Source organism: Bacillus rossius, chromosome 5 (assembly GCF_032445375.1).
Source record: "Bacillus rossius redtenbacheri isolate Brsri chromosome 5, Brsri_v3, whole genome shotgun sequence".
In the NCBI taxonomy this organism is placed as follows: Eukaryota; Metazoa; Arthropoda; class Insecta; order Phasmatodea; family Bacillidae; genus Bacillus; species Bacillus rossius.
Genome location: NC_086333.1, coordinates 84,281,281 through 84,425,459, shown reverse-complemented (window position 1 = coordinate 84,425,459; position 144,179 = coordinate 84,281,281). Strand labels below are relative to the sequence as shown.

Here is a 144,179-nt window from a genome sequence, read left to right as displayed (position 1 = left end):
TTTCAATGGTTAACTCCAATCAACTGTAATATTATGTTCATATTTTGTAATAAACAAATACGCGAAATTAAAATATATTTTCAACATTAATTCTAGTTTCAAGTAAGGATCTCTTATAGTAACATAACTTTACTCAACAGGACCTCTAGTTAGCTAGTTATTCATACACGCAATTAATATATCAGAAATCACGTAATTTAATTTCAGGGGTGACCACCGCCTCGCTCGCAGTAGCACGCAGGGGTGACCACCGCCTCGCTCTCAGGAGCACGCAGGGGTGACCACCGCCTCGCTCGCAAAAGCACGCAGGGGTGACCACCGCCTCGCTCGCAGTAGCACGCAGGGGTGACCACCGCCTCGCTCTCAGGAGCACGCAGGGGTGACCACCGCTTCGCTCGCAGGAGCACGCAGGGGTGACCACCGCCTCGCTCGCAGGAACACACAGGGGTGACCACCGCCTCGCTCGCAGGAGCACGCAGGGGTGACCACCGCCTCGCTCTCAGGAGCACGCAGGGGTGACCACCGCCTCGCTCGCAGGAGCACGCAGGGGTGACCACCGCCTCGCTCGCAGGAGCACGCAGGGGTGACCACCGCCTCGCTCGCAGTAGCACACAGGGGTGACCACCGCCTCGCTCGCAGGAGCACGCAGGGGTGACCACCGCCTCGCTCGCAGGAGCGCGCAGGGGTGACCACCGCCTCGCTCGCCGGAGCACGCAGGGGTGACCACCGCCTCGCTCGCAGGAGCACGCAGGGGTGACCACCGCCTCGCTCGCAGGAGCACGCAGGGGTGACCACCGCCTCGCTCGCAGGAGCACACAGGGGTGACCACCGCCTCGCTCGCAGGAGCGCGCAGGGGTGACCACCGCCTCGCTCGCAGTAGCACACAGGGGTGACCACCGCCTCGCTCGCAGGAGCACACAGGGGTGACCACCGCCTCGCTCGCAGGAGCACGCAGGGGTGACCACCGCCTCGCTCGCAGTAGCACGCAGGGGTGACCACCGCCTCGCTTGCAGGAGCACTCAGGGGTGACCACCGCCTCGCTCGCAGTAGCACGCAGGGGTGACCACCGCCTCGCTCGCAGTAGCACACAGGGGTGACCACCGCCTCGCTCGCAGGAGCACGCAGGGGTGACCACCGCCTCGCTCGCAGGAACACACAGGGGTGACCACCGCCTCGCTCGCAGTAGCACACAGGGGTGACCACCGCCTCGCTCTCAGGAGCACGCAGGGGTGACCACCGCCTCGCTCGCAAAAGCACGCAGGGGTGACCACCGCCTCGCTCGCAGTAGCACGCAGGGGTGACCACCGCCTCGCTCTCAGGAGCACGCAGGGGTGACCACCGCTTCGCTCGCAGGAGCACGCAGGGGTGACCACCGCCTCGCTCGCAGGAACACACAGGGGTGACCACCGCCTCGCTCGCAGGAGCACGCAGGGGTGACCACCGCCTCGCTCTCAGGAGCACGCAGGGGTGACCACCGCCTCGCTCGCAGGAGCACGCAGGGGTGACCACCGCCTCGCTCGCAGGAGCACGCAGGGGTGACCACCGCCTCGCTCGCAGTAGCACACAGGGGTGACCACCGCCTCGCTCGCAGGAGCACGCAGGGGTGACCACCGCCTCGCTCGCAGGAGCGCGCAGGGGTGACCACCGCCTCGCTCGCCGGAGCACGCAGGGGTGACCACCGCCTCGCTCGCAGGAGCACGCAGGGGTGACCACCGCCTCGCTCGCAGGAGCACGCAGGGGTGACCACCGCCTCGCTCGCAGGAGCACACAGGGGTGACCACCGCCTCGCTCGCAGGAGCGCGCAGGGGTGACCACCGCCTCGCTCGCAGTAGCACACAGGGGTGACCACCGCCTCGCTCGCAGGAGCACACAGGGGTGACCACCGCCTCGCTCGCAGGAGCACGCAGGGGTGACCACCGCCTCGCTCGCAGTAGCACGCAGGGGTGACCACCGCCTCGCTTGCAGGAGCACTCAGGGGTGACCACCGCCTCGCTCGCAGTAGCACGCAGGGGTGACCACCGCCTCGCTCGCAGTAGCACACAGGGGTGACCACCGCCTCGCTCGCAGGAGCACGCAGGGGTGACCACCGCCTCGCTCGCAGGAACACACAGGGGTGACCACCGCCTCGCTCGCAGTAGCACACAGGGGTGACCACCGCCTCGCTCGCAGGAGCACTCAGGGGTGACCACCGCCTCGCTCGCAGGAGCACTCAGGGGTGACCACCGCCTCGCTCGCAGGAGCGCGCAGGGGTGACCACCGCCACGCTCGCAGGAACACACAGGGGTGACCACCGCCTCGCTCGCAGTAGCACACAGGGGTGACCACCGCCTCGCTCGCAGTAGCATTCAGGGGTGACCACCGCCTCGCTCGCAGTAGCACGCAGGGGTGACCACCGCCTCGCTCGCAGGAGCACACAGGGGTGACCACCGCCTCGCTCGCAGGAGCACTCAGGGGTGACCACCGCCTCGCTCGCAGGAGCACTCAGGGGTGACCACCGCCTCGCTCGCAGGAGCGCGCAGGGGTGACCACCGCCTCGCTCGCAGGAACACACAGGGGTGACCACCGCCTCGCTCGCAGTAGCACACAGGGGTGACCACCGCCTCGCTCGCAGTAGCACTCAGGGGTGACCACCGCCTCGCTCGCAGTAGCACGCAGGGGTGACCACCGCCTCGCTCGCAGGAGCACACAGGGGTGACCACCGCCTCGCTCGCAGTAGCACTCAGGGGTGACCACCGCCTCAATCGCAGGAGCGCGCAGGGGTGACCACCGCCTCGCTCGCAGGAGCACTCAGGGGTGACCACCGCCTCGCTCGCAGGAGCGCGCAGGGGTGACCACCGCCTCGCTCGCAGGAGCGCGCAGGGGTGACCACCGCCTCGCTCGCAGTAGCACGCAGGGGTGACCACCGCCTCGCTCGCAAGAACACACAGGGGTGACCACCGCCTCGCTCGCAGGAGCGCGCAGGGGTGACCACCGCCTCGCTCGCAGTAGCACGCAGGGTGACCACCGCCTCGCTCGCAGTAGCACGCAGGGGTGACCACCGCCTCGCTCGCAGTAGCACGCAGGGGTGACCACCGCCTCGCTCGCAAGAACACACAGGGGTGACCACCGCCTCGCTCGCAGTAGCACGCAGGGGTGACCACCGCCTCGCTCGCAGGAGCACGCAGGGGTGACCACCGCCTCGCTCGCAAGAACACACAGGGGTGACCACCGCCTCGCTCGCAGGAGCGCGCAGGGGTGACCACCGCCTCGCTCGCAGTAGCACGCAGGGTGACCACCGCCTCGCTCGCAGTAGCACGCAGGGGTGACCACCGCCTCGCTCGCAGGAGCGCGCAGGGGTGACCATCGCCTCGCTCGCAGTAGCACGCAGGGTGACCACCGCCTCGCTCGCAGTAGCACGCAGGGGTGACCACCGCCTCGCTCGCAGGAGCGCGCAGGGGTGACCACCGCCTCGCTCGCAGTAGCACGCAGGGGTGACCACCGCCTCGCTCGCAAGAACACACAGGGGTGACCACCGCCTCGCTCGCAGGAGCGCGCAGGGGTGACCACCACCTCGCTCGCAGTAGCACGCAGGGTGACCACCGCCTCGCTCGCAGTAGCACGCAGGGGTGACCACCGCCTCGCTCGCAGGAGCGCGCAGGGGTGACCACCGCCTCGCTCTCAGGAGCACGCAGGGGTGACCACCGCCTCGCTCGCAGGAGCACGCAGGGGTGACCACCGCCTCGCTCGCAGTAGCACGCAGGGGTGACCACCGCCTCGCTCGCAGGAGCGCGCAGGGGTGACCACCGCCTCGCTCGCAGTAGCACGCAGGGGTGACCACCGCCTCGCTCGCAAGAACACACAGGGGTGACCACCGCCTCGCTCGCAGGAGCGCGCAGGGGTGACCACCGCCTCGCTCGCAGTAGCACGCAGGGTGACCACCGCCTCGCTCGCAGTAGCACGCAGGGGTGACCACCGCCTCGCTCGCAGGAGCGCGCAGGGGTGACCACCGCCTCGCTCGCAAGAACACACAGGGGTGACCACCGCCTCGCTCGCAGGAGCGCGCAGGGGTGACCACCGCCTTGCTCGCAGTAGCACGCAGGGTGACCACCGCCTCGCTCGCAGTAGCACGCAGGGGTGACCACCGCCTCGCTCGCAGGAGCGCGCAGGGGTGACCACCGCCTCGCTCGCAGTAGCACGCAGGGTGACCACCGCCTCGCTCGCAGTAGCACGCAGGGGTGACCACCGCCTCGCTCGCAGTAGCACGCAGGGGTGACCACCGCCTCGCTCGCAAGAACACACAGGGGTGACCACCGCCTCGCTCGCAGTAGCACGCAGGGGTGACCACCGCCTCGCTCGCAGGAGCACGCAGGGGTGACCACCGCCTCGCTCGCAAGAACACACAGGGGTGACCACCGCCTCGCTCGCAGGAGCACGCAGGGTGACCACCGCTTCGCTCGCAGGAGCGCGCAGGGGTGACCACCGCCTCGCTCGCAGTAGCACGCAGGGGTGACCACCGCCTCGCTCGCAGGAGCGCGCAGGGGTGACCACCGCCTCGCTCGCAGTAGCACGCAGGGGTGACCACCGCCTCGCTCGCAAGAACACACAGGGGTGACCACCGCCTCGCTCGCAGGAGCGCGCAGGGGTGACCACCGCCTCGCTCGCAGTAGCATGCAGGGTGACCACCGCCTCGCTCGCAGTAGCACGCAGGGGTGACCACCGCCTCGCTCGCAGGAGCGCGCAGGGGTGACCACCGCCTCGCTCTCAGGAGCACGCAGGGGTGACCACCGCCTCGCTCGCAGGAGCACGCAGGGGTGACCACCGCCTCGCTCGCAAGAACACACAGGGGTGACCACCGCCTCGCTCGCAGGAGCGCGCAGGGGTGACCACCGCCTCGCTCGCAGTAGCACGCAGGGTGACCACCGCCTCGCTCGCAGTAGCACGCAGGGGTGACCACCGCCTCGCTCGCAGGAGCGCGCAGGGGTGACCACCGCCTCGCTCGCAGGAGCACGCAGGGTGACCACCGCCTCGCTCGCAGGAGCGCGCAGGGGTGACCACCACCTCGCTCGCAGGAGCGCGCAGGGGTGACCACCGCCTCGCTCGCAGTAGCACGCAGGGTGACCACCGCCTCGCTCGCAGTAGCACGCAGGGGTGACCACCGCCTCGCTCGCAGTAGCACGCAGGGGTGACCACCGCCTCGCTCGCAAGAACACACAGGGGTGACCACCGCCTCGCTCGCAGTAGCACGCAGGGGTGACCACCGCCTCGCTCGCAGTAGCACGCAGGGGTGACCACCGCCTCGCTCGCAAGAACACACAGGGGTGACCACCGCCTCGCTCGCAGGAGCGCGCAGGGGTGACCACCGCCTCGCTCGCAGGAGCACGCAGGGGTGACCACCGCCTCGCTCGCAGGAGCACGCAGGGGTGACCACCGCCTCGCTCGCAGGAGCACGCAGGGGTGACCACCGCCTCGCTCGCAGGAGCACGCAGGGGTGACCACCGCCTCGCTCGCAGGAGCACTCAGGGGTGACCACCGCCTCGCTCGCAGGAGCACTCAGGGGTGACCACCGCCTCGCTCGTAGGAGCACTCAGGGGTGACCACCGCCTCGCTCGCAGGAGCACTCAGGGGTGACCACCGCCTCGCTCGCAGTAGCACGCAGGGGTGACCACCGCCTCGCTCGCAGGAGCGCGCAGGGGTGACCACCGCCTCGCTCGCAAGAACACACAGGGGTGACCACCGCCTCGCTCGCAGTAGCACGCAGGGTGACCACCGCCTCGCTCGCAGGAGCGCGCAGGGGTGACCACCGCCTCGCTCGCAGTAGCACGCGGGGTGACCACCGCCTCGCTCGCAGTAGCACTCAGGGGTGACCACCGCCTCGCTCGCAGGAGCGCGCAGGGGTGACCACCGCCTCGCTCGCAGTAGCACGCAGGGTGACCACCGCCTCGCTCGCAGGAGCGCGCAGGGGTGACCACCGCCTCGCTCGCAGTAGCACACAGGGGTGACCACCGCCTCGCTCGCAGTAGCACGCAGGGGTGACCACCGCCTCGCTTGCAGGAGCACTCAGGGGTGACCACCGCCTCGCTCGCAGGAGCACGCAGGGTGACCACCGCCTCGTTCGCAGGAGCGCGCAGGGGTGACCACCGCCTCGCTCGCAGTAGCACACAGGGGTGACCACCGCCTCGCTCGCAGTAGCACGCAGGGGTGACCACCGCCTCGCTTGCAGGAGCACTCAGGGGTGACCACCGCCTCGCTCGCAGGAGCACGCAGGGGTGACCACCGCCTCGCTCGCAGGAGCACTCAGGGGTGACCACCGCCTCGCTCGCAGTAGCACTCAGGGGTGACCAGCACTTGGTCGTCACTCCCGGGGAACTGCCTCTCACCATCTGCAGCTGCCTCATCCTCGCTTATCTCCGACCACACAGACCGCACTCAGTGGTACTGCACTGGGGCCTCTGCCGACTGCAGCTAGTTACCAATTAGTTAATGCTTGATCTAATGCGCAGCTCGATATTTTGGGGGATTTTAGACTGGCGTTGTTCGATCGTGCCACATCCACAGTCGTGACTTGACATACCCAAGATAGCTTGTGAACTTCTCATTGTGTAACAAAGATAGAGTTCTAGTACAAGCCAGAATTTTATGTATTTTGGTAATTTTTTCCCTTTTTGAATTTTTTTTATTTATTTTTAAAAAATTTTTTCCCTGTAATTTTATGATATCAAAGAAAACGTGTGGTGGTTTTCTCCGAGTGCATCTGATTATCCATGTCAATATTATGATGGTTTTCTCCGTGTGCTCCTGATTATTCCTGCTTTCAATTTAATTTTTTTTTCAATTAAAATTTTTTTATTAATTTATTTTATTATTAAATATTTTTTCTGTATTTATATGATAACAAAGAAACGTGTGATGGTTTTCTCCGTGTGCTCCCTATTATTTTTTCAATATTATGATGGATTTCTCCATGAACTCCTGATTATTCCTGTGGATTCTTCAAGTGTTTCTGTCTATTATGAGAAACCGCTCTCTGCATGACGGATTTTTTACCTAATGAGTCATGACGTGATATTTAGAGTTACATTTAATTCGAGAATATCTGTTACTAAATCAGCACTTGTAATTTTTTTACCAGGTGGAAATAAAAATTAAGCAACCATTACTCAGTCAAATAATATGTCATGAGACATCCGTGGAGCACTAACATGTAAGACAAACTTCCTTCTCCTTGATGTCTAGCGAAGCCATCCTTGTTTTGCGATCGTTAGTGAGCTTCCCGCATACCACATAAAACAACTAAATAAATTATGACTCAACACAACACGTGGCGACATCACATGCTAATAATCGTGACCACATGTAACAATTTCTTTTGTATGATGTAACTTAATTCTTGCAGATGAAATATTAAAAATTATATTTAAGTAATGTATCTAATTTAATTAATTCAGTTTGCATCTGACCATAGTCTCAGTAACTAATATGAATCCTGATTCGGTGACTGATGCTGTAACGAAAGGACACAGGTGTAAGTTTTGCAGCAAAGAATTTATCTTGAGAAAGAATGGAAGACAACACGAGAAGAATGACTGTGATAAAAATCCACTACGTAATATGATAAGTTGTGTTCGATGTAGCAAGTCGTTTACGCGGAGAGAGAGCTTAAAAAGACATGACAGAACTTGTAACGTCAAGCCTGTGTACAAGCTAGAGGACAACGATGGCTCTACTAGACTAAGAAAGAGTGATCTGCATTACGACAATAATATTCCTTGTCTTGGGAGAGATTATGATCGCGGTTCTTCCGATCTCGACAAAGAACTTAAATTGAAGGACGATTATGATTTATGGAAGAATGAAGACAATGGAAGAATCTTTAACGTAAAAAGTGAGAATACATTCCAGCCGAATTCAAAAAGATCTTTCCTACTTTGTAAAAATGATGGACTCCTAAAAAGGAAGCATGAAGACGATGAAGACGCTTCGACATCATCGACATCGAATTCTTACGGTAATCTGGGTGAAGATGATGCCTTCTACGGTGATTGCTACAGTGACTCTGCGGCTGTTGACAAAGGTATAGACTGTGATGAAGCAACTAAAGCAGGCAAGATCGAAGACTGTGGTGGTGTCCTGAGACCGAAACGATGGAAACAACGTGATATATTAAATAAATCGGATCAAGCTTGTGATGATCATTGTCTCGATAATGAAAGTAACCCTGAGGATGGAGTTAAAACGGAAGACACCAGAGAAAATAATATTTATAATAATCAAACAAGTAAGATGGTGGTAGAAGAGACTGATTACACTTCATGGAACGATCCAAACATATTGGTTGACTGGCTAAGACTTCTACATGACTCGCTTTGTGCAGGAAACTATTCGTGCATCAAAGAAATATCAATCATACTCAAAGAACTGAGGAAAGCTGGCTACATATAATAATGGCTTGTTTTACTTGTATTTGTATAATGTAAAGAAATAAATAATTGCAATTATAAAAATTTAATGTTTTTTTTCCCTTGTATTCAGATTTCTAACTAAGACTAAGTTCTCGTAACTTGTGCTTCCAAATGTGCTTCCTTTTCGTTGATGGTGCTGCCTTTTCGTTGATGGTGCTTCCTTTTCGATGTCGGTGCTTCCAAATGAGCTGCATTTTCGTTGGCGGTGCTGCCTTTTCGTTGTCGGTGCTTCCAAATGTGCTTCCTTTTCGATGCCTGTGCTGCCTTTTCGTTGTCAGTGCTTCCAAATGTGCTGCCTTTTCGTTGTCGGTGCTGTCTTTTCGTTGTCAGTGCTTCCAAATGTGCTTCCTTTTCGTTGTCGGTGCTGCCTTTTCGTTGACGGTGCTTCCAAATGTGCTTCCTTTTCGTTGTCAGTGCTGTCTTTTCTTTGTCGGTGCTTCCAAATGTGCTTCCTTTTCGTTGGCGGTGCTGCCTTTTCTTTGTCGGTGCTTCCAAATGTGCTTCCTTTTCGTTGTCGGTGCTGCCTTTTCGTTGTCAGTGCTTCCAAATGTGCTTCCTTTTCGTTGTCGGTGCTGCCTTTTCGTTGTCAGTGCTTCCAAATGTGCTTCCTTTTCGTTGTCGGTGCTGCCTTTTCGTTGTCGGTGCTTCCAAATGTGCTTCCTTTTCGTTGTCGGTGCTGCCTTTTCGTTGACGGTGCTTCCAAATGTGCTTCCTTTTCGTTGTCAGTGCTGTCTTTTCTTTGTCGGTGCTTCCAAATGTGCTTCCTTTTCGTTGGCGGTGCTGCCTTTTCTTTGTCGGTGCTTCCAAATGTGCTTCCTTTTCGTTGTCGGTGCTGCCTTTTCGTTGTCAGTGCTTCCAAATGTGCTTCCTTTTCGTTGTCGGTGCCGCCTTTTCGTTGTCAGTGCTTCCAAATGTGCTTCCTTTTCGTTGTCGGTGCTGCCTTTTCGTTGACGGTGCTTCCAAATGTGCTTCCTTTTCGTTGGCGGTGCTGCCTTTTCTTTGTTGGTGCTTCCAAATGTGCTTCCTTTTCGTTGGTGGTGCTGTCTTTTCGTTGTTGGTGCTTCCTTTTTTGTTGATTGCACGTAGTACAAAATGTAGTGATTGAATATATACTAGTTTATCACCTCTTGGTGTTACTAAAATATTTTTCAAGGTCACTTGGTCCTTTAGAATGTATAAAAATGTCACGATGGATTACGAAGGTCATGTGGTCCTGAAATGACTAGCCTATACGTCTGATAATGACATGACTCGGTCTCATGGACTGAAGACAATTGATCTATATGTGTGGCTTTGTACATGAACGGTTTATATGTTATTCAGATTATTGAAAAATTAGACTTTCATAATAGGCTAATCGGCACTGATTTAATTCGTTGGTCCGGTATATTGACTTGAGTTTTTTTTGGTAGAGTGAATGATTAATTAACTCCGCGAAAGGTTATGGAAAACAGAACCTAACATTTATTTAATAATTAGTTACAACTGTCTCTGGTCAAGAATCGAACCGTGGACAGGGATCCATCGATTCAATTTGTAAATTAATAATTGATTTTTACGGAGACTATTGGAATTTTTCCCGCATTTCTAACTAAATAATTACATGATTTCAAGATGTCGGCCGAATTTCAAGATGTCGGGCACCTGAGTAATAATAAATGATTACTGCACTGTAGCATGTTATTAAAAAATTATCATGATGGTAAGACGAGTACACACAATATGGAGTCCTCCAGCAGACGAAAACATGATGGTGGCAATGACCACTAGCATGTGGTAGCTCCTGGTAACATGTACTGAACATAAAATGACGGATCCATGATGGACATCAAGGACAAAGACAAATTACAAGGACAAAGTCGAATTTCAAGGTCAAGGTCAAATTTAAAGGTCAAGGTCAAATTTCAAGGTCAAGGTCAAATTTCAAGGTCAAGGTCAAAGTTCAAGGTCAAAGTTTAAGGTCAAGGTCAATGTTCAAGGTCAATGACAAAGTACAATGTCAATATAAGAGGTCAAAGTTATGGTGAACAGAACATTATACTAACATGACTCCAGCACACTCTAGCAGACGAAAACAAGATGACGGCCTCCAGCAGACAAAGACAAGATGGCGGACATGACGTCATACCAGCTGATGGTAAATACCTAGTTATTGGTGGTGGTAGGTCAGTCTGTAGGTGGCTTCTGTGGAGGAAGGATCTGATTTTTTTTATTTTTTGCCCTCACCGGTTTCGAACCAAGGACGAACATCGATATAATCAATCAGAATTCTATTACGTTAATTTTTTTTGATGAATTTGGGAATTTTTCCCGATTTTCTAACATAAAAATTACGGATTTCCAAGATGGCGTCTAAATTACAAGATGACGTCTAAATTACAAGATGGCGACTAAATTTCAAGATGGCGACCATAACGATAATTGCAACATTAATAGGATCCAATATGGTGGTCGTAACGTAAAGTGTAAGAATGGCATGGTACTCAACCAAGATGGCGGGTGTAAAGAAATATGCAACATTTATATAATCCAAGATGGCTACCGTAACGATAACTGCAACAGTGGTTTTTAATATTTTTTTTTTAGTTCGATCAAATGATTTTTTTAATGATTTTTAAATTTTTTCCCGATTTTCTAACATAAAAATTGCGGATTTTCAAGATGGCGGGCGTAACGAAAATTGCAACGGTGACGTCATAATCCTAAAAGAGGCTTAACTGAGGCTTGAGTTAAGGATGCTTAAGCCTCTATCAGGAATTTCTAGCTGCTGGGATTTTTACGGAATAAAACGGGAAATTTTCCCTCGAAACGGGAATTTTTCCCTCGAAAACGGGAATTTTTTTCTTAAAACGGGAATTTTTGAGTCATTTTGAGTCAATTTTGAGGAATTTTGAGGAATTTTGAGTCAAAAATGGCCGCCGTGACGTCACAATCCAAGATGGCGGACTGACAATCCTCAATCCACAGCCTGAAGCCTGGCGCAGGATGCCCTATCCTATACTACTATATATATATATATATATATATATATATATATATATATATTTCGAGTTTTTAGTTACATATTAGAAGCACCCTTTAACTTGATTGGTCATGCATGTTAATTATTTAAATGGTTTTTATGATTTGAAAGCGTGTTTAGTTGCATGACTTTGTATGTGTCGGTGTGTATGCATGTAACTTTTTATATCTTATAAATTTGGAAAAAAAAATTTAGGGTACAGGCGGTTAATTCAAAACAGTATACCACACGCATAATTGCTCCCAGTTGATGCTAAACTTGAAGTATAAAGCAAACGTTAAAATTTTTAAAGCTATAAAAAAGTTTATTGAACGTTATAAAATATTTTGTGAGCATCCGATCATAGTAGTATTATGAATTAAATGAAAATAATTTGTACGATATGAAATAATAGAAGTAAAATAATTAAAGGAAGCCAGGCCGACATAGGCCTATCTCGTCCCAGACAAGAGCCTTTATCACGTGACTTTGTATATTTGATTCGTTTACACTTGATCTACGCCATCAGTGGTCCAAAGTAGCGATCCATGTCAAAGAAACTGGACAAAGCAGTTAAAGTAAATTCCACGAACGTGTCATATTGAACTCCCAGCATGCAACATTTTAAACGCAATCGATAGAAAATTGATATGTAAAAACCATTGTTGAAAACAATGTGGCTTTTGTAGGTGTCACCTCTCTTTAAAAAAATAAGTTTTAGCCGCTACTTTTTAAACAAACAACTCCATATCTGTTAACAAGAAGATAAGACAAAGGTTGCTTCTACCGGCTTGCTGCTGAGATATACGTGTGAACGTCAGACCACTCATTAATACATTTCTTTGAAGGAATGGTGTTTTTCACGTTCGGATGAGTTTGAATGGTGTTGAGTGACACAGCCGATTAAGGTGCGACTAAATGGAAATAACAAAAGGTATAACGATGGTCTTTGTTAGGTGATATTTATATTAGAGGAGTGTGACATCAGTAGATATCGTGTACTGAGTGTGGTGCTGGGCATGAAGACCAGAGCGGTCTGACGGGTAGAGTTGGGGTAGAGCTGGGGTAGAGCTGAGGTAGAGCTGGGGTAGAGCTGGGGTAGAGCTGAGGTAGAGCTGAGGTAGAGCTGAGGTAGAGCTGGGGTAGAGTTGGGGTAGAGCTGAGGTAGAGCTGGGGTAGAGCTGAGGTAGAGCTGGGGTAGAGCTGTCGTAGAGGTGAGGTAGAGCTGGGTTAGAGCTGGGGTAGAGCTGAGGTAGAACTGGGGTAGAGCTGAGGTAGAACTGGGGTAGAGCTGGGGTAGAGCTGAGGTAGATCTGGGGTAGAGCTGTCGTAGAGCTGAGGTAGAGGTGAGGTTGAGCTGGGTTAGAGCTGGGGTAGAGCTGGGGTAGAGCTGGGTAGATCTGGGGTAGAGCTGGGGTAGAGCTGGGGTAGAGCTGGGGTAGAGCTGGGGTAGAGCTGAGGTAGAACCGGGGTAGAGCTGGGGTAGAGCTGGGGTAGAGCTGGGGTAGAGCTGGGGTAGAGCTGAGGTAGAGCTGGGGTAGAGCTGAGGTAGAGCTGGGGTAGAGCTGAGGTAGAGCTGGGGTAGAGCTGAGGTAGAGCTGGGTAGATCTGGGTTAGAGCTGAGGTAGAGCTGGGGTAAAGCTGGGGTAGAGCTGGGGTAGAGCTGAGGTAGAGATGAGGTAGAGCTGAGGTAGAGATGAGGTAGAGCTGGGGTAGAGCTGAGGTAGAGCTGGGGTAGAGCTGAGGTAGAGCTGAGGTAGAGATGGGGTAGAGCTGAGGTAGAACTGGGGTAGAGCTGGGGTAGAGCTGGGGTAGAGCTGGGGTAGAGCTGAGGTAGAGATGAGGTAGAGCTGGGGTAGAGCTAAGGTAGAGCTGGGGTAGAGCTGAGGTAGAGCTTAGGTAGAGATGGGGTAGAGCTGAGGTAGAGCTGGGGTAGAGCTGGGGTAGAGCTGGGGTAGAGCTGAGGTAGAGCTGGGGTAGAGCTGAGGTAGAGGTGAGGTAGAGCTGGGTTAGAGCTGGGGTAGAGCCAAGGTAGAGCTGGGGTAGAGCTTAGCGCTGAACAGGAGTGGCTGGTCTGTGAAGGAAGACACGGAGACGAGGTAATCGTCCCTTGCTAGACTTCTTGTGGCCCGAAGGAGGTTGAAATATTTCCCCTGGAAGACTCCCTTCTTAAGAGGATCGCTTTGACGAATCTGCTCGCTTTTTAGAAGGTAACGTTGCGTTGAGACAATCGCCTGCCTTTCTGCTCTGAGGCCTATCTTCCTGCCCTCTCCATATCAGAGCTAATGGAGATGGATTAATGCGAAGCAAACAACAAACAAAAACAAGATTATAAAGTGCGAGGGAAGGAGTTAATTAGCACATCATAAAAAGTTTTCTGAAGGAATTGGATTATGGCATTAATTAATACGAGTTACCAAGAGAGGTTAATTAAGTCACTGGTAACTAACAGGTCTTGAGATTATAGGTACTTAATTTATCCGTTTTCTTTCATAAACTTATAACAGCCAATATTTTGGGAAGGGTTTTCTGCTGTTTGGTTTATTGTTCGGTCAGTATGTTGTTTATCGATATTTCTCACTTAACGTCGTTTTAAGTTAAAAAAAATTACATCGGCTTTAAAAAAATGCTTATTCCCAAACGTTTACAACATTGTTTTTGACGACTACTGAAAGGTATAAAATATTTTTAGTAATGTGTTAGAATAACTGAGTAATATGGACACCTCCACACAACTCCCATGGTACTCGCAAAATGCTTATACGGTGTGCTTAATAGCCGTCCTGCTAGATGGCTTCTACTTCTGAACAAACAAACGCGTGTATTCTTTTGGAAGCAAGATACACACACACCCGAGCCACTATTGCTCGCCAATCAAACGTTTTCATTGTCACGTGACTTTTCATCCCGTGTGTAGCTGTGCAGATCGGAGATGTATCTAACCTACAAAAAAAGATTTCTTTCTGTGAACGAAATTAATTTTTAAGTGGACACATAGTGAAATATAGCTCATTATACTCAGTCTTATGTTTCTAACTGAAAGTTAAAAGTTTATCATATATTAACATGGGCTGTTTTTATAATTGACTTGGGTATTTTTTTATAATTGACATAGGTAGTTTTTTTAATTGACATGGGTAGTTTTGATACTTTTTCTCTTTCACTGCACATATTATTCTACACTTTGTGACCATGAGTATGTTCACGAACAACTTGAAATTTATGTTTTTATAGTTCGCACACTAAAACGCAGCGGAGTGCATGATAAATTATTAACATTAACCTCACCTGAGAATTAGTATAGGAAACAGAAAACATGTGTCATCCTGACAAACATTATCAACCTAGTCACAGATATGGTACTGCTATTTGCTGCAAATCGGTGAACATTGAGAGCAACCACATAACAGGTACCTGGGCGTCTCGTCTCCAGGAAAGACTCAGTGGTACCAACCGGACAGGTCGAGAGTTTGTAAAGAAGAAGAGTACAAACGGAAGCCTCGCCTTGATAGAGACTGTGCCAGGTGTAATACAGACCAGTGGAGAATGTTCTCGGGGGTTCCGAACTCCCAGGGGATTGTAGGGTATGCACACTCTAGGTTTGACTAGAGACACGACACAGACAGAACTGAGAGAGGAGGGGTGAGGGGGTCCCGAGATGATGGAGGTTTTAAGAGCTATGCATTGTTTTTGACGTGACAACGTCTAATAAATAGATGAACGCCGGCTGCACGCACGAAAAGGTGTTCCGTAACACACATTGTCCCGTTACGCTGTGTCCCGTTACGCTCATTGTACGCTTGCGCCGCATCTATCTCTATTCCACTCGATTAGAACAACCATCGATTTGACTTTTTCGAGGCACATTAAACTTGAAACACTCCCATTAGTTTCCTACTTTTCCTATAATCGTCCTATCCTTAACTGAATAACACAGATTGGAAGAAGTTAAATAGCAAACATGTATAAAAGTTATAGTTAAAATAATCTCTTCGTTAAAGTATTAAACATATTTGAATTAATGAGTGCAAATAAAAGTAAATTTATCAATTAAATTGTACATTTCATTTCACTCTTTTTTATGGATACAAAATAGTGATAATTCAATAAAAATGATTCAATTTTATTCATAAAAGTATGCAATCATTTCATCAATGTTTTGTTTTGACGTCACGTTAAAATATCGTCTGTAAACCGACTTTATAGACAACCAATTTTTTTTCAAGGCCAGTATTTCCAGAGTCATATGTTCTACTTATGTATAATAATATATTTCTTTACTGACTCTTTCTTGTAGTATTAATATTATTATTGATCATTCCTGTTGTGTGATGCACCTGTTTAAATATGAGGGTTAGTTTGGTTTTGTACTTGAGAGCTCATTAATGTTAGTTTCGTGGTGTATCTTTTTTAAACCTTTCTACACCTTTTTCTCTAACGATTGTAAGTGTTTGATGGCCATCTGGTTTCAGGAAAATATTAAGATTAATATTATGTTTAAAATTATAAAGTTCAATAAGTTTGTTTTTTCTTGACCGCTGTATACCATTAAGTAATGTTTTTTTTTTACAGACTGAGCACAGAATTATTTCGAATTTTATTGTGCTTGCCACCACATTTTTTTAATTTTTGCTATATTGTTTAATGTTATTTAAAATACTACTTTTGTGGCGTATTAATAAAGAAACTCATGTACCTGATGTTTGGAGAAGAGATGTATACAAAAAAAATTTTTTTTGGGACGTTGATAAATTTTGCATTAAAGAAAGATAAAATTAAAAAACAAACTAATTTAACTACTTATGCTACTGTTGATGTTTTACTACCCCTCAAAGTTTTTTTGGACATAGACTATTTTCCTTTCTGATTTGAATAGTATGCGGGTTAGCAAGCAAGTTTTTCCTTGAGTAATGATTCGTCCTTTGTAAATAAAGCTTAGCTCGCAGTGCGTATCGGGTTCAGGTGAGACCACCTCAACACCTGGACGACCACAAATAGTCCCGGCTACATTAGCATACAGGCTAGACTGCAAACCATTGCACATTTAGAAGCACTTTATCTTTCAATATGGGAGCATAATAAGCCTGGAAGAAACCCGAATTTAAAAAAAAAGTAGATACATTGATTTGTTGTGTAAACTTGTCGGAGGAAGTAGAGTGACAACACAACGACCACAGTCAGATGCTGACTCCAGCAGTGCTCTCCGTGTTTTGTTTTTCCTGATGTCCCTCCGCGGCAACCTTCAGCAGTTTCAGAGGTCGGGAGTGTTCGTGAACGCATTTCATCTTCGTGCTGTTCTGCGTTTGGCCTGCAGCTGACTTGAAGGGCCGTGAGCCAATGAGTACCTTCAATTAAAGAAGAAACAAAATGTACTACCGCAGTGTCGAGATGGCTTACAAGTCAGCAGCGGATGAACACGTTGACATGTTTCATCAACAAGTTAGTTTATCCACTCTCTAACAAATGTAAGTCTTTAAGTCGGTGAAGTAATACCAAGCATGCAACCCGTAGGTTGGTCACACTGTAACCGCGATTTAGCGAAGCAGTACAGTAGTAGGATATGCACGAAATACGGCGGATTCTAATAAATAATTGTTACGGCTTTATCACCCAATTTAAACTTGTGAAATATAACTTTTACTTTCAACAGCTTGCAAATGAGAATATTAAACAGAAAAACTCTCACTCTAAATAGTAAATTATGTATATTTGATCAAAAGAAATAATTAAAAAAAAATAAAAATTGCACACATCAAAAATATTTAATTATTTGAAACAAAAAGAAAAACATGGTACGAATTTCGTAATTGAAAAATCAGACAAGAATTCATTATAGTTAAATTCCTTTGACAGGAGAGCAGATTAGTTGCTCACCCAATGCTGTGAAATACTTTACCGTTTACGTCTTAAGTTAAACTTCATATTTCACAACATAAATAGTAGCTATATGGAAATGGCAGCATGGCTCAATGTGATATTTCTATATTTCTTAAAAGTTTGTTACTGCTTTGTAACCCTGTTAGAATTATACCAGTTACCATTTTTAAGACCGCGTTTAGGTAAGTAAAGTGGCGTAGTGAGGCTGGGTGGTTTAATAATTCAGGATGGTGTAGAGAAGCAGGTAGTGCAGTGAGGCAGCGTGGAGTAATGAGACAGAGTGATGTAGTGAAAAAGGGTGGTTTACAGAAGCAAGGTGGTATAAAAAGAGTGGCGTAGAAAGGCAGGTTGGTGTAGTGTAGCAGAATGGTGTAGTAAGACAAGGGTGATGTAGAAAGGCAGGTTGGTGTAGTGAGGCAAAGAGGTGTAGTGAGGCAAAGTGGTGTAGTGAGGCAGAGTGATGTAGTGAGACAGCATGGTATGGAAAGGCAGGTTGGTGTAGTGATGCAGCATGGTGTAGTGAGGCACAGTGGTGTAGTGAGGCAGAATGGTGTAGTGAGACACAGTGGTGTAGTGAGGCAGAATGGTGTAGTGAGGCAGAATGGTGTAGTGAGGCAGAATAGTGTAGTGAGGCAGAATGGTGTAGTGAGGCAGAATGGTGCAGTGAGGCAGAATGGTGTAGTAAGGCAGAATGGTGTAGTGAGGCACAGTGGTGTAATGAGGCACAGTGGTGTAGTGAGGCAGAATGGTGTAGTGAGGCACAGTGGTGTAGTGAGGCAGAATGGTGTAGTGAGGCAGAATGGTGTAGTGAGGCAGAATGGTGTAGTGAGGCAGAATGGTGTAGTGAGGCAGAATGGCGTAGTGAGGCACAGTGGTGTAGTGAGGCAGAATGGTGTAGTGAGGCAGAATGGCGTAGTGAGGCACAGTGGTGTAGTGAGGCAGAGTGGTGTAATGAGGCACAGTGGTGTAGTGAGGCAGAATGGTGTAGTGAGGCAGAATGGTGTAGTGAGGCAGAATGGTGTAGTGAGGCAGAATGGTGTAGTGAGGCAGAATGGTGTAGTGAGGCAGAATGGCGTAGTGAGGCAGAATGGTGTAGTGAGGCAGAATGGCGTAGTGAGGCACAGTGGTGTAGTGAGGCAGAATGGTGTAATGAGGCACAGTGGTGTAGTGAGGCAGAATGGTGTAGTGAGGCAGAATGGTGTAGTGAGGCAGAATGGTGTAGTGAGGCAGAATGGCTTAGTGAGGCACAGTGGTGTAGTGAGGCAGAATGGTGTAGTGAGGCAGAATGGCGTAGTGAGGCACAGTGGTGTAGTGAGGCAGAATGGTGTAATGAGGCACAGTGGTGTAGTGAGGCAGAATGGTGTAGTGAGGCAGAATGGTGTAGTGAGGCAGAATGGTGTAGTGAGGCAGAATGGCGTAGTGAGGCACAGTGGTGTAGTGAGGCAGAGTGGTGCAGTGGCACACCACAACTCCACACACCAGCCTCTCTAGCTGGACCGAGGAATGGCGGTACATCTCGGCCGAGTCAGCCCAGCAGATCACAACAATCGATGGTCCACCCAGCAGCCACAGCAGTGCTCACGCAAAAAGCACCTCAAGAGAATGCGCCAAAACAGGAGAAATACTCTAGGTACAATAATAATTTAAATTTATTTTAATTAATTTTCATCGGCGCTGAAGCGGTGCGCTGTGTTGGAACACACCCGGCGGCGCGCTGTCCCCCCCCCCCCCCCCCCTCATGCAACACCGCGGCTGGCTCTGTGCATCGCGCTCCTGGTTCAAGGTCGCAGCGACCACTCCTCCCTCCCCCCTCTTGTTGGTTCTAAACACACGAGTGGCTGTCAGTGCTGGATGCGCGCTCATCTGGCTGCCTAGCTAATTTACATTTGTCTGATGGTCTAGGGTGGCGATAGCGTCTAATATATCATCTCGGGTGTGAAATTATTTTAAAAATATTTGAGTTGAATAGGAATGAGGCTCCTGCGCCTGGAGTAGGAATGAGGTGCTGGTGCCGATGTCCACCATATTGGATTTTAACGTCACGACGGCCATATTGGATGACCTTGGTCTTTGAAATTGTCTTGACCTGTGACCTTGACCTTAAACTTGGTGGCCATTTGGATCCGACTTTTTGAACTCCACCATTTTGGATTCCGCCATTCCTCCACCTCCCAAATCTGAATTCTAGAACATTCAGCCATCTTGGATTCTAGAAACATTGCAGAATCTAAAAAAAGTGGCTGAGACATCAGATACAAGATGGCGGTTATGTCATTACAATTAAAGATGGTGACTGTAGTGAAATTTGTAACGTTTCTAGAATCCAAGACGGCTGAATTTTCTATAATACAAAACGGCGGGGAAACAAAATGATGTAATTCAAAATTGCGAATCCAAAATGGCCACCGATGTCAAGGTAAAGGTCAACAAAGGAGGCCACCGTGACGTCACAATCCAATGATGAGGACATCGGTACCAGCACCTCACACTGACTCCAGGTACAGGAGACCATTCCTATACTACTTATTTGGTACACTTCAATTCGGCCATAAACTATGACATTTTGCCTTGCACTGATGTCCTCTTATGGCTAGTTAATTTGTTGTAACTATGCGTCACTATTTTGCGTGATACCCGCGGTCTACCACGAGTCCCGACGCCCATGTGAACACCCGCTTGTTCGCTTCATTACACTTTATTCATTCTTTAGTTTGGGACAGGGATGACATATCTTACCGCCTCACAGTTCTGTGTCCTTATCGTCACATCGCGCATTTGTTTGCACTGAATTATAGCCGGCAATACTCAGGGAAATTAGGCATGATCGTGTCCGCCAGTGAGTGCCACCTGTATAGAAATTATTTTTTATGTAGCTAATTTTAGTGCTTTAAAATCCCTCTATAGCTCAGGCCTTAATGGTACGCGTAAACTTGAGTGTAATTTTTGGACACTAACGTTATTTGTACGCAATTGAATTTCGTGTTAAAAAGTTAGCTTCTGTACCGCTACCTTAACCATTTGTCAAATTGTGATTGTCACTTACTCTTGATTAATTGTTGTCAAGACCTCCGGTTTGAGAAGCTGTCTCTTCTAGTAGTAAATATGAAAAGTCATTTGATTGTAAACATGCTTAAATACCTGAACGTTTCTTTTAATTTATAATTAAAGGATACCCAGAATACTGTTTCAGTTTCCCTGACAGAAAAGAAATTTGTTTGTACTCTCACATTGAAATTTAACTCTCCTTTGCAGAAGCGAAGATTTCCCAGAAACTGGGAAACAAATACACCATAGTGTGTAGCACTAAAGCAACACAGCACTTTCTAAGAATTAATTTCAGGAAATAAGAGAAAACATAACGCTGTATATCAGAATGTAAGAGATGGGACCTGAAACAAGTGATCCTGGATGCACAGTACCACTCGGCGAGCCGGCAGACGTGAGCACGAGTATTGCGGTATTGTGGGTGTGTTGGTAGACCTGGCGCCCTCCAGGTACCCCCTCCAACCCCCGGGGAGACAGAGACCATGTCAAGGCTGCGAATAATTGATGGGGCGGGCCTAGTGCGGCGGCGGCAGCTATAACTGCGCTAATAATTGATGCTTGCCCGAGCCGGCACTTTCCTTTCCGACAGCTGACTCCTTCTGTCTTCTCCCTCGCCACTGACACGCAACCTTTCCTTTCTTACAGCTGTCTCCTTCTGTCTTCTCCCTCGCCACTCACAGGCAACATTCCTTTCTTACAGCTGTCTCCTTCTGTCTTCTCCCTCGCCACTCAACGCAATCTTCCATTATTACAGCCGTCTCCTTCTGTCTTCTCCCTCGCCACTGACACGCAACCTTTCCTTTCTTACAGCTGTCTCCTTCTGTCTTCTCCCTCGCCACTCACACACAATCTTACATTCTTACAGCTGTCTCCTTCTGTCTTCTACCTCGCCTCTCAACGCAACCTTTCATTTCTTACAGCTGTCTCCTTCTGTCTTCTCCCTCGCCACTCACACACAACCTTACATTTTTACAGCTGTCTCCTTCTGTCTTCTACCTCATTACTCAACGCAACCTTTCCTTTCTTACAGCTGTCTCCTTCTGTCTTCTCCCTCGCCACTGACACGCAACCTTTCCTTTCTTACAGCTGTCTCCTTCTGTCTTCTCCCTCGCCACTGACACGCAACCTTTCCTTTCTTACAGCTGTCTCCTTCTGTCTTCTCCCTCGCCACTCACACACAATCTTACATTCTTACAGCTGTCTCCTTCTGTCTTCCCCTTCGCCTCTCAACGCAACCTTTCCTTTCTTACAGCTGTCTCCTTCTGTCTTCTCCCTCGCCACTCACACGCAACCTTCCATTCTTACAGCTGTCTCATTCTGTCTTCTCCCTCGCCACTGACACGCACCTTTCCTTTCTTACAGCTGTCTCCTTCTGTCTTCTCCCTCGCCACTCACAGGCAACATTCCTTTCTTGCAGCTGTCTCCTTCTGTCTTCTCCCTCGCCACTCACAGGCAACATTCCTTTCTTACAGCTGTCTCCTTCTGTCTTCTCTCTTGCCACTCACAGGCAACATTCCTTTCTTACAGCTGTCTCCTTCTGTCTTCTCCCTCGTCACTGACACGCACCTTTCCTTTCTTACAGCTGTCTCCTTCTGTCTTCTCTCTTGCCACTCACAGGCAACATTCCTTTCTTACAGCTGTCTCCTTCTGTCGTCTCCCTCGCCACTCACAGGAAACATTCCTTTCTTACAGCTGTCTCCTTCTGTCTTCTCTCTTGCCACTCACAGGCAACATTCCTTTCTTACAGCTGTCTCCTTCTGTCTTCTCTCTTACCACTCACAGGAAACATTCCTTTCTTACAGCTGCCTCCTTTTGTCTTCTCCCTCGCCACTCACAGGCAACATTCCTTTCTTACAGCTGTCTCCTTCTGTCTTCTCTCTTGCCACTCACAGGCAACATTCCTTTCTTACAGCTGTCTCCTTCTGTCTTCTCCCTCGTCACTGACACGCACCTTTCCTTTCTTACAGCTGTCTCCTTCTGTCTTCTCTCTTGCCACTCACAGGCAACATTCCTTTCTTACAGCTGTCTCCTTCTGTCGTCTCCCTCGCCACTCACAGGAAACATTCCTTTCTTACAGCTGTCTCCTTCTGTCTTCTCTCTTGCCACTCACAGGCAACATTCCTTTCTTACAGCTGTCTCCTTCTGTCTTCTCTCTTACCACTCACAGGAAACATTCCTTTCTTACAGCTGCCTCCTTTTGTCTTCTCCCTCGCCACTCACAGGCAACATTCCTTTCTTACAGCTGTCTCCTTCTGTCTTCTCTCTTGCCACTCACAGGAAACATTCCTTTCTTACAGCTGTCTCCTTCTGTCTTCTCCCTCGTCACTGACACGCACCTTTCCTTTCTTACAGCTGTCTCCTTCTGTCTTCTCTCTTGCCACTCACAGGCAACATTCCTTTCTTACAGCTGTCTCCTTCTGTCGTCTCCCTCGCCACTCACAGGAAACATTCCTTTCTTACAGCTGTCTCCTTCTGTCTTCTCCCTCGCCACTCACAGGCAACATTCCTTTCTTACAGCTGTCTCCTTCTGTCTTCTCTCTTGCCACTCACAGGCAACATTCCTTTCTTACAGCTGTCTCCTTCTGTCTTCTCCCTCGTCACTGACACGCACCTTTCCTTTCTTACAGCTGTCTCCTTCTGTCTTCTCTCTTGCCACTCACAGGCAACATTCCTTTCTTACAGCTGTCTCCTTCTGTCTTCTCTCTTACCACTCACAGGAAACATTCCTTTCTTACAATTGCCTCCTTTTGTCTTCTCCCTCGCCACTCACAGGCAACATTCCTCTGCGCTTCTGGGGGTGACACGAGTTATTGTACCTGACACGACCTTGTGTCGGCGGACAAGCTCTGGTACAGCCTCGTTTCTTGTAGTCGTCACTGTTCCTCGTGACGTCTGACCTGTGACTTGAAGGGGAACTTACTGCCGGAAACATCTACTTCTTACTCAACGCATCGATGTATCCTGTGGCCGAGTTTATCTCTTGTAATCGGCGATCGTCTGTCGGATAAGTCTTCGTCTTATTTGGCTGGGATATCAGGACGCGTTTAGAAGACTGCGGTACTGACGATGGTATAATATTTCAACACACGGCTAGACTCAAAATATTTCGCAAAAATATGCACGTTCCAAATAATTGCGGAGAATTTAAGGAAGTACACAATGATTATGTAAAATGAATACATGGCAAAAAATAAGTCTAAAATAAAAATAAAAACAATAGATTGAACAGAGTATGCAGAGAGTTGAACGAAGGGGAATATGAGTTGAGGACACTTGCGCCCGGTGTCGAACATCGTGCACCGGGTCAGCCCGCGCCTGACAGACCAGCATTGTGCAGGTCTGAGCTCCCTGGAGGCGGAGGGTCTGAGCCTTCTGGAGGCGGCAGGTCTGAGCTCCCTGGAGGCGGCGGGACTGAGCTCCCTGGAGGCGGCGGGTCTGAGCTCCCTGGAGGCGGCAGGTCTGAGCTACCTGGAGGCGGCAGGTCTGAGCTCCCTGGAGGCGGCAGGTCTGAGCTCCCTGGAGGCGGCGGGTCTGAGCTCCCTGGAGGCGGCAGGTCTGAGCTCCCTGGAGGCGGCAGGTCTGAGCTCCCTGGAGGCGGCGGGACTGAGCTCCCTGGAGGCGGCAGGTCTGAGCTACCTGGAGGCGGCAGGTCTGAGATCCCTGGAGGCGGCGGGTCTGAGCTCCCTGGAGGCGGCGGGTCTGAGCTACCTGGAGGCGGCAGGTCTGAGCTACCTGGAGGCGGCAGGTCTGAGCTCCCTGGAGGCGGCAGGTCTGAGCTCCCTGAAGGCGGCGGGACTGTGCTCCCTGGAGGCGGCAGGTCTGAGCTCCCTGGAGGCGGCAGGTCTGAGCTACCTGGAGGCGGCAGGTCTGAGCTCCCTGGAGGCGGCAGGTCTGAGCTACCTGGAGGCGGCAGGTCTGAGCTACCTGGAGGCGGCAGGTCTGAGCTCCCTGAAGGCGGCGGGACTGTGCTCCCTGGAGGCGGCAGGTCTGAGCTACCTGGAGGCGGCAGGTCTGAGCTCCCTGGAGGCGGCAGGTCTGAGCTCCCTGGAGGCGGCAGGTCTGAGCTACCTGGAGGCGGCAGGTCTGAGCTCCCTGGAGGCGGCAGGTCTGAGCTCCCTGAAGGCGGCGGGACTGTGCTCCCTGAAGGCGGCGGGTCTGAGCTCCCTGGAGGCGGCAGGTCTGAGCTCCCTGGAGGCGGCGGGTCTGAGCTCCCTGGAGGCGGCGGGTCTGAGCTCCCTGCAGGCGGCAGGTCTGAGCTCCCTGGAGGCGGTGGGACTGAGCTCCCTGGAGGCGGCAGGTCTGAGCTACCTGGAGGCGGCAGGTCTGAGCTCCCTGGAGGCGGCGGGAATGAGCTCCCTGGAGGCGGCAGGTCTGAGCTCCCTGGAGGCGGCAGGTCTGAGCTCCCTGGAGGCGGCAGGTCTGAGCTCCCTGGAGGCGGCAGGTCTGAGCTCCCTGAAGGCGGCGGGACTGTGCTCCCTGGAGGCGGCAGGTCTGAGCTCCCTGGAGGCGGCAGGTCTGAGCTACCTGGAGGCGGCAGGTCTGAGCTCCCTGGAGGCGGCAGGTCTGAGCTACCTGGAGGCGGCAGGTCTGAGCTACCTGGAGGCGGCAGGTCTGAGCTCCCTGGAGGCGGCGGGACTGAGCTCCCTGGAGGCGGCAGGTCTGAGCTCCCTGGAGGCGGCGGGACTGTGCTCCCTGAAGGCGGCGGGTCTGAGCTCCCTGGAGGCGGCAGGTCGGAGCTCCCTGGAGGCGGCGGGACTGAGCTCCCTGGAGGCGGCAGGACTGAGCTCCCTGGAGGCGGCAGGTCTGAGCTCCCTGGAGGCGGCGGGACTGTGCTCCCTGAAGGTGGCGGGTCTGAGCTCCCTGGAGGCGGCAGGTATGAGCTCCCTGGAGGCGGCGGGTCTGAGCTCCCTGGAGGCGGCGGGTCTGAGCTCCCTGCAGGCGGCAGGTCTGAGCTACCTGGAGGCGGCAGGTCTGAGCTCCCTGGAGGCGGCAGGTCTGAGCTCCCTGGAGGCGGCGGGTCTGAGCTCTCTGGAGGCGGCGGGTCTGAGCTCCCTGGAGCGGCGGGTCCACACAAGCATGGCCGAGTATAACAGTCACGCTCTGCATGTAGATGGACCAGGGCTTGAACTGGCTTGGCGCGACTCTGCCAATCGTGTTTCTGATCGTGTGACATTTACTGCAGTTGGGCCACAGGGCTTGCAGGGTTCTTTACAGGTCATCAGAACAACACAGCTAACCACCAGACTTTGATACCTCGCACTACCTGTTTGCGATGTTGGGAAAACATCCCAAAACATATCGCAGATTTAGAAAAAATGTTATAATATACTATTAATTTAGTACTCTGAAAATAATTTATAAATCACTTTTATACCATTTATTTGTATATGACATAACTTACATTAAATATACAAATAATTCATCTAATATAGTTTACAAATTATTGAAATTTTTACTTTATCTTTAATTCGCTGGTAAAAATTTCGTTAAAATAATTTCACATTCGAACCGAAATTGCTTTCCCAAAATTTCTATTGACCTGAAAAATTATTATTTTTGTGAGGCTCTAACGTGACGAAAAGAAACTCTTTTTAATGTAAATCAAAGTGTGGATATATTAGTGTAATCTTCGCTACTATTTACAAACACGCGCATTTCTCGTATCGGCAGTTAACTTAAGTATCGCTCTATATTCGAGCACACTCAGTATCACCCCCCTTATCCGCTAATTGGCCACTCGTATCAGCAATCCTCGAGACTATTACAAGATCCTGAAACCCGAATGGTGTTTCTGTACTCAAGCACCAGTACAGCGTGATTCGGTACGTCTTGATTTAGCTGCAGGCTCGCCAATAATACAGTATCTTCCCAGCCGCGTCATGCAAACTGTCACCCAGTTATAGAACTATTGTATGGGCAGAATACTAGACATTTCTTTTCGCAAAATAGGTTCGTGAGTTTTAACATGTTTTGTTTTTCAAGTAGTGCTGAGCCAATACGGACATTCAATATCGGCGCAGATTCAATATGATTCTAACGGATTTACCAACAAGAATAGTTGCTCATAAATATATTCTCCACGTGTTGTATTAGTGATATCCAGCTGTGATAAATATTTCCCATAAGTAGAAGTAAAATTAAATTTTAATCATACAAACATTTTTGGCGACTGTATATGGTATAGGCCGTTTAGTATCACTAAATAGCCAAATAGCTTGGCAGTTTGCGGTGCTACGGGAGATGAAGTCCTGCCGCCCAGGACGAGGGAAGGACTGGTATTGACCAGCGACTGTCGGCGCCTCTTTGGGCAGACAAGGTTGTTGCTGGCGAGGATGCGCGAGAGAGGCTGCGCAGTACCATGACTCATTCACCCACTACTTCAATATTTGTACTTTTGTATGGACATGCGCATATGTCGACACATTCCTTGTTTGGAAAAATGGACTTGGAAAGTTAGAGAAGAACAACGTAACAAAAATAATTCATATTATTTAATATTCGATTATATTTTTCACATTTTACGAAATATGCTTGAATGAAACAAAATTAAAACATATAATTACTAATGCGACAATTTCCGTAAGAAAACCTCAATATTAACTCGAAAGGTTTTTTTTTCCTATATGCAAAATTAACCATAGCCATGATTTGTAATATTTGTCTTGTAGTAAGTATTACTAACTGGTTTCCAAGGGACTCCTCTCCCTGGATCCCGGGCCGGGCTAGTTGCCAGCGAGTCAGGGCGAAGTAGCGGCGAGTCAGGGCGAAGTAGCGGCGAGTCAGGGCGAAGTAGCGGCGAGTCAGGGCGAAGTAGCGGCGAGTCAGGGCGAAGTAGCGGCGAGTCAGGGCGAAGTAGCGGCGAGTCAGGGCGAAGTAGCGGCGAGTCAGGGCGAAGTAGCGGCGAGTCAGGGCGAAGTAGCGGCGAGTCAGGGCGAAGTAGCGGCGAGTCAGGGCGAAGTAGCGGCGAGTCAGGGCGAAGTAGCGGCGAGTCAGGGCGAAGTAGCGGCGAGTCAGGGCGAAGTAGCGGCGAGTCAGGGCGAAGTAGCGGCGAGTCAGGGCGAAGTAGCGGCGAGTCAGGGCGAAGTAGCGGCGAGTCACCAGCTGTGCGGCAGCCGTGAGGCGTGCCACAGTCCCTCTACTCACTAACTATAATAATAATAATAATTTTATTTACTATTTCTTACACTTTGTTAACAATATTCACTTAATTAACCAGGAGATTTAGCACTCACGAAAGAAAGCTTGTATGTGAGTGCATCTAGTCACTTCAAATTACATGCGGTATTTTGACGATTGTAAACATTTGTAAATGTATAATAACTGAGAAATAAGTATATAAAATACAACCTAAGCTAAACTTTACATTATTTATATAAATATGAAAGTTAAAAAGAGCAATTTATTAAAATTCAATATTATATATAAACAAAAAACGTATAAATTATAACATTGTTACATGAATAAATGAAAATATAATTAAATAAAAATGAGTATTTAAGTAAAGTACAGGTACAAAGTTATAACAATATATAAAACTTACTTAAATACCAAAGCCCCCTAGATGTTCTAGTCTCCAAGAACAATTGCGAAATCCCCAAACAGTAAACTGAAAACCAACACATACAAGCCATAACTGCACTGCAATTCCAACCGACCAACAAGGACCAAAATTTATATAATAATTAGCACAATAAATAGGCGAGCTGGAAAAATAAGCCCTTGCAGATATATTTCGGGGGAAAATATGCAAGCTCATTTAGACTTAACTACGTAGGGTCGCGTCGGCGGTTTCTCCTTGAAACTGGCTGATGTCTGCAAGAGAAGCCATTGCTCTGATTGGCCGGGCCGTTCAGGACGTGTTTGCTCCCGCAGTGGCTGGCTGTGATTGGTGCGCTGATAGTAGATATGTGCCTGAGAGAAACCCTAACCAATCACGCAGTACAAACTATTCTATAGTGTCCTAACACACATAGAGTCTCGAAATATTTTCACGAAAAATCCACGCTCCTATGAAAACGTTATAATTATTTTATTCAACTTAAATACGCTTTGTTCATATCTCGTTCAGTTTTTTTTCGTTTCTGGCCTGTTCTTGCCTGGACCAATGCGGATGCAGCAGTTGAATTCTTTAATGTCTCTGATTTGCCTGAAGAAAACATACTCTTTTTTATATATGTACTGTTCTTCCGGCCAAGAGCGTGAAAAGAAAAAGGCTATATGTTTCGCAGACTATCTTATAACAAACCTATTAGCGATAATCCTCACGACTTGATGTAAGTTTTTGGACATACGCCATTGCTAAGAACTTTTTCTGTTGAAGAAAAATTAATAAATAAAATAAAGAAATAAATAAATAAAAATACCCAAAAAAGACAAAAACACACAAAATTAAGCAAACAATTGCTGTTGTCAACAAGGATAAAAACACCACAAAATATTCCGTAACAGGAATATGGTCAACAAACAAAGAAAAACAAAGAAAAATGTACTAAGAGAACGAAAAAAAACCCACAGATGATGATAACACAAAAATATTGAACCCAAAATAATTCAGCACAACAGTTGAAACGAGACAAAAACACGACAAAACGAAAAGACAAACGAACACAATAGTTTTACCAAAACAGAAACAAGCGACGTTTCGGGAACTGCTATCTGCTCCCGTCCTCAGGCAGAGACGCACATGGTACGGAAGGGGCTGTAAAATGAGGGTATTTATCAGAGAAAGGGCTACATCTTGCTCAGCCAATGGCAGACGAGCTGTCTCCCCATTGGCTGTGCACCATGGAGTTAAAGCGGATTGGTTATGGTAGGTTGAGTTTTGGCTATTGTTTTGTGCTGCAGGATGTTTCTCTCTTTATCAAAGGGATCCACATATTTTTTAATTCAATGCTCTGCTGGCTGAAAATATTTTTATTGCTAATAATGAAGGCCGATTCTTTGATTTTCCTTTTTATTTTATCAGATTCCTGTATGAGTGGTGTGGAGTCTTCCCAGAGAATTTTGTGGCTATTTTCCCATGTATGTTCAGCAAGTCTGGATTTTAGGGTTTCACCCTTCTTGCAGTTGTTTTTGTGTTCTTTGATTCGGGTGGATAGAGCTCTGCCAGTTTCATCTATGTACATGTGGCCACATTCACAGGGGATCTGATACACACAGTTGTGAGTTTGTAATTTTTCTGTGGCTGGTTTCACCTTGGTAACAATACTCTTAATAGTAGATTTAGAACGGAATGCTGTTTGAAGTCCATATTTGTTTCCCAGGCGTCTTATCATCGATATAAATTGTACACGAAGAATATGTATGTGTTTAAGCTGTGTACTACCATCACTCTACTCGAACTTCTCGCAGTCTTCCGTGCGGAAGCAGCAGAAGTATCGACCACAGCTCCTGCGGCCCTGGCCCGTGGCAGGCTCTGCAAGAAGCAGAGTGGCGCAGCTGGTAATGAGTCCAGTGGAGTTCAGGGACGGCCTCCAGGGGTCAAAGGGCCCTCGCCAGTTCGTTACCTTTGTCAGCTCTGGCGCCCGGAAGCCGACAGGTAAACGCTGCCGCTGCCAATCAGGCACATGTCGAGGGGAGGGGTGATCGGGCGCCCCGGAGCGAGCATCAGGACGCTTTGTTCTCCCCCCACCACCAGAGTGTCTTTGTGGGGAGGAGGGGCGGTCAGGCGCCACGGAGCGAGCATCAGCACGCTTGGTCCCCCTCCCCCCGCCCATGGCCACATGTGCCTGATGTCCGGCGACACAACAGCGGCGCAGGTCTGCCAGAGCAGCAGCTCCCGTGCAACTGCTTCACGGCAGGCAGTTGAGGTTAGACACGGCAGGCAGTTGAGGTTAGACACGGCAGGCAGTTGAGGTTAGACACGGCAGGCAGTTGAGGTTAGACACGGCAGGCAGTTGAGGTTAGACACGGCAGGCAGTTGAGGTTAGACACGGCAGGCAGTTGAGGTTAGACACGGCAGGCAGTTGAGGTTAGACACGGCAGGCAGTTGAGGTTAGACACGGCAGGCAGTTGAGGTTAGACACGGCAGGCAGTTGAGGTTAGACACGGCAGGCAGTTGAGGTTAGACACGGCAGGCAGTTGAGGTTAGACACGGCAGGCAGTTGAGGTTAGACACGGCAGGCAGTTGAGGTTAGACACGGCAGGCAGTTGAGGTTAGACACGGCAGGCAGTTGAGGTTAGACACGGCAGGCAGTTGAGGTTAGACACGGCAGGCAGTTGAGGTTAGACACGGCAGGCAGTTGAGGTTAGACACGGCAGGCAGTTGAGGTTAGACACGGCAGGCAGTTGAGGTTAGACACGGCAGGCAGTTGAGGTTAGACACGGCAGGCAGTTGAGGTTAGACACGGCAGGCAGTTGAGGTTAGACACGGCAGGCAGTTGAGGTTAGACACGGCAGGCAGTTGAGGTTAGACACGGCAGGCAGTTGAGGTTAGACACGGCAGGCAGTTGAGGTTAGACACGGCAGGCAGTTGAGGTTAGACACGGCAGGCAGTTGAGGTTAGACACGGCAGGCAGTTGAGGTTAGACACGGCAGGCAGTTGAGGTTAGACACGGCAGGCAGTTGAGGTTAGACACGGCAGGCAGTTGAGGTTAGACACGGCAGCGGCGCCCGAGTTGCTCTGAGGCGCGCTCCACATCCGCCAGTCACAAGGAAGATCTCGCTCGCGCGTGCCTGCCTTGTAGCAGACTCATTAGCATGTCAACTGTTTTGTGAAGAATATAGGCACTATGTATGGTACAATGTTGTTTCCAAGGTTGGATTACGCCTACGAAGCAAATGGTTTATTCCACAAAAATTGAGGAAGTTTGAAGATGAAATAGATGTTTCACGAACAAACTTTGCAACCACAGGAACACACTTCACTGTCTTAAAAAATATTATTTAAAATAAGTTGGAGTAACATCATTAATTACCATTAATTTTAATGATTTGTTATCCATATTCATTGTACAATGAAATAATTTTAAGGGAGCAGAAATATTGAATCAAACATTTATTTATAAAGGAAACTAATTAAGAAAAATGACGCAGATTCATGATACACCAGACTAGTTTACTGTGTATTAATAAAATAATTTGTTATTTGTTACAGGATTATCTATCACAGTCTGAATGTATATTCTACTTAGCTATATTAGATATTAAAATGGTTGTTTATGTAAGGTTATCTACATTAAAAATACAATGAATGGTTGGTCAGGTTAGAAAGATGGCCGCTAACAGACGACCCTGGCATCACTCTTCTTTTCTCCTCCCTGGATAAAGTAATAGCAATTCGTTTAAATAAAATACAAATTGCATACTTTTTAATATTCAAATATTATTTACAATTTTTGCAAATTAAATTTAAATAATTTGTTTGAATATAATCACGAACAATTAGTTTAAAAAAAGCCCGCCTTAACCTGTTTGATATTATAGAAGAAATTCTCGCACGGTGGTTGGCCGGTTCTTGCACGCTTGGCTCAGGCGGAACGTGACAATGAGTCATGCTTTTTCGTGCGTGCAGCCGGCGTTCATCGATTTATAAGATGTTACCACGTCAAAAGTCAAGTAATTCGTCTCCCACGAATGGCGTGAGACCACATGCACAGACAGCGGCGACGGGGGGAGGGGGGGCTGGGCGGCGGCTACCAGGGCGCCTGGCCTGGGTCGATATCGGCTCAGGCGAGGATCGTGGCCGCCCCTGCTCACTCCGCGGCAGGCAGCCCGCATAGCGCCGGCGTCGCGCGTGCGGCCTCAGTTCAGGGACCTCTCGGGCCCCCGTGTGTCTGCTGGCCTTCGCTCTTCTGTGGCTCGCCACACGGACCAAACCAAAGAACAAGTGAGCTCTGCGCTTGCGCGAAATCTGGCCAACAGATCGGTAACGGACAGGCCAACAGATCGGTAACGGACAGGCCAACAGATCGGTAACGGACAGGACAACAGATCGGTAACGGACAGGCCAACAGATCGGTAACGGACAGGACAACAGATCGGTAACGGACAGGCCAACAGATCGGTAACGGACAGGACAACAGATCGGTAACGGACAGGACAACAGATCGGTAACGGACAGGACAACAGATCGGTAACGGACAGGCCAACAGATCGGTAACGGACAGGCCAACAGATCGGTAACGGACAGGCCAACAGATCGGTAACGGACAGGACAACAGATCGGTAACGGACAGGCCAACAGATCGGTAACGGACAGGACAACAGATCGGTAACGGACAGGCCAACAGATCGGTAACGGACAGGACAACAGATCGGTAACGGACAGGACAACAGATCGGTAACGGACAGGACAACAGATCGGTAACGGACAGGACAACAGATCGGTAACGGACAGGCCAACAGATCGGTAACGGACAGGCCAACAGATCGGTAACGGACAGGCCAACAGATCGGTAACGGACAGGACAACAGATCGGTAACGGACTGGACAACAGATCGGTAACGGACAGGACAACAGATCGGTAACGGACAGGACAACAGATCGGTAACGGACAGGACAACAGATCGGTAACGGACAGGACAACAGATCGGTAACGGACAGGACAACAGATCGGTAACGGACAGGCCAACAGATCGGTAACGGACAGGACAACAGATCGGTAACGGACAGGACAACAGATCGGTAACGGACAGGACAACAGATCGGTAACGGACAGGCCAACAGATCGGTAACGGACAGGACAACAGATCGGTAACGGACAGGACAACAGATCGGTAACGGACAGGACAACAGATCGGTAACGGACAGGACAACAGATCGGTAACGGACAGGCCAACAGATCGGTAACGGACAGGACAACAGATCGGTAACGGACAGGACAACAGATCGGTAACGGACTGGACAACAGATCGGTAACGGACAGGACAACAGATCGGTAACGGACCGGACACCGAAATCCGTTCCTTTAAAACAAGTGACAGGCCGTGTCCTATCATGCTCTAGTAATATGGAATGTTTAACCCCTAAACCTTTATTGTCGTGTCTCGGAATACCGGTCTTAACGAATGAAACTCAACAACAAAAAGAAATTAATAATGTTTATGATGTTGAATTTAATAGCCAATTTATTATAATGAAAAATATTCAGAAACAAACATCATTTATTCTTAAGTTTCATCTCAGTTGTACAAACAGTGATGTAAATTAATTATTACAGAAAAAAATGCTGCTATTAACGGACAAACACATTCGCCATGTGTGATTCCTATTTGGCCCAGCACAACGACTATTGTAAATTATGGTTAGTAAATGACTATGATACGAAAGTATTGGGGTGAAGCGGTTAGGCAGGTTTAATTTCAGAATCAAGCCTGTGAAAGGGATGGAGAGAGTGATAGCGATGCCCTATCCCAGATGTACAACCCTGAAGATGTGGAGGGAAGTAGAGAGGAAACAGAAGAAGGAGAATGTAGTGAATAAGGGTTTTAAATGTGGAATGTGTTAGGTGATATCCCTGAAAGTTATACAGATTTAAAGGCGTGGCAAGCTAAAGATGAGAAGGTAGCAATCCAAGTTTAAACATTTTGAGATTCATAATGACCATCTGTAACACGTAAAAAGGGGGAAGAAACAACTGTATGTGCCACAGGTGTTAATTAATATTATTATGAGGTACTTCCATGATTCTTTAGTATGTGTACATAATGGCTCTGAGAAAACCTAAGATAAAATATCAGAAAACGTTTTATTGGCCTACCATGAGGGAGGATTCAGCGAAATATGTAAGCTGTCTAAACAGCCCAAGAATAGTAAAGTGGGTTTTCATAGTGTGGAAAGGCTCATGAAGCCTTGGGAGAGAGTGTTCTTAGATATATTTGGTCCTTTGGCTAGGTACCGCAAAGGGAATAACTGTCTATTGATATTGGTTGATGGATTCAGTAAATTTAGTATATATTTTTACCACAAGGGGCATGAAAAGTATTCAGATGATTAATACCCTTGTTGAGAAAGCATGGAGCTTGTTTGGAGGGCCCGAGACGATAGTAAACGATAATGCAACCTATTTTAGCAGTCAACTGTTTCAATATATGTGTATTAACTGGGGCATCAGGCATATAAAAACAAGTCCCTACTATCCGAATCCCAGTTTAGTCTAACGCGTTAATAAGAATGTAAAAGTGGCTGTGACCATCTTCAGTGAAAAAGAGCACCGGAAATGGGACGAATCATTATAATTTTTAAATAGGGCGTTCAATCTGACAAAACACGGGCTACCTTCTTTACCCCCGCTTGTGTTTTTGGGGCGAGACCTCTGCCTCCCTTTACTGAATTTTTGGGAGATTTCACCGAAAATTTGTCGCTACATAGTCCGCGACAATTGGAAAAAATCTGTGTTGAAGTGACCATGAACTTGGATAAGGCTAGGGAAACAATTGGGGCTCAGTGTAATTAGGGGCGTGTACCGAACCCTTGCGCAATGAACCAAGATGTGTTGTGCAGTGAACATAACTAAGTGTCAAGGCCAGCCATGAATCCGCTGAATTTCAATATGCACTTGGAGGTCACTATGTGATAAAAACATTGTTGGGTTCCCGTGATAATTCAGTTAGAAGAAATTGGAAATAAATGATGGGTCAAGAAAGCTCATATATCGCATCTAATGCCTTTTTGTGATTCGCAGTCTTAGTAACTAGTTTAAGTTAGTTTGATTATTTTTTTATATTAGATCACGATTTTGTCCCAGCTATAAAAGTTTCTCTAATGATTTGTGTTGGTGTTATTTTTGACTTAACTAACTAAGTGTCTTCAACATTGTGAATCTTTTGCTTTTTAATAAAAAGGATCGTGTTTTTCATATTTCTCCTTTTATGTGTAATTTGAGGTGTTACCTTCATTTTGAAGTTAAGTGTAATGCAGCTGGGTCCCGAGAGTTCGTTATTCTTCTTCCGCCGGCGCGACTGAGGCGCGCGCTGCCGCATGCCCCGGGAGGCTGGGAAGACAATAGTTTTATGACATTTTATAAGAGTAATTTTTTTTGTTAGATTTGTTTGATTTTAATATTTACAGTTTAATGTTTAAGTTTTTGACGTATGGTTATGTTGGTAACTTGAACTGAAATATAGTTTTTATTCTTAGCTTTTGTGTTTAATATTTTTAAATTTGCTTTCAGTTTTAAATAAAATGACCTTATATTTTATTTTATTATTAATATATTAAGTGTTTTGAGAGACTTCTGCTGGTGTGCTTGTGTCGACGCAGGTTCCGCCGCTGACCGCCAGGGAGTGTTGGCGTGCGTGGGCGCGTGGTGACATGGCAATTACATATGGTGCGTTAGTAGTATTGGATAATTACCAGTAATAATGTTATGACAGTTCCTCTCTTCTATGGTGCGCGAGTCGAGAGAGAGAGAGCTAGAGACATGGAGGGAGATAAAGAGATAGATATAGAGATACAGAAATGTATAGAGAGATTGCTGATGGATATAGGGTGACAGAGATAGAGAGAAAGATAAGAGTAACGGCACTCCGCGCAACTAACAGTAAGTCGTGTACCCGGTGTTACTCTGCATGGGGCAAGAGACCATGCTCTCGATGGTAGACGTCACAGCGCGGGTCTGGCGCAGGCTCTTGCATCTGCCCATAATGTCCACTGGACCCATCCCCTGTGACGTCACGCCGGCGTTGAAGTAAGTGAAACAGGTCCAGCATTTTCCCTTGCGTGAGCCCTTAAGTTATGTTAACAAGGGTTTGACGCAAAACTGTGCGACTCCACATTTCGGATTTTGAGCTATTGAGTTACGGGAATTTTTGGTAACTGTTAAATTCGCCTGGACAAAGACTAAAATGTCGCCACTACCTAGAAAAAACTGTATCGGCGAATTAAAATGTTCAGCTTGTAGCCAGTGGAAATTAACCAATTAAGACCTAGGTCTAAAACTTTGGTGCACTTGAAAAGTGAATAAAAATTATAAGGATTTTATGATAAACCAATATGTATTTTGTATATTTTTAGTGGCCATTAGTGATAGACTCTATAGTGTGTCACAAAGAATCCTTAGGCGGGGTTATCTAAGTATGAAAGACGTTTGTAATATTAGTAATTTGTTACGTGCATTTAAAGTATTTATTCCCCATAAAAATGTTTGTGATATATGACCCCAGTAAAATTATTAAACACTTTTTAAAGTATTGGCATACTTTGTGCAATGTATAAGTGGGTGTGCAATATCTGAAATTGTACAAGCCTGTTCAAAAAACGAAAATCAGAATCTGAACAGTATTAAAATTTTGCCAACTTTAAGTTTCTTGCAGTTATTTTTTTTTAATAATCTCCAACATTGTTGTTCGTAAATAAAATCGAGTAAGTAATTCTCTGCTGTCAATTTTGAGGGCATCTGCTTTAGGAAACGCCTTTTTCCTTTTCTGAAAGCAAGATTTTTTTTCCGCACTTTTGCTTTTTTAATTTTGCGGCCCAGCAGGTGTCCAAGTTGTGCCATCTTGTTCCTGAGTGGGCGAGGAGGCACGACCTGGTGTGCCGTCTTGTTCCTGAGTGGGCGAGGAGGCACGACCTGGTGTGCCGTCTTGTTCCTGAGTGGGCGAGGAGGCACGACCTGGTGTGCCGTCTTGTTCCTGAGTGGGCGAGGAGGCACGACCTGGTGTGCCGTCTTGTTCCTGAGTGGGCGAGGAGGCACGACCTGGTGTGCCGTCTTGTTCCTGAGTGGGCGAGGAGGCACGACCTGGTGTGCCGTCTTGTTCCTGAGTGGGCGAGGAGGCACGACCTGGTGTGACGTCTTGTTCCTGAGTGGGCGAGGAGGCACGACCTGGTGTGCCGTCTTGTTCCTGAGTGGGCGAGGAGGCACGACCTGGTGTGCCGTCTTGTTCCTGAGTGGGCGAGGAGGCACGACCTGGTGTGCCGTCTTGTTCCTGAGTGGGCGAGGAGGCACGACCTGGTGTGCCGTCTTGTTCCTGAGTGGGCGAGGAGGCACGACCTGGTGTGCCGTCTTGTTCCTGAGTGGGCGAGGAGGCACGACCTGGTGTGCCGTCTTGTTCCTGAGTGGGCGAGGAGGCACGACCTGGTGTGACGTCTTGTTCCTGAGTGGGCGAGGAGGCACGACCTGGTGTGCCGTCTTGTTCCTGAGTGGGCGAGGAGGCACGACCTGGTGTGTAAGACTGGAGAAACACTGAACCGTCCAGGATGACGGGTATAGAAGATGGAAGACGAAAGAAGGACTTCTTGAAAAGTACTGATAGGGGAAAGGGTATAATTCTGGCGAAGCATGACAACGGACGAGGAAATGTAAGAAGACCAAGGTGAAGCATATAAGAAGATACGAGAAGGAAGCATGGTTGCACTCGGGAAGACAAACTGATGAGATTCAAAACTACCAAGTCCGAAGGAAACAGACATTAAGAAGATACCAATCGAAGAACCGAGTAAAGTGAGAAGTAAATGCAACAGAGGGAACACAATCTTATTAACTGACTGAAGACAATCAGAAAATTATAAATAAATAAGTACATGTAGGATTGGACGATAACGGGCATGTCATTGCATAAAGAAGGAGTTATAAATGCCCTGATGGAAACTAGACAAGAGTATGGTTCAGCTCTAGCTGGTGGCGTGTGGAGAAGACCGTGTCTGAGCCAAGTCAGGGCCAACAGCAGACTATCACACAGACTGCACGAGAGGCCTGGTGCCTGAGACAGCTGGTTGTTCAGGACATGTCCTCGCCCGTGCAGGCCGGAGTGGACGGGGATAGTGTTTGAAGACTAGCCGGCGTGTGATTGGAGCAGGCCGTGGAGGGACCACCCCCCCCCACCCCCCCTCCAGGCCGACACCGGCAGCCGCGAGAGAGCGCGCTGATTATTGGGCGCGGTAATTGGCAGACTCGCGCCCGGGCTGCGCCGAGCGCAGCTACTGATACAATTAATTACGAGGCAAGTGACTTCCCCCGCCTCCCCCCTCTCCCCGCAGCAGAGGGGCCGGGGCCCTCGGTCGCCGCCGTGGGCTGTGTGGCTGTGTGGCGGTGTGGCTGTCTGCCGCCACAGCTGTGTGGCTGTCTGCCGCCACAGCTGTGTGGCTGTGTGGCGGTGTGGCTGTCTGCCGCCACAGCTGTGTGGCGGTGTGGCTCGCCTGTGTGCCGTGGCTGTCGAGTCTCCTATTGGCTCACGGCTCAAGCAAGAATCAACTAGACTCAAAAACAATAATTTTGGAAGAAACCGATGTACGGAAGATAGAAAACGAAGACGCAAGTGTATTCAGAAGCAAATTTAGCCGAAGGAACACAAGCCTTTTGACGAAAACATTATTGGATGAAGCCAGAGTTATGAAGGCCCGGATGGAAACTAGATAATAATCACGAGGAAATTAGGGTTAGTTGAAACCCTAACATACCCGATATGGTTCAGGTCTAGGTTGTTATAAGAACAAGCATTACAGTATTTGGAATCATCTGTCGGCCCACCAATCAAAACACACCCAGTCCTGACTGGCCCGGACAAACAAGGCAATGGCCTCTCCCGCAGAACGGCCGCCAGCCACAAGGAAGAAACCACTGGTGCGGGCGTAACTACCTTGTTGCAGTCTGGTCAAGTATTTAACTGGAGCTGTGTTCTGAATGAAAGGGAGACCGGACCTACACCGGCACCACGATGCTACCACACAGGAACGTGCTGCCACACCCGAGGCCACACCTCGTGGCTCAGCGCGTGTGGCGTGGCCCGTGGTCCAAGCATGAGAGAGATGGACATCTCCCAATTATTTTGGCTAGAGGTAGGGACAGGAAAAATTCGCGGGTTCAATGACCTGTAGGATGAACTCCATAGTTCTGCGTACACTCGGTCAAATGTCACCCACTCATTGGCTGCTATCTTGTGAGACGTCCCAACGTAGCAGCCTGTGATTCGATAAAGCTTTGGTCGGGTGTTTCTCATTGGCCCAACGTCATCCAGGTGAGTTGTGAGCCAATAGCAGAGGCAGCACTGAGGTATAACTATTTGTATTTTAGCATATCGCGAAATGAATTCGCGAATTTTTCCGGTCTCTAGCTAGAGGAAGTCCTTCAATCGCATACACCTTTACGCTGCTTTGGTGGCTGGGACCCACTCTCTCTGAAATCCAAAAATGTGGCGCCTCGCTTCCCGAAGAGTGACCAGATCGTTTAAAGTATGAAAAAACGCTGTCATTCTTGTTGACTTTGCGATCAGACTCCCTTTGAAACACATAACCGTTTCTTCTGATGCTGTGAGAGGTTGTCATTTGACAACCTTCGAATCAAAGGCGGTCCTTTACGTTGCTGGTGGGCCATTTCTTGGTCCGCCGATGCCTTGGTGTCATGGCCTTAGGTCTCCATCGCTTACTATTTTTAGATAAGATAAAATATAGCTGATTGTTTTAGCGAAATGCTAATATATAAACACATAAATACTTGAACTCTTTATTTGCCGCTGTTGCTATTAGCTGTCAACCTTTACGGTGGATTCTCGACAAACTAGAGGAAGTGCCGAGACAGGCGGGTATTTACTTTCCATAAATTATTCCATTAGACTCTATAAGGTTTTGTCATTTAATACAGGTGACGAGAGTAATTGCGAAGATTAATTTTACGCACAAGTTTCATTTCAAACACTTGAACCAGCTCGTCACACTACCATTGGCAGACACTTCTGCGCCAATCATAAACCTGCCACTGATGAACCGTCTAATCACAAACGACGCACTGTAGGCCTCGCCAGTTTAGCAGCCGCATGAGACCAGGGCACGCGGGCCGGGTAGTAGCGCGGGCCGACGCGCGCAGCACGGCTAGTACGCCGGGTCGCCATGGCAACGCGGGTCCAGGCAGGTTGCCCGGGCGACACACAGCTGGGCCTGAGCTGCGGCGCGGCCATTCACAGGAGCGCCTGTGAGGCAGGCAGCGTGCGCGCCGCTGTGCTGCGTGTGGCATCGGCCGAGAGCGGGCTCCAGAGCATGGGGCCAGTGGCTCGCCACCTCGCCATATCACCACCTCGCCACCTCGCCACCTCGCCACCTCGCCACCTCGCAACCTTGCCACCTCATCACCTCGCCACCTCGCCACCTCGCCACCTCACCACCTCGCAACCTTGCCACCTCACCACCTCGCAACCTTGCCACCTCATCACCTCGCCACCTCGCCACCTCACCACCTCGCCACCTCACCACCTCGCAACCTTGCCACCTCGCCACCTCGCCACCTCGCCACCTCGCCACCTCGCCACCTCGCCACCACGACACCACGCCACCGCGCCACCTCACCACCTCACCACCTCGCCACCTCGCCACCTCGCAACCTTGCCACCTCATCACCTCGCCACCTCGCCACCTCGCCACCTCGCCACCTCGCCACTGCGCCACCTCGCCACCACGACACCACGCCACCTCGCCACCTCACCACCTCGCAACCTTGCCACCTCGCCACCTCGCCACCTCGCCACCTCGCCACCTCGCCACCACGACACCACGCCACCTCACCACCTCGCAACCTTGCCACCTCATCACCTCGCCACCTTGCCACCTCGCCACCTCGCCACTGCGCCACCTCGCCACCACGACACCACGCCACCTCGCCACCTCACCACCTCGCAACCTTGCCACCTCGCCACCTCGCCACCTAGCCACCTCGCCACCTCGCCACCACGACACCACGCCACCTCACCACCTCGCAACCTTGCCACCTCATCACCACGCCACCTCGCCACCTCACCACCTCGCAACCTTGCCACCTCGCCACCTCGCCACCTCGCCACCTCGCCACCTCGCCACCACGACACCACGCCACCTCACCACCTCGCAACCTTGCCACCTCGCCACCTCGCCACCATGACACCACGCTACCTCGCCACCTCGCCACCTCGCCACCTCACCACCTCGCCACCTCGCCACCTCGCCACCTCGCCACTGCGCCACTGCGCCACCTCGCTACCACGACACCACGCCACCTCGCCACCTCGCCACCTCACCACCTCGCCACCTCGCCACCTCGCCACCTCGCCACCACGACACCACGCCACCTCGCCACCTCGCCACCTCGCCACCGCGCCACCTCACCACCTCGCCACCTCGCCACCTCGCCACCTCGCCACCACGACACCACGCCACCTCGCCACCTCGCCACCTCGCCACCGCGCCACCTCACCACCTTGCCACCTCGCCACCACGACACCACGCCACCTCACCACCTCGCCACTGCGCTACCGCGCCACCTCACCACCTCGCCACCTCGCCACCACGCCACCTCGCCACCAAACCACATATCCTCAACGTAACATCACCACCTCACCACATCGCCACCTCGCCACCTCGAGATACCACCGCCTCGCCACCTCACCACCTCGCCAACTCACCACCTCGCCACCTCGCCATCTCGCCACCACACCACCTCGCCACCACGCCACTTCGCCACCTCGCCACCACGCCACCTCGTCACCTCACCACCCCGCCACCTCGAGATACCACCACCTCGCCAACTCACCACCTCGCCACCTCGTCACCTCGCCATCTCGCCACCACACCACCTCGCCACCACGCCACTTCGCCACCAAACCACATACCCACCTCGCCACATCACCACCTCACCACATCGCCACCCCGCCACCTCACCACCTCGCCACCTCCAGATACCACCACCTCGCCAAAACACCACCTCGCCATCTCGCCACCACACCACCTCACCACCTCGCCACCTCGCCACCTCGCCACAACGCCACCTCGCCACCAAACCACATACCCACCTCGCCACATCACCACCTCACCACATCGCCACCCCGCCACCTCACCACCTCGCCACCTCCAGATACCACCACCTCGCCAAAACACCACCACGCCACCTCGCCACCTCGCCACCTCGCCACCTCGCTCCGTGTAGTAATGTGCGAGGCCGACTGCAGCGTGGTGGCGCAGTTCCTGGGTCAAGTACTCAGGGAGGCTCTTTCGAATAACCAATTACCTATCTTGTTAAAAATTGATAAAAATGTCTAATAATTTTTGTTAAAAATAATTTAGAGTCCTAATTCAGCAAAAACACGAACTGGCACAAAAATTAGCATCGTTTTTCATCATTTAAATAATTTAAAAAAAAGAGAAAACATACCTGATTATCTCATTTTATTCATTAAAACAATAATAGTACATCCATCAGTTTTCAACAAAAAATAGGCAATTGCTTGATAGAATTGTGGTTGTTGAGGATCCTGACATGGACCAGCGCTACTGCGCCGTGATGTACGTCTACAGTCTGCAGTCTACTGGCGACACCGGGCCATCGTGCCTGCGCGAGTAGACATGATCCCGCAATGGATGCCCGCTACCTCCCGCAGCCTCCTGCAGGCCTGATGGACTCTGCTCTTCTCGCCGAGACCTGTCGGTCCTATGGAGTGTGAGGAGGGTTTCATATTGAAAATTATACATTTTATTTTATCTGTGATCCCAAAACGTTTTGGATTGTGTTAGTTCAAAACCAAAAAAAAGCGTTATTGTTTGAAGAAGTGAGTCACCGATTTTATTCGTACCATTATAAATATTTACGAATTGAAACGTTTAGCAAATAAGTGTTATTTTGATTGATCTAACCTGATCGCCTGTTGACCGGTAAATACAGGCTTGCTCCCACCCGGGGAGGGCAGGAGTTCACTGCCTTGTGGGATAGTCCACACCCCACACCCCACACACATGGTCCATGCAGACAGGGGGGCCAGACCGAGGCCTGAGAAGGAATCATTCATCTCCCTATCAGGCCCATTGGAACTGGCTACAATCATTACAATAATACCAACATATTTTGTAAGAAACATTTTTGAAGTGAAACTTTTTTGGACCCGATGAGAGTAAAATCCCAAGTACGGTTTTTAATGCAACGTTTTCATGAAACAATTTGGTGAAACGTTTCCAACAGAAAATTACAGATATTAGGTTCTTGGCCAAATATGTAAAGAGAGCACTATATATATATATATATATATTTTTTTTTTTGCTGGGCTCGTTTTCATTCTTCTCTTTGTGTGATGATTCGTGCTCCGCCCAATAAGAAAATAGAACCACGAAAGATTTATGAAGGAAAGAATAAGATAGAGTATGTGCGCATGCTCTTATTTCACAAAGAAAAAATGTATCCTAAACAGACAGCTGTAAGAGCTATTTGCTACCAGCGCTCTCATGTTCCTCCTTGTTCAACCAGCAGCGTAAAGAGTCCCTGCACTTCCCGCGCAGATAGCGATAACTGTACGAATTTCATATTTCGTTCAGAGAATTTACGTGATTAAAATGGCAAAATTGTTTAAATAAACAGATACACGCACAATTTTACTTTATGGTGTGAGTATTTCAAAAGTGAATGATATTAAATTAGAAACATATAATTAGTATTATAATATATGTATTAAAATGTTTCAAATTAAATTTTAGTAATGCCATAGAAATATAACTCAAAACGTGTGTACCTAAGTACACACTACTGGCGTGGGGGCAGAGCCTGGAGCCAGGGCGAGACCCAGGAGAGGCCGGGGGCGGCAGTCTGGAGGCGGCGGGTTGTGCCCCGCCGCCGGCTGTATCGACCCTCGCCCCCTGGTCCTGGGGGCGTGGGGGCAGAGCCTGGAGCCAGGGCGAGACCCAGGAGAGGCCGGGGGCGGCAGTCTGGAGGCGGCGGGTTGTGCCCCGCCGCCGGCTGTATCGACCCTCGCCCCCCTGGTCCTGGGGGCGTGGGGGCAGAGCCTGGAGCCAGGGCGAGACCCAGGAGAGGCCGGGGGCGGCAGTCTGGAGGCGGCGGGTCGTGCCCCGCCGCCGGCTGTATCGACCCTCGCCCCCCTGGTCCTGGGGGCGTGGGGGCAGAGCCTGGAGCCAGGGCGAGACCCAGGAGAGGCCGGGGGCGGCAGTCTGGAGGCGGCGGGTCGTGCCCCACCGCCGGCTGTATCGACCCTCGCCCCCCTGGTCCTGGGGGCGTGGGGGCAGAGCCTGGAGCCAGGGCGAGACCCAGGAGAGGCCGGGGGCGGCAGTCTGGAGGCGGCGGGTTGTGCCCCGCCGCCGACTGTATCGACCCTCGCCCCCTGGTCCTGGGGGCGTGGGGGCAGAGCCTGGAGCCAGGGCGAGATCCAGGAGAGGCCGGGGGCGGCAGTCTGGAGGCGGCGGGTTGTGCCCCGCCGCCGGCTGTATCGACCCTCGCCCCCCTGTTCCTGGGGGCGTGGGGGCAGAGCCTGGAGCCAGGGCGAGACCCAGGAGAGGCCGGGGGCGGCAGTCTGGAGGCGGCGGGTTGTGCCCCGCCGCCGGCTGTATCGACCCTCGCCCCCCTGGTCCTGGGGGCGTGGGGGCAGAGCCTGGAGCCAGGGCGAGACCCAGGAGAGGCCGGGGGCGGCAGTCTGGAGGCGGCGGGTTGTGCCCCGCCGCCGGCTGTATCGACCCTCCCCCCTGGTCCTGGGGGCGTGGGGGCAGAGCCTGGAGCCAGGGCGAGATCCAGGAGAGGCCGGGGGCGGCAGTCTGGAGGCGGCGGGTTGTGCCCCGCCGCCGGCTGTATTGACCCTCGCCCCCCTGGTCCTGGGGGCGTGGGGGCAGAGCCTGGAGCCAGGGCGAGACCCAGGAGAGGCCGGGGGCGGCAGTCTGGAGGCGGCGGGTTGTGCCCCGCCGCCGGCTGTATCGACCCTCCCCCCTGGTCCTGGGGGCGTGGGGGCAGAGCCTGGAGCCAGGGCGAGATCCAGGAGAGGCCGGGGGCGGCAGTCTGGAGGCGGCGGGTTGTGCCCCGCCGCCGGCTGTATCGACCCTCGCCCCCCTGGTCCTGGGGGCGTGGGGGCAGAGCCTGGAGGCAGGGCGAGACCCAGGAGAGGCCGGGGGCGGCAGTCTGGAGGCGGCGGGTTGTGCCCCGCTGCCGGCTGTATCGACCCTCCCCCCTGGTCCTGGGGGCGTGGGGGCAGAGCCTGGAGCCAGGGCGAGATCCAGGAGAGGCCGGGGGCGGCAGTCTGGAGGCGGCGGGTTGTGCCCCGCCGCCGGCTGTATCGACCCTCGCCCCCCTGGTCCTGGGGGCGTGGGGGCAGAGCCTGGAGCCAGGGCGAGACCCAGGAGAGGCCGGGGGCGGCAGTCTGGAGGCGGCGGGTCGTGCCCCACCGCCGCTGTATCGACCCGCCCCCCTGGTCCTGGGGGCGTGGGGGCAGAGCCTGGAGCCAGGGCGAGATCCAGGAGAGGCCGGGGGCGGCAGTCTGGAGGCGGCGGGTTGTGCCCCGCCGCCGGCTGTATCGACCCTCGCCCCCCATTTCCTGGGGGCGTGGGGGCAGAGCCTGGAGCCAGGGCGAGACCCAGGAGAGGCCGGGGGCGGCAGTCTGGAGGCGGCGGGTCGTGCCCCACCGCCGCTGTATCGACCCGCCCCCCTGGTCCTGGGGGCGTGGGGGCAGAGCCTGGAGCCAGGGCGAGATCCAGGAGAGGCCGGGGGCGGCAGTCTGGAGGCGGCGGGTTGTGCCCCGCCGCCGGCTGTATCGACCCTCGCCCCCCTGGTCCTGGGGGCGTGGGGGCAGAGCCTGGAGCCAGGGCGAGACCCAGGAGAGGCCGGGGGCGGCAGTCTGGAGGCGGCGGGTTGTGCCCCGCCGCCGGCTGTATCGACCCTCCCCCCTGGTCCTGGGGGCGTGGGGGCAGAGCCTGGAGCCAGGGCGAGACCCAGGAGAGGCCGGGGGCGGCAGTCTGGAGGCGGCGGGTTGTGCCCCGCCGCCGGCTGTATCGACCCGCCCCCCTGGTCCTGGGGGCGTGGGGGCAGAGCTCGCGCGCGGCAGTTCAGCGGCCCGACAATCAATACACCCACTGACCTCCATCCGCGGCGCGCGTAGCTGCTTCCAGCCGCGCTGCACCGCTCTGGCCCGAGGGGCAAGCCGCGACACTGGTCACTGTCCTGCATCACTGTCTGTGTGCTGTCTTTCGGAGTTTCCTTTCGGACGAACTGTGAGAACTGTACTTCCAGAAGATTGATTACTTTATTGCTAGGGGCAGGCCTTTTTCGCGAAAAGATCTGAAAGCGTATTAGACTGAAACAAGTTGTACGCGTACCTGTGGTTTCTTCCCTGTGATTGGCGGCCGTCTGCGAGAGAAGTCGTTGCCTTATTTGACCCGAGCCACTAAGGACTCGTTTGCTCCCGCACTGATTCGCTGTGATTGGTGTTGTAACAATCGATATGTAACTGGGAGAAACTCACCCAATCACGAAACACAGACAATGCTACAGTGTGTTGACTTTCATCTAGTCTCGAAATCTTTTCGCGAAATCTGCATGCCCCTATTTATTGTTATGGTGATGATATTAGCCTTGTAATTTTACTGGGGAATTCTCACACTGGCATGGGAAATAAGGCAGAAAATATTACGAAGGGTTGAGAAGAGAATCAAGCATCGTAAACTAATGGTTTTCACCAGAGACATTTTAAGGCATCCTGCTCAATGGAAGTCTATAACCTTTTCCGATCATACGTTAGCAAGGAAAACCAATAAAGATACAACAAACGGTCAAGTTTCTGGATGTGATGATTGAGACGAAGCAGAACTCACTGAACACACCTTGTACGCCTTCCAGAAATTTCTTCTTCCAAAAGTAACGCAGTACCACACCAGTGAATTAGGGACTAGAATTTAGAACGCTGATGGTTTTTAATGAAGGGTTATTCCTGGGTATTATAACGTACGCATCGCTGGTATTGGCTGAGGTATCCACACAGTCCCATAGAAGATGAAGACTACGGAGGACCTAGGTAACAGTTTTACTTGCAGTAATAAAGGCATATACAACCATTCATGCAATTGCCACACAGGTACTAGCTGTAGCTGTATCCATAGACCTACTAATAATGAAGATCTATAATTTCCAAGATCAGCCTATTTAGGAAGATATCTGTGGAATAAATATTATACTTAATTAAATTAACAATATAAACTTGGCAAGAGTGATGGACTACTTCTGAAACACGTACAGTATCTTCCCTGAAGTACGTGCTAGTCTATAAAATAAATGGACGACCATTGTCACTACGACTCAAAGTACTTGTCCGGTCACGGTATCTTTAAAACTAAACTTAACCAATTCCAGTTAGTCCCCACACAAATCTGTGAAACACAAGATACACTGGAACATCAACTGTATTATTGTCACAAGTGCGATGACATCATAAATACATGTACGGGAAAATTCCTAAATATTGGAATGCAACCAGATAACTTGAAAGATATTGATAAAAAATCACACCACTTTAGAATGTAATAAGTAGAGTCCCGGAAATTTCGCGGATTCCTCTGGCCTCAGGATAGAATTCAAAGTTATAGGTTTGCTCGACGCATGTTTACTTTCCCATTGGTTGATTTCTTAGTAAGAACATTTTTATCCTTGTTATTTGGCACTACCTGATTCGCTTACTTCTCTCCTAGCTGGACATCGTTGGCTCACGGTCATAGAGGGGCGTGTCCAAGTAACTGCGGGCCAATCATGAACACAGTGCGACAGTGTGGAGGTTTTCATTCTAGCTTGCGACTAAATGAATGCGCGAAAACTCCGTGGCTCTAGTAATAAGAAATGGTTAAGAATATCGGGACTATAATGGAACAATTCGATCGATGGTACAGAGGGAATGTTTAACGCTGCTGAAAATGACTACAGACTGAAATATTACTTGATTATAGAATAAATTTGAAGACCTTACAGTAAAGAAAAGGAAGGCAAAGTGTGCTATGAAGATAAAGGATTGTATAATGTTGCAGGGAAGAAAATGAAACATACAAATAACTTCTAAGAAACCAGCTTAGGAGAACAAGAAGATTTAAAAACTTTTAGAGTTAAATAAAAGCTAACTGTGCAGAGATGCCTAATAAAAATTGGAATTATATGGTGGAATAAGAAGATGGAGAATATAGAAGAAATATACTATTTATCAACATGTGGAAGTGAAGAGAACAATCTTTAGTGCTGATATTAATTGGGAAGTCTAAAAATGTTGAGAATGAAGACGAAATATCTATACAACTCCTAGTACATGGGAATCGAATATCTGAACTAGTAAGATCTCGTAATCAATAATCTAGAAGAATATAAACTTTTGGCTGATGAACACATAACTGGCCTATGATAGATGATAGTGGGGCCTATATTAATTATAGTATGCCTATACTAGATTACAGTATAGCCTATACAGTAAGATAGTGGAACATATAAATATAATAGTGGAGCCTATATTAAATATAATGGACCCTATACTAAATATATTGGGGCTTATACTAAATTATAGTAAGGACTATACTAAATATAGTGGTCATATACTAGATGATATTGGGCCATATTCTTAATATAGTGGGGCCTATTCTTAATATAGTGGGGCCTATTCTTAATATAGTGGGGCCTATTCTTAACATATAAGTGCCTATTCAAAATATATTGGGGTCTATACTAGATGATAGTGGATACTATACTAAGTATAATAGAGCCTATACCAAATATAGTGAAAAACTACACTAAATATAGTGGGCCCTATAGAAATGATAGTAAGGCCTATACTTGACGATAGTGGGCGTATACTTTATATATTAGGGCCTATAATAAATAATAGTGGAGCCTATACTAGACGATAATGGGTCTATACTACATAATAGTGGAGCATATACTAAATATAACGGAGCCTAAACTAAATATAGAGGAGCCTATACTAAATATAGAGGAGCCTATACTAAATATAGTGGGGTCTATAATATATAATAGTGGGGCCTATACTAGAGGATAGTGGGGCATATGCCAAATACAATGGGGCCTATACTAGAGGTCATTCCCAGTTTCAACTTGCCACTGCGCTATACCACTCTGCATGCAAGTATACAAGTATAATGACTTTAATTGTATTATGTTCAATTTGGTGACATCTAACAAAAACGTTTTTGTGCCGCACAAAAACACTAAGTTTAAGACTCATTTTTATATAAGATCGGTTTTTACCCACCATGCTTTATTTAGTTTCACTGTCACTAGTTTTGTTTTAGGAAGGTTGCTCGTAATTGCTTGTAATGTTTTGTTGCGAATCTTGTCGCCAAATATACAGTAGTTTATTCGTATTTAATATGACTTAATTGATTAGCTACACCTCACACATGGTTGCTCTCTAGCTACCAGCGGGCAGCGCCTTTCCCCCGGGTTTTAAGGAGGTAACATCTCCACCTCACTAATTACAAAACACACTACACTCTTTGAAGAAATACAAAACTATTTCGAAAATGGCGGGTTAAAAAATAAATCGTAAATTCACTTCTGGTGAGTGAGATTGACGCAAGTATTAAAACAAAGATATTAATTATAAATATCTGGGTTACTTTTTACAAACAAAAAATAACAAGCACAAAAAATCCCCAGTAAAATAAAAATCTGAGTGTAATAACTACGGACTTCAAAAATTCGCGTTTCCAATGACCTCCAGCATAGACTGCACAGTCCTCTGTACACTCGGGCAAATGTCTCCTGTTCATTGGCTGCCGTGTGGTGGTACGTCTTTACTGGTAACCTGTGATTCGATCATTCTTTAGCTGAGGGTTTCTAATTCCACGAGTGTTCTCTATAAACTATATGCCAATAGCGGAAGCAACTATGTGATATATATATTTGAATGTCATACTATCGCGAGATGAATCCGTGAATTATTTTGGTCCTCAATAATATTTGTCCTTGAGGTCGGCCCTGTTCTCTCCTGGCGGGAGGTGGTTGGCTCGCGGTCGCGGGGGGGCGTGGCCTAGAGACTGCGGTGCGAAGGCTTGCCACCACATGCTGGTATCTCATACTATGCTTATTTTGAAGCACGGACATCGGTCGCATTGAGCACTGTGGTAGCGAGGTTAAGTGCAGTAGGCCGAACAGGGGTGAAACCAGCCTCGTTCCTTTCTGGGAGCTGGAGAGCATTGACGTCACAGGTACCCCCCCTCCAGCGGCGGCCTGGAAGTGTCATGTCCACCCCCCTCCCCTCCGCGGGCCGCAGACATAGCGGGCTGTCGCCAGCATGCTTCTGTAAATCAACAACCCCTGCCACACCGACCCCCCACAGCCCGCTCCCGGCTGGCAGTAGGCAGCTACTGTGCCTCGCCTGCACCTAGTGGCTGGCAGAAGGGAGCTACTGTGCCTCGCCTGCACCTAGTGGCTGGCAGTAGGCAGCTACTGTGCCTCGCCTGCACCTAGTGGCTGGCAGTAGGCAGCTACTGTAGCTCGCCTGCACCTAGTGGCTGGCAGTAGGCAGCTACTGTGCCTCGCCTGCACCTAGTGGCTGGCAGTAGGCAGCTACTGTGCCTCGCCTGCACCTAGTGGCTGGCAGTAGGCAGCTACTGTGCCTCGCCTGCACCTAGTGGCTGGCAGTAGGCAGCTACTGTAGCTCGCCTGCACCTAGTGGCTGGCAGTAGGCAGCTACTGTGCCTCGCCTGCACCTAGTGGCTGGCAGTAGGCAGCTACTGTAGCTCGCCTGCACCTAGTGGCTGGCAGTAGGCAGCTACTGTAGCTCGCCTGCACCTAGTGGCTGGCAGTAGGCAGCTACTGTGCCTCGCCTGCACCTAGTGGCTGGCAGTAGGCAGCTACTGTGCCTCGCCTGCACCTAGTGGCTGGCAGTAGGCAGCTACTGTGCCTCGCCTGCACCTAGTGGCTGGCAGTAGGCAGCTACTGTGCCTCGCCTGCACCTAGTGGCTGGCAGTAGGCAGCTACTGTGCCTCGCCTGCACCTAGTGGCTGGCAGTAGGCAGCTACTGTGCCTCGCCTGCACCTAGTGGCAGGCAGTAGGCAGCTACTGTGCCTCGCCTGCACCTAGTGGCTGGCAGTAGGCAGCTACTGTAGCTCGCCTGCACCTAGTGGCTGGCAGTAGGCAGCTACTGTGCCTCGCCTGCACCTAGTGGCTGGCAGTAGGCAGCTACTGTGCCTCGCCTGCACCTAGTGGCTGGCAGTAGGCAGCTACTGTGCCTCGCCTGCACCTAGTGGCTGGCAGTAGGCAGCTACTGTGCCTCGCCTGCACCTAGTGGCTGGCAGTAGGCAGCTACTGTGCCTCGCCTGCACCTAGTGGCTGGCAGTAGGCAGCTACTGTGCCTCGCCTGCACCTAGTGGCTGGCAGTAGGCAGCTACTGTGCCTCGCCTGCACCTAGTGGCTGGCAGTAGGCAGCTACTGTGCCTCGCCTGCACCTAGTGGCTGGCAGTAGGCAGCTACTGTGCCTCGCCTGCACCTAGTGGCTGGCAGTAGGCAGCTACTGTGCCTCGCCTGCACCTAGTGGCTGGCAGTAGGCAGCTACTGTGCCTCGCCTGCACCTAGTGGCTGGCAGTAGGCAGCTACTGTGCCTCGCCTGCACCTAGTGGCTGGCAGTAGGCAGCTACTGTGCCTCGCCTGCACCTAGTGGCTGGCAGTAGGCAGCTACTGTGCCTCGCCTGCACCTAGTGGCTGGCAGTAGGCAGCTACTGTGCCTCGCCTGCACCTAGTGGCTGGCAGTAGGCAGCTACTGTGCCTCGCCTGCACCTAGTGGCTGGCAGTAGGCAGCTACTGTGCCTCGCCTGCACCTAGTGGCTGGCAGTAGGCAGCTACTGTGCCTCGCCTGCACCTAGTGGCTGGCAGTAGGCAGCTACTGTGCCTCGCCTGCACCTAGTGGCTGGCAGTAGGCAGCTACTGTGCCTCGCCTGCACCTAGTGGCTGGCAGTAGGCAGCTACTGTGCCTCGCCTGCACCTAGTGGCTGGCAGTAGGCAGCTACTGTAGCTCGCCTGCACCTAGTGGCTGGCAGTAGGCAGCTACTGTAGCTCGCCTGCACCTAGTGGCTGGTAGTAGGCAGCTACTGTGCCTCGCCTGCACCTAGTGGCTGGCAGCATGGCCTTGCTGGGCCGGGCCAGTCAGCACACGCTGGCTTCCGCACTGGGTGACATGCAGCCCAGAGCAACTCAACCAATCACGAAACACAGACGATGCTGCTATGTTTACAAAACTTAGCTAGTCACGCTTAGCGAAAAATTGCACGTACGCAGTGTTATTATTACTATCAAAAAAATCTGACCCAAAAATATAAATATAACTAAAGCATCAAAACCATCACCAGTAAAATATTGGAATTAATAAGATGTCTACAATATGCGCGCCCACACTAGTTCATTCACACCAAAGCTGTACGCAAAGCTGTATTCTCTCTCTCTCATGCCCCTGCTCTCAGTCGAGTGTCCTCTCAGAAATCAGTCAGTGGAAATGCTAAAGTTGGTAGACCTGATACCAGAAAAAGTACGGATCCCAGTGATTATACCTACTGTGGTTAGAGATAATGATTGTCGCGAAAATGTTGAAAGCTTAGATATGTTGCAATCAACTGTAACTTCGTTTAATTTAAATTTTTTGAAGAAATACAGACAAACTCAGCCGCGTGTTCATCACGATCAAATAAGTTTGAGACGTACGACTTACGTTTTAAAATGCTTCCGAAGGCGGGTATACGACTTTGAAGTTGGAGCTAAACAACATTTATATTGTAAATATTGGAACAAGTATTTAAGCTGGAAATTACTTAATTAAGATAATTGGGGGTGGTAACGAGGCACAAAAGTAAGTGAAATAAAATAGTGTTATTTAAATCTATTTTAATTAAATAATTTAACGACAGCGTAAATATTCACGGTGAATGTATAACACCGTTCTATTTAATATTATCCAGTCGCTCCGTGTTCTATATTAAATACTTTCTCTATTATTCACAATAAACATGTTATTTTCCAGTTTCAAATACGTATGCCATTCTTGGGAAGCTAGTCGTATATATTTTTACAACTTTTTTGGTTGTAATGAATCCGCAGGTAATATATTTTCTGTTGTATTCATACTCACTCTTTATACTTCGATCGACTTCGTTATTTCAGTGACAATATTGAATGTTCTTTGTAGAGTGTGATTTGTCAAGTGCCGAACAAGATCATTGTTTTAGAAAATAACTGTTATAAACATAAACAGAGAGTATTTAAACATATCAAACAGTTAATATTTCCTGCGATGATTTGTTATCTCTAAATATTGTTACCTTGACACAACACGATAGACTCGAGGCTCGACGTTACCTCTCGGCTGTGCCTAAACGTGTGATTCGTATCAAATAGGAAAAAGGGCAAAACTCAAAAGGTTTTAAATGTAAAGCATTCTATTCTCCCAGTTCGTAAAGGTTTTGCAGTCTAACTTGGTTGTAAACATTCCATGACATAGTAGGTTCGCTCAAAAATAGAGCCGTGTCAATAATATCTTTGAATGTAACAGTACGTTAAAAAATGACGTGGAACTAATTTATTCTGTTATAATTTTAGAACTACATATTTTGTCAGCTATTAGGTATATCAAAAAAATTATAATGCAATTTTTACCTTGAAGATGAGGCACCTGGGTATTCTCATCTCGCGGGATAACCTGCTCTGCCAGAGTTGATGTGTTTCTCTGAGGCAATCTAGCTTTGGTGCTATCTCTTTAATTTATTACAGCAAAATTTAAAATATATTTCTCTATATTTTTTCCCCCATCAACCAACTTCCACTAAATGACGTTTTCCATTAACGGCTCTTCTCTTCTTCAGAGGCCTTCTTCCCTTCCCCTTGCCTAGCAGGGAACCTGAGCAACGCCTTATTTTCATAGCTTCTTTAATTAACCATGTTCTCGGCTTCCCCGAGCTCCGCCCCCGCCTCGCCCCTGTATCCCCGGCCCTCGCCCCTCGCAAGTTGTGTCCGCTGCCAATACTATAAGAGACTGCTCGACAAAACACTATATATACATTTGTGATCTCATTCAAAGGGATACAGAATCGTCAATTCGGATTCAGGAGACGTTGTAGCACTGAGAAAGTTGTTTGCAGACATAAAAGAATAATTAAACAAAACAGAATGCAGTTGTGTATTTGGAGTGACGCTTGATGCAGCAGGTGCCTTCGACAACGTCTGCTGGCCCAGAGTTCTGTGGAGACTAAACTGTCAGGACGCCACGCCAGTGTCTGTGCGACAGCACGAGTGGTAGCTGCACCTGTACACTTGGAGGAGCCGGCTGTGAAGAGACCCTGGCTACAGGCTGGCCACAAGGGTCCGCCTTAGGTTCTATTCTGTGGAATGTACATTTTGGTAAGTTACGCAGACAAGATCTGCCTTAATAGTGTATCATCTTCGGATACGCCGATGATGGCCTGATTCTGTTTTCAGTCCTGACGAGACGTGATATGGAGACCAATAAAGAACGCTCACTTGATATAATACATAGAAGGACTATAGAAATTAAACTCAATATAGCACCCGAGAATATGGATGCAATGCTTATTAAAGGTCTAATTTCAGTAAACAACAGCTTTATGATTTTGATTTTCTATCTCAATCTGCACATAACTTGACATTATTGTACGCAAAAGAAAATTTAGTTATAATTACTCATTTAAAATATGAGATTTTGTGCTAGTTAAATAAAGCTGACATTCAAATGCTATACTATTGCAGTAGTGCAATTTATGAGACAGTTACCAATACAAGAGTGTTGAAATCTTTATGTAAAATATCAGTTAGATTCTACAAAATCCTCTACTTCAAACATTTGAATATCAAAATTTCAAAAATTACTCGGCTTAGTAAAGTCGATAAAGATGTTATTCAATAATAACGTTACAATAATAGTTATCTCTGGTATCCTCTGAGTATATGGGTAAAAAATGCATCAAGTCCAAAAATGCATGGTTGAATAAAAGCACTTAAATAGGCTGTAAAAAAATGAGAATTTGCTATGAAGAATTAAAACAGACGTTAAAATGATACTTCATGAACTTATGTCACTACTCAAAATTACACACAACACATTATAACCATACACAAATAGCAATATAACAAAATGTACCTTATTACATATCATCGTGTTTCCTACATGAGGAAATGATAGTTTTCGTCTATAGTTGATGACTGTGATACGGTATTTATCTGGACTAAAAACTAAATTATCATGATCATTTCAAGTGTGTGTTCAAGACGCTATTACTTTTATTCCACAAGCTGAGAAACGTTATCCCTACAAATTGGGGACTTGACTTCAGAACATTATCTACCATTTACAATGGAGTCTACATATGCATTCTGACATATGTAGCAGCCGCATTGGCGCAAGCTGTTCAACATACCCATATGAGACAAAAGATACTTTTATCCCGGAAAGTAGTTTTCATAATGATTATGAAAGTGTACAGAACGATTTCAACAGGGGTTTCCAAACTGGACACATGATTCTCGGAGTGCAGCAGCGCAGACCACTTCGGCTCCAGGACTCTGCTCTGAGGCTGTGGACCACTCTCCCACTAGTCGCAGTCAGTTCTTGAATCTCATAGCAAACCCGTAACAGCTGGGTGGCTGCGTGGTTCTTACTGATTTGGATAATTAAAATACTACACAAAGCCAGTAAAGACATATTTTGTTCATGTAACTGGTTTCCACTTCCACTGCAGTTAATGGCGGACACTCACAACGATTCTGATCAACGTCAGTTAAATTTGTTCACTTAATGTGATGCGGTTCATTTCCCCACACACATTCTTGTACATACAGAAAATAAATATATCTTCCAACAACAAACTATTCTTAGTTAGCTTCTTAGAAGTTCAATTGGATATATTGTAGTAGTGAAGCTCATCAAGACAAGACGCTTCCGCTTATGTCAAAGGCTAAAGCAATACCCTCTGTTCCAAACGAAAATCTTTCAGTCCATCGTCTTGTTTTTCATGCTAATAATTCGTAATATAAGAACGCTCATAGAACAATAGGTACATTACACTACCAAGAATTATTTTGTAACGACAAAGTGCCTTACGAGTAAAATATTTACACACCTTTGTTTTAGTTAAATAAAAAATTAAATTTTATATTTTTTCTGCGTAGAGATTTTCCCACGAAATAGCAAATGCCCCACTTATAAGCGACGCCGAGAGACCCGGAAATATGGCGGCCAAGACAGATTTGTTCTGCTTCCTTTATCCTCACTCATTTGAACATGGCTGTTGTCTCCGGGGGAATACATTTTAGTGTTGAAAAGCCTGATTGTGATAGGTCCATTCATTTTCTGTTTGTTTGCTATTGGTTTAGACACATAATAAGTAAGGACGGGAGCGTCTTGTGGTGGGATGTTACCTTGGTGGCGGTCATTTTTGAAGCGGGGAAATGTGGTATCCAATCCGAGTGCGAGTTCACTGAAATAAAAAAGATCGACATTCAACGTTGCTTCCGACTACTCGTTGGAGTGTCAGACCAACTGTGGCCCTATCGAAGATGTCTTCAAAGCATGGACGTGTTAGGAGTCTAACTCGTCGTTAATGAGTTTACAAAAATTCCTGGGTCTGTAATCATTGCCGGTGTGGCGTACAGTTCCAGTGCGAGTGAAGTTGAAGTGACGCGAAACTGATAGCTTCACGTTGTGCGCATGCCCATCTATGACTTTGACAACACGTCCTCTTGTTACGTCACTGCTGTCAAGACGAGTCATCCTGCAGTCTTGTTCACATGGTAAACTTCCTCCGCCGGTGAAGTCGGACTGACACTCGCATATTGTGCAAATCCTTCGTCGTATGACGGCTAATATAAACTGGACAGTGGTCGAAGGACGCCGCAGAAGTCTGGGTCGTCACCCGCTCTGGAAGACGAAATCGCTTCAAGAGAACTCGCCCGGTGTCATTACCATTTAAATTGCCGCTGGATTCTTTAATTTCGACCAATTTATTCAGCGGGCGAAGCGTGGCACGGCAATCTAATTTCTCCAGAGTTGTTGACGAACAGCTATGGACCGCGACATTTTGGACTGCTCACGCTGCTAGGTGCAAGCGTGCTCTCTGCCGGCCGAGACATGTTACACGACAGCTCGCGTAGCAGCCGGACACCAGCAACGTTCGCTGTTAAATAAAAGTATTAATACATATTTCATTTTAAATTGTTTGATGCAGGTATTTAATAAACTGTAGCAATTGTCAACGTCATCATACCAGCGATCATGATCACTGTAATTACTATGAGCACTATCATTTCCATTCATTGTAGCATGTCGATTAAAGATTTTTGATCTTAGAGTTTTATCAACGACTTCTGTCTTTGCAGCTTCAAATTATTCTATATTGTACTCACTTTCTATAAAGCTGGTGTTGTCATGGTTTACAGCATTATTATTCCATACTTCAACTTTTGTAACAAAAATAAATCAGTGTGTATAGGGACCTTAAATATTAGCGGATTCCTTTCGCAATAGGGTAAAAAACAATTTGTACATCTTTAAACTGCTACCAATATTGGCACAAGATTATTGGGAATTCGTCTGGCCAGTAAGAAACACTAATCTAAAGGAGTGGCGAATCAAAGGCTACCTAGCCATTGTGTTGCCAATGAACTGGTGGCATTTTCCCGAATATACCGACTGTGGAGTCTATCGTAAAGAGAATTTAAAAACCGCGAATTTTTTTTGTCTCTAGTTGTACATACAGTTTAAAAGTATCAAATATTTTGCGCGAATCTCCAGCTAAAGTATCCCACTCTTGTTCCGGAGACAATTCATGGTAACGTCTGTGTTGAAAGTTATCTGGCAGCGGTCCAGTGGCCACTTGTAGCGCCGCAGCAGCGACTGTGCCCAGCGGCCTTCGCTGTGACCCTCGCAGACCCCGACTGCGCGAGTACAGACGGCAGCTCGTCATGGCCACACTCCACAGAGGCATGGCGTTACCAGGTTGTCACGAAGTTGAAACGCTCTGCCAACGAAATTCGCAACGATCAAGATGAGAGCGCTAACTGAGGAGATGGGAAGTTGGTCCATGAGTGGAGCCCTCGGTGGCAAGTTGGCATCATAGTTCACTTGCACACCTGTTCACTTACTTGCTCACTTGTCTACTTGCATACATTATTATACATGTTTATACCTCAAGATGGAGTTTCACTTCTTTGTGATTGTTTACTTTTTGCATGAGTTTCCCTGATTAAGTGTTTAATGTGTGATTAGTAGATTAAGTGTATACCAATTGTATCTCTATTTTGGCCTACGTTAGAGACACTTTTGATTGTAATTATACTATCTTGCTTAAAGTTTTACACCTTTCATTTATCGATGACAATGATTTGAATCCGTAAAAAAATACGGTTTGATAATCTCTAGAATAAATTCCACAGTATATTGAATACTGGTGAAAATATCACTTATTCATTGGCTGCTGAATAGCATGACGTATCAGTATCAACTGGCCAGATTGTGATTTGGTGGTTCTTTGTTTGATGGTCTCTCTTTGGTCCGAATTCCCCCGGATAGACGTTGAGCCAATAGCAGATGCAGCACAAAGGTACAGGTACTTCAGTTGTAGCCTATCAGTAAGTTAATCGGTTAATCTTCCTGTCTCTAGCCATAGCTAGAGCCACGATTATTGCGAAGGTTCGTTTCACTTCAGGTTAGACACAACCTGCGTGTGTGTGGTCAAGCCTTTAAAGAATTGTTATTAATTGACAACAAGGTTACACGTGGAGCACACTTTGGCGGGGACACACGTTACTGGGACTAGCCTAGGGGCGTCAAGGATGTGTTAAAAGCCCTACAGTCCAATCATCAACATAAGCCAGATGCTTCAAGTCAAGTGAAATAATCGCGTATCTACCTATTATTTGTGTCGGTTGATTTTTGACACGGGTCGGATCAACATAAAGCAGTTACCGTAAGTACCACTGAAAGCCTACTTTCCGTCCAAAAAGAGTTAAAATGTTAATAATTGCTATACAAATTCGTTTCAGCAACAAAAACCTACAATGTTTTAAGGAGTATATTGATGCAAAACCTTTACACGTTAAAGGTTTCGCTGCCAATAACTTTTCACAGGAAAATTTCTTCAGTAGTCAACATGTAGTTCTCGATTAAGTGAATCCGACATTTCTGGAGGCAGATGTGCTTAACGCTCACTAGACTGCAACAAGGTGAGGTCGGTCTCACCTCGACCCAAAAGGTCAAGGTTAAACTTGCTGGCTCAGTTGGGGCCTAACTTGCATATTTAATTCAAAACATAAATGAAAATAACATAACTCCACAACATTTTGAGGAGTGGCAGAAAATCAACAAGAGCATAAGAAGTTATATTCATTTGAATTTTATTTTTCTTTAGTGCCAAATTTATAATTTTCAAAAAATATAATTTTATTTATACATATAATATTTATCTCTTCTTAAACATCAAGTATAAAAGTTTTGTTATTAAAAATACAAGAGATGTATTTTAAAAAAAAAGAGCAAAAATTAAAGGCTATGGTGAAAATTACAATGAATTCTAACTGTCATTAGCCTGTATCGAAATGTCAACACGTTAATAAATGGAAATGAGTGGTAACAAAAAATTAATTGTTTTTAAGTAAATTATTGTTTGAGATAATGTCTTTGGAGATCAAAATTATTTTCCAGAAACTAAGATGCCATTAAGACAATTAAAATCGTTAGAGCAGAAGGTGCAGAAAGGTGATAAAGGTGCACCACGGAATTTAATTTTATGAGCACCGAAGTTCAACGCATTACTAACTCTCATATTTAAACAGGTGCATCATTAAATAGGGAAAATCCATATAGATATAATAATACTACAAGAAAGTGACAGTAAAATCACAAAAATCAGACATTTTGACCATGAAAATACTGGCCTTTATAAAAACAACAATACTTAGCTCTTAAAACCTCCATCATCTCGGGACCCCCTCACCCCTCCTCTCTCAGTTCTGTCTGTGTCGTGTCTCTAGTCAAACCTAGAGTGTGCATACCCTACAATCCCCTGGGAGTTCGGAACCTCCGAGAACATTCTCCACTGGTCTGTATTACACCTGGCACAGTCTCTATCAAGGCGAGGCTTCCGTTTGTACTCTTCTTCTTTACAAACTCTCGACCTGTCCGGTTGGTACCACTGAGTCTTTCCTGGAGACGAGACGCCCAGGTACCTGTTATGTGGTTGCTCTCAATGTTCACATAGCAGTTCCATATCTGTGACTCGATACTGTTTATTGTGACGAGTCTCCACACTAATTATTAGATAAGGTTAACTCTCCTTATTATTTATGTCAACTGCATTTTTAGGGCACGGCACATAAAGACATAACATTGAAGTGGTTGGTGAGCTCGCGCGCGGTCTGGCAACTAGGCCCAGCGTGGCAAGGGATTGTAGTCTCCTTCATGGACCAGCGGCGCCCAGCCTCCCCTCCGCGACCTCGTCTGCTTGGGAGATGGCCGCTCTCCGCCCGGGGCTGCACGCGCAGAGTTTTAACGCTTCTTTGAGCGCGACAATCCACTCCAGCCTCCTTTTATCCCTGCCTCCCCCCTTTCCCCCAATCATGAAACAAGTCTTTCCACGAGTCGGAGAACACGACTGCTCAAACACGCGAGCCGCTGTCGCTGACCGTTCTTGGGCACCCACACGGCCACCTGCGTGTTAGACTCTGTTTATTTCAGGTGCACGTCTATTGACAGCGCACGAATCACAGCCATCCTGTGCGGTAGCAAGCGCGTCCTGAGTGGCAGCCACTCGCAAGGTAGAAACCGCTCACATCCAGTGAGCGCTGGGATAGAAATAACTATCCCTGGCACCACTGGCCAGAGCTGTTCAAGGGGCGTGGCCTGAGACTGCGCAGTCTCGCAGGAAGAACAAACACAGGTGTTTGATGGACAATCTGGCGGTGAAATATACCGCCAGGTGGGTGGCCACCTTAAGATAAATATCCAAGTGAAAACTTACGTTGATTTGCAAACATTCCTTTTTTTATTTTCGTTAGCGGTAAATGACTAGAACAGTTTAGATATAATTGATAAAGACCTTCAAATTTCGCGATGTTTTCTGGCCCCAGGAAATAATCACAATCTTGTACATAATTGAAAAAAACTGTCATTGGTTGATTGGTTTTTACCACACTGTACTTCCTGTCCTGGTTGTATGGTACTTTCCTCTAAGGTTGTTGGGTAGCACCCCTTCTGAGGCGTTCTGAATAAGCAGTAACCTGGTCATTAGTATGTAAAACGTTTTAAGTCACGTGTGTTGGCAAACAATGTCGCCAATATTGCCAACCTAGATAAATTATTAATAGAACCACATGTGTATCAGGGATTCATTTAACACTAGGTTGGACTCAATACGCTTTAGAATGCTCATCGTTGGATAAAAAGGTCACAACCTTTGTTCGGTAAGACATGATCGGGTAACCACTTTGTCTTATTGTTGATAACTGGTTCAGGGTGGCCTTGGCATGTCATGAAGACCACGTCTATGTGCCTATGGTAGTCATCTTCGCTGCCCAATAAATCCATGAAATATTCGTGGTTAAAATCACTGAGGACTGGAACTCCCCCAAGGCGAATGTCTGTCTTCCGGCCCGGGCAGAAGCATGTTTCCCGGACTGTGACGGCGTGGCTTCAGCGAGAGAGAGAGAGAGAGAGAGAGTGAGAGAGAGTGAGAGAGGGGGATGGCTCTGGATGACAGACGGGCAGGCGTGCTGATAACAGCCCTGGAGGAGCTGCAATTGAAGACCACGACAGCGCCGACCGCCCAACGAGAGTGCCGCTTTTATCTCTGGCTAATTTCTCCAGCGCGTCACCCTCGCTATCGCCCCCCCCCCCCCAGTCTACCCGCAGCCGCAAGGGGAGTCTCGGATATTTAGTGGGCGCGGCGGGTAGCAAGCAGACTGCTAGACCACCGGATACACCGGCTGCTAGGTGCTGCAGTGCTGTCCACCGTGACACACTCATGGGCAAGGAAGAAGCTGTTACCTAATTATGTGTAACCCACAAATGATGGGACTTGAGCATTCGAAATGACTTTAATTAATTACAGGCAAGTTGAGTCTAGCCTGTGTGATATTACAGGGCACATCAGCCCTCCGCGTATTACTGGCTCGAGGTCGCGCAGTGTCAGTCCACTCACAGCTTAGTTCTCACTGGCTCAGTGACAGCTAAACGAGCTCCTTCCGCCCCTCAGAACCGATCAGGAAAGTTGTTATGCAGAAATGAGCGAAGTGATTGAGAGTCTAGCAAGAACCGCCATCTCATTCACCGCGACGCTCACAACCCGTGACTGCCCATGGCAGCCTGCGTCAGCCCTTGACAGGCTGTGACAGGCTGTGACAGCCCGTGACAGCCCGTGACAGCCCGTGACAGCCCGTGACAGCCCGTGACAGCCCGTGACAGCCTGTGACAACCCGTGACAACCCATGACTGCCCGTGACATCCCGTGACAGCCCGTGACAGCCCGTGACAGCCCATGACAGCCCGTGACAGCCCGTGACAGCCCGTGACAGCCCGTGACAGCCCGTGACATCCCGTGACAGCCCGTGACAGTCCGTGGATTACTTCGGCGCCTACAACCACACAGGTAATTTAACCATTTAGCATAAAATATCACATACACTGTATGCGTAATTTTGCACAGTTTTGTTAAGTAATTTTACTATTTTCACATACATTTTCTATGTGACCATGCAGTTAATCTATGTGTAACATGGTGCAAAATAATACCCTTTTTGTCTGTGTAAAATTACTCTGTTTTATATGTGCTTCTATCATTCATAAAATAAAACAGTAAGTCAATTCTTCATTGTGTGCCATCATAGAAGGTTCTGCAGTTTGCTACTATGAGTCGCTGGCGTGGCGACAGAGTGCGGTTTCGCGACCTCTGACCTGATAACACATGCTCAATCACTTCACCGTTAGGCTACAAAATAAATGGGGAATTATGGCATCAAATAGAGTGTATAAACTAATTTTTTTTTTTTTCAATTGTAGTTAGGTCTCTAGGAAGCCATTGTGATTACTGGGTGGTTGTCGACTGCTGTTTTAATACTTTCGCTCACTAGCAATATTTTAATTTCCAAAATCATCTGCTAGGGGCGCTAGTATCACATCCTTTAGTTCTAGTTACATCTTATGTCAATATATTTTTTTAACTAGGTCCAAAATAATTTTACTCCATACTCCTGCAATAAAGGAAAAAAAATAGCAGTGACTAATCAGTAATTTGACGAGTGCAGGCAGCCAGATAGAGCTCCTCCCACTGGAGGACTTATCTGCGCTGACCCGCCAGTCACGCCTTAACATGAGGCGAGTGACTTTTTAATTTGAACGCACTATTCCGAACGTGTATAAGCTAGGACAGTTACACAAAAAAAAACCACTTATTAACATTGAATTAATTTCTCAGAAATCATGTTATAAATTTTGAAATCTCAATTGTGGAGACATTTGAACTAAACATAACTGTCTCAGTTTGAGAGAAATAATCTGGAAATTCTAATTTTATAACTTGTTTGTACTGGAATAATTTTTAGAAGGATTTTTAAATATTGCACTCTCACTAAGTCGTGTGCTGTGTGTGAATTTATAACAGCCAAGACAGCTAGTAACGTTCAGTCTTAATTAAAGTTCGTTGAACTGTAATATAATATTTTACATCCTTAATTACGTTTTCAGTAAGTGTCTTGTACTTGTAATATTTAAAGAAGGTATTTTATAATAATTTGTATTTAATCTTATATTTGCAGGTGTGTAATTACGAATTATTTTGTGTTCACAGAAAGTCAATCGTTCATGAGTACGACTGTACCAAGTCTATGAACCAGAGAACATGTTCAATTTTTATGTTTGTTTGAAATTTATTTTGAAAATAAAATTATATGTACGCAAAGCACTTCTCTCGCTCGTTATTAAAAATTACCGTCTAGTTTTCAATCTCCCGGGGTACAGCACTGGACAAAACGTTGTAATAATATGTATAAGAAACATAAAAATGATTATCACTATTTTCGTTTCTCTCATCAAAGAAAACTTTTTAAACAAAAAATAAAATCAGATAAAAATAATTGGCAGTCTCATTTAATAAATAAACTCAAGAGTAAACCTAACCGTTTCTGGAAAAATGTTAAGCTTATGAAAGATGGTCTTTGCGATAGTTTAAACATTCTAGTGAATGACACACTCATCAATTTCTTAATACTGTTGCTAATCGTTTTGGTAAACATTTTGCAAAAACATATGTTAAGTCTTCAGATGACATTCTTTAATCTAAAGGAATTAATATTTCAGTGATTGAAACCTGTATTAATGCTATTGATATACCGGTACCAAGAGTTACTGATAGACTGGTTATGTGGGCCATTAGAAATATGTCAATGATGGCATACAAGTATTTATAATCAAAGGCTGTATCAACATATTTTAACGCCACTATCCTTACTAATATTATAAATGAGAATGCGAAATTGTTTGTTTGTTTGTTACGCTTTCACGCGGAAACTACTCAACCGATCATCATGAAATTTTGTGCGCATATTTTCAAGGGTATAGTGAAGGACAAAGGACACTTTTATTATATTTTTTTACGAAGGGAAAAATAATTGATATTGGTATGTATGATCGTCCGACTAAGAGTTTGAGTAATTTGAATGAAATTTAACGCAATCTGACGTTTCAATAAGTAAATTAAATAATTCGCCAAACTAATAATGTAATAGCGGCGGTCAATTCACTATTCAATTTTAATTTTCTGTCACCACCAAGCAATACTATAACTTTTTTAATTTTTGAGGTTAGGTGTCTGTTTATTTTCTTCGGTGATGGTTGTTTGGACATTGATCCTGAAGGTTATATTTTACTTTCAAGAGAATTTTGTAATTTAGTAGAAAATTACGTACGTATATCTTATTACTCAAGTTTTACCGGACTTGCAACAAAATTTGAATAGTGATTAGTGGTTGTGCGCAAGAGAAATATCGGCGCCAAAAATTATATCGTTAATAAAATCAACACTTATATTTTAAAATAAGTGCAAGGGGAAATGAAGGAGTATTTGTCAATAGATACAATAATGGATACAGAACAAAGCACTTCATATCCTGCGAAGTTTTTAAATTCACTTGAAATGTCAGGTGTACCCTCACATAAACTTCAAATGAAACTAAATGTACAAGTTATTCTTATGCGAAATCTAGATGATCCTCGACTATGTAATGGAACGAGGCTTCGTATCACACAATTGGGGCAGAATATACTTGGTGCCACTATTAAAACAGGCGTCGGTAAAGGGGAAAGTGTTATCATACCTCGAATTCCAGTTATCCCCACTGATCTACAGTTCCAATTCAAAAGAGTTCAGTTTCCCGTCAGGCTTAGTTTTGCTGTTACCATCAACAAAGCGCAAGGGAAAACACTGCAGGTAGCCGGGGTGCATTTGGAAAAGCCATGCTTTTCCAATGGCCAACTATTTGTAGCCTGTTCGCGTGTGTCCAATGCCCGAAATCTACACATATTTGCACCGGACAGAAAAACATATAACATAGTATACAGGAGAATCCTCTAATAATACTCTGATTTAAGCTCTTTTTTTAAAAAAAAATTATTATGTGTTAATATTTTGAACTTTTTAAAATGTTTTAGTATTTAAAATAATTTATTTTTTGTAATAGTTAAACATATTTCAATAAAGCATGTTTTCAGTTTTTTTTACGCTAAATTGTATGTTAGGATTTTTATATACTGATGATCCCAGTCACGCAATAAAAAAACCAATTACCATATTATTTTAGTTTCTTTGCAATGATATTTCATACTTATTTAAGGACATCAACGCGAGCGAAACCGCGAGTAAAAGATAGTTAACATATATTTAGAAATACCACCTTTCCCTCCACATGGAAAAATGCAATTCTGATACCTATATTTAAAATAGGGTAAACATACATGTTGACAAATTATAGACCTATTTATTTTTATGTAGTTTTTCAAAAGTTTTCGAGAAAATTATATATATAGGCTACATACCTATCAATTTTCATGTCAAAAATTTTATTATAAAAAAAACAACATGGATTTCAAGCAGGAAGATCTACTCTACTCTAACAAATTTGTTTGGTTATGTAAATGATCTTTATTGCAATATAAAATCTAGATTAAACCAGATTAGACTAGCTATTTTGATATGATTAAAACTTTTGTCACATGTCAACATAACTTCATTCTTAAAAAAATGTGCAGCTTAGGTTTCGACAAGCATGAATGCTGATGACATTAAATTGTACAAAACTGTAAGTACTAAAGAGATTGTGAAGATTTTGAAAATAATATTTTAGCTGTTCAGGCATGGTGCTCTAGCAATTTTATGTCAGTTGTGAACAAATATTTTGAATTACTTTCCAAAAAAAAAAACATTACTACCTATAATATTCGTATCGCAAGCACCGACATTAAACGTGTGTACCAATAAAAGATCAAGGAGTCATATTGGTTATTATTAGTTATTAAATTTTATTTTCATCAGCATGTGTAAATTCTAATTAGTAGTACCTCCAGAATTTTAGGATTAATCAAATTTATTATATTTTCCGCAACAATAGCATACTCAATATTGTGTTTATTATTAACTTTAATAAGATCAAAATTAGAATACTGCTCCGTAATATGGAATTCAATAACTGCTACTAGTACAATAGATGATAGTTGATAGTGCAATAGACTAGAAAATATTTAAAAGTATGTAGGTGTATATATACCTAATCGATATGAAAAATTCATTCATCCGACATCTCTTCTGACTATATTAAATTTTTATCTAATTCTAAAAGAAATTATCTTTTCACTAGACATTCTACGAATGATGCATTATTTTTCATAAATTGTTTTTTTAATCTTTTTTATATGATCAGTTTCTATATCGCAGATTGAATTATGAATCCCATATTATTATAATATAACAAATGACACTTTAAATATGGTAAGTAAACAGAACAGCTTAATAATAAAGTGTGTTAAAAACTATAATACTTACTATCACAAATCAGAACCTTTCACTAGAGAGAAAATTAAACACAAACATATTTTAAAACTATTATAAAATATGATTTTATTTGTTTTGTCGATAAAATAAAAAATATATATGATGATCATAATTTTGATAAAGTTGTAAAAAATAAAATGTTAAAACCATTCTAATATATAATTTTAGCTTGATTTTGTTTTTTAATGTTTTCTAATTGTATTGATTTAGGAAAAGCTGTAAAAAAAATAGAAAAAATGTGTAGTTATGAACGTTTTTCACATCTGTGTGTTTGCGTGTGTGCTGTGTTGTCACGTGTATTGTCCCTTTATGCATATCTTAAATTGCATGTTGTTTTTAAGATTTTTTTTTGTGCAATTTGTGTGTTTTGCATGTTAATGTATGTTTTATGTGTTCGATTTTTGTGTCATTCTGTAAATGGCCTCCAGCTGTAGGATGACACATACAACAAAATCAAATATAAAAAATAATCATTATTGGCTATGGCTTTATGCACTTCCGTAGCTGACATGACCAATGGAAAAGAGGCCAATGTACTACTGAGCTTCCTCGATTAGCCTGAAATTATCTGAGGCATATTAAACGTTATTCACCTGAACATAACAGTAAAAAATATTTATAAATTGTTTCGAGAAATACTTTACTCGACAAGCCTTCACTAAATACAGGTGTCTGTGATTGCGGTAAAGATGGCGTCCCAAGGGAAACAGAGGTGCAGAGGAAGGCTTGTCTCCCAGCTACGAGGCTTCACCTATTCCTCTGCCCACGTCTGACAGGCGTAACTGACTTCACGTCCACTCCAGAGGACCGCTTCGTCTAGCTTACACGCGGCTGCAGATCTCAGGCTGAAACTGGTTCAACTCGACAATCACCCACGGGATTCATGTCCTGAGCATCTATGTTTACCCCTGTTTATAATATACTAGAAGATTAATTAAATAGACAGTAATCGTGGGCGTATATTCTTCGATAAAATTAATTGGAGATTAGATGTGTTAAAACACCGTAGCACCGTCTGTTTTACGTGATTGGTTGAGTTTCTTTCAGGTGCATGTTCAATGTCAACACACGAATCGCAATACAAAGTGTAAGCATGCTTATCCCGAGGCATGGCCACTGAACCAATGGAAGCGCTGCTGCAGGCATGTCTCATTACAGTCTAATGACCGCTCTTTATTTTCTCAGAGAAAACCTGGCTCTTACAATAACAGACGATAGCTTAATGTTAATGTTGGGCTATGTCGTGTTTGGCCACTGAACAGGAATCGCATGCAGATGATATCACGCTCTGCTTTATCAGCAGTTTGCGCTTGAAATTATCACCCGCTGTTTCACCTCGGTGTCTGGGCGCGCTCAGAGAACTGCCACATGGATTTTATTCCCGTCAGATTTTGCTCCACAAACCTTTTAATAATCATATTATTATCGTTTACTAAATGTAATCCAGCCACGCTTTCACCAGTCTTGGTATAAAATAATTCGTTATGTTTTAACACTTTATTTGTTTGCTTCTTGTTTTCCAGGGCATGTTTAACAACGCAATTTCCAATAATATCCAGATTACAATTTACAACATTTACAATCTCGCCTGTACCCTTAAATATTGGGTAGGAGCAGGCCTTTTTCGCGAAAAAAAATCTAAAAGCTTATTAGACGCAATCAAGGTACACCCGCACCAGCGGTTCCTTCCTTGTGATTGGCGGTCGTCTGCGAGAGAAGCCGTTGCCTTATTTGACCGAGCCACTCAGGAAGCTTTTGCTCCCGCACTGGCTGTGATTGGTGTTGTAGGAAACTCACCCACTTAGAGACAGACGATGCGACAGTGTTTTAACTCTCAGCTAGTCTCGGAAGCTTTTCGCGGAATATGCATGTCCCTTATAATGGGTAGGGACCGGAAAAATTCGCGGATTCAATGACCTCTAGGATAGCCTCCATTAACCTCTGCACATCTCAAGTAAACACGCGTGTTCATTGGGTACTAAATTGTGGGGCGTCTCCACTGGGTAGCTGGTGATTCAACGCTTCTTTGGTCGATAGTCTCTCATTGGCCCAGAGAGCTCCAGTTAAACTACGAGAAAATAGCAGAACCAGAAGAATTGTACATATGTTTGAATTTCAGCCTATCACGAAATGAATCCGCGAATTTTTCCGGTCTCTAAAAATGGGCATTCACGTATCCGCTGAGGATGTTTTAGGTGACTTGATAATAGTTTTTGGACATACGCCATTGCTAAGCACATGTATGTCTGTAGAAGAAAACTAAAAAAAAAAACAAACAAACACAAATGACAAAAACACAAACTAAGCAAACAATTGCTGTTGTCAAGGATATAAACACCACACAATACTCCACAACAGGAATATGGTCAACAAACAAAGAAAACCAAGAAAAATGGACTAACAGAACGAAAAAAAAACCACAAATGATGACAGCACAAAAATACCGAACCCAAAAAATTCAGTACAACAGTTGAAACGAGACAAAAACACAGCAAAACTAAAAAAACGAAACAAAACATTCGATCGTTCTGTTAGTCCATTTTTCTTTGTTTTCTTTGTTTGTTGACAATATTCCTGTTGTGGAGTATTGTGTGGTGTTTATATCCTTGACAACAGCAATTTTTTTGCTAAATTTGTGTTTTTGTCATTTGTGTTTTTTTTGTAGTATTCTTCTACAGACATACATGTGCTTAGCTGCTTAGCAATGGCGTATGTCCAAAAGCTATTATCAAGTCATGCACTCCCATTGCACAAATCTTTCAGAGACAATATTATGTTTCAGGGGTAGGTATCTGTGTGCAGGGTCTCAACAAGCAGCGTGTGTCGCCTGGCCGGCTGTGTGTTGTGGATCTGGAATGGACACGCGAGAGCGAACACCCCCGCCAGACCGGGGCTGGCTGCAAGAGGCGGTCTCTCGGCCACACGCAGCCCCACAGAGGCGCACCACGACCTGAGTGCGCCAGGGCAGTACCTAGTGTCGCGTCATGCTTGGCGAGGAATGAGACCGGTAGGAACAGGCCAACACACATCACGACAGTATTCTAAACGTGCAGGCATGTTAAGGAATGCACTGAGCGTGCGCAGCGCGGCGCACGGAAGATGGCTGCTCGCTGCGGCACTTGGACCGGCGAACAAGCGAGGATCGCCGAGACCGCAGCTCGGGGGACCGGCCTGTGGGGGGCAGAGCCCGGGGCACACATGGGGGGCACATGCGGGGACACGAGACGGCGGGCTCACCTGGCAGTCGCCGCAGCTGAAGGCCACCGAGTAGGCCTGCTGGCAGTCGTAGCGCGCCAGCAGCTCGGAGAACTTGCAGACGGCGGCGGCGACGAGCGCGTCGAGGCGCAGCACGGCGTCCAGCACTTGTCCGCAGGCCTCGCCGCCCCCAGCCAGCCGCCCCCGCTCGGCCGCCCCCAGCAGCGCCAGCGCCGAGTGCTCGCAGCACTGCGGCAGGCGCAGCCGTGCGAGGCTCGCCAGGCGCTCGGCCGGCGCCATGTCCGCGCACAGGCGCCGCTGCTCGGCCGCCCCCAAGTAGTAAAGGCACTGCGGGTCATCAGTACTGTTGTGGAGGCAGCGCCGGGGACACGGCGGGCCGGGGCCCTCGCTGACTCGCGGCCGGGGCATGCAGGGGCCCCGCAGGTCGGGCGAGCTGGCCGGCTCGGACAGGTCGCACGCCGACAGCCAGGGGTTCAGCAGCCGCAGCGGGGGCGGCTCGGGGGCGGCGGGGGCGGCGGCGCGCGCCATCAGGACGAGCAGCGCAGCAGCGAGGAGGGCCGCCGACGACCGGCCCTGGGGCATTGTCCGGCTCCGGCCGTCGCGACGCCTACTGGGCGCTCGGCGCAGACGACTGCTACGGGAGGACGCCGCGTCTGGCCGCGCGGGGGCATCGCGTCCGCCGCGGGACGGGGGCGGCTCGTGCTGCGTCTTCGTCGGCCACCGCGGGCCTCCGGGGACATCCGGCGGCGAGGGGCGGCGCGGCGGCGCTCATGCTGGGGCGCCCCAGCCGGCCGCGCACCGCCTCGCCATGCTCGCTTGGGCCCGCGCCCGGCCCTTCACGCTGCGGCCGCCATCTTGTCCGGGCGGGAGGAGGCGCTCCACTGCAGCCCGGCCAGCCAGCCCGGCCAGCCGTCCCGGCGGCAGATGGCAGCACCTGCCGGCCGCCATGTTGCGCGATCGATACCGGCGCAGCCTCCCTCCCCCGGCCGGCTGCCGTGCGGTGGCGCGGCGCTGCGGCCGAGTGCGGCACTACATGCTCCCACCGGCCAGCCAGCCCGGCGCCAGATGGCAGCACCTGCCGGCCGCCATGTTGCGCGATCGATACCGGCGCAGCCTCCCTCCCCCGGCCGGCTGTCGTGCCTGGCGCGGCGCTGCGGCCGAGTGCGGCACTACATGCTCCCACCGGCCAGCCAGCCCGGCGCCAGATGGCAGCACCTGCCGGCCGCCATGTTGCGCGATCGATACCGGCACAGCCTCCCTCCCCCGGCCGGCTGCCGTGCGGTGGCGCGGCGCTGCGGCCGAGTGCGGCACTACATGCTCCCACCGGCCAGCCAGCCCGGCGCCAGATGGCAGCACCTGCCGGCCGCCATGTTGCGCGATCGATACCGGCGCAGCCTCCCTCCCCCGGCCGGCTGCCGTGCGGTGGCGCGGCGGTGCGGCCGAGTTCGGCACTACATGCTCCCACCGGCCAGCCAGCCCGGCGGCAGGTGGCAGCACCTGCCGGCCGCCATGTTGCGCGATCGATACCGGCGCAGCCTCCCTCCCCCGGCCGGCTGCCGTGCGGTGGCGCGGCGCTGCGGCCGAGTGCGACACTACTGCGCACCTTCAATTGCGCTCAGGCTGCCAACATTTTCTTTGAAAATATAACTTACTAGCGGAACCCGGTAGATGTTGTCCTGCCAGTATATATTTATTTACGTCTATGTTTCTAAAATCTAAGTATATTGTTTTAGAAAAAAATATGCTTTTGAAAGAATACTCTTACTAATAATTTTCTATTATTTTTAACTTGACAACGTCTAATAAACAAATGAACGCCAGCTGCACGCAAGAAAAATTGTCACGTAACGCACATTGTCCCACTGCGATGTGTCCCGTTACGGTCATTGTACGCTTGCGCCGCATCTCTCTTCCACTGGATTGGAACAACCATCGATTTGTCTTTTCAATCATGTTTTCGTCGTTTGAACTATTAATATTATGTAATTTAACGTTCGTCCACCGATTTTCAGCACAATCGGTACGGTTATTTAAAAGTAATGTTTAATTTTCAAATACGTTTTTGTACGAACAATGGTGTTTTACAGTTACAAAAATAATTGAAATTACACCCGGGATCTTTTGCGCAATGTTTTAAAAAATGTTGTAACACATTATAAATAAGTTTGGTGTCTATGGGATGCGTATTTGTTATAAAATCGTATTATAAAAACGAAATAATATTATTCCCCTACTGTGCTGCAATCTATGGTGACGGACGCGAACCGAACGAATCTCGCTATCTATCCGCTTCCGCGGCAACCAGGCACTCGTTAATACATATTTTCCTTTGTTTATCGCGAGGGGCGTTATTATTAATGAATTATGAATAAAATTTCGTGCTCGGGGCCACAATTGCATATCATTTTGAGCACTGGAAGACATAAAAATGTAAAATATTATCGACGAATTTTAATCTTGGCCCCAGCCCACCACGAGCGTCTGGGTTGGAGATTAAAGCCATAATTCTCTCTTAAAACTTACTAATACTTATTTATTAACTGCAAGGGCATTTTTATTAAATTCTACGTTTAATTTCAGGACGAACAAACTTCGTCGTTAAATGTGTAATTGCGAAAAAGCGTAAAACCTTCTCGATGATCTTCAAGTTAAATAGCTAACATGTATAGAAGTCAGGGGCGCAACAACTAAATTTCCAAAGAGGGGGGCAATATACCTTTTTATAAAGAACCATCGATCCCCCTAATTGAAGCGGGGGGTCCGGTGGTCCTCCCCCGGGAAAAATTTGTATTTCAAGGTGGAAAATGGTGCTATTTAAGCAGTTTTATTATCTAAAAATTGATTACACAGCACTTTCTTTGTCCCCATTTGCCCCCACTTCAAGGTTTCAGAGGGGGGGGGGGGCAAAATACCCTTTCCCCCCTGTTGTAGCGCCCCTGATAAAAGTTATAGTTAAAATAATCTCTTCGTTAAAGTAATAAACATATTTGAATTAATGAGTGCAAATAAAAGTAAATTTAGCAATTAAATTGTAGATTTCATTTCACTCCTTCTTTGTATCCATACAAAATAGTGATAATTCAATAAAAATGATTCAATTTTATTTATAAAAGTATGCAATCATTTCATCAATGTTTTGTTATGACGTTGTCACGTTAAACTATCGTCCGTAAACCGACTTTACAGACAACCAATTTTTATTGGAATAAATTGTTGATGAATTTTTTTTATTAATTGTAGTAGAGGTTCTGATCCGGTTAGTTTTCCGGCGTGCCTTTCGCTCCTCGGGTTTAGTTGCCACGCATTTCTGGTTGATCATCCAGTGTTCGATTTTTTAAGTGGCGATTCAAATAGTTTCCAATATTTAATTTTTATTTACAGATTGATTTTCAAAGATAGTAGACACAAATATTTTTTTTATAAACAAATGAATAATGGTTATTCAAATCAATGTCCAGCACCTAAGATGGTAATGATTTTCCATTTTTAACTCACTCACCAATTTTAATCATAGTCACTTTCACTATTTGTTTTTATTGAGGATTAAGGCCAGTAAACATCACAATATACCAATTGTTATGGCGATCGGTTCAATGAAATATAAGTTGAATCGCTGCAGCCCCGTCTAGCGACGAGAGACAAAACCATGGATAGCATAAACCCCTTTTCCATGAAAAAAAAAACACTGCGATGTACCAACTTTCACTTTCAAACTTTCGGAGTTTATCAATGCCATACATACCAAAATATTATATATATATATATATATATATATATTACAAGAAAATGGCTTCATGTAAACATTATACAGTTAACGGTTTGTACCACTATCTTTTCACAAAAATCTTGTTTTCTTTTTTTTATGTTTTATCCATGCAATTCAACATCAGATGATATAATTAATACTGTTACGATTTATGTGAGGAGAACTACTGGGTTCGTACGGGATAGACCAATTGAGTATTTATTATTACAGTTTTATTAATTACTAATATTTACATTAATAAAAAAATAAATTGTACTTCAAATGTGCGATCACAAATGAGTGTCAGTGTTCAACTGGAGCTGCACTTGCTCTGAGCTGAGCCGAGGGCCCGGCTGTCTGCTGCCGGCCACTGCGAGGCACGAGGCTGTGTCCAGCAGCCGCGTGAGGCCTCGTCTGGGCCGGGGAGCTGCTGTCCAGGCTGGAAGGCATGCCATCCCCTCCTCGCTCGCCAGGCGCGCCGATCACGTCGCGAGAAGCAGGCTCGTCTTCACTCGGCGCCAGTCGAGACACGAGGCTGTGTCCAGCAGCCGTACTCGCCGCCCTGTGAGGGCTCGTCTGGGCCGGGGAGCTGCTGTCCAGGCTGGAAGGCATGCCATCCCCTCCTCGCTCGCCAGGCGCGCCGATCACGTCGCGAGAAGCAGGCTCGTCTTCACTCGGCGCGAGTCAAGACACGGACTGGTCGCGGATACTCGCAGGCACGACGCAGCAACTCTGAGTCTGCGGCAGAAAGGAGTACCGAGTGGTAATTTACACTCGTTTGCCAAAGTTGGGTGATCAAGCAACTACGCAGTCAAGGTCACGAGGCCAGGCGGCGGTGGTGAGGTTCGTGAGGTGCCATCAAGCAAACCTCAACAGACACTACAGGACTTTACATTGTTCCCAGTGGAGTTGCAGACAAACAAGAAATGCGTCGTTCGTATTCGGTTGCATTTGCGTCCTGGTGTGAAGTGCCCGACGGCGAGTAGAAGTGGCTGGAAGACCACTAAGTCCTGATGTAGCGAGACTTGCGACACCAGAGGGAGGCGCTGTTTGGCAACTGTGTCGCAGTGTCAGGGGCGAGCTGGGTCCGCTACTCGCTACTCGCTACTCGCTACTCGCTACTCGCTTGCTGCCGGGAGAGGACGCGGACAGCCCCGACGAGTCACTGCGATGTTTCGAGGCGAGCACGACAGGCACAGGAGCCTCACACACCTCACAGCGGTGTATATACACTTACCGCGGCGGACTTTAGGCCCGCCTTCAGTCACAAGAAATTCAGTATTGTTTGTATATGATCAATATTGAACAGTCCTTCGTATATAAACGTTAAATAGTGGAAATAGTAATGCAAATATTCTAGTTTGCCAAGCCCTGAGGTAGAAGAATTTTATGTTACCTTGTTAATAACCCCGTGCTTGCTCAAGTATACTGGCATAGTGGTTTTTCTCTTGTGCTATAAAATAATATTTTTTGGAGAATATAACATTACGAAAATATAGTTTCACGTGACGGCTTAAATGATCAATGTGTGAAGAATCATAGACACTTTAAGTTTAATACATTATAAAATGTTTTGTTTATGATTAATCGTCCACGCATTTTTACACTTTAGTAGTTCTTGTTACAGCCTGGTAGTTTACCTGTTTAGTAGAAGCAGAAGCAGGGGGAACGCCAGTGTGGTGGTCAGATACCGTCTCTATTAAGGCACTTGCTTGCCTTGATATTCAGGCCCTTGTTCGTCTATAATTTCTTTAAAGTATTACTGTTTACAGACCTGGTGCCGTAAGGGAGGCAGCATATACTGAAGCCTGACATTTCAGATGCAAATAGTTTTTGTGATTATGTTTTTCTGGATTGTAGATTGTACAATAAATTGTGTGTTGTCGTACGTATGAATTCATTCTCACTCTTCAGCCTAAGTTTTATTTGGTCCCTCTTCCTTTAAGGGAAAGCTAACAGCATTGCCACTGACCGGGCCAGAAAATTTAACGCAACTATTTCCCTACTCACGGGACAGTGGAAACTAATTGCACGACGCATCAGTATGAGGCATAATTTGTAACTTCAATTTGCAACTGGCACTTGAGTCGTATGTCAGCTGTTACTCGATTTTCGACCATTTATTTAGTGTTGGCCTCACTCGAGTTATTAGCACAAAACTTTTTGGTGCCACAGGAAATTTTCTTTAGCACGAAACTGTAGTCGCTGCGTGTGTGACGACTGTTGGCAGGAGCTGTATTGCGCCATAGCGCGGCGATTTTTAAGTGGCTTTAGAACTTTTCTTCCTTCTAGCCATTGCCCTGAGATGTGTGAAAGTAAGGGACATGTCCAATTAGTCATTGCCTCTCTTTATAGTGCATAGTAAACGCAACCTAAACCTCGTACACATGAACTAGGTGAGTACATACTGTGGATTTAACTCGCTAATCTCCGATGTATTCAAATGAGGAGTCTGCTTGTGAGATTTGTAAGACTGGATTGATATTTCTGCAGGTGTGCATCTTACAGCAGAAGGAAGGACTCATTCTTTGCTCTCCATTAAATATTGTTCTTTGTGCAGCAGTTCACTATGAGAGAGCTCGACTTTAGCAGTAATGCCTGGCCAGGAGTGAGCTACTTCTGGACCGAACTGCTGATAAACAGTGTACACGGAGCAGAAGTTGTCTACGCATCTGTGCTTCTTCCTGAAACCTCGTTATGCCTTAACAACACTTTTTTTTGTGATTTTATCAATCGCAATTTTAACATAAACTTTAATCGCGTGGCTAGCTTTATCTATAGAGCGTAACATTACACACGCAAGAGACTAGTAGTACATTCTTTTGAGTCACCTTAAGAATGATGTGGTTGTTGAATGTATTTGGAAAAAAAAAATTCAGTTTTATATATATTTTTGTGTTTTTTTAATGGACATATTTTATATTTAGCAGGTAGCTTTGGCTATCGTAAATCTTTAGAAAATACTTGTGAATTAACAGACGTATGATTTTTATAGTACTATGTTATAATATTTAGTATGTAACATTATTATTAATGTGGTGCGCCACTTTACGTAATTGTTTCTTTTATGAATTTCTTTAATATTTCAGTAAGATTGCAATACCTTCTGCATTTTTAATTTTTCTTTCGTTTCCTAACTTACACCTTTTTAAGGGTTATCTACGGTTGCCTCTGAAATCCTTAATTAATATGAGACGCCTCCACGTTTTAATAATTCCTTAGTTTGGTGTGTTCAGATTCAATTAATAACCAAGTAAAATTAAGAAAATCAATTCTATAAAATGTTGGCTCTTATTTCACGCACGTATGTGAGTGTTGGCTACTTGGAACAAAATCCGTGAACTAATCAAAAATTTACATTCACAGTGTTTCAATAGCGCGATCTTTAACAAATTACTGTATTTAATAATGTTCTATATCACAAAACTATGTCACTTATAGTACAAAATGTCCCTCGTTTCATTCCAAATCAGAAGCAACATATTTCTGGCTGAGCATCATCTAGTAGTCTCCTGTTGGGGGCTTTGCTGGTTCTTGCTGCCAAGTGTGGAGAGGAAGTTTGTTTCATAATCACCAACAAATTCGTTTGGTCATTAGTGGTTTTATTTATCACCACTATATGTCAACTGTATTTAAAGAATATAAACTACTTTTTTGTGTGTTTAAGTTAACCCTTTAAAGGAACAATTTAAGTTAGTGCTGAAGTGGAGAATCTCCAATTGGAATTAAAAAATGTGAAAATCAAACTCATGTTGTTTAAAAATTATTTTTAATAAAAGTCGAATATATCACACTTCACTTGCACATACATACACACATACACTTACAAAAACAACTAACAATGTTGACTGTACAAATTACAGGGTTGTATGTCACTAAATCTTAGTGGCATATGCTGCATAGTAATAAATAAACAATTTGGAACAATTTTTTTTAGGGGAGATAGAGTATTATTTGGTTTTGTAACTGGTAATATTGGAAAGTTATGCTGTCTTCTTTGAATATAACACATTTGTTTTCTATGAGTTTCATAAGTAGTGATGGAAAAGAAAACAGCATTTTTTTAACATAGCGCAATATCACACTAGCTTTGACTGCATCCGAACATTACCAGAGTTCTAGCAGCGTATGAAACTTATTTTACTTTGAATTTAGACACTATTATAACAAACCCAACTTATTTTATATCATTTTAGTTTGATCCAGATGTGGTGTTAATGATAAGGCACTTTTTTGACTGTTTATAAACTAACCAATACTAAAACGATAAGTGACTCCACTACTCCATAAAGTATTACTTTTATTAAAATTTAAAATTCTTATATTTATACAACTGAAAACATTTTACAAAACGGAATTATATTAAATTACCGCTGAAAGGTAGTTAAATGTCTGTCTACTCTAGAGCATTAATTGGTGCACACTTCAATACAGTGAGCATTATTCGGCGCCTAGTTTTTATTTCTGAGGTTCAATTATATAAGCATAGGTAAAAAACTACGTAGCAGCTATGTGTGAATCATGGTATTGTTTTATCTATAAAATATATTAGGAATTGGAAACTGTGCCATTAGGACTAAACTCTAATCCTCAAAGGGGGCGGACCCTCAGACACGTTAAGATCAAGAAAGATATTTGTCTTGTGTTTGGTGATGCTATTTTGTATAGTGGTTCCATTGTTACATATTGGTCATTTCAAGAGCCACATCAAGGTAGGTTCATTAGACATTTTGGGTCTTTGGGATGAAAGTGAACCTAAAATGAAATTTAAACTCTACTTTAACATAAGTATAATTGTTTTGACCGGATTAAAATAAGGTCACGCAAACAATTATAATTTGATATTATCGAAAATAATATTAATTACTGTGCCTTACACACTGATTACTTTAAGTCACGCTTATTATCTACTCTTTGAACAGACTAAAATAAGAAATGAAACCATAAAAGGCTTTTTGACAGTCGGAAGAAAATTTTGTATATTTTAAAATGTTGTAGAGTTATATATTATGCATACAAAGTTAATTGTCTCATTGTTCTCTCCCGGAGTATGTAAAATTTATGTTTCTTTTTCTTTGTTTCAACAGGGGTCTAAAATCTGCCTTCATCTAATCAGCTATGAAGTAGGCCGACCACTTATAGACCGTCAGAACGAGTGCACTTGGGTCTACTTGTCTACTTGATCCTCACAGAGTTCTGGGCTTTGACAAGTAATGCAGTGGAGATTTTATGTCCATTGAAAGACCAGACATACTCATTTCACATGACTTGCTTGGACAAGGATGTGCCTAACTTGATAACACATCACATCAAGTGAAGTGTTATCAAACTATCTTGTACGTGAGAAGTATATCAACCTGCAAACACAAACATTTATAGCGTTTGATTGAATTAAAAATTTAAAAATATATATATTTAGAAAAACATGTTCACAGGCCTTAATATAATTGCTAGAATGTTTTACATGGGATTTAAGGCCTTACACTTTTTTAGTGGTTGAATGAAATTTACATGATTATCGTAGTTACAAGATTGCATAATTAATACAAATTTTTGAAACAAAATTCATAATTATGTACAAACATGTGCACAGAGATAGGTATTACTTTTTTAATATGTTACTAAGTATTCAACAACCAAATGAACACCTTTCTGCACAAAATAAGGGCTGAAAAAAATGTAAAACACAGAAGTTAATTATATATATATATATATATTAATTATATATATATGATTCTTGCATGCTAACTTTTTAGATGAATTTCACCCTATTTTTATTTGGCTAAAAAATATACATGTAATTCTAAAATAATTAACTTCTGTGTTTTACATTTTTTTCAGCCCTTATTTTGGGCAGAAAGGTGTTTATATATATATATCGTCTGTCATTTGTAAGAAGGGGCTAACCTACAAAACATAAACTTTTCAGGAGAGCAGAAAAACAAAATGAGCAGACTGTAATGCATCACTGTATTTTAATTATTTATGGTTAGCCCCTGTCATATCTTAAAAACTATTAGAGATACAGTTATCCCCTTCTTACAGACCATGAAGGATGAAAGAAAACATGTATTTCTGCAGTTAACTCATTTTCAACAAAAATGTAAGATGGCCCCTTCTTACAAATGACAGACGATATACATATACACAAAGTGTTTTATTTGTTTGAAATTGTACATGTATTAGCTGATTTATAATACATACACAATTCCATCAAATTTCCTGATTATAAATTTGTATAATTTTTTTAGCATAATTTATGTGCTCTTATAGCACAACAAATAAGCCAATAGAATTGTATTTGTGTAAATTTTAAAAGTCATATCAATACCTACATACATCATCGGGTAAATTCCAATTAAAATTGCTGCCAACTTAAAAATGTATTATTTAATATTTCACATAGGCCTATATTTCGGTAACATTGTCATTGTTAGTAACTTTACTAATTACACTTTTTGCCACAGAAAACCAACTACGTACTTGGCTTATGGATATAAATAGGTAAGGCCTCTAGAACAGACCAATCTGTGTAGAAAAATTAAAAACTAAAAAAAAAAAACTCCTAGTAAAACAAATTATGAATGTACATGGAAACTTTTTCAAATTAATTCAGTAAAACTCTCTTAAAAACTGCACTGTCGAAAAATTTTCCTGCTTAATATGCAGGTAGTTACATAATTGAATTAACAGGTTTTCACTCTCATGATTTTCAGAATTAATAAATCGAATATAATTGTGTAACAGTCAGTATCCTCACTGCAGAAATTTACAGAATAAAAATAATTAATAATTTAACATCAAAAATTAATAACACTGTATATATAGTACATTGTGCACAAATTATTATATATTATATTTTCCTTTTAAGCTTGGTTAATCTAAATTAAAGTTTTGTAACATTTAATAATGTTCAATTGTAAATTATGAAAAGTATGTAATTTGACTACATAATTTCAAATTGTATCAGTAAACGACTTTGTTTATTTAATTGAAATTTTAGAAATCTTTATGAATAATTCCATACAAGAATTACATAACATAAATGTTTAATGTTTTCTAATTTAATTAAATATTAATGGTTTCCTTAATATTACATATTAGTATTACATAGTCGAGGAGTCACACAGATACATAAAAGTTACCAGTGAATGTGCAGAAATGATGTCAAACCAAGCACTGTTTGAGTGTTACTTTATTCAAGCTGGTTTAGCACAACACAGTGATATCCAATCAGACCTGCACAACTTTCGGCAGTGTAAGCCTGACGTTGCAAACAGCTTATCAAAATAGGTTAAAGTAGGCTCCATAAAATATTTTTTTCCTGTTTCCTTGAAGGTATTTAATTAATAAATGGATTGTCTCATTACAACTAAATGATGCAACGTTTTTCTGGTTAACTGGCATTAACAAAGTTCAGTTAGCCACCAAGGATAGGAATATATCGTCTATTCGGAGGAAGGCAGGGTGGACTGAACAGCCCTATTTGCAAGCTAAGCTGATGCCATTGTTCCTGCAGTTGCTAGATGTAGGCAAAGCCTGAGATTAACAGTCCCTGTGGCTTCGCCGAGCACATACTAAGCACAGAGTTTCAGGTTTTAAAGAATTTTGAACTTAGTTTCTAGTCATCAAATTAATCTTTGAGATTTTCCCCTCATGTATAATTACTGTTTTAAAATTTTCTCACCATTTTTTTTTTTTAAATTTCAGAATACGTAAGTTAATTGTATTGTGACCTTCAGGCCACATGTGTTTAGTTTTTTTTCTCTTCAAGAAACTAAACCATTAAATTTGTACGTTAAGTTATTGTTCTTAAATATATTAAAATATATAGTTAAATTTCTTAAAGATTCAGCTTGGTGAACACAGATTACTATTTGATGGGTTGATAAAAATTTGTATGCCAAAAAAAGAAACTATTAAGATGTGTAGGCTCATATTATAGTCATTGTTCCTTTTACGGTGTTGATTTTTAAAGCATTTTATATAAAATTCTAGAGGCAAATAATTGTTATAGTATTTTGTTTCAATAGAGGCTAAATGGCAAAACTGTGTTGTCAGACTCTGAATGACGGTTACTGCGCAAGACCACGGGCTGTTTCACGGGACCATAGCTTGGCGGCGCTAGCGGCGCGCTGATCTGGTTCAAAGTCTTGTTCTGCAGCAGAACATTTTGCACATTTTTTTTTTCGTTACTAACATAATTGCAAAAAGTGCAAATTGCGGGTAGATACGTCAACATTACGGTGGCTGCAAGTACTGTCACGAAGGTTTGGAAAATACTGAAGTGCTGTCTTACGTAGGAGTTGAGTTCATTTTTATGAAATAAAATTAGAATAACACAAACGGACTCAGCCCCTTCATAAGCCAGACGTTTATGTATGAGAAACTCGTTGGGAGTCTGGCGCATTTTACTCGGCGGAATGCTGTGACATCAGGGGGTTAGGAGCTCCAAGCATCGAGTGGTCACATCGAGATGTCACACATGTGGGGTGTGTAGTTCGGTAGACGCCTGTCGCGACAAGGCAGGCCTTTTCTACGTCGTGCTGGTGTGTGTGTGCTCGCTGGTAGCTGTGGCCGCCTTGTTCTGGTCTTTCACCGAGCAACAGTCAGTCTTTGACAGCCAGTTGGTCAGACTGTCGTTATTGTTTAGAATGGGTGTTAGTATATTCGAGACTTTAGAGTAGTCTTACTTAAATGGAGACAACGTCATGTAAATATGTCGGTTTTACTAATAATATTTGGTTACTTTTTTTCTGACCTTCACAATTTTGGGGGATTTAAGCTGGCTAGCCAAATTGTGATTTTGGTGTTTACTACAGTGTGATTATCTTTTGATGCGCTGCAGCACGTAGGTTTGTGCAATTATTTTTTAAACTGAATAAAAGTTGGTTTTAAATTATGCCTTTCTCAGTAACAACCGTTTTTGGGAGAATATTTCCATCAATAAAACTCGTTTCTCTGCACGGCATTTTATGTATTGGAATCCCAGTACATTCATCATTATCCTTTTTGCCTTTATAAAAATAATTTTTGAATACCGCGATACCTTCACTAGGGGATTCCAAATATATATTTTTTATCAACGATCCTTTTTGGTGACTGAGTTGACGAGCTGCCAGCAAAGTTGTCGGACTGCAGTGTCTCCAGTTAAGAGGCACTGATGGAAGACATCTCAGTGTTAACTTTTCTTTTAAAAAGTCAACTCAAAACTTGGCTCAAAGAATACTAGCTGTACACTACTAAATTGTGCAGGCTTTGTAGAAAAAAAATAGTGTTATACATAACTACACTTTTTTGACACGGTGGTTTTATATGTATCAGTTTACATTACCGGGATACCAATTTTAAATGATTAGTGAGTTTTTTTTTCCCTTTCTGGATGTAAAAGTTTTTACTTACTGTCTTAATTCACGCAAATACATCCTACCAGTGCTGATCCAAATATTGATACTGATATTACCAATTTTCTTTATTACTGTAGATATAATCAGAATTTAATTTTCAAGGGCACATCGCAATGACCTTGTGTAACAGAAATCGTTGTCCCTAAATGACAATTCTGTGCAATTGGATTCATGTATGTGATTTTTGACATCAGGTTACATCGAGCATGGTATCGAAGCACCAGCATGTTCTTGAATGGATGGTTTACCACTGCTGGTCGATGTGGTTCCAGGCTGTACGTCCACCGACAAGGCCGAGTCGCACGACGGAAGACTCTCAGTGACGGACCAACCACGTCCACCGGTGACGGGTGGTCCCAAGTCCAGGAACTCTTAGTTGTGGCTGCCCTGCGCACTGCCACGAGCCCTCGTCGCGGCCGCTGTCGATGGCAAGTCTTAGCCGGCCGCAACATCGGTGGGGCGGCATGGTTCGTCTAGCGTCCCGCGGCACCGCACTTGCCTCTGTCGCCGCGGCGCGCCGGCACCACGGGCTAGTGTCCGGGCGGAGGGGGGGGGATCAGTGTCCGTGCTCATCGCAGGAGCAGTGTCCGTGCTCACCGCAGGAGCACCAGCAAGCAGCCGACGACGAGCCACGCGCGGGAGCAGGTCGCGACTGTCGAGCCGGAGTGCAGGCTCTTCTGGTCGCGCGGGTAGCTGTCCTCCGACTGCTGCTGCTCACCTTGAGTTCCAACAGCACCCACACTGCACATTACAACCAGTCCCCGGGACAGGCGCGCGGCGCCGGCGTCGGTATAACGAACTCTCCCCAGAGAAGCGACCCTGAGCCACACACACCCGTCAGGCGAGCAGCGGCCACATCGGGGACGTCTCCTCTGCAAAGCAAACACCAGCCTCGAGGTGCGGCCCGCCCAGTGTCCGCACGAGTGTCAGCCGCTCCTCCCGCCCGTGAGCTTCCGCGAGCCTGCGTCACGCGGAGCACGCTCTTAGCACGACACTTCATGGTGCGGTGCGGGCGGCGTTATTTGGACAACACTTGCACACTGCAGTCTGCTGCTGCTCGTTCCAGTCGGCTCGCAGTCACGGACGCAGGTCGAATCATGCCATTTTAGACACTAATGTGTAACTTTTGTAATTTACTTATCACTATTTTGGAATTTTTTTTTTTTTTTTAACAAATTGAGAATTCGAAATCATTCTAATGAAGAACACACAATTGAGTTGTCCAAATAACTAACTACAGTTTAGGTAAGAGGGTGAGGTGCCAATGCTACGTGCAATACGGGCACATCACGCAAGTATGCACTGCTGGTTACAGCAAGTGTCCACTGCAAAGACATGCGTGCAAACAAACAAGGATCAAGGCTCGAAGTGACTAGTGCGGGCACGGGCGATGCAGACAAACACAGGAACACACAAGAGTTATCTAACTACGGGAGTTTGCTACTGAGCTAGGGAGTTAGGCCTACGTCACACAGGCGACACATTCTCAAGGGAGAGTGTTATATCGACACACAGTTACACTACTGCTACGTCACAGAACAATGCAACACCAACTGAAAGCTGCAGTTATGATTGTGCAAGTTACCCAGGATTGTGTGGAGCACACACATGCTTTCTCATTGCTTCTGAATAATATCTGATTGATTTGTGGCATTAGATTTTGTAAACATCATCAAACTCATCTATCTTGATATTACTCCTTCCAGATTTCTGTAAGTTAGCTTATATGTATAGCACAATCACATTCTACAGTCCTCATCTTAGTAATCTTAAAACAATTAGCTGAATATCAATATTTCATGATTTTCAAAAGCGAACAGAACATAAAATGATTTATTAGTTGCAGTGTGTATTGAAATAATTTACGCTAACATGTGATAAATTTTGGCATCAGGTATTAAAACTTTAAAATTATAAAAAATGTAATATATAAGATCAACTATTGCACACACAGGTCATCTACATCACTGTTCTGTTCGCCTGTTCACAGTACTGCCTGCTCCATGCATGCAAGGCGTGTTATCGTACTCCAGTGAAGCATGCCCCTAGTCGCACAAACAGTTTGATGGTGCGGTTAGCAGTGTCAACATTAAGCAGCGAAAGTTATAAAATGTGCTTGCTATGCTTCAATATCATGCAGTGCACATGCATTTACCAAACAATTCATGCTTTAATACACCCATGTTTATAAGCACCCTTGTAAACAAAGCTCCTGACCAAAAGTTACACACAAAATTTTAGCATCAAAAATTATTCAGCAAACTTGTGTGGCTAATTTTACTCCTTGTAAACCTTGATAACAGAATATTTAAAGCAAGGAATAATAGTTAAACTTATTTAATTAGTCGACAAACTGAAATAATAATACAATTTGAAGACAATTTTAAAAATCATTAAAATTATTATCTGATGTTGCAGTTGAGCTGTGAGATAAAAATTTTAATGTTATTGGAAATTTACTTCAGAATTCTTGATGTTAGTGTAAGCTGCAGAGTAAAAGTAAGCCTCTTCATATGAAGGGTGATAACATCAGATAGTACTTGGAGTGTAAAATTAGCCACAGAGAATTAGAAGCAGGTCCATACGTACGCCGAGGATGAGAGTTAGTAGCTGTCCCTTGATGCTGTCCCAGTGTCCGTCAAGTTAGTTTTGTGTTAAGTCTGTCAAGTCAATCAGAAAAAGAATTAGTTGAGACTTAAAGACAATAGTAAGAACTAATAACCAATCAGCACTCTATCTGATGTGAATATGAAACTATTTCCCTACACGTTTGGCTCAAAGCATCATTACTTAAGATATATTTTGGAAATAGTAAAAATGTTATTTTTCCAAACCTGTGGTCAAGAAACGCATTATCATTCCCAATGAAGAATTTTTTAAAACATTCTCATGTTCAGTATGTAAAGATGCAATATTCAGGAACATAATGATCCAAACAAAACTTTTCTGCTATGAAACACCCTACATATTTATCACAAAATCAGACTTCATGAATTTCATTGTATAAATTATAATTTTGTATTTATTTAAATACACTAATACACACTTATACCTATATTTGTTAGTACTTCATATACTGACATGCACAATAGGTTAGTTATTAATCAGCCATCTTCATGCATCCATTAGTTTCGCAAAAGACTGAAAGTTACTTAAGTTACAACCAAATAACGTTTTTGCAAATTCGTTCAGCTGGAAAAATTTTATGAGTAAAGATTTTGCAAATAGACATGGTTTAGCAGGTAAAGAACACACAGAAGATTTTAAAAGAGAAAGCTACGAATTAAGTCGTATGAAGTAAGTATTTATATATTTTGGAGAAGCATGCCCTGTCTACTGGAGGAAACGTGTTTTTGTTTTGTTTCCAAGTAAACTTTAAGAGACCCCTAATCTGTTACTAGAGTCAGTGTACTGGGCCTTTCAACAGGTCGTGCCCGAGTGACTTGACGGCGGAGGCCACGAGGTGGTAGCCTCTGCAGTGCTCCCTGCGCTCACGTGGTGGAGGGGAGCACACCTTGCTGCTCATGCATCTAGCGGCCAGAAGGGCAACACTGCCATATGCACGCTAGCGGGGCAACGCCTATCCCCGGCTGGGTTGGTCCCACGCCGGGCGCAGCCTGTGGCTAAGTGACGACACGGATAGTGGCAAAGCGCCCGTCCAGGTGAGTAAGCCTAAGCCTATGTACACGCGGGCCAAAGGGACCTCGGTTAGTCCCACACCGGGCGCAGCCTGTGGCGGAGGTGACGGCGGTGGTAGAAGCAAAGCGGCCAGAAGGGGAAGGCCGCGCCAGGCCGGCAGCTACCTGCGTCCAGGATGTGGTCGTCGACGTCAGTGTGTAGGGACTGGTCGTCGCGGGCGGGGACCTGGGGCGACGCCACGCCCTCATCCTCGGTGACGTCGTGCACCTGCGAGAACCAGCTGAAGCCCGAGTTACCCGGCTTGTAGGTGCCGCTGGTCTGCGACGAGCAGCCGAACCACCAGTGGCCCGCCGAGCGGGGGAACGGCGGGTCTGCCGTGTCCACCTGCAACAGCAGCATTGGTCACAGGCTGTCCACCTGTCACTACAGCATTGGTCACACGCTGTCCACCTGTCAATGTAGCATTGGTCACACGCTGTCCACCTGTCACTGCAGCATTGGTCACACGCTGTCCACCTGTCACTACAGCATTGGTCACACGCTGTCCACCTGTCTCTGCAGCATTGGTCACACGCTGTCCACCTGTCACTGCAGCATTGGTCACACGCTGTCCACCTGTCACTGCAGCATTGGTCACACGCTGTCCACCTGTCATTGCAGCATTGGTCACACGCTGTCCACCTGTCACTGCAGCATTGGTCACACACTGTCCACCTGTCACTACAGCATTGGTCACATGCTGTCCACCTGTCACTACAGCATTGGTCACACACTGTCCACCTGTCACTACAGCATTGGTAACATGCTGTCCACCTGTCACTACAGCATTGGTCACACAGTGCCAGGTGGAGCTATCCACCTTCGGCAACATTGGTCATGCAACGCCAAGCAAAGCTGACCAACTGTGGACAGCTAGTGTGAGATGGTCCTGTAGCATTCAAACAAGTCAGAAATGTCAAGGTAAGCGATGGAATCAACAAGCAAGGATGTAGAAGGAACAGATTACCAGAGGGGTGGAAGAAAGATAAAAAGATAGCAGAATGGTAAAAGAAGATAAATACCACTAATTGGAAGTATAAGTCCATCATCATATGATCATTACATTTTTTTTACTTTGTGTAGGTTACAATATGATGTCATTCACTCTTTTATAAACTACATTTTATATACCAACTCCAGCCACAATGGTTGTCAACATGTGGTAACTACTTACAATTACAGAAAGGCCACGGAACAGTTGGTCAATAGTGTGAAATAGAACAACATTAAGAGAAGAGGGCGGTACACAATAAAGGGATAGGAGGTGTTTATTTAGTTTTTACATTCATACAGATTCATAGAGTGGGACAGTGGTCTACGAACCACCTGGAAACTGGCAGGGTGCTCATGATCCATACGTACGCTAGAGTTTGGGCGCATACAATAGCAGTAGGCTTCCTAGTACACGCGACCACCCAACAGGGCTCTTTGAAGGATGGAGGGTACTGCAGAGAGAAGTTTGAATGAGAGAACTCAGGATCTAGAGTAACAGAAGGAAAAGCTGATCTTTGGAGCTCGGGAAAATAATGATATAATTTGCACTTACAGCTTTTGAATGTATAGTGTAAATGTACGGGAATTTAATCTAGTTCCTTAGATTCTGTTTATGGAGGTCACAAATGCATGGAGCTGAGTATGCTATCATTCTGAGACATTGACTGATTAGTATCACATAGAGGGCACAGTTCGTTGGCTGTGTCTAGTAACATAGGTTAAACCTCTGCGTGATAGCAGTGGCACTTGTCCTAAAAAAACAATATGGAAATCAATTCAATAAGCAGGTTTAGTATAATCTCATATTTTACCAGGAATAGTGTGTTGTAGACTGCGTCTCGCTCAACAAAAGGAGTGCGAGAATAGGCCACGTACCGCGAACGTCCTGTCGTTGAACCTGTAGTACGCGTTCTTCTTGAAGAAGTACGTGTAGCCATTGGTGTACTGCAGAGCCGCGTCCAGGTTGTCGGGCACTCCCTCCCAGTTGGCGATGGGCTTGGGGTAGGTGCTCTTCACGGGAGGACGCTGTGCTGGGTCGAACCTCCAGAACTTGCTCCCTGTGCAGTGCCACGCCACTTTCAGACAACACCAGCAGCCACCGAGTAAAAGAGAGCAAAATAAGGTCAGAAGGAAATCTAAAGTAGCTAGAATTTTGGTTAGCACGATATGCAGAGATGCTTAAGGAACTATAACCTCCAAGAATAAAAGTGATCTTTGGTTGCACACTTATTACATTAAGACAATATTTATGTACTGAGAAACAAAATTAAGTTTTTGTAACCAAATATGTTTTGGTAAAACAAAATGTAATTATTATTTCAATTTGCCATGTAACAAACTATTTTGGATTGCTTTTACAAACCAATATTTCGAATAAGCATATAAACCTTATACTTGATCGATGAAGACAAGTTGTGAACCATCCCCACAGAACACTACTGAAAGACCCCACAGGGATACAGAAGACACTCACCCTTGTAGAAGTATATCTTGCCGTTGCCGCTCCACACCATGGCCGCATCCAGGTTATCGGGGATGCCTGTGAAGCCCTCCGAGATGGGCTTGGGGTACTCGCCATCCATCTTCTTGCCCACGTACCTCCAGTACTGGTCGCCCTTGAAGAAGTACGTCTTGCCGTTGCGGTATGTGAAGGCGGCGTCGATGCTGCTGGGCAGGCCCTTCCAGCTGCGGGAGATGGTTCGAGGGTAGCCGAAGGCCACTCCTTCTGGGGTCAGCTTCCAGTAGTCGTCGCCTGCGAAACACCGAACCCTCTAGCTCCACCTTGCGCCGCACAGCGAACGAGCAGACACGAGGAAACCTAAGGTTTAATGGTGAAGGTGTTCGTCAAGTGGATCTGAACTCATTATTGTTCAAGCAGGAAGAATGATGAGCGACGCATACTCCTGCACATGCTTTGTGTACTTGATGTCTCCCTGAACACTTCCTATGGTTTCACCCCATCTCTCCTTCAGGTTGACTCTCTATGTTCCCCAGTCGGGCAGTCTTATCTCATATTAGCCATACTGACCCTGACTTAAGTGAGAAACAACATAAGAGAAAATAATGTTAGCTTATTGTGTATTTTGAAATTAGGTCAATCAGTTTTCGTTATTTTTAACACATATATTAGTCTGTATAATAATAATACCAAAATGTAACCAAGATTGATTTTTAAAAGAACAGCCGACGAGGAACAAGTCACATCGGTAAGAGTACGAACTCATAACTGACAAGAGTTGTCTCAATAAAAAAAAAACTATTTAATGCACTGGCCTTCCCTCTGGCCCAGCTGTCTTATGCAACATCTCTTATTGTACTGGTTGGCATCAGCAGATTAACTAATTAGATTCATTCAGTATAATACAGTGATCTTTTTACTGATACACACTGAATTCCTCAGATATGCTTCTATTATGGTCGCTAACAAACTGTTAATGGAATTTTTATGTAATAGTATCTCTCACCGAAGTATCTATACCAGCTTGAAGAAGTACAAACTGAACTGGAGAGCTTACTTCAGGGATTAATTGGTTTTTAATAACATTATATAAACAACGATATTTCAGATTTAAATAGGCCTGGATACTTGGCTGTCAGATAAAAAGAAATAGTACTTTTCCTTATAGCCACGGTAACTATATTGTAAGTTTCGCTCGGTGACAGGCTAGTTCATCCAGAAGACTCACCCTTGAACACGTAGGTGGCGCCTTCAGCGGAGTTGAAGATGGTGTCGATGGAGCCGTCTCTGCACAGAAGGGGATCCTCGTTCGAGGTCTTCTCGGTGCTGGTTGGAGTGGACTTCTCCACGGTGGTGGTAGGCGTGCTTTTCTTCCCGTACAAGGCCTGGACACCGACTTGGCACCTCAGCATCACGTATTCACATACTCAGCACATGCGTCTTGCCATTGATTACAATTCACGTCATTTTCTTACACTCACGCTATTGCAAATAGAAGTACCCCCAAGGCTTTTATAGGTTTCAAAACACTCATGTGGACATTTAATTAATATAAATGAAGTGTTATAAAATATATTTTGTCTTTTCCTTGTCACATGATAATTATGTTTTAGCGTGCACAATTCCCAAGGGCCACTGCTGAAAGCCAAACATATTCAACCATTAGCTTTTTCAGGCTGCAAGCCAGACCTATTAGAAACAGCTTGAAAATTGTTTCAAGTACAGTATTTTAAACATAATGGAAAGTAACTGAACTTTGGCTACAAGGGAACACGGTATTCTTCCTACACATAATAAACAATACAACTATTAAAAATAACTTAATATTTATAGTATGTTAAGAATTTTGTAATAGCGACAATAAAAAGCTTGAGAATTTTTATTTTACTTTTAAACTTGAACTTACTGTCTCGTCGCAGCGAGATCACACATGGAAACACTGCCCGGAACAGAAGATTGAGGGAGGAAGCGGCCATGGGCTATAGCAAGAACACCCCAAGACTTGTCAGGGACAATGTCGGGAAACACAGGGAACTGAAGTCAACACAGCTGGAAAGGGACTCGAATACGGTTCCTCAGGTTTGTGAGACTAGTGACTTATCATTAGTAAGGAGCTATGCTTCCTGACTTCTGTGGACTTGGTTATGAACGTTTCATTTTATTTCTGCAAAGAGTTTCGTAAATTAACTTTCAGAAAATGTTATATCTAAGTAAGTTTGGCAATGTGTAAGTTTACTTTGTCAATAAATGCCTTTTACGGCATATATTTATTTAAATAGGTTTTACACATTTGTGTGTATATCAAATTAATTAAAAACGAATTTAGTTGCTTTAAAATTCTCTTACATGCAACACATGACTCGAACAATTTTTATTGATTATCTTGATTATTATGCTCAGAATAATTGTTGCTGTCTGTATTTCTATTGATTGTATTTGTTAGAATACCAAGTTTTATTATTGCTGCTTCAACTCCAACCATACCAGATTGCAAACAGGTAGCATTTCGTTGCTAGCACGAGTTCATGAAGATGTTAACAAGAATATTATGTCTTTAAGAATGTTTGCCATGGTTATAGTTAGGCCTGTATTCTCACAGAAGAGTCAAGCACGATGAAATTACACGAAAAGACAAAGAAGACTTGCTAAGGTGGTCTGACAACCAGCAATACTGCCAGCGTGGGCAGGGAGGTGGGTTGTTGCGGCCAGGAGCCGACAGACCACGGGCCTCCTGTCCCTCCAGACCCTCACCTGGATGCCCTGCACGTCGTCCTGGTCCAGCATGAAGTTGGCGTCGTAGCCGCGGTAGAAGGGCGCCATGAGCGACGACCTCACGTCCGAGTGGGACAGCCCCAGCGAGTGGCCGAACTCATGAGCAGCCACTTGGAACAGGTTCGTGCCTGCAAGCATCGTCAACAACTGTCATGTCTCTGCCTCAGACAGCCCCAGCGAGTGGCCGAACTCATGAGCAGCCACTTGGAACAGGTTCGTGCCTGCAAGCATCGTCAACAACTGTCATGTCTCTGCCTCAGACAGCCCCAGCGAGTGGCCGAACTCATGAGCAGCCACTTGGAACAGGTTCGTGCCTGCAAGCATCGTCAACAACTGTCATGTCTCAGCCTCAGACAGCTCCAGAGAGTGGCCGAACTCATGAGCAGCCACTTGGAACAGGTTCGTGCCTGCAAGCATCGTCAACAACTGTCATGTCTCTGCCTCAGACAGCTCCAGAGAGTGGCCGAACTCATGAGCAGCCACTTGGAACAGGTTCGTGCCTGCAAGCATCGTCAACAACTGTCATGTCTCAGCCTCAGACAGCTCCAGAGAGTGGCCGAACTCATGAGCAGCCACTTGGAACAGGTTCGTGCCTGCAAGCATCGTCAACAACTGTCATGTCTCTGCCTCAGACAGCTCCAGAGAGTGGCCGAACTCATGAGCAGCCACTTGGAACAGGTTCGTGCCTGCAAGCATCGTCAACAACTGTCATGTCTCAGCCTCAGACAGCTCCAGAGAGTGGCCGAACTCATGAGCAGCCACTTGGAACAGGTTCGTGCCTGCAAGCATCGTCAACAACTGTCATGTCTCTGCCTCAGACAGCTCCAGAGAGTGGCCGAACTCATGAGCAGCCACTTGGAACAGGTTCGTGCCTGCAAGCATCGTCAACAACTGTCATGTCTCAGCCTCAGACAGCTCCAGAGAGTGGCCGAACTCATGAGCAGCCACTTGGAACAGGTTCGTGCCTGCAAGCATCGTCAACAACTGTCATGTCTCTGCCTCAGACAGCTCCAGAGAGTGGCCGAACTCATGAGCAGCCACTTGGAACAGGTTCGTGCCTGCAAGCATCGTCAACAACTGTCATGTCTCTGCCTCAGACAGCTCCAGAGAGTGGCCGAACTCATGAGCAGCCACTTGGAACAGGTTCGTGCCTGCAAGCATCGTCAACAACTGTCATGTCTCAGCCTCAGACAGCTCCAGAGAGTGGCCGAACTCATGAGCAGCCACTTGGAACAGGTTCGTGCCTGCAAGCATCGTCAACAACTGTCATGTCTCTGCCTCAGACAGCTCCAGAGAGTGGCCGAACTCATGAGCAGCCACTTGGAACAGGTTCGTGCCTGCAAGCATCGTCAACAACTGTCATGTCTCTGCCTCAGACAGCCCTCGCCCAATCACTGGGGGCATGCAGATTTCGCGAAAATATTTAGAGACTAGATGAAAGTCAAAACACTGTAGCATTGTATGTTTTTCGTGATTGTGTGAGTTTATCCCAGGTACAGATCGATTGTTACAACACCAATCACAGTGATTCAGTGCGGGAGCAAACGCGTCCTGAGTGGCTCGGTCAAATAAGGCAACGACTTTTCTCGCAGACGGCCGCCAATCACAGTGAAGAAACCACAGGTACGCGTACACCTCGTTGCAGTCTAATACGCATTCAGATCTTTTCGCGAAGAATACCTGCACCTACCAATCACGAAACACAGACAATGCTACAGTGTTTTGACTTTCATCTAGTTTCGAAATCTTTTCGCGAAATCTGCATGCCCCTACAGTGATTTCGTATTAGGAAGAAACCTTGGAGGACATAGCGAGTGAGCACCTCGGAAGGACTTGATGGTCCAGGTCTCGCTGTCGTCGAAGTGCGCGTCGCCGCCGTACACCGGGAAGTAGGCGTGCGCCAGCGTGCCTCCGGGCCCGTCGAAGGGGTCTCCGTCGCCGTGCTCGCCCTTCTCGAAGCGCACCTCGATGTGCACCTGGCCCTTGCTCTTCTGCGTGAAGCTCACGTCCGTCACGCCCGCCCACACGTTGAAGGCGTTGCCCAGCTCCGCGTCCACGTCCTTCTGGCTGAGCCGCGAGGTGCTGGGGTACTTGGCGATGCGGTACGTCAGGTTCTTCACCCGCCAGCGGCTGCCTGCAACAACACACTGCCTGTTTCTCCAGCAGTACACACACACACGCCTTGCTCGTGCGTAGTACACACACACACACACACACAGTGCATCACTCATCTCAGGCAGGAGCGACACAGTGGGTGACTCGGAACAATACATTCTGAGAGTTATGATCTCCACTAATACAATATCTGACGTCATAACGTCTTATAAATCCATGAACGCCGGCTGCACGCACGAAAAAAGAATGATTCATTGTCTCACGTTCCTGCCTGAGCCGAGAGTGCAAAAAAAAAACGGCCAACCATCCGTGCGAGGAAAATCTTCTACAATATCGAACAGGTTAAGGCGGGCTTTTTTTTAACTTAATTGTTCGCGATCATATTTAAACAAATTATTTGAATTAAATTTGCAAAAAAAAAAAAATAATATTTGAAGATAAAAAAAAGTATGCAATTTTTTTCGTCAATGTTTTCTTACGACGTTATCACGTAAAATTATTGTCCGTAAACCGACTTTACAGACAAACCCCCCCCCCCCCCCCCCTTATTTTTAACTGCCTTTTTCTCCAGTAGATACGACATATTCCATACACATACATACATTTCACACTCAGCTAAGGCAGAAGTGACTGAGCGGGTGGGTTAGGTCATAATGTTGTGACTCGAAAAAAAAAAAAAAAAGATTCTGAGAGTTCTAATCTCTCCTAATACAAGTATTATTATTTTTTGTTTATAAATAAAGTATATCACATTTTTGTTCAAACACTGCCGAGAGAGCGGATCCTCGTACCGATACAGCACTCGGGATATGACTTCAAACACTGCTCAGTAAAAATGAATTGTTCCGATCGGCGAGCGAGCAACATGTCGGAATGGACATCGAAAGCACATAATATAATAAACAAGAAACGTAGAAGAAACCCTCAGGACCTATATCACAATCACGGCTGTTAAACTGAAATTTGTATCCCAACGGCAACAGTACCAAGCAATAGATATCAAACACAACAGAAGAATGCTACCAAATGTAACTAAGATGTGAAATTTTGTCCATGTTCTGTATTTAAACAAGAAGTGCTATAATTCGGCTGATCTATAACTGTGTATGAATGAACAGTGCCCGGCTAAGAGTCTTCTGGTGGAGTCTGATTGGCTGGCTCGCTTGTGGCCACCCAGCAGCAGTGGTCTCAATGTCTTCTGGTGGAGTCTGATTGGCTGGCTCGCTTGTGGCCACCCAGCAGCAGTGGTCGCAATGTCTTCAGGTGGAGTCTGATTGGCTGGCTCGCTTGTGGCCACCCAGCAGCAGTGGTCGCAATGTCTTCTGGTGGAGTCTGATTGGCTGGCTCGCTTGTGGCCACCCAGCAGCAGTGGTCGCAATGTCTTCTGGTGGAGTCTGATTGGCTGGCTCGCTTGTGGCCACCCAGCAGCAGTGGTCGCAATGTCTTCTGGTGGAGTCTGATTGGCTGGCTCGCTTGTGGCCACCCAGCAGCAGTGGTCGCAATGTCTTCTGGTGGAGTCTGATTGGCTGGCTCGCTTGTGGCCACCCAGCAGCAGTGGTCGCAATGTCTTCTGGTGGAGTCTGATTGGCTGGCTCGCTTGTGGCCACCCAGCAGCAGTGGTCGCAATGTCTTCTGGTGGAGTCTGATTGGCTGGCTCGCTTGTGGCCACCCAGCAGCAGTGGTCGCAATGTCTTCTGGTGGAGTCTGATTGGCTGGCTCGCTTGTGGCCACCCAGCAGCAGTGGTCGCAATGTCTTCTGGTGGAGTCTGATTGGCTGGCTCGCTTGTGGCCACCCAGCAGCAGTGGTCGCAATGCCTGTTCCACCTGGCCGCGTGCCGCGCTCTGCCAACTGTTGCGAAACAGACTGCGTCACGCGGGAATACACAACATCTGGGACTGGACCTGGGACGGGAAAGCGGAACAGGCTTCACGCGGATCGAACCCGCCACCCAGTGCCTCCCTCCACCCCCCTCATCCTGCAGCTCCTTGCGGTCTCGGCGCTACTTTGTTCAGTTAAAGATCTCCCACACGCTTTGTGTGCCATTTGAGGTGGATTATCTGCGACAAAAACATTGTGCAGCTGCGACTCCCTAGGCGCCTGCCAGGCTCGGATCACAAGCCGTACAGTGTTTTCAACTTACGTGTTCGCGATTATCCTACAGCAGAAGTTTGTGGGTCGAATTCTTGATCATCCTGAATGTTGCTCATTGCTTCTGCGATTGAGACACGAGTCAGACATACTGTTAAAAAAAAGCATCGTTTATTCAACCACCTAATGGAAGTAATTAACCTTTCAATTCGGTACATTTCTTTCTTTCTCTTTACTTTGTGCAGGATAATGTGAAACGCATGGGAAACGTAACAAGTTTGTTGAGCGTATTTCCTACACAATAAACTTGTTTTGCTTTAAATTGAGGTCTTAAGGCCGTTGCAAACTATAGCTCTCGGTTGTGTGAGTTCCGTGTGTTTGAAGTTTCCACGAGCGGCAACAGACCAGCTGGTAGCCATTCTTGGAGCGTATCTAGCGCCGTGGATCCAGTATTCATTACTAGCGCTGTGGATCCAGTAGCCATATCTAGCGCCGTGGATCCAGTAGCCATATCTAGCGCCGTGGATCCAGTAGCCATATCTAGCGCCGTGGATCCAGTAGCCATATCTAGCGCCGTGGATCCAGTATTCATTACTAGCGCTGTGGATCCAGTAGCCATATCTAGCGCCGTGGATCCAGTAGCCATATCTAGCACCGTGGATCCAGTATTCATTACTAGCGCTGTGGATCCAGTAGCCATATCTAGCGCCGTGGATCCAGTAGCCATATCTAGCACCGTGGATCCAGTATTCATTACTAGCGCTGTGGATCCAGTAGCCATATCTAGCGCCGTGGATCCAGTAGCCATATCTAGCACCGTGGATCCAGTATTCATTACTAGCGCTGTGGATCCAGTAGCCATATCTAGCGCCGTGGATCCAGTAGCCATATCTAGCGCCGTGGATCCAGTATTCATTACTAGCGCCGTGGATCCAGTAGCCATATCTAGCGCCGTGGATCCAGTAGCCATATCTAGCGCCGTGGATCCAGTAGCCATATCCAGCGCCGTGGATCCAGTAGCCATATCTAGCGCCGTGGATCCAGTAGCCATATCTAGCGCCGTGGATCCAGTAGCCATATCTAGCGCCGTGGATCCAGTATTCATTACTAGCGCCGTGGATCCAGTAGCCATATCTAGCGCTGTGGATCCAGTAGCCATATCTAGCGCCGTGGATCCAGTAGCCATATCTAGCGCCGTGGATCCAGTAGCCATATCTAGCACCGTGGATCCAGTAGCCATATCCAGCGCCGTGGATCCAGTAGCCATATCTAGCGCCGTGGATCCAGTATTCATTACTAGCGCTGTGGATCCAGTAGCCATATCTAGCGCCGTGGATCCAGTATTCATTACTAGCGCTGTGGATCCAGTAGCCATATCTAGCGCCGTGGATCCAGTAGCCATATCTAGCGCCGTGGATCCAGTAGCCATATCTAGCACCGTGGATCCAGTAGCCATATCCAGCGCCGTGGATCCAGTAGCCATATCTAGCGCCGTGGATCCAGTAGCCATATCTAGCGCCGTGGATCCAGTAGCCATATCTAGCGCCGTGGATCCAGTAGCCATATCTAGCGCCGTGGATCCAGTAGCCATATCCAGCGCCGTGGATCCAGTAGCCATATCCAGCGCCGTGGATCCAGTAGCCATATCTAACGCCGTGGATCCAGTAGCCATATCTAGCGCCGTGGATCCAGTAGCCATATCCAGCGCCGTGGATCCAGTAGCCATATCTAGCGCCGTGGATCCAGTAGCCATATCCAGCGCCGTGGATCCAGTAGCCATATCTAGCGCCGTGGATCCAGTAGCCATATCCAGCGCCGTGGATCCAGTAGCCATATCCAGCGCCGTGGATCCAGTAGCCATATCCAGCGCCGTGGATCCAGTAGCCATATCCAGCGCCGTGGATCCAGTAGCCATATCCAGCGCCGTGGATCCAGTAGCCATATCTAGCGCCGTGGATCCAGTAGCCATATCCAGCGCCGTGGATCCAGTAGCCATATCCAGCGCCGTGGATCCAGTAGCCATATCCAGCGCCGTGGATCCAGTAGCCATATCTAGCGCCGTGGATCCAGTAGCCATATCTAGCGCCGTGGATCCAGTAGCCATATCCAGCGCCGTGGATCCAGTAGCCATATCCAGTAGCCATATCCAGCGCCGTGGATCCAGTAGCCATATCCAGCGCCGTGGATCCAGTAGCCATATCCAGCGCCGTGGATCCAGTAGCCATATCCAGTAGCCATATCCAGCGCCGTGGATCCAGTAGCCATATCTAGCGCCGTGGATCCAGTAGCCATATCCAGCGCCGTGGATCCAGTAGCCATATCCAGCGCCGTGGATCCAGTAGCCATATCCAGCGCCGTGGATCCAGTAGCCATATCCAGCGCCGTGGATCCAGTAGCCATATCCAGTAGCCATATCCAGCGCCGTGGATCCAGTAGCCATATCTAGCGCCGTGGATCCAGTAGCCATATCTAGCGCCGTGGATCCAGTAGCCATATCCAGCGCCGTGGATCCAGTAGCCATATCCAGCGCCGTGGATCCAGTAGCCATATCCAGCGCCGTGGATCCAGTAGCCATATCCAGTAGCCATATCCAGCGCCGTGGATCCAGTAGCCATATCTAGCGCCGTGGATCCAGTAGCCATATCTAGCGCCGTGGATCCAGTAGCCATATCCAGCGCCGTGGATCCAGTAGCCATATCTAGGACCGTGGATGCAGATGCAGCGACCAGCGACCTCGCGTGGAGGTGGTTAGGTCTGGCCTCGCCGCGGACAGGAGTCGGGCCTGACTGACTCCACAGATGACGGCCCAGTTGCCGCGGAACACAGTGATCCGCCGGCCTTCTGGAAGTCCGCACAGCAGAACCACCAATCCCTGCACGGCCCGCATCCACTCGCCTCTCCGTGCTGGAGGTCGCGTCGACGTCAGTGAAGAACCGTTCATGATAATTAGAGCTAATTTACTAACTTTGCCGAACAAATGACCTACAATAAATGAAGCGTGTTTTCTTCGTAGTTCCAGACAACTGTCGCTTCACAAACCACTCCGGAGCGCTGTATTCCGGTGCAGATAGTGTGAACAGCTGCGAATATGGAACAGGAGTGTGTTTACCGAGTACTGCAAGTCTCTGAAGGTTAACACCGCCAAATTATTCTTGCGAGAACTTCCTCGAAGCAAGTGAACTTGTTACATGCCAGTCTACGAAGCTAATTGGATAATCTGTTCAAATGATTATATCTGTAAAAATAAAAATAAAAATGTGAACAGTGCACGGGCTCAAGGCCGTGTGAGGTCTGACAACGAGGCCACGTGCAAAAACTCAAGACAGATATTTAGTCCGTGCTTGAAATCGGTGTTGTTTTCAAAGATCTTGTTGCGTCACGATCATATCACCGGGACAGCGTAACCTGTGACGTAACCGTATAACCTGATTGAACGCTATTTGGTTCATTAAAAGAAACTGTGCAGGCTCAATCGAAGACCCGGCTACACAAGTTTGTGGGATCGAGTGTTATTGCCACCACGTCGGTGACAACTGACAGTTGCGACAGACTGGATCAGGAGGAGAGGCAGACGGCATGTGCTGCCAGTGGCACTACAGCACTTGAGTGCTGATGAAGGTCACAGCCTAGTGTGCGCAGGGTGTCCACAAGGAAAAAATATTTTGTACCAACTTAGGCGAGAAAAAAAGTACTAAATTATAATTTTTTATGGTTTTAACAATTTAGGAAGTTATTATGGCATTGCAATGCTTGAACTTAAATTTCACACCACACACACAAAAATTCCATAGTTTTTAGAAATAATTACGCTTAATAATAAAACATATTGGAGTTACTGTAGTATTATTATATTAAAGAAAAAAGTACTAGATCTGAGCGTAAATGTACTAGACCACTAAAAAACTTATAAAAGTACTAGATCTAGTAGGACAGTACTAACTGTGGACACCCTGAGTGTGTGGCGCGTCGCTCCACTCCTGGCCAGCTGACGTATCCTCATGACAAGAAACAAAGAAAGCAAGCAGGCATCCAGAGGTTTTCACGCTATCACCATCCACTAAACTATCTTCTATCTAGGTAAGTTATAGTCGACTGGTGAAGCAATCTCAAGGTCTCTTTCCTCTGCCCGTCCGACTGTCGCTCTGGCCGCACTTAGTCGTTTGTGAAGAGAGAGGGCGAGATAGTCGAGCAAACAATAAACCAAAGACGCGAGAACACGGGGAGACAAAGGAAAACAACGCTCTCGGAATACCAACTTTCAGGTCGAGTTGTTCCGTGCAGCCGAGAAGGAACAGAAAATTCTGATTTACCCCATTAGAACTGGCTTCATTTAAGCTGCGATGGAAAAAAATAAACATACAATCAATGCACACTAATAATACATTATTACTGATGTTTTAGTTTAAGCGTAGAAGCACGGACATAGCCACGCTAATATAAACAATCAAACGAAATTATAAGATTTGAAGCAATGCAGGGAGTGACGTCTCGACCGTATGCTGGTGCAAGCATTCTTGCAGTAACTTTAAAGCTATGTGAGGAGATAAGGAATTTATGTTAGTATTTACCTAACCACCTATATCACCAAACCGAACATTATTTTTGTTATAGTGTACAGCCACTTGAATAATGTGTAACCGTCCATACAAAACATTCCACTAAGGTTATTTCGATCCAGTTCTACAAAGCGACAACATTTGAGTGTGGAATGACAGCCCTGATACACTCTTCCATGTCGGGCAAGACTGTCACCGACATAGTAAAGTGTCCTGAAGACGACTCTGTAAATATCTCCAGAGGAGTTGCTGCTCCAGACAAACAGAGGGCTAGCTGGTGTACTGTTGGACAGCTCGTGAGTGTGACTGCTCTTTGGACAGCTTGTGAGTGACTGCTCTGTTGGACAACTCGTGAGCCACTGTTGTGGTTCACACACGAGGGTCAGCCTACTCAGTAATTTTTGATATTGTCTGTACATTTTATAATATAAAATTTCAAGATTAGAATTCAAATTTGATGATTTTGCTTTGTAAATATTAACTTACTTTAGGTTTCCTGGCAGTAATACAGTTTATATTAAGTTCACAATTATTTATTGTTTGGAATAAAAAGGGTAAAAAATTATGAACATTCAATAACGGTAATTTTTACTTTAAATTAATATCTAAACAATATGTTTCAGTCCCAAGCCAGAGGAACGCCTGCTTATTTTTGGCAATTCGTGCTCACTGTTTCACGTCACGTTCTCAAACAAATCACTGAAACTAAACCAGTTTATCTTCTTGATTGTACGCTGTATCCTCTGCGGTGTGTTGGCGCAGTTAGAATCGCAGTCAGTTAGGCCAGGAAACATCTATGAACCTACATGTTCCAAGCGTAAGGGTGTGTTTGGTTGGTTAATGCAGTGCTTGAGGTCCTGCGGGCACTGGAGACACAGAAGCCGGGCCGTGACGGGTCCATGAGGCACGAGTCACTGCAGGTGCCTCATGAGGCAGAGCTGGCCGGGCCATGCTGCAGATAAGCGCGCGCTATCTCTCAGATACCGCTCTATCGGCCTCCATCAGCCTCCCCCTGCCGCGCGCCACAGTGCGGCCAGGAGAGTGGAGGAGACCCGCATGGGGCTCCGGGGATCCGCAAGGAAGCCACAGGGTCCCTGGTCAGTGGCTTCCGAACCACAAGCAACACTCGCGTCCACCGCTGTGTCCCTGCGCCCTGTAGCCTCGACACTGCGCTCCAACACAACATTGATTTAGAGTTCTGTTGATAACAATACAGATGTGAAATCGCCAAATGAAGTAAAAAAAAACAATAACCCCCGGCTTAATTTTACTTATTAATGAATGTATTACTCAAAATAAGTATTTTTTTTATTATTTCGGTGCGCTGCATTAAAATATTGAAATTGTCATTGTCTTTGAAAGATTTGTGCAATGGGAGTGCATGACTTGATGTAAGCTTTTGGACATACGCCAATTGCTAAGCACATGTATGTCTGTAGAAGAAAACTACAAAAAACCCAAAAGACAAAAACACAAATTATGGAATATTATGTGGTGTTTATATCCTGTTGACAACATAAATTTTTTGCTTAATTTGTGTTTTTGTCTTTTGTGTTTTTTGTAGTTTTCTTCTACAGACATACATGTGCTTAGCAATGGCGTATGTCCAAAAGCTTACATCAAGTGAAATTGTCATTGTTATTCACGTTACATATCGCGACTCAACTGTGGGCAGGGGGTGCTAATAGCGAGAGTGCTCGGATGTTATCCAGTCCTGGATGCGCACGCACTTGCCGAGGAGCGTGGCCACGTGGTGCTATGTGTCCGGCCACAGTTCCAGTTCCTCGGCGTGAAGGGTCGCCCTCGACTCTGGGAGCCAGCCGTGTGGCGACACCTTCCTGCAGCTCCGCCGAGCGTCTTCCTAGCACAGCCTTGGTTGCTTACAGCCAAGGTATTCCAGACCCCGTGGCCAGAATCTCAGAAAACACGATTCTCAAACATACAAACACGATTGAGGTGTCCCTGGCATCAGTGAAAGATAAAATTCCAGCCGAAGTCCAGCCGGTGTGTGCAGGGAGTCCATGCTCACCCACGATCAGATACAGCAGAACTCTCCTACATAACCAGCATTGAATGCAACCAGTTCCACACAATAGTCAACATCCCACATCAGAAGGAAAGATACATTCGAGAATCAGTAGAATAATCAAAAATTAAAAATAAACAGAGAAGATGAATACAGATTAAGTAGCACGTGGCAGTACATCGCCCAGCCAGCTCGTGACAGCCGCGCTGATGCTCCACTGACCTGCTTCACCAGAGCGACACAGAGCAGCGTGCTCAGGAATGCCCGGACCGAGGCTCCGGGCAGGGGGAAGGGGGAGGGGGTTATTACGCCCCAACTCATCGCGAGACGCGATTAAGTTATTCCAGGCCTCGTCCGAAGCACTCGGCGGCAAGACATGCACACAGCCAGTCTCTCCTCCGACCGACCCCAGCATGCGCCAGAAGTCAGCCTTCTGCCCCATGTCACTGGACTGGGTTATGAAAAAAACATTTCGAGACAAATAATATTTGTAATAAATCTTTGAAACAATAAATTTTCCAGCACATGCTATTTTTTTATTTATGAAAGATTGAACCTTTTTCTCATCTTACACGAACTACATGTAAATATTTTAGTCATCGAGTGCCCGAGTAACAGCTGTTTAGGTCAAACCTGCTTCGGGTGGAATCTGGAAGTAATAACCCACTGGCCTCTAGATGTATGTTTCCTATCAGACACCGCGAAACTAGCGCTCTATCGCAGCAAGGAACGAACTATTCGTGACGTCATCGTTCCGCCCCTTCTACCACTCCCTTACCCTCCCACGCGACTTCCCGTGACTAATAAGCATATCGGGTGGAATCTGACTCGTCACTTCTCCGCCTATGCTCGAACTGCAATTCCCATGACGTAGGTGGCATGAGGATGCAGGAGAAGATTTTCAAAATGGCGTCCCCGTAGTACATGTCCTAACCATCGTAACTCCTTCCTATCACGATTCATTTAAATATCCACTTGCCATAACTCACCTCCTCACCTCTACGTGGTTATTAATTAGGTGGAATGATGAAGCAAGAAAAATTAAAAATCCCAAATGGCAACTGGCAAGCGGGGCACTCGATGATAATGGCCATCACATAAAGAGCAACGTTCAGACGTTCTTGAAAGTGTTCGCTACGGAGAAACCTATGTCTCTCCCCTTACCCTTCAACCACTTCCTTGCAAATTGGCATTATTCAATAGCCAGAATTTGACCTTGAACCGGTTATTTCCAACTACTTACAAAGCCTCTGCCGGCTACTATAGGGAGAAACTGGCAACACTACGGGGGCTGCTAGGCTTCTGTACGTCCTGCTGCTCTGTGTCTGACGAGGCACTGCCAGCCCCAGAGGGAGGAACTGGCAACACTGGGGGGCTGCTAGGCTTCTGTACGTCCTGCTGCTCTGTGTCTGACGAGGCCTGAGAGGAGACATGCTCTACCGCCCGCCATGGACCCACTTCCGCTCGCGGCGGAAGTAAGTCTTGCTGGAGGCTGCCCAAACGCTCCATTCAGCGTTTTACAACAAAACTGTTGCCTTTAGATCCGTGAATATTTCTAGCATATTCATCTATAACGTATCGAAATATATTTTTGTTTCGAAGTTGAATAGAAATTTGAAAACTATAAGTATAACTACGTTTATTTTCTAGATTGATTTCACTCTAGGACAGACTTATCTTACCTATACGTAATGAAACCTTTTTAAGTGGTTATTATTGGTCGATGAATATGTCACATTATTTGCGGGCTACACTTCTTGTTTATAACTGTTCAGGGTCGTCAAGAGTTTCCATTCATCAAGGTGAAGTAGATTTCACGTTTTTCAAGCCTCCTTTGCTGCCCTATGAGTGCGCTCAATAATAATGGATCTATATATTAATCACCCCTGTTAAGATATGCTTCATTACAGAGATAACATGTACAATATACACTGCAAAATTTTCTGCGATTTTGATTATTTTCACACATACTTTTGTAAGAAACCGTTCACGATGGGTTTAAAACGATTTTTCTGTTTTTTTTTTTTTTTCAGGGCTGACGTAATGTAGAATTTCCTTATTGATGTAATTCTTACAATTTTGCACGTGAATTGCAGCTATTCGATGTTCGTTTAATTTTATGATAGGCTTATATACATATTCATGCACCATATTAAAAATTTATATAATGACACAAGGTTTTTTTTTAACCAATTAGCTAAAATTAATTTTTGTGTACTACTACGAGAATAACCCTGCAATACTTTTGGGTGTGGTATTTATGAAGTTAATTTTTACCTGAACTAGTATGTTCTGTAGTAGCACATTCAAATATGTTAGCCTCGGATATGCAGCCATATTGAATCGTTATTCAGTGAGATTTAAAATGTATCACTCGCCGCACCACAACAAAGCAACATCCACTGTACAGACCGAGCCAGTGGGGTTGATGAGGCGACCTAGCTCAGCGCACACCACGACCATTCCGCACCAACCTTGCTTCATCTGCGACCATCTGCCTTGCTCCAGGTCTGGCTGAGTGTTGCCCTTGTCTCCAGGTCACCCGAGGCGTTTCAACCACGTCATGACTAGAGACTTGTAAAATTCGCGATTTCAAATCCATAAAGGATAGTCTCCATGATCCTCTATGCACTCGTGCAAATTACATCTGCTGATTGGTTACCGACTCGTAACACCTGTTGACTGAAATGATCGTGATTCGCTAATTCTTATGTTAAGGATTTTTCATTGGCCCAGAGACCTTCAGATAAACTGTGACCCAATCACTGAAGCAAAATAATGTCAAAAGTATTTGGACTCTATCCTATCGCGAAATGAATCCGCGAATTTTACAGGTCTCTAGATGACGTGTTCTTCTCACTTGACTGTCCATAGTGTGCTATACTCAGGTGTCTGCAGTGCGCTTGTTAACCTGGACCAATGTCAGAGACAGTCTGCTGTAGCCTGCTGCTACTGACTCACGGTCGCGCCAATCACAGAGCAGAGCAGAGCAGGTGTAAGCACGTACTTCCAGCGTGGATGGGAGGGCAGCAGCCAGACCAAGAGTGCTACAACTGCTAGACAATTACTATTTGCTATCTTCATGTGGGCTAAACACATGAAACATTGATAATAGTTTCATGATGAAGATTTTTAATAAAATTAAAATATATCATTTTATCCAACTCGGGTCAATATTACGGATACATTATCTGCTGACTTACAAGACGTCTCAAGTGTCTAACCTGGGATTCGACACTTCTTTGGCTGGGGTTTTCTCATTGGCTAGTCCTACAGAGGAAGGTTATGTAAACAGCAGAAACAGCACAAAGACAATGTGTTCTTATTTCATCCTGAGCCATGGTTAACTATGAAACTTGAATATATTGCCCAGAAGACAATGGTGACTTGTTGGTTCGTAGCCTATCGTACCCTGACTACAGTGTCTGGTGATGAGTAGCGCGGAATGAAGGCTGTGAGTGGACTACTCGCCGTCGCTAGCCAGGTCGGGCAGCGGTGACGTCACAGTTCGCTGAAGAGCTAGGGTCGCGCGGCCTTGGACACTGCTAGTACAGCACCACGCATGCGCAGTGCGACACCCGCGCCTCTGCAGTGCACCGCCATCTTGGACTAGTACAGCACCACGCATGAGTAGTGCGACACCCGCGCCTCTGCAGTGCACCGCCATCTTGGACTAGCCCATTTCATGTTGAAAATCCTATCGTAATTCCTGACATGGGGCCATATATATAATTTTTTTATATTTCTTTATATACTTGCAGTTATTGCCTAATATCAACTAAACAACTCCATGCATTATTTTTAGGTATTTTTTGAAATTATTTCACCTTTGACTTATGTAAATGACGTAACAGCTATTGGCTACGATTGTTGACCTCAACAAGTAAGCCATCTAAAGCCTACTCCTGTTGTTTGTAGAGCGAGTCAATTAACAAATTAAATAGGTCCTGTAAGGTGTGGCTAGTTTTTAAAATAGATATTCAAAATGGTGGTGTAAAAAATTCCTTCTGGTGCCGCATTATGAAAGAAACTACTTAATGTATTCAGAACTGGGACATCTCGTGTTTGACAATTATAACAATACAGCCAGTTCTCGTTGGCGAGCAGCTATTTCGCGCTGATGCAGCTTGAAAACTCCCAACCGAATATCTAACTAATGATCCTAGATACCTGCCGCGCGCACCGTCACGGAATAACTGCACGCCAGCTCCTGCGGGACATAACAGTGGTAACGCTAGAGTTTTGTTTTCAATAATAATTCCCTTGCATCAACAGCATGTATAAAAGCTATTCTATATTGGGTCAACTGATACTATCTTCTGCCGAGCCATGAGCTGCAGGGCAATGCCCGCACCAGCCAACTGAAGCGACATCTGTTTCTTGTGAGATGTGTTTGATGAAGCTGGACTCCTCCGGCCGGCGCCCATCACGTGACCTGCAGCCAATCAGATGGCCCGAAAAGTTCCATCCGTCCTTCCTTAAAAACCTTGCCCAGCTTTGACTTGCGACGGACGAACGGGTGAAATATATAACTTTAAAAATGTCTGAAAGGCATTATCTTTATTTTAAAAGGATTTTTAGTTTGTTTGAATGCTAACCTGATTCCGTATTATGTTCTTAAGTTGCCTATGAACACGGTTTGAGTTTGATATGAACAATAATTGTTCGAGACACAAAAGTAACTAATGATGCGCGGTAACTCAAAAATATATTTTAATACTTATTTTAGTTTCTGTTTTCACTAATAAATGCTTAGCGTACATGGTCGTAAAAATGGTAAACCTTTGCAAGAGAAATTTCCTCAAAAATATAAGCCTCAGTAGTTGTTGGCGGCAACCAAGTGTAAAACAATCACGGCGGACATGCGGATCAGTGTGAACCACCAGGCTTGTTGACGGACAGATGACGGACGGGTGACGGACCCAATTGAGACCAGCTTAACCCTGGAGATAACGATTCCGTAATCTTTTAGCGAATCACAACAACTACTCGTAACAATAATGAACCATGGCTTTGTTTTTTACTTCAATCAAGGAGGCGTCAGAATACGAAACTACTTAGTTTAATGTGTTCTCAGTTGAAACAGGTCTAAGGCAGGTTGTGTACGGGTACGTACCTCGCTGGCTCTGTGGCCTTTAGGAGTGACACGTAAATATTTTGCTTACTCGGGCAGATGCGATGTTTTCATTGGCGGCGGCAGAGTCGCATGACTGGCCTCCAGATAAATTTTGGCCAATCACACAAGCAGTTCACCGTTAACGTGTTTGAGTTCTAGAGCATCACAATAAGGATGTGTGGTTGCCAGTAGGCAAGTCCCCAGAAGCAGTTGCCCGAGAAGCATGCAGGTTCGTGTATGCAGACTGTACCTTGCAGGGCGTATCTCTTGGTGCGGGCGTCGGCGCCGTAGCCAACCTTGTCCTTGACCCCGCAGCGAGGCAGGCTCATGGTGTGCGCCGTGTCCTCGTCCAGCTCGCCTGCAACAACAACAACAACAACAACAACACTGCATGAGCGCTCCAGCCCGGCCCACCACTGCACACTCGCCTGGCGCCGCACAACTGCACACGTGGAGTGGAGCATGTGGAGTGGAGCGGGTGGAGTGGAGCACGTGGAGTGGAGTGGAGCGCGTCACAATGGACTGAGAGGTCTGCTGGCTGCCCGAGACAGCCTGGCCAAGCTCTTCGCGAGCTCAAGGTTCGGTACAGACGTCTACACGTTTACAAATGTTTTGGATGATAAGTGGAGACCGGAAAAATTCGCGTATTCATTTCACGATATGCTAGAATCCAAACAACTGTACCTTTATATTGCTTCTGCGATTGGCTTACAGTTTATCTGAAGGATTTTGAGTCAATGGAAAACCTTCAACCAAAAAAGTATCGAATCGCAAGCGTCCCAGTTGACACGTGTCACGAGTCAGTAGCCAATGAGCAGGTGGCATTTGCCTGAGTGTGTTGGAGATTGTGGAGTCTATCCTAGATGTCATCGAAAACGCGAATTTTTCCGGTCTCTATATTAAGTAAGTGATGTTATTCGTACCGTTAAGGTGACAGTTTAGCGCAGTGCGTAATTGATGTAAAAAAAATTGTCTCTCTACAATTCACAGACACGAAACCAAGGAATTACTGGATGAAATTTTGTGTGAGTGTATGAGAGAATGACATTATCATAATAAGATTTTTAATTATGTTTTAATACTTTTATCCTATTTAAACCCATATTAATGTTTTGGGTTAGCATTTTATTATTTTGCAATAAAAAGTATTTAATATGTTTAAGGTTTGTATTTGATCATATCTTAATTTTTAAATTTACTACATTTTTATATGGTTTATTTTAGTACCAAACTTGTATGTTGAATTGGTAGATGATTCATCTGAAATGTGTGCAACTTGTAAGTTGTTAGTGTGTGATGCTCGGATGAAACTCGTGTCTCGTGGTTGAGTGTAAGAGAAGGCGTGCGCGCCGGACTGAAGTGGGAACAGAACCTGCTCTGGACCAGCTCCACAGGGAACACACGTCACAGGGAAACCCACGGTCCGCTCACGCACCAGGCACAGGGAAGTCCGCGCCATGTCCCGGCACTCCCCCGCGGACCTGTCTTTCCTGCACGCCCATTGGCCCGTGCAGCTACACCCTGTCTGCGGCTGTGTTTCACGGGTTTTACCCATGATCAGAGACCGGAAAAATTCGCGGGTTCATTTCATGTTATGCTAAAATTCAAATAATTATACCTTAGTGCTGCTTCTGTCATTGGTTCACTGTTAATCTGGAGGACTGAGGGCCAATTAGAGACCCTCACTCATTGAAGTGTCGAATCACAGGCCACCCAGTCGAGACGACTCGCGAGTCAGCAGCTAATGAACAGTTGGCATTTGCCCGAGTGTGTAGATGATATTGGAGTCATAGGGTCTCTAATTGGCCCTCAGTCGTCCAGATTAACAGTGAACCAATGGCAGAAGCAGCACTAAGGTATAATTATTTGAATTTTAGCATAACACGAAATGAACCCGAGAATTTTTCAGGTCTCTAGTTATTACTAACGGAAGAATGTGAACATCATTTAGACTGCAATGTCCGCCCCAGAGGTTTCTTCCTTGTGACGCAGACACTTGCTTCCGCTCTGGATGGCTGTGATTGGTGGTTCGACACGAGCACAAGGGCCTGAAAGAAAGTCAGTCGGTGCTACAGTGTTTTAAGAGTAGTTATGTCCTCGCTCTGAGCACAGCTCGTGCGTCATGTCGACTGTCTGTGCGCTAGACCGGAGCCAATGACGTGCGACTGTTGCACTGGCGTGAAGCAGTGTTGCCACCTGCCCCTGGGGAAATGAAAACTTTCCATTGAATTTATGGTGCACCACAAACACCTCAATTTTTTTTTTATTTGCTGCGTTATGTCAGTTAATTATTTTAAGTGCATTCAAAGTTTTTAAATAGCTTATAAAAATTCTGAAAGAATGTACCTTAATTATATTTTATATTTTGAGAGTAAGGTGGGTATATTTTTATATGTATTTATAAATATAAAGTTTTTTTATTTGTCAAGTTAATGGATTGGATCATATATATTGATTTTGATTTTGAGACTAGAGTGTTTTCTAAATCGTAAGTCATATCTACTGAGATATTATAGGTAAGGGCATGCACATTTCGCGAAAAGATTCCGAGGCCTGCTGAAAGTTAAAACACTGCAGCATCAACTGTTTCGTGATTGGGCGAGTTTCTTTCAGGTACATGTGGATTGTTGCAACTCCAATCACACCAGCCATGCAGTGCGGCCAGTGGCTTCTCGCGCAGACGGCAGCCAATCACAAGAAATGACCCGCTGTTGCAGTCTAACATGCGTTCAGAATCTTCGCGGAAAATGCCAGCCCGTAGTTATGGGTAGAGACCGGAAAAATTTGCGCCTTCGATGACCTCTAGGATAAACTCCACAATCTCCAACACACTCAGGCAAAGGCCACCTGCTCATTGGCTACTGACTCGTGACACGTGTCAACTGGGACGCTTGCGATTCGATACTTTTTTGGTTGAAGGTTTTCCATTGGCTCAAAATCCTTCAGATAAACTGTAAGCCAATCGCAGAAGCAATATAAAGGTACAGTTGTTTGGATTCTAGCAAATCGTGAAATGTATACGCGAATTTTTCCTGTCTCTAGTTATGGGTAGAGACCTGAAAAATTCGCGCATTCATTTCAAGATAGGCTAGAATACAAAAAGTTTGCATTTTTGCTGCTTCGGTGATTGGACCATAGTATATCTGAAGGACTTTGGGCCCATGGAAAAATGTAAACAAAAGAAGTATCGAATCACGAGCATCCCAGTTAACAGGTGTCACGAGTCAGTAGCCAATGAGCAGATGCAATTCTCCCGAGTGCATAGAGGATCATGGAGTCCATCCTAGAAATCATTGAAATCGCGAATTTTTCCGGTCTCTGGGTTGTTGCATTGCATAAGCAACACAGGCACAAGGTAGGTATGTGCTCGGGGCAGTCTGGCAACACCGCGCCGCCGTGTCCGTGCGCTCGCCCAATTAGCCGCGCCCAAGGCCCCGTGACGTCACTGCAGGTGCGCGCGCATCTCCGCTGTGCTGTCGCGTGCCTTATCGCCCGTCAGTTGTTGTGATCCCGTGGTCACTAGCTTAGACTAGGGTGACATTTTCTGTTCCACTGGTGACAATATATAACACATTTTATAACAGCGATAATATTTTTTAATGATGAAAACACCCTACTTTTCTTATCATTTACAGTTAATTATAAAATAACTACTTGAAAATTAAACCATTAACTATTAGGCTATAGGAATCCAAACAGACGCACGCCAAGTCGAGTGCGGCCACACCAAGCCCCGGGCACTGGTGTGGGTGTAGTGTCAGCCAACCAGCGGGGCCGTGGAGGACTTAGGCCCTTCTGGTCGCTCCACGCCTCGGCGGGTGTTCACACTGCTGCATCAGGAGGAACTGACGGGGAAAACTGAGTCAAGATATTGGCTTAGCCGGGGGGAGGGGTGGGGGCCTCCCTTCCAGAATTTCAAAAAACTAGTGAAGACAGAATATCACAATAGTTATAGCAACCTAGCTACATAAGGATACAGAGATATCATTTTGGAAGGACTTTTTTTAAAATCATTAGTGGACTACAATAATGTATTTCCTCCCCATTACAGCCGGACATGCCTCATACGCAGAAGAGACAGGAATGGTGATTCCAAGTAGTTTAAATTTGATTCCGCTATGCACACGTGTTACTGTAGGTATGTCTTTCATACAAACTTGACATGTGTGTTTCGTTTATTTAGTAGTATTAATATCTATGTATTTATAACTTGTTTTAGTTTTCTTTTCTCAAGCCGAATAATTGCTTTTTTTTTATGGTGTTCCTGAAGTTTACTCCATACAAATGCCTGAATACAAGTTCTAACAATACGATTTCACCTCTGCAGGTTTTTAGTGAAATGATCGCAAAATAATTAAGCTAAATATTGCGGTAAATTGACATTAATAGGACCTATGCTAATTTTGATCACAATACAACATTTTTGTAAGTTTAATATTTTCCAAAACGTATTCCTTATATATATATATATATATATATATATATATATATATATATATATATATATATATATTAACGTACATTTTAAATTCAACATTACCAGATCGTAAATTTATATTTTCGGATTCAGTGTATTTTCGGATTCAGTGAATTTCGTAAGCTACATAAATTGAAATCGCTAATTTTTCCGGTCTCTAGCCATGACGCATATCAAAATTACTTTTAAAGAAGTCAGGAATGCGTTAAAATAGCCTACGGGCCTATTACTTTTCAAAATGGCTGTATAACTACGTAGGTGCAAAAATTTTAAAATTATTAAAATCAAGTAATTTTTAAAAAATGAAAATATTTTATGAACTAAAACCCGTATTTTTCCCCCCCACCAATCAAGCAGTGCATTAGATGTTTGTGCGCAATGGAATGAACTAATTGGTCCACATGACAAGAGAGAGTAGAGCCACAACTCTGCCCCAGCCACATCCGGTCAGCCACGCCACTGGGTCGACCACGCCGGAAGCTCACGGACAAATATATTTTTTTATTTGTCATAATATAATCGGAATGGTCTTCGACACTTTTTCGAAACATAGTCCAATTGTTGTGAGTGTGGATTGTAAGCCTTGTCCAGCGGGCGTCAGTAGTCCATGGTCGTGAGTTCAGGACACTTCAGACCAGACCATAGGTTACCGCATACACCATACACTCTTGCTGTCGCTAGAGAGTCACTCAGTGGACATTACGACACGTTTAGTTACCGACAGTAGTTCTTTATTCGGGTTCTGTGATGTTTCTGTACAACTATGTTCCTGTTGCGGGATATAACCCCCAGGGAATACGTATATTAAGTACGCAACGTGTGACCTCCGCGAAGTTAAACAACACCCGGTGTGACGTCCGTCACGCAGACTGCATCCAGCAGTGGCCGCAGTGATCGCCCTGAACAGAAGTGACAGCAACAAGAAACAAGGATCAAGGACGTGGCTGTACTAGGGCGGAGGAAGGGACGAGGAAGCAAGAGCCCAGAAGGAAGCAGGAAGCAAGAGGCCAGAAGGAAGCAGGAAGGAAGCAGGAAGGAAGGAGGAAGGTAGGAGGAAGGAAGGAGGAAGCAAGAGCCCAGAAGGAAGCAGGAAGGAAGCAGGAAGGAAGCAGGAAGGAAGCAGGAAGGAAGCAGGAAGCAGGAAGGAAGCAGGAAGCAGGAAGGAAGCAGGAAGGAAGCAGAAAGGAAGAGGCCAGAAGGAAGCAAGAAGGAAGCAGGAAGGAAGCAGGAAGGAAGCAGGAAGGAAGCAGGAAGGAAGCAGGAAGGAAGCAGGAAGCAGGAAGGAAGCAGGAAGGAAGCAGGAAGGAAGCAGGAAGGAAGCAGGAAGGAAGCAGGAAGGAGGGAGGGTGGAAGCAGGAAGGAAGCAGGAAGGAAGCAGGAAGGAGGGAGGGTGGAAGCAGGAAGGAAGCAGGAAGGAAGCAGGAAGCAGGAAGGAAGCAGGAAGGAAGCAGAAAGGAAGAGGCCAGAAGGAAGGAAGCAGGAAGCAGGAAGGAAGCAGGAAGGAAGCAGAAAGGAAGAGGCCAGAAGGAAGCAAGAAGGAAGCAGGAAGGAAGCAGGAAGGAAGCAGGAAGGAAGCAGGAAGGAAGCAGGAAGGAAGCAGGAAGGAGGGAGGGTGGAAGCAGGAAGGAAGCAGGAAGGAAGCAGGAAGCAGGAAGGAAGCAGGAAGCAGGAAGGAAGCAGGAAGGAAGCAGGAAGGAAGCAGGAAGGAAGCAGGAAGGAAGCAGGAAGGAAGCAGGAAGGAAGCAGGAAGGAAGCAGGAAGGAAGCAGGAAGGAAGCAGGAAGGAAGCAGGAAGGAAGCAGGAAGGAAGCAGGAAGGAGGGAGGGTGGAAGCAGGAAGGAAGCAGGAAGGAAGCAGGAAGCAGGAAGGAAGAAGGAAGCAGGAAGGAAGCATGAAGGAAGCAGAAAGGAAGAGGCCAGAAGGAAGCAAGAAGGAAGCAGGAAGGAAGCAGGAAGGAAGCAGGAAGGAAGCAGGAAGCAGGAAGGAAGCAGGAAGGAAGCAGGAAGGAAGCACGAAGGAAGCAGGAAGGAAGGAGGGAGGAAGCAGGAAGCAGGAAGGAAGCAGGAAGGAAGCAGGAAGGAAGCAGGAAGAAAGCAGGAAGGAAGCAGGAAGCAGGAAGCAGGAAGGAAGGAAGCAGGAAGCAGGAAGGAAGCAGGAAGGAAGCAGGAAGGAAGCAGGAAGGAAGCAGGAAGCAGGAAGGAAGCAGGAAGCAGGAAGCAGGAAGGAAGGAAGCAGGAAGCAGGAAGGAAGCAGGAAGGAAGCAGGAAGGAAGCAGGAAGGAAGCAGGAAGCAGGAAGGAAGCAGGAAGGAAGCAGGAAGGAAGCAGGAAGCAGGAAGCAGGAAGGAAGGAAGCAGGAAGCAGGAAGGAAGCAGGAAGGAAGCAGGAAGGAAGCAGGAAGGAAGCAGGAAGCAGGAAGGAAGCAGGAAGGAAGCAGGAAGGAAGCAGGAAGCAGGAAGGAAGCAGGAAGCAGGAAGGAAGCAGGAAGGAAGCAGGAAGGAAGCAGGAAGGAGGGAGGACACCGGAAGAGCTGGCGCGGCTCGGGGAAGGCCCCCGGAAGACGGCTACGCGCCCTGCATGCAGATGCGCCGCCTGAGGTCGCCGGCAGGAGCGGGCAGAGCTTCAAGGTCGCGGCCAACACGGCACGTGCGGGTGTCTCGGCCTTCAGCTCCTTTTTGTTACATGCGCGTGTCCTATCTCACAGCTGTGCATCACCGAGCACTTTCCTTATTTCCTTGGGAAGCGCGTTTCTGTTTTCTGTAAGTGTATTGTTATTAGGTACATATATTTCTGTTCCCTCACTTAAGGCGTGAGAACCGCCAGGTCTACCAGCATGGCTCGGGCGTGCACGGCTGGTGTGGTCGACACTGCGCACCCTCACTTGTCCGCCGTGCGGCGGCTGGCTCATGACGTCACTCAGGAGCCTGTACACGCCCCGAGGACAGGCCAGGACTCGGCCACGCCCACACACGCGTGTTTGTGTCCAGCTGCGAGCGGCGAAACAGGCCAATGAGGAGAGAGGTTTGTTTGAGAGGCGTGCACAGTCATGGAGGCAGGGCGCGCGCTGTTCCCGTCGTGCGAGACCTGAGCTGTAACCGCGGCATTATTTTATTTATTTATTTATCGTCTTTATTGGTGGCGAAGTTAAGGCCTTTTCTTTACACTTTACCACTTTTCTGCAATTACATAAAATAGTGGAATATTAAAAATTAAGCATGATATAAGCAGATGTTGACTAAATATTAAGAGAACGGGTGCAGGAATGAGGACACAGGTGTAATACAAGTCCCTCGAGTTATTTCGAGAATCTGTACAGGACAGTTATTGCCAATATATATATATATATATATATATATATATCCTTCTGAAAACACGTTTTTAGCCATTTGCAGTGTTCTAACAATGCAGTCTGGGAACTAAACTACTCAGTAAGCGAGGGCAGCACTCACCCGTGATGTTGAGGCCCGCGAAGGCCTGGAACTCGGCGATGGCCTTGCGCATGGTGTCCTCCGTCATGATGGTGTCCCTGTTCCTGACGGCGGGCGGCAGGTAGCCGAACTGCGACAGGTAGATCTGCAACACGAGACCCGCTCAGCCTGCCTCCCCACAGCAGCGCCACACTTCACACGACCAGACTCAGCAGCAGTCTCTAGCCTCACCGCGAGCACAGACGAGCGAGCGACATTGGGCGAGAGACTGGCACGTTTATAGTTACATTAGCAGAGTTATTCGCTCCTTACTATAGATTGAATTTATCTAAGCATTGCTAAGCACGTTTTCTGTAGAAGAAAACTAAAAAATACCCAAAAGACAAAAACACAAATTAAGCAAACAATTGCTGTTGTCAACAGGATATAAACACCACATAATATTCCATAACAGGAATATGGTCAACAAACCAAGAAAAACAAAGAAAAATGGACTAAGAGAACGAAAAAAACCCACACAAATGATGACTGCACAAAAATATTGAACCCAAAAAACATTCTGCACAACAGTTGAAACGAGACAAAAACACGACTAAAACGAAAAGACGAAACAAACACAATAGTTTTCGAAAACAGACTCACATGTGCTTAGCAATGGCGTATGTCCAAAAGCTTACATCAAGTCATACACTCCCATTGCAAAAATCTTTCAAAGATAATATGTCCGCTAAACCTAAACTACTTTATGCTCACACGATGCACAATCGGTGAAAATTATATCGCTGCGACATTTTTGTGCAGCAAAATAAAACTATTTTTGCGTTAAGAAATCTGAGGGTGTCTTATGTCGTATAACAGCATGTTTTCTTAAAAATAAAAAATAAAACCTAAAAATGTAGGTTACGTGGAAGAAAATAAGTGTCGTGGTAAACGCTTAACCAGATGCGACGATATTGTGTAGTTGGTTCCGGATAAAATGAACATGTTTAGACTTTACTTATCAGTAATAATTAGAGACCGGAAAAATTTGCGATTTCAATGACCTGTAGGATGGACTCCATGATTTTCTATGCACTCGGGAGAATTGTATCTGCTCATTGGTTACTGACTCGTGACACCTGTTAACTGGGATGCTCGTGATTCGATACTTCTTTTGTTTACATTTTGCCACTGGCCCAAAGTACTTCACATATACTGTGGCCCAATCACCGAAGCAGCAGAAATGCACACTTTAAAAATTCTAGCCTATTGTGAAATGAATGTGCGAATTTTTCAGGTCTCTAGTAATAATTTGAAAACAATATCTTTCTCTAACACGCAGTCAATAAGTATAATCAGTATAATACAGGGACCATACTGAACACAGAATGGATCGTGACGCACACCGAGCGAGCCACAGAGGCGGGTGTGCAGGTTCTGACCAATCAGAGCCGAGCAGAACACACTCAGAGGAGGAGTCACTGGACCCAGCTGCCAGCCTGCCACCTCTCAGCTGACACTCACACCTGCAGATGCCTGCTGCACTGCAGAGCGAAACGCCGGCTCATATCATCACTACCACGCGAGTCGACCTGGGAAGCCGAGATATTTTATTTGTTGGCTTGTACGCTTCGTACACAATATTTTTAACTAATGGAGGTTTTTTGGGTGTCCATTAACTCTGTAAGATTTTCAATACAATTTAAATATTTTGTAGCCAACTAATGAGGAGAACTAACCAGGTCAAAAGATTTTATGTTGGAAGATAATTCTATGCAGCTCTATCAGGAAACAAAAGTGCATCATCCTCTCTCTAGTTTGGTGCCTAGAGAGTTTCTTTTTTAAGAAAACAACGACTAACGATGGTTCAAGTTCGTTTCAGTTTCCAAAATTCCAAGAAGGTCTGCAGAGTGAACTCAAGAACCCAACTAATTTTGGAAATGTAGGTATATATATTCTATCCAACAGGGTGTGAGGTGATGAAGGAGCCGGGTGCAGTGTAGAGGCGACCTCGGCTCTCGGGACAGGCAGCTGGCCATGTGGGTCACGGCGAGCTGCTATCTGCCGTGCGGGCTGCCCGGTCGAGGCCGTGCAGGGCCTGAGGTCTCCGCTCCCTGAGTCTGCGTGGGGCCTGCCCCGGGGACAAGCACCCCTGGCCCGGCCACGCAGCAGGGGGACCCCACCAGCCGCTGCCTGGCCGCGTGGTTATCGCCCGCTGCCCGCTACTCACGAGGTGACAAGTGGCCGGGCGCTGACTCAGTGCGGGCGCCCCAGTTGCCGCCGACTTCCTCCGGGTCCCTCACCCCCCTCCCCCCGTTTCAGCCGGGAACCCACTTGCGAACAACACTCGTCACTAATTACTAGAGACCGGAACAATTCGCGCTTTCGATGACCTCCAGCAGAGACTCCACAATCTCCAACACACTCAGGCAAATGCCACCTGCTCATTGGCCACTGACTCGTGACACGTGTCAACTGGGACGCTTGCGATTCGATACTTTTTTGGTTGAAGGTTTTCCACTGGCTCAGAATCCTTCAGATAAACTGTAAGCCAATCGCAGAAGCAATATAAAGGTACAGTTGTTTGGATTCTAGCATATCGTGAAATGAATACGCGAATTTTTTCCTGTCTCTACGTAATTACCCACGGATCTTGCGAACATTTACGGTTAATTTCGTAAGTTTGCGGTGTTCAGGTCCTTCACTTTGAACATGATTTAACAATTATGATCTTAAGTGGCTTGGCTTCTGGGTTGTAGCCGTGACCTTGGCAAACAATTCACCAACGTTTCGGTCGACATTGCAGTCACCATCATCCTGCTCTCCCAGGTAACTGCTCCCTGATGATGGCGACTGCAATGTCGACCGAAACGTTGGATGAATTATTTGCCAAGCTCACGGCTACAACCCAGAAGCCAAGCTACTTCAGTCAATGGCCGTGAAAGCCTGCGAACATTATTAATAATGATCTTGTTATAAAAACAAAACCACTATTCAAAAAAAAATTCGACGAGTCTACATACATCAAAATCCTTCTTTTCTTCTTCCGCGAGTGTTTGCAACGGAACACAGAACTGGGAAGTTGATATGTGCCTGACATTACAAATAACTATTCGTTTAAAAGTCAGTAAAGTAACTGTAATTTCTAACAGCATGCACGAAATAGATACATTTTCAATGTGGTGTTCCTTCTACAGCCAGAAGAGCTTACATTTAATTTTGAAAAAAGTTCACTATCAGCACATGCTACCCACAGTTTGCGATCGCCGCATTTTACAATAATCTGCGCAAGCCGTGATGGAACTAGTAATCCAAGGAAAGATAGTCGGGAAACTATCCGCAGGTAAACCAGCGTGTAGATGTTCTTTGGTTTATTATTTCAACGGGGTACATTGCTGGTTTCTAAAGTAAACTAGGTCACAGAGAAACCACAAGAATGTACAAGAAACATGAATAAGAAAAAAAAAACAAGAAAAATGCAGGAAACAGTTGTAGTTGTATTGCTGGATTCGCCTGTGCGTCGCTATGTTTTCATTGTGTTGTCCATGTTATATGTTTTGTTTCATCGTTCAGTTCGTGTTGTCCAGGGCAGCCTTCTTTTCACAGACGAGAGAGCCAAAACCCGAAGTTTATGCTTTTTTCCGTATCTTTAATGTAGCTATCCTAACCAAATCAGCCGTCCACAATGTTTTAAAATATTGATAATGTAGCTAACCTAACCTAATTGACCATTAGTATCATTTTATCAATACCACCATATTTATTTACAATGAACAAAAAACAAAACCCGAAGATTCACGATCGGGAGTTTGGCTCTCTCGTCTGTGAAAAGAAGGCTGCCCGTGTTGTCCAAGGTCGACTCTAAATATTTATGCGGGCGAGTTGTTTCTGCTCAATAGAAACTTCAACCGGAATTTTTTTGAGATTAAGAATGTTTGCAACACGCCACCGACTGTTATTTTATTCGTAAGACATAGAAATATAATGTTTATGAATGACGAATAGTAGTAATTTCTGTGTTTGTGTTCAGTAAGTACCAAGCTGCTCATGTGTTCATCCGAGCGAGTGAACACGTAGTTGGGATGACTTCATGAATGTCGGATAGTGCACTAGTGACGTCACAGCTCGCTAATCGCCGAGAGCCAGGCGACATTCCAGCGCCGACTCACGCCGTGAATGAACAACTCGTCACCAGGTAGTACTAGCGCGCCTGAGTCACGGCTCCAAGGTCAGCCTCTCGCCCCACGTGGTGCGTCTGAGACCACTCCCTCGCAAACACACGCTGCACGTACCTACAATCATTACATTAGCATTCTCCTCTATGGCCGTGGTCTGGTGTTTGTTGAACGTGACGTGAACTGTATAATATGGGGGAGAAACTCTAATTACCGAGACTGAGACCTAGTTTTGTGAAGTAGTTATGGGCCCGTCCGCCAGATAGTAGTTTTCATAATATATTGCTGACATAAATACATTAATTTATTAGAAGTAATGTATAAGCTATTATCAGGCAAACAAACCAGTGAAAATTCACTCTATTTAGGTAGCCACTAATTTTGTGGTGTGTAATACAATGAGTTTTCTTTATTTTCCTCCTTGTTCTGTGGCTAATACCCATCCCGGCTCACAGCTACGCCTGTAATTAAGCCAGCGATTCGCTGTTGTTATGTTTGTAAAGTACGCAACAAAGTTGAACGCGGTATGTTTTGTGTGGTTTGCGGTGTTTTTAGTGCTAAATGTTTGGAGGTGCAGAGTTGGACATGGCCTCTGTGGGCAAGTGGAAGGAGAGACCTTCTTCTGCCAGGGAAGCGCCGAGTCGCGGGCGAACAGAGCGGGGCACAGAGGAGCAGGCACAGAGGAGCAGGCACAGAGGAGCAGGCAGAGAGGAGCAGGCACAGAGGAGCGGGCACAGAGGAGCAGGCACAGAGGAGCAGGCACAGAGGAGCAGGCAGAGAGGAGCAGGCACAGAGGAGCAGGCAGAGAGGAGCAGGCACAGAGGAGCAGGCACAGAGGAGCAGGCACAGAGGAGCGGGCACAGAGGAGCACAGAGGAGCAGGCACAGAGGAGCGGGCACAGAGGAGCAGGCACAGAGGAGCAGGCACAGAGGAGCAGGCACAGAGGAGCAGGCACAGAGGAGCAGGCACAGAGGAGAAGGCACAGAGGAGCAGGCACAGAGGAGCAGGCACAGAGGAGCAGGCACAGAGGAGTAGCTATTGAACCAAGTGTCGGTGGCACAAGGACATAGCCAGGCAGATAAGGTCCGCATGCTAGTCCGATCACGTGAGTGACCCGGGCAATGAGAGGGGAAGACGGCGCTATCTGGCTCCGCGCGGGACTTGACTCACGACCTGACCCCGGGGTGACTCCAGGGCTGTGCTTCCTGGAGGCTCCAGTGGCTGTCTTCCTGCTCCAGGCCGCTACTTCCGGGCCAGAGGCGAGGCGCTATCTCGGAGCGGCGCGTGTGACTCACTAGGCGCCTGACTCACCTCGAGGCACCCGCTGACTCAGCCCGCGGGAGGGGGGGTGTCAGCGCACTAACTGCCTTCAGCCTTGAGCAGCTGTCGTTCACTATAGTGATGGGCAGAACGGATCTTTTGACCGAATCGGTTCTTTTGGATCAGTACCGTGAAAGATTCGTTCAGAACGATTCGTTCTTCTCGGTCAATTCGTTCTTTTCTGTGTATGGGATCTGGCTCTTTTATCAGGCGTCGTAACTCGTTCATCCTTTAGAGTATTAGCTACGTGTTTGCTTCCAGCCTCCCCTCGTTATCGCGTGACCCGATAACGAGAGGAGGCTGAATCGCGTGGGTGGTTATCTTTATCTACTCTGCACGGGTAAATTAAATTTCAAACGTCTAGTTGTATACTGACTGTTACAAAAATATTGACTGTTGATCGCTGCAAATGCTTCCTGCAGTGATTCTCGATAATACGGGAGCATTTGCAAATATGATCGTATTGATGATTATTCCTATATAATCGTGTCCGAACATAGCTGCACCAGATAACGTTGCGGTTGCAGGTTGATTGTACGATGGTTTACTGTTCATTTCTGTGAAAGGAAATCGCAACATCCAGTGTTGTACCAAGGAGGTAAAATTTACTAAAGTGAAAAATTTCTGACTCGGCCTAAAATAAATATTTAAACCTTAATTTATCCGACCAGGAGCTCGACACACTGAGTTAACAGGTCACTCACGATGACATTAGATAATGGCATATATTAGCGAGTGTTTGCAAAATTATGTTAATATAATAAGTTCGACAGCTGATGACAACGATTTAAGTATTATAATTTTTACTTAAATAAAAACCATGGTCAAATAATTTTTTTTGAAATTTTATTTATCTTTACATAATAATTATTTGTCATTTAATAAACATATTTGCCCCAACTAAACAACTTGGTTTCAGGACCTCTCTAGAAAGTCATTACAAGTAATGTAAGTGTGTTAAACAAAACACTATGCATTTAGATATGATGCGACAAGTTGAAGCTTAATGGAGCTTCGAATGAAATGGTCAATATTGAAGATGAGGGGTGATGGAAATTATAATGAAGGAATGACAACGAATGTATGTGGGTAAACACAAGTACCCCAGGTAAACCCACCAACTACTTCAACAAGTGCACAAATGTAGGACGTTGCATTCATCGTACGTAACATGCAAACCATTGTTTTTTTTTTGTACAAACATTTTACGAACATGTGAGAATAGTTTCAAATATATGTAATTTAATAGCTTGCATTCGTCTGAGTGTAATTCGGTTCATGTCCTTCAGGTTTTGTTCGTATCATATGAATAGATATCTCACTAACACTAGTGTACATCGCGGCTCTTACAGGTTCTTAAAAATAATGTTGCAGGTTTATTTATTTTCACTTCATTTATACAGCACTGTAAAACAGTATTTACTATCTTGTCTCCACAATGTGAATCACTTTATAGTTGCGCGACCATGGCATGTCATATTGTAAACTAAGTGAGAGAAAACGATGTTTTTGCAACGCTTATAAGTTGCGTGGGCAGGAAGGAGCCTCCCTTCCAGGACCTGAACCAACCATGTACCCGCACCAATCTTTTTCAGCTGATGAAGACTTTTGACTGCGGACAGTATCTCCGCCTCTCTCTCTCTTTCTCTCTCTCTCTCTTAGCTTTTGACGCACTGCAACAACCAACTGAAAAAAATAGTGAGGAAGAGTGTTAAGTAATGGCATATGCGTGTCTTGCTCTTAATGCCAGCGCTTAGCTGGGGGGGGGGGGGGAAGAGGGGGCAAATGCTCTGTCTCGCATGCATTGCCATCTAATGTCAGTTCGTCTTGGTTTTCGATAGAGAAAAGTTTAAATACATAGTGGTATTGGCTACTGGTAATCTGAACTTGGAAAACAATTGTGACATATTATTCGAAAGTGTTTTATGATTTTTTACAAATACTACGACCGAGGGCATACATTATGCCGATATTTTTTTCGTTACGGTTTTTTTTTTTTTTTAGTTTATAAACTTTGAAATTTATATTGTTAAAATATGGAATCCAGAAAACGTAGTCAGATATGGAATTGTTTTTCTGAGATTTCACCTGGACAAGCTAAATGTGATCTATGTAAGGGAATTTTTTCATATAAGGGTGGATCAACTGGTAATTTAACTAGGCATCTCAAAGTAAAACACGTGGGTGTTAATTATTCAACTGAAAAACGATCCAAGATTTGCACTGAAGATTTGTCTGAAATACATGCGTGTGTGAAACAGACAGAATCAACATCAACACAAGCTGTATTAAACACAAACAAGCCATCAACATCTGTATCACATCCATCGGTGATTACTGAGAACATCTCGCAACCATCAACAACAAGAATTATACCAAGCGGAGAGAGGGTATCACAGACAAAGTTACATAACTATATTCAAAAACCAATTCCTATTCACAAAAGCAAGACATTTGATGAACAGTTGGTAAAATTGATTGTGAAAGACTATCACCCGTTTAGTATTGTTGAAAGTGAAGAATTTAAGAAGTTTGTGAACATTCTGAATCCAGGTTATTCACTCCCAAGTAGGAAGACTGTGTCTACAAGTTTGATACCACAACTCTACAACAAAACTGCAGAAGTTGTAAGAGAAGATTTAAGTAATGCTTCAGCAGTAGCAATTACTACAGACAGCTGGACTTCGATAACGAATCAGAGTTATTTAGCTCTGACAGCTCATTTCATCAATGATCAGTGTGAACTTAAGTCATATCTGTTAGACTGCTTTGAGTATGAAGAAAGGCACACGGCTGAAAACATTGCAGGAGAACTAAGACGAGTCGTGAGTGAGTGGGATATTTTTAACAAAGTATGTGCTGTCATTACAGACAATGCTTCGAACATGACTGCAGCCATTCGTTTGTGTAAATGGCGACATATTCCATGTTTTGCACATTCAGTTAACCTGATTGTTCAGGCTGGAATACAAGAAATACGCGATGTGCAGATGAAAGTAAAATCCATTGTTGAATTTTTTAAGAGAAGTCCACAGGCCACAGCGAAACTTCTCGTTTCACAAAAACAAATGGGACTTCCGGAGCATAAGCTTATTCAAGACGTGGTTACACGATGGAACTCTACGTTCGATATGTTTACACGTTTTATCGAGTTAAAAGAAGCAATAATTTCAACACTGTCTCTGTTAAACTCTCAAATTCAGCAACTGACACAAGACGAGTGGGATATTCTACAGAATGCTTGTGAAATACTTAAAGTATTTAAGGAAGTTACAGTTGAAATGAGTAGCGAGAAGGCAGTGACGGTTTCCAAAGTGATACTTCTTCGACAGGCAATGATGCGACATGTCGCAAAAATGAAAAGGAAAAACTTACCCGACAAAATTAAGAACATGGTAATCAAGTTAGAGGAGCAACTTTTTAAGAGACTGGCATCAAACATAGAAGATAATATAATATTATCAGAAGCAACTCTTCTTGACCCACGTTTCAAAAAGCAGGGGTTTCAAGATGATAATTCCTTCAATTCTGCCTATCAGAGAATTGTCACCAAAGCCAGTGAATGTAGTAACTCTCAGTTGGAAGAAATTTCAACAATGCAAGACTTAAGTGAAACTAAAGTTGCGTCTAGTTTGTTGTGGGACGACTTTGATTCTAAAGTGGAAAATTTAACACAAAATAGAATTCCTAGAGCAGCTGGGATCATAGAACTCGACAGGTATCTTCAAGAGCCGCTAATTCGAAGACATGAAAATCCGCTTCAGTGGTGGAAGCATAAAAAGCACTCCTACCCCAGACTTTTTGAAATTATGAAGAGAAGACTGTGCGTCGTGGCAACGTCCGTTCCGTGTGAAAGAGTTTTTTCCAAGAGTGGTCAAGTAGTATCTGAGAGGCGAAACAGGCTTAAATCTAAAAATGTTACGAAAGTGATTTTTCTTAACTTTAATTTGTAATCGCACTATAGCTAGTATTTGAACATTGCTTTTCGTAGCCAGTGAATCACAGTTGCGTATATGAAACAAGATTTGTATTTTATTACTTTTTAAGTTACAAATATTAATATATAGGCTATTTACACTTTAGTGACAGTAAAGTGTTTACTGTAGACCAACACATTTAGTGAAAAAATGACAACAATTTAATACTTCTACTGCCCTTCCGTATGAAGAGAGACGATAATGAAGTACATTAATTAACCCAAAAATGGTAAGTGTGAACATTTGTAGTTACTTTCCCTGTTATTTTTAATTCATACTGTTTTTTTAGTTTTTTATTTACATATTTGTGTATGTGAATGTGAAAAAGCAATTTTAAACCACTACATTTTCAGGTATAGATACTTTTCATGTTACCCTATTTTATTTGATCAGTTATCGTTTGCTCTTGTAAACATGCGCACGCTGTGATTACTAATTCTTCAGACTCCTGACGTCATGAATCATTTCACGAACGAATCAGACCGGGCGCGTGGCCGGTTCTCTCATCTCGTTCTCTCGTTCTCTCCGCGTTTTCGTTCTTCCGAATCTTTCAAGGTACCGGCTCTCAAAGAGCCGGTTGGTTCTCTCGTTCTCTCCGCATTTTCGTTCTACCGAATCTTTCAAGGTACCGGCTCTCAAAGAGCCGGTTCTTTACATCGCGAACGAATCGCAAGATTTCGTTCTCTCAAAGATTCGTTCTTTTTGAACGAATCGTTAACGAACGACCCATCACTAGTTCACTTCAGTTCAGCTTTATGTGAGTAACAACCTGCATGGGCCATGTAACTTGTCTCTAGTTCGATAGTACCCAGCGGTACCCATTCCTAGGGCTAAGTATTTTTTTTTTTTTTTTTGCGAAATGTTCTGAGACTAGTTATAATAATAATAATAATAATTTATATCCCCCTTGTTTTTACACTTTGTTAACAATATTCACTTCATTAACCAGGAGATTTAGCACCCACGAAAGCAAGCTTGTATGTGAGTGCCTCTAGTCACTTCAAATTACATGCGGTATTTCGACGATTGTAAACATTTGTAAATGTATAATAACTGAGAAATAAATATATAAATATATATCCTAAGAAACCTTACATTATTTTTTATAAAGATGAAAGTTAAAAAGAGCAATTTATCAAAATTGAGAGGTAAAACAATGTTACATCGTCGGTTTTTCGAGATTAGATAATTGTCTCTCAAGTGCGTGTTCACTGTAGAGGTAAACGCGCTCTGAGCGGCCCGGCTGCTGTCAGCAATGGCACTGGGGCGGGCTCCTTGTCGCAGTGCTCCTGTGGTTCGACTGTGCTCGCGGCACTCGTCGTCAGACACTGTTGACGGAGCAACTGTACTCGCCGCTAGGCTCACACGAGGGTCGCCAGTGCGACTGGGAAGACGTGAGTCAGCTCGCCGTGAGTCAGTGCCGCAGGGCCTAACTGCCGCTGGTGTTGTTGTCCCACTACGCTCGCAAACAAACACTCTCGATGACTTCCGCCGGGAGCGATGGAACCATCCCAGCATCCGCCAAACACTCACTCTAACGTCACGTCTACACACTTGACGGCAGGTAAAATATCCCAACACGTTTATCTCCGTGTCGCTTCTGCTATTTGATCACAGTTTATCTGTACAACTATGAGATAACGAGAAATTCTCAACCAAAAATGTGTCATCCGCCTGACAAGTTAGCTGCCAGTAAACAGCAGACTTCAACGGAGTATAAAAGAAACTGTGGAGTCTATCACAAAGGTGAATGAACCAGCGAAATGTTCTACTAATTGACTGTACTAATGGAAGTACTCGTCCTATACGAAATCAATTGGCATTGCTTAATTTGGTGATTTTGGTTTTAGCAATTTTTTGACACCCGTACTTTTTTTTTTTTTTTTAAGAAACCAAAGAGGGAAATAATGATGTTGCGAAATCATGTGGTTGTAACAGAAGTGTAAAATATAATTTGCAAGTCATTAAAAAAATAGCTGTATAAAAATAAGAGTTGTTTCAGTTGTTCGCCGAGCGTCCATATGTCGGGCTGAGAGAACAGCAGGCATCACCACGACCATCTCGAGGAGTCACCGCGCGCCAGGCTACACTCGAGCTGTGTTGTCACACGTGACAGAGCAGCCCAGGGAGGCCCAGCTCGTCTGCGCGCTGCGCTACGAGGGCCATCGCGCGGTGCGGCGGGATCGACCTTGTTACACTACTTTCTCTCTCGACCAGCCTCGCGCCAGAGGAACCGGCCCTGCAGCGAGCGTCACAGCCGCCCGTTATGTCGGCGAGGTCACTAACCCCACTAGCCAGGCCCACGCGTCACTTCACGAACTGGAACCTTGCTTTCAGGATAAATACTATACTTCTTTATATTTTTGACGTGACAACGTCTAATAAATCGATGAACGCCGGCTGCACGCACGAAAAAGTGTCCCGTTACGCAAATTGTCTCGTTACGCTGTGTCCCGTTACGCTCATGGTTCCGTTACGTTTTGTCCCGTTACGCTCATTGTTCCGTTACGCTGTCAGCGAGTGCAGTAATAATAGGTTATGTTAAAATTGACTAAAAAATTATGGTGATTCATATAATTGATGATAGATATTTGATTACAGTTTATTTATGTGAAATCTTGTTCATAATTGTATTTAAACTTTATAGCTAAACGCCAGTTTAAAATTAATTACAAGTCATCTACTCGTGAACTGTTTCGTCGACTGTTTATAAAGTGAAGTGAAAAGTTAATGTGGGTTTCATTGCTTATTACAAAAAAAATTCGGCATTAAAGGTTAATTATTCTTGCATTTTAAAAATCTGATTACTAGTATAATTTCAAGTATTTATTCTTTTATTAATAAAATAAAAATGATTCAATTTTATTCATAAAAGTATGCAATCATTTCATCAATGTTTTGTTATGACTTCACGCTAAACTATCGTCCGTAAACCGACTTTACAGACAACCAATTTTTTAACAGACCATCCATAAATAATTTTAATCAGTACTATTACTGTTTTTTTTTTCTGGATCTAAATACGCATATTTTCTCAGTTTCCAAAGGCCATCGCGTTGGAACACTATCAGTAATTTAAGTGCTGCTGGACCATGGTTTCCCGGGTGCGCATTTCCAAACCCTAGGCTGACTCGCCGACGCGTGGCCGCGCCTGAGGAGGAGAGGGGAGGGAGACGGCCGCGGAGTGGGGGAACCGCGCGAGGAAAGGGGAGGGGGTCGGGTAGACGACGAGTATATAACTATATATATGTGTGTTTGTTCAAGACAATAATTTAACCCATTATCGCACATCCTGTATAAGATATTCAAACGTCTCAATAGCGTGATTGTTATACTGAAACCTAAAAATGCCACCATAATCAGGTTGTCATGATGTAAGATGTCTACTTCATAGAAATAACTCGCATCTATTCTATCTTGTATTAAAAACAGCTGTGTGCAGTTAGGTAGTTACATTTTTTTTTAAGTTATGAAAAAATGTTGAGAGCGAATTTGTACGATGCGCGCGCATCGCAACGCAACATGCAAATGGCGTACCCACGTGTACGGAAATGGCAGTATTAAAAGTTTTAAAAAGCCTATTTGTAACTGGTATTACAAAAAATTATATTCTATATTCAGGCTTCGTAACGTAGAGGTTTTAGTGTGCGGTTAAAAATCTATAGGAACATGGTTCAAAACTCAGTAGTGGAAAAACGTACTATTTTAATAAGAATTTGTGTTTACAAATCCCATGACGACTAAATTGGGTGTTATTTTTAAAAAATGAATATTTTGTTTTATTTAGAGGATTATTTTATATTGTTATAAGCAGAAAGCTTGCCACAGAGTAGTTCAGTATAGTCAGCGAATGACTGATCTGGACCTAACGGCAGATACCAGCAATGGCGCCTATGAGAAGCTCCGGCACTCTCGCGGAGTGATACATGTCAGCGGCCCTTCCACAAGACACCAGCCGGACTGCTCTGCAATGAAGTCCATTTTTGAATCATCTAAGTAACCATGCAGTCCGGCATCATTGTGAACTCAGAAAAAATAATTAAATACATACAAATATTAGTCGACTAAACGATGCAAACGATATTCTCGATTTTATTTTTGAGCATATTTACTGGCACGTTACTGAATCATTTGTTGGTATCTCTGATAGTCAACAAATGTGGGGTAGCCTACTTTACTTTCTGTATTTTAAAAACTGTATACAATAATCTTTTAATGTATTCAGTCATGCTTATAAAATCAAAGCCAATCATATTTCATATTACAAAAATACTTAGAGCAATAAAAAATATATCAAAGGTAAAAAGGCTAATTTAATTAAATAAAACAACAATGATACACAAAAACTCAAATTATATAGTATCTCTTAGGTTTCTGACAGTCCACATTACGTTATCCATTTCAAGAACGCTTTAAACTAGCGATTATGTTTTATCTTGATAGTTCTCAAGATATCATCTAAATTAACAACTATAGCAAACACACATTTAGTTCATAATACAATATATGTTCAGGGATGTAATTATAAAGCTTACCCTAAAATTTACCAATTTTTTTATCCCAGAAAAGGTTCTTGTTATTACTTTATTGCATATATATAGAAGTTTTGTTTATGGAAATGCATATTTAAATAAGTAAATGTATGTTTAAAAACACCATTCACATGACAGACAATGTCGCACTATGAAGCGTGTTTACCGTGCGAGCTAATGGTCGCTATGCGTGACTTTTCATCACAGACAACAGACCACTTACGGCAGATGGACTGAAGGAGCTAGCAGGGGAACGAATAACGGAAGTATACTAAGAGAAGATGAGAGGAATTAGGAAACAAAGACGAAATGGCTCGGACACCGTACCAACAAGGAAGAAAGGAAGACTGGCTGGAAAGAGAGTATAAGAGAGATATGAAGAAACAAGGAGATGTGTTGAAGAACAGGAAAAATTAAGGGACAGGTTATTTGAACAGCCTGCTGTGTCTGAATGAACCCCTGCCCGACATTAAAACTTTCGCGGAAAAGGTTGATGTTTTGTTTGACTTTGACAGCCTGTGATGACGTCATGCCCTGATCGGCGAGCAGGGCTTCGATGATCAACTGGCTTTCAAGACTAAGCTTGACAGTCCGGAAATCACCCGAGCTGTTTTTGAACTGAAATGTTTGGTTTCTTTTACGACAAACAGGACTTTGACTACTTAAGCCTCCGTCTGCACTCCATCGCTGGTTGATACATTTACTTATTATTTATATTATTAGAGGGTTTTCCTGCAAATTTATAGGTTTTTTTTTGCATTGTAGCTACGTCTTAAATGTTATCAACAGATAATCACACACTGTTATCAAGAAGTGTAGTGTCCGCAGTTATGAGCGCTTGCGTGGGATTCCACGGCTCGGATACATCGTCCAGAGACCGCCTGCAGAGACCGCGACTCCATGTGAAGGCATGAGCCCGAGCCACTGGCTGAGACGCCCTAGCCGCCCCAGGCCGCTATCAAGCAGCGGAAAGGCGGAGCAGTCAGTCGTGTCGGCGGATCAGTCAACAAGATAGCCGCTGATAAGCGCAGGTATGCGGCGAGCGTGGCAAGAGCCGCCCGCGAGTCATTAATGACGCCGGGACAAGACAAGGCACGCGCCTTGAATGCTGCCAATGGCAGGTCTGATGTTACCTTGTTGGAGGTGGAGTACATGTTTGTTCCTCCGAGAAGTCGCTTACTGGCTCTAGCCTTACACCTGATTGCCCACTGACCAGCCTCTGGGTATGTGAGTCTCGCCAGCGGGGATGTACTGTCCGTCTCGCCTTTGTGTTGTGGCCACGAGGTGCTGAAGGACAGCCTCTGTGCCGGCGTGCCAGCTGCCCCCAGCTGCCCCCAGCTGCCCCCAGCTGCCCCCAGCAGTCCCTTCGTGAGGTGGCACAGACAGTCCAGACACATGCGCCGGGACTAGGGCCGCAGTGAGAACAGAGCATGTCGGCACACAGAGGGACAGCCACGAGGCGTGCGGTACTGTCGGCCCACAGTCCAGGCCGAACACTGCGGATCTGTCAGGTGACTGTCAGATACACACTACCGTTCATTCCTCAGCGCTATGGCCGCTACAGTCCTCTCAATACTCAGTTGGTTGTGTGACGTCTTACTGGGAGCAGAGAGTCTCTGCTTTTTTAGCCGACAGTTTACCATGGCCTACAAGTCCTCCTGATAAACTATGCCTGTGTTCTTGCCCCATCACTTAATCAGCATAACGTTTGAATGTTTTAATTTCAGTCCGTCACTCTACCTTTCTTTATTCATAAAAAATAATTTATACACTCAGTGATATGACTGTTTCCTTTGGCAAAATATGTGTTGGAAAAAAGGAACAAGTGTGTTTAGCAATTATTTGATAGAGAAGGAAAAAATTAATACATGTAACTCACGAAACCAATTTTTTGTTACAAATTAAATTTGGTTGGGTCATGAGAATGATTTGTCATAGAAAGTAAACATTTGAAACGCAGTATAGAAAAATATGTGTTTGGACCGAACAAAAGTTTTTATTAGCGTACACTGCAGGGGGAAAAAAAAAAAAAAAGCAGGTTATTCTGGAAACACGGCAAAATTTCAAACACCAGCAACCTTATGCTAATTCTCGAGCCTGAATATTATCACATAAATCTCGGTCCGTGGTCTTGGAACCATTTGTGCCAATAATGTGTGTTCGTTGGCAGATGAGTCTGTCGTTGCAAGAATTGTAGGCTATCTTGTGATACTAGTTTAACAACAGTTACGCCGCGCGACCCATGTTCCTAGGGCTACTGCCAGACCTTCCTAACTCTCTTTGTTCCTAGGGGTACTTCTTGACCTTTCTCCATTCTTTGTTCGTCCTGTGGCGGGAACACTTCAGACTGAAGACCCACTGCTGACTATACCACAGAACGGAGACCAAAATTATTTCTTGTTCTTTAGTTTTACCGTTTGCTGTGCCGTTACGGTTCGTAATTTTTTTTCGTTCCATCCTCTTACATCACAACTGAATGCGCAATAGTAAACTTGGCAAAAACAAAAGATTAAAATTACAGTTCCTGAAAGCATTGAACCATTCGAAATTCCATGCAAGACCCTTAAGAAGTGAATAATTAATACTGCGTAGTAAACCAATCAACTGACACGACTACCACTCACTTCACTCACACGTGCGCTGAAGCAAGCTGTAAAGCTGATGTGAGAGGACAATATATTAATTCATTGCACTACTATGTGCATTGGAACCACACATACACTCATACAAGCATTTCAACTCCAAGATTAAATAATTGGTTGGTTTTCACCTACCAGTAGCACAAAATTATAATTTAAAAACATGAATTCAAATAGTTATGTTGTTTAGATAAATACAACGCAATCAAGTATGCGTCTTAATATAGTCGAATGACAAAACGTTTCATTTCAAGAAATAAAAATTTTTGTGATATAGAAATATAAAATGTACTTAATGCGCTAGCGTTTTACGCTTTATGAAACGTTTCTTATTGAGGAAGTAGCAGTTTCCACACAATCTTGCTTGGACCGTAAGTCCGAGGTGCTGTCAGCTCTCAGCTGTAGACTTTCAGCTCTCAGTTCTGTCTCAGCTCTCAGCTGTCAGCTGTCAGTTCTGTCTCAGCTCTCAGCTGTCAGCTCTCAGTTCTGTCTCAGCTCTCAGCTGTCAGCTGTCAGTTCTGTCTCAGCTCTCAGCTCTCAGCTCTCAGCTCTCAGCTGTCAGCTGTCAGCTCGCCAGGGTCCGGCGCGGAGCCTCTGACCGGAAGCGGTGCGCGTGACGTCACGTGCAGGCTCGGCCAATGACCTTGGCGCATCCCCGCGCCGACCAATGACAAGGACGACGCTATGCTCGGTGTTCTGCGCACGCCTCGCTGGCTCGTGGCCAGCCAATAGAACTGTCGCACTCCCGCCACATGACCGAGGATCACAAGACGCTTGCTTAGTGACACCGCGACCTGCGGCGCTTATCTCTTGCCTTGTGACGAGAATACTCATATCTGCGCCATTAACTGACTTACAGAAATACTCATCTTTCAGATACTCAGAAGTCTATGTCAAATCCTTTAGTTGTAAAAGAAACTGGAAACATCGTGGAAGTAAATTAACCATTCTTCGAGATTGGAACCTAAAATATGCCACATGGAGTGATCAAGTGTGTTCCAAGTAAGCCCCATGAGAAGTGAATAATGAATACTGCGTTGTAAACGAATCAACTGACACAAACACAACTACCATTCACTGCACATTACACGTGCGCTGAAGCAAGCTGTCAAGTTGTTGTGAGAGGACAATAACTATATTAATTTATTGCACTATTATATGCTTTATAACCGTACACACACTCATACAAACATTTTAACTTCTACATTAACGAAATTATTGGTTTTCACCTGCCAGTAGCACGGAAAACAAAATTTAAAAAAAAATTGATTTAAAATAGTAATGTTACGTGCATATGTGCAATACAAGTATGCATACTTAATTCATCCGAATGCCAAAAGTTTTCATATCAAGAAGCAAAAATATTAATTAGTCATATTAAATTACAAATTAACTTAATGCGCGAGGGTTCTATGCTAAGTATGTCGCCAGTAGGAATCACGAGACATAAGTTATTGAGAAAGCAGGACAGCAGCAGAGTGCTCGCAGTGCCCTGAAGGGGGGGGGGGGGGGGGGGTTACTTAATGTCCGGGGTGGCCGGCCATTATGGGTCAATTATAGCTAATATATCATAAATTAGTTCAGTCAACAAAGTACACAATGTAGGTTCACAATGGAGTGTCTCAATGGTAACAGATATGGTGACAAAATGCCGGCAAATGTCTTAAAGGTTTCTGACTTCTACTTTATTTGTAACTCACCCTCTCCTACCCCATAGAATACCCCACTCATGATCATGGCACTTCTAATTTCTGTCTCAACTTCCCCACCGACTGTTAACAAGTTTCACTTCGAAAAAGTTTTTTTTTGTTTACTTCTCTACTATTAGAGGATATCAAGGAGATTATTTAACTTACAAATATTTAAAGAAACTTTTAAGTCTACAAGTGTTATTCACCATACTGCTTCTATTGTTTTAAATAGTGATGAGGTGAATGAAAGCAGACCTCGGAACAACGAGTTCTGGGTTCCAGTCCCGGGCCAGGCATGGATGTGAGTGGTGTGTTAGACTGCAAGTCCGTGTAAGCTGCCGGCATCAGTGTTTTTACGTAACAGTTAACAAGGCCGTAAAAATATACGTAAATAACAAATCTTTAGAGTGGATTTTCAGATTCCAACAAGCACAAAATTTTAAACACTGCATTAATGTAATAAATAAACTATATACAATTTTGAGTTTTCAAACATTAAACTATTACTCTAGATAAAAAAAAAACAAGTCTTTGTGCAGCACAATATGAAAAAAAACTTTAAATTGTACGTTATGACATCAGTTAATGACATCAGTTATGACATCTAAGAGGTATACGGATGCAAAAGTTTCAACAAAGTTTTGAACGAATGCAAAAAAGACAGCTAAAAAATCCTTTGTTTTCAGTTGTTGGTATTCTCAGCAGAGATCCCAAAGCGAGGGTCGCCAGTGTGTGGCTAACACTGGCCTTCTCAACACTGTTTCAAGGTTACAAAACAAATCTCTGAAGTACGTAAGTGCTCTTGGAACATTTTTATCACCTTTACGTAAGAAGAAGAAAAATTAACCACGCATGTATTAAGACAAAGGAAGTATCATTGAAGTGAGTGTGCAGCGAATAACAGAACAAAGAAGTCGTGACGTGTTTGAGCTTGTAAGCAGGAAACCTCGTTGCAATAGTAGCTTCGCTAGGATCGTCACTCGCTGAGATTGGCAGTGAGATCGTGTACTTCCTCAGCGAGTTGGGGGCTCAGCTGACAGGCTCCTGACGTCAGAACACGCTCAACTTTAGACATGGTTGACATTTCAGTCTCTTGCAAACCAAGCAACCAGTCAAAAAAAAATTCTGTTTACATTAATTATGATGTTGGGCGGAATATCAAGATTTGCAAATATTTGCATACCACAAATAATTTGAGATAATTTCGCCAGTTCGAGCCCCGTGACGACAAAGGCCCGAGTATCGTCACGTGTACGGTCGCTCAGCCATGCAGGGAGCGCCTAGTGCTACTGCCAGCCCTTACTGACACCCGGGACACCGCAGACAGCTGACGAGGACTTCTGCCACCTCCATGGTTGTGCGCTCGTCAGCTGGCGGGGACGGAAGCTAACAGCAACTCAAACTGCCAACGAACCGTGGGGATTGTCCTTTATTGGAACAATTTTGTTCGGATTCCAAAGGAAAAAAAAAAGTAATATTTTTTTCTGAATTTATAAACACAATTTTTTTAAAAAAAAGCCTTCACTGAGTGTTTAAGAATTGTTGGCTGGCTGAAGCCAGCTGAAAATTTGTTGTGAGAGGACAATAACTATATTAGTTTATTGGACTACTATATGCTTTATAACCGTACACACACTCATACAAACATTTTAAATCCTACATTAACGAAATGATTGGTTTTCACCCACCAGTAACACGGAAAACATAATTTAAAAAAAATGGATTTAAAATAGTAAAATAGTTGTAAGGGTAGTTGTCTGGAAGGCACTGTTCACTCACCATGGCCTGTGTGTCTGACGGCAGCGGCGCGGCCTCCAGTCCTGACAGCAGCAGATGCAGCAGCTGCAGCAGCAGCCAGCTGCGCGCGCGACACTCGCCGGACATCTCCCTGCTAGCGCCTGACGAGCGAAGGAAAGAGCTGACCGGGAGACGACCCTGGACTGCCCACCGCTGCGACCTCGCGGCTACTGACTGGCCGCCGACCCGCGCGCCGCTTATACGAGGCGCCCGCCGTCAGCTGGCTGCGGCGTGGAGGGGGGCGTGCCGTACTTACCGGCGCGGAGCGTGCCGTACTTACGGTACACCGCGGTACACAGCCCCGCTCCCGCCACAAGCTGCTCGGGCATTCTTCAAGCGAAACTCCTTTGGGCGCGATGAGAGGACGATTTCTACGCAGAATTTCAGTGTAACCTTTTTCGCGAAAATTTGTTGTGAAACGATTTCTGACGCTAGTAGGTCACCGACTTGCTGGCGTCTAGTAAGGAAGTATTTGGGCAGAGGGCTACACAACGGGGTTTCAGCTTATTTTCAAGTGGGAAATATTTTTGTTAATTCATGTTTATTTATAAAATTGTCTTATCTCTCTCTATCTCTATCTCTATCTATCTCTCTCTCTTTCTCTATCTCCCGTTTTACCTATTACGGTATACTCACGAGTCGAGGGTTGAATTGCCAAAACGTTGCACTTCTATCACGCGTTCTTTTTTATATTGGTTGGCAATGATTTAAAGACAACTCCAAATATTTTTAATAACTTACGTCTGACTACTTATATGATTTGAACGTAGTTTTGAATTACTACAAATTCAACAAGGCTCAAGAGCATAGTTTCCATTCTGTGGGCTTCACATAAGAACGATGTCTCAAACACAGTTAACAGCAAATCCTAGTTTCTCATGGGACACCGCATCATGCCTGAGCATTATGATCCCTTTTCTTAGTTCTGAGATATCACGACTTGAATGTTTTCGAGTGTTGAGTTTTGTGTGGCTCATACAATAAATTATCATGTATAATTTCGTACATGTTGTTAATTTGTTACTTAATAATTTTTACACAACCTGGATATGCTTTGATGTAATTTACACATTTCAGCTGACGTTATACATTGTTTATCATGAGACAAGATAAAAATAAGATACGGTAGAATAACACAGATAAGTAAACACCTACAGCAAGCACAAAAGTAAAACAAAAGTCAGACACAGGAATCCCACAAAGAAGATAGCAATGAAAACAACACTGTCATTAAGGGGAGTGTATGAAACCCTGAATTAAGACTTTTTTTTTTTTAACGTTTGATACTGAAAGTATTTCATTCCCTGAGGCAGTTGTCACGCATTGAGAGATGTTCAGGCACCATAACAAGTCTTATGGCATTATCATTACAATGATGTCACTAGACAAAAACAAATTAAATTATAAACTTCAATTCATTCACAGAAGAAACACTTTGTAACAGCCAAACATGTAATATGCTTTAAAGAGGACAAATTTGACACGTAAACTAAATAAAATTGATATGGCGTAAGAACTGTGGAAATTTAGATTATTTTTTATTTTCGATTCTTATCTCCGGCTCGAGACCTGAAAGTGATGTGGCTGTGATGCCTGGGAAGACACCGACCTTGAGGAACTCAGTTAACACTGGGCGACGCTGTGCCGTAGTTGTGTGACAGCGCGCCACAATGCGGTGTCCCGCCAGCCAGCCAGCAAGGAAGTGTCTCCTCCCTCCCTCCCTCCCTACCCCCCCGCCCTCGCTCCCTCCCTCCAGCTCGGGGAAGCACGAGGCCTTCCAGGACTGCGGCCTGCTCCCTCCAGGACGCCTGGACTCCAGGCGCTGGCCAATCAGCTACGTGGACTACTTCTCATCACTTACTGTCGTGTAAACCACGCCTCTCTCACATTTGCACTTCTGTCACAAATATTTCCAACAGATATCTACCGAGTGAGATAACATTTGCGCGACTTTTTACACCCATCACGTAACACTTAGTGATTGTCTGTTGAAAATATTAGTTAAGAGGAGCAAACTTAACAAAAAAATTCTACGACGTGTGTGAGCCACGGAAAGGCAAAGGATAGGAAACTAAACCCGTATTATTTGTTACAAAAGTTTTAAGTTATGAAAATTGTTTTCTTGTATAATATTGCAGTTTAGAACTACTTTATTATTTTTTGTCTACACGGAATATTAGGTAGGGTCTTTACTAGGAAATCTTAAACTGTCATTACTTTTCAGTAAAGTTTCGCGAATTCGATTATTTGACGTAGATGCTGAGACGAGCAGCAGAATTTATGTAGCTATTTAGCCTTAACTTAATTCAGTATTTTAACGCGCAATAAATATATTTTCAAATCATTTAACCACCGCAGGCTGGCTCGAGGGAGGTTCCCTTTCAGGCCCCGCCCCGTCGTGTTGAGACAGCAGGCCTGCCCTCTCACCAGTACAACAATGCACATTGTTGGTTTATCTCAGTGAGCAACCATTGCCAACATATTTTTGGAGCGTACAAGACTTTAAGACGATAATATAACCCATTATCGCACATGCGGTATAAGATATTCAAACGTCTCAATAGCGTGGTTGTTACAAGTATATGCTGTAACATATAATGCCACCAACTCGGGTTGTCATGGTGCAACTCGCATTTATTCTATCTTATATTACAAACAGCAGTTCGTTAAATTTTTTGAAGTAATGGAAACATTCTGGGGTGAATATCTACGATGCGCGCGCATCGCAACAAAACATGTAAGACGGCGTACCCACGTGTGCGAATATGGGACCATGATACAGTAAAGAGTTATTTAATTTTTTATAAACTATAATAAATATTAAGGTTCGTCACGTAGTGGTTATATTGTGGGATTAATTAGATATAGGAATCACTGGATCATACAAATTGCGTTTAAAGTAATACTAATTAGTTAGTAATAATTTTTAAAGAATGTTAACCATGTGGGGAGTATTGTATTGAAAATCCTTGTTTAGTTTTTTTTCGAAACTTTTTCGTTTTTATCGGAGGCATTAGAAATTTAATGATGGATTCCATTTGTGTAATTTTTTTTTTTTGCAATTAGAATTTTAATATTATTTTATATAAAATAAAAAATTAAAATAATTGTATTTCCCGATTAAAATTTAATTCGCCAAAACGAGACCCACTTCCCTCGGTGACCCCAGCCGTAACCCCCCTCCACCTGTCCCGTCGCGCTTCAAGGGCCAGCCGCGAGTCAACCTAGGGTTTGGAATACGCTTCCCGGGAGTATCCTCGTGAGAGCCAGTGTCGCGTCTCCAGGCCTGTGTGGTCGCCAGGCCGGCCTGCAGACCCGCACACGCCGCGCTTCAAGGGCCAGCCGCGAGTCAACCTAGGGTTTGGAATACGCTTCCCGGGAGTATCCTCGTGCGAGCCAGTGTCGCGTCTCCAGGCCTGTGTGGTCGCCAGGCCGGCCTGCAGACCCGCACACGCCGCGCTTCAAGGGCCAGCCGCGAGTCAACCTAGGGTTTGGAATACGCTTCCCGGGAGTATCCTCGTGAGAGCCAGTGTCGCGTCTCCAGGCCTGTGTGGTCGCCAGGCCGGCCTGCAGACCCGCACACGCCGCGCTTCAAGGGCCAGCCGCGAGTCAACCTAGGGTTTGGAATACGCTTCCCGGGAGTATCCTCGTGCGAGCCAGTGTCGCGTCTCCAGGCCTGTGTGGTCGCCAGGCCGGCCTGCAGACCCGCACACGCCGCGCTTCAAGGGCCAGCCGCGAGTCAACCTAGGGTTTGGAATACGCTTCCCGGGAGTATCCTCGTGAGAGCCAGTGTCGCGTCTCCAGGCCTGTGTGGTCGCCAGGCCGGCCTGCAGACCCGCACACGCCGCGCTTCAAGGGCCAGCCGCGAGTCAACCTAGGGTTTGGAATACGCTTCCCGGGAGTATCCTCGTGAGAGCCAGTGTCGCGTCTCCAGGCCTGTGTGGTCGCCAGGCCGGCCTGCAGACCCGCACACGCCGCGCTTCAAGGGCCAGCCGCGAGTCAACCTAGGGTTTGGAATACGCTTCCCGGGAGTATCCTCGTGCGAGCCAGTGTCGCGTCTCCAGGCCTGTGTGGTCGCCAGGCCGGCCTGCAGACCCGCACACGCCGCGCTTCAAGGGCCAGCCGCGAGTCAACCTAGGGTTTGGAATACGCTTCCCGGGAGTATCCTCGTGAGAGCCAGTGTCGCGTCTCCAGGCCTGTGTGGTCGCCAGGCCGGCCTGCAGACCCGCACACGCCGCGCTTCAAGGGCCAGCCGCGAGTCAACCTAGGGTTTGGAATACGCTTCCCGGGAGTATCCTCGTGCGAGCCAGTGTCGCGTCTCCAGGCCTGTGTGGTCGCCAGGCCGGCCTGCAGACCCGCACACGCCGCGCTTCAAGGGCCAGCCGCGAGTCAACCTAGGGTTTGGAATACGCTTCCCGGGAGTATCCTCGTGAGAGCCAGTGTCGCGTCTCCAGGCCTGTGTGGTCGCCAGGCCGGCCTGCAGACCCGCACACGCCGCGCTTCAAGGGCCAGCCGCGAGTCAACCTAGGGTTTGGAATACGCTTCCCGGGAGTATCCTCGTGCGAGCCAGTGTCGCGTCTCCAGGCCTGTGTGGTCGCCAGGCCGGCCTGCAGACCCGCACATGCCGCACTTCAAGGGCCAGCCGCGAGTCAACCTAGGGTTTGGAATACGCTTCCCGGGAGTATCCTCGTGCGAGCCAGTGTCGCGTCTCCAGGCCTGTGTGGTCGCCAGGCCGGCCTGCAGACCCGCACACGCCGCGCTTCAAGGGCCAGCCGCGAGTCAACCTAGGGTTTGGAATACGCTTCCCGGGAGTATCCTCGTGAGAGCCAGTGTCGCGTCTCCAGGCCTGTGTGGTCACCAGGCCGGCCTGCAGACCCGCACACGCCGCGCTTCAAGGGCCAGCCGCGAGTCAACCTAGGGTTTGGAATACGCTTCCCGGGAGTATCCTCGTGCGAGCCAGTGTCGCGTCTCCAGGCCTGTGTGGTCGCCAGGCCGGCCTGCAGACCCGCACACGTCGCGCTTCAAGGGCCAGCCGCGAGTCAACCTAGGGTTTGGAATACGCTTCCCGGGAGTATCCTCGTGCGACCCAATGTCGCGTCTCCAGGCCTGTGTGGTCGGCAGGCTGGCCTGCAGACCCGCACGCGCCGCTCGCTGTGGTGTACTTTGAGATGCCTGTACTTCATGAACACATTGCAGGTCAAGATATTTCTCGAAGCACTGCAGCTGTTTCTTAGTGTTACGGAAAAAATTTTAATGTATTTATTTTTCGCATAAAAATTCCATAGCTATATGTGCGTCAAAACACTTTTCCATCGGCGCGTGTTTCGTGTTGGCGCACGAATCACAGCCACTCAGAGCGGGAGCACGCTTGTCGCGAATGACCCGGCAGCCAATCACAAGGAAGGAACCGCCGGGCGTGGTGTACCTTATGGCTGACTAATGAGCTCTTGGATAAAATCCCTGCACCTTATGAATGACAATCTTTTGAGGAAGGGGAACCAAGAGGAGGGCGTATTATCTTGACCGCTACTTCCACACGCGTGAGTAGCGCTGGCGGGCTCGCCACTTCCTGCCACTGACTCAGCGCCTGGGGCGGGCTTCCCTGCACACACACACACACACACACGCATTGTGCTGGTTCATTGTGCGCCTGCAGGGCTGGCCCGTGACACAGGTGGGCCTCCCCCCCTCCACTGACCCCCTCTGCACCGACAGCGGGCCGTCTTCTTACCACTGGTACACTTTGGAAACAGATCACGTGACCTAGCATTCTTCACACGAACGAATAACAAAAAATCCTGAGCTGAGTTTTCATTGTCCGGCCCAACGCTTCCTTCACCGGTAACGACCAATAAAGAAATACACTTAAGTGCACGTGAGTTCTCATTGAAGAATGAAGCCACTGTTCTAATCAAAGTAAAACAAAAGAGCGCCGCGAGGACATCAGTGCTGGCTCGGTGCAGAGATGCAGAGACTCGTCACTCCGCGGCGCTGGGGTCGCCAGGAAGTCTGAGTCGCGCCTGCGTGGGTCACTCTTCCGGTCAGCGGCGGAGCATTGTTTCCCGGCGGTGTTGACACATGTCCTGGATCATCAGTGTCCACGCAAATATTCACCCCATTAAAATTAAATTTAAAAATTTTGATCAGTTATAACATCTAGCTGAGGTTTATCAGTCGAATTATGACTGATACATAGAGACCTGAAAAATTCGCGGGTTCATTTCGTGTTATGCTAAAATTCAAATAATTATACCTTAGTGCTGCTTCTGTCATTGGTTCACTGTTAATCTGGAGGACTGAGGGCCAATTAGAGACCCTCACTCATAGAAGTGTCGAATCACAGGCCACCCAGTCGAGACGACTCACAAGTCAGCAGCCAATGAACAGTTGGCATTTGCCCGAGTGTGTAGAGGATATTGGAGTCTATCCTGGAGGTCATTGAACCAGCGAATTTTTTCGGTATCTACTGATACAGAATACATGCAACATGCACATAACTGTTTAAAAAACATTAATATCTTTGCTTGACTTTCGGCCTTGAAGATAGCGCATGCTGTGGCCGCTGGCAACACGGCTGGTGGAAGATAACAGACGGTGGTCCAGAAGCGAGGTGTTCTCTGCCCGGATCAAAGAGGACCTGCCAGGGGGCTCTGCCCTGGCCATAAAGGTACTAATCCGAAACACGTCATCTACAACTATATAAATGTTTAATGTGGTCTTATGTTCGCTACTGGCGTGATTTCCCGATACACAATACCCGTAGGGGCATGCATATTTCGCGAAAAGATTCAGAGACTATCTGAAAGTTAAAACACTGTGGCATCGTCTGTGTCTCGTGATTGGGCGATTTTCTTTCAGTTCAATATCGATTGTTACAACACCAATCACAGTGAGTCAGTGCGGAAGCAAAGGCGTCCTGAGTGGCTCGATCAAATAAGGAAACGACTTCTCTCGCAGACGGCCGCCAATCACGAGGAAGAAACCGGTGTGAGTATAACTTGTTGCAGTCTAATAGGCGTTCAGATTTATTCGCGAAAACTGCCTGCCCCTACAGATACTCAATGATACATTTTTGTGATTGCATTACTAGTGACGCATTAAATTTTAAGTAGTGAGTTTTTCTTGGGTGTAGCTCGTAAAATGGGTCTCCAATAAGATAAACGCAGATACTTCATGTGTAGGAAGCTCAGGAACTTAGTTACCTGGATAACCAGCATATGTGGCATGTTTCGTCACTTACTAGATAAACGATATTTCCTACAGTAAAGTGCATCCATCCATGCAAAGCTATGATGGCCTTAATTTGATTATTTAAAACCATCATAAATCAAAATGTATGTTTGAAACGCAACTATTAATACTTCAGTTCACTACTGTTGGTTTAACACATTTCAACTGTTTCTAATTTATACTTAGACGATCTTACCTATGACTGAATGAATGTATGAATGAACTAGGGCTTAAACCCTATATTAATCCATATTTAATATGAATTTATATTTTATCTGCTCATAGGTCTGAACTCTGTTGAGGGTATACTAGGAGAATTTTTCCTGATGATGTTGTATTTATTTATTTGCATTTACTCTCATATTCTTTCCAAAATATATTTTCGTTTTCCAGAACCATAGTTATGGTATCATCAATCCATTTCATTGGTTTATTTTTCTTGGCTATTTATTATGTTCTTCTTCACCGCTACGCCGCCTCTGCTGCCATATATCCACCTTTATAACTTTCTTGAGATACTTCGTCTTGTCTTAAATTTTTGTAATATTCTTATCACTTCTTTCTGTCTTGTGTTCTTATACGACAGCGTCTAGTTTCGTGTGTGCTCATTTGTTATTTTCTCCTATTATTAGTATCCAAAAAGGCTATCTTCTTCTCAATCTTACCCTT

The 144,179-nt window shown here is 45.9% G+C and overlaps 3 protein-coding genes across 8 annotated transcripts; 2 read left to right on the top strand and 1 right to left on the bottom strand.

Moving 5' to 3' along the window:
* The first annotated feature begins 20,136 nt into the window (after positions 1-20,136).
* LOC134532332 (insulin-like growth factor-binding protein complex acid labile subunit) lies at positions 20,137-25,611 on the top strand. The gene is made up of 2 exons (XM_063368753.1): positions 20,137-20,152; positions 23,630-25,611. The coding sequence occupies exons 1-2, from the start codon at positions 20,137-20,139 to the stop codon at positions 25,609-25,611; spliced, it is 1,998 nt and encodes a 665-aa protein (XP_063224823.1).
* Positions 25,612-40,123: 14,512 nt separating this feature from the next.
* On the top strand, positions 40,124-46,116 carry LOC134532331 (collagen, type I, alpha 1a-like). Its single transcript, XM_063368752.1, has 4 exons — positions 40,124-40,422; positions 41,626-42,232; positions 43,829-44,341; positions 44,383-46,116. Exons 1-4 carry the CDS (start codon positions 40,124-40,126, stop codon positions 46,114-46,116), a joined length of 3,153 nt encoding a protein of 1,050 aa, XP_063224822.1.
* Positions 46,117-83,420: 37,304 nt separating this feature from the next.
* LOC134532171 (matrix metalloproteinase-14) lies at positions 83,421-136,450 on the bottom strand. Of its 6 annotated transcripts, none has more exons than XM_063368552.1 (10): positions 136,263-136,450; positions 116,192-116,315; positions 108,519-108,626; positions 94,189-94,500; positions 92,346-92,494; positions 90,823-90,979; positions 89,610-89,888; positions 89,012-89,193; positions 87,268-87,487; positions 83,421-84,425 (listed from the first exon to the last, which is right to left on the bottom strand). In XM_063368552.1, the coding sequence occupies exons 1-10, from the start codon at positions 136,365-136,367 to the stop codon at positions 84,391-84,393; spliced, it is 1,671 nt and encodes a 556-aa protein (XP_063224622.1). In that variant the 5' UTR covers positions 136,368-136,450; the 3' UTR covers positions 83,421-84,390. The 6 variants fall into 6 exon arrangements, with proteins under 6 accessions (XP_063224622.1, XP_063224621.1, XP_063224620.1 ...); XM_063368551.1 differs by having other exon boundaries at positions 83,421-84,336; XM_063368550.1 differs by having other exon boundaries at positions 83,421-84,182.
* Between the last annotated feature and the right edge of the window lie 7,729 nt (positions 136,451-144,179).

Bases quoted from the DNA above. Each gene is read 5' to 3' on its own strand.
- LOC134532331 (XM_063368752.1), top strand. From the start codon at position 40,124: ATGGCAACGCGGGTCCAGGCAGGTTGCCCGGGCGACACACAGCTGGGC. The intron at 40,423-41,625 runs GCAACCTTGCCA...CGCCACCTCGAG, and splicing joins CCTTGCCACCTCACCACCTC to ATACCACCGCCTCGCCACCT. The intron at 42,233-43,828 runs GTACTCAGGGAG...CGGGGGCGGCAG, and splicing joins TGGCGCAGTTCCTGGGTCAA to TCTGGAGGCGGCGGGTTGTG.
- LOC134532171 (XM_063368550.1), bottom strand. From the start codon at position 136,367: ATGTCCGGCGAGTGTCGCGCGCGCAGCTGGCTGCTGCTGCAGCTGCTG. The intron at 89,194-89,609 runs GTGAGTGTCTTC...GGCACTGCACAG, and splicing joins CAAGATATACTTCTACAAGG to GGAGCAAGTTCTGGAGGTTC. The intron at 87,488-89,011 runs GTACGTGGCCTA...CTGCTGTTGCAG, and splicing joins TCAACGACAGGACGTTCGCG to GTGGACACGGCAGACCCGCC.